At 36.0% G+C, this 121,896-nt stretch overlaps 20 protein-coding genes, 1 long non-coding RNA gene, 17 other non-coding genes and 1 pseudogene across 48 annotated transcripts in view; 28 read left to right on the plus strand and 11 right to left on the minus strand.

The window, feature by feature from the left end:
* LOC125211259 (uncharacterized) overlaps positions 1-9,784 on the minus strand; it is an 18,362-nt gene extending 8,578 nt beyond the window's left edge. For all 7 annotated transcript variants that reach the window (XR_007174482.2, XR_007174481.2, XR_016137178.1 and 4 more), the window contains exons 1-2: positions 9,628-9,784; positions 9,345-9,418 (exon numbers count right to left, since the gene is read on the minus strand). This is a non-coding gene — a long non-coding RNA (uncharacterized LOC125211259). The remainder of the gene's footprint in view (positions 1-9,344; positions 9,419-9,627) is intronic.
* On the plus strand, positions 62-133 carry TRNAP-CGG (transfer RNA proline (anticodon CGG)). Its single transcript has one exon. It is a non-coding gene; the product is annotated as a tRNA-Pro (tRNA).
* On the plus strand, positions 878-949 carry TRNAP-UGG (transfer RNA proline (anticodon UGG)). The gene has a single exon. It is a non-coding gene; the product is annotated as a tRNA-Pro (tRNA).
* TRNAP-UGG (transfer RNA proline (anticodon UGG)) lies at positions 1,343-1,414 on the plus strand. The gene has a single exon. It is a non-coding gene; the product is annotated as a tRNA-Pro (tRNA).
* On the plus strand, positions 2,622-2,693 carry TRNAP-UGG (transfer RNA proline (anticodon UGG)). The gene has a single exon. It is a non-coding gene; the product is annotated as a tRNA-Pro (tRNA).
* On the plus strand, positions 2,953-3,024 carry TRNAP-UGG (transfer RNA proline (anticodon UGG)). The gene has a single exon. It is a non-coding gene; the product is annotated as a tRNA-Pro (tRNA).
* Positions 3,350-3,421, plus strand: TRNAP-UGG (transfer RNA proline (anticodon UGG)). Its single transcript has one exon. It is a non-coding gene; the product is annotated as a tRNA-Pro (tRNA).
* On the plus strand, positions 3,681-3,752 carry TRNAP-UGG (transfer RNA proline (anticodon UGG)). Its single transcript has one exon. It is a non-coding gene; the product is annotated as a tRNA-Pro (tRNA).
* Positions 4,078-4,149, plus strand: TRNAP-UGG (transfer RNA proline (anticodon UGG)). The gene has a single exon. It is a non-coding gene; the product is annotated as a tRNA-Pro (tRNA).
* TRNAP-UGG (transfer RNA proline (anticodon UGG)) lies at positions 4,803-4,874 on the plus strand. The gene has a single exon. It is a non-coding gene; the product is annotated as a tRNA-Pro (tRNA).
* Positions 6,452-6,523, plus strand: TRNAP-UGG (transfer RNA proline (anticodon UGG)). Its single transcript has one exon. It is a non-coding gene; the product is annotated as a tRNA-Pro (tRNA).
* TRNAP-UGG (transfer RNA proline (anticodon UGG)) lies at positions 6,830-6,902 on the plus strand. The gene has a single exon. It is a non-coding gene; the product is annotated as a tRNA-Pro (tRNA).
* TRNAP-UGG (transfer RNA proline (anticodon UGG)) lies at positions 7,447-7,518 on the plus strand. The gene has a single exon. It is a non-coding gene; the product is annotated as a tRNA-Pro (tRNA).
* TRNAP-UGG (transfer RNA proline (anticodon UGG)) lies at positions 8,270-8,341 on the plus strand. Its single transcript has one exon. It is a non-coding gene; the product is annotated as a tRNA-Pro (tRNA).
* TRNAP-UGG (transfer RNA proline (anticodon UGG)) lies at positions 9,041-9,112 on the plus strand. Its single transcript has one exon. It is a non-coding gene; the product is annotated as a tRNA-Pro (tRNA).
* A 245-nt stretch (positions 9,785-10,029) lies between the features above and the next one.
* Positions 10,030-10,101, plus strand: TRNAP-AGG (transfer RNA proline (anticodon AGG)). The gene has a single exon. It is a non-coding gene; the product is annotated as a tRNA-Pro (tRNA).
* Positions 10,102-11,117: 1,016 nt separating this feature from the next.
* On the plus strand, positions 11,118-11,189 carry TRNAP-CGG (transfer RNA proline (anticodon CGG)). The gene has a single exon. It is a non-coding gene; the product is annotated as a tRNA-Pro (tRNA).
* Positions 11,190-11,673: 484 nt separating this feature from the next.
* On the plus strand, positions 11,674-11,745 carry TRNAP-UGG (transfer RNA proline (anticodon UGG)). The gene has a single exon. It is a non-coding gene; the product is annotated as a tRNA-Pro (tRNA).
* Positions 11,746-11,778: 33 nt separating this feature from the next.
* LOC125215860 (uncharacterized) lies at positions 11,779-13,818 on the plus strand. Its single transcript, XM_048117424.2, has 4 exons — positions 11,779-11,938; positions 12,644-12,815; positions 13,220-13,336; positions 13,433-13,818. The coding sequence occupies exons 1-4, from the start codon at positions 11,829-11,831 to the stop codon at positions 13,598-13,600; spliced, it is 567 nt and encodes a 188-aa protein (XP_047973381.1). The 5' UTR covers positions 11,779-11,828; the 3' UTR covers positions 13,601-13,818.
* A 306-nt stretch (positions 13,819-14,124) lies between these two features.
* On the minus strand, positions 14,125-15,735 carry LOC125215859 (putative UDP-rhamnose:rhamnosyltransferase 1 pseudogene; annotated as a pseudogene).
* Positions 15,736-18,437: 2,702 nt separating this feature from the next.
* On the minus strand, positions 18,438-21,539 carry LOC125209222 (Glycosyl hydrolase family 10 protein). The gene is made up of 6 exons (XM_089066371.1): positions 21,482-21,539; positions 21,340-21,401; positions 21,024-21,246; positions 20,772-20,935; positions 20,529-20,627; positions 18,438-19,745 (listed from the first exon to the last, which is right to left on the minus strand). The coding sequence occupies exons 1-6, from the start codon at positions 21,537-21,539 to the stop codon at positions 18,618-18,620; spliced, it is 1,734 nt and encodes a 577-aa protein (XP_088922497.1). The 3' UTR covers positions 18,438-18,617.
* An 893-nt stretch (positions 21,540-22,432) lies between these two features.
* On the minus strand, positions 22,433-22,951 carry LOC125215386 (uncharacterized). Its single transcript, XM_048116790.2, has one exon. It carries the CDS (start codon positions 22,899-22,901, stop codon positions 22,578-22,580), a length of 324 nt encoding a protein of 107 aa, XP_047972747.1. The 5' UTR covers positions 22,902-22,951; the 3' UTR covers positions 22,433-22,577.
* Positions 22,952-26,651: 3,700 nt separating this feature from the next.
* Positions 26,652-28,689, plus strand: LOC125216542 (uncharacterized). The gene is made up of 3 exons (XM_048118283.2): positions 26,652-27,255; positions 27,533-27,880; positions 27,966-28,689. Exons 1-3 carry the CDS (start codon positions 26,821-26,823, stop codon positions 28,485-28,487), a joined length of 1,305 nt encoding a protein of 434 aa, XP_047974240.1. The 5' UTR covers positions 26,652-26,820; the 3' UTR covers positions 28,488-28,689.
* Positions 28,690-33,925: 5,236 nt separating this feature from the next.
* On the plus strand, positions 33,926-35,872 carry LOC125215076 (uncharacterized). The gene is made up of 2 exons (XM_048116384.2): positions 33,926-34,322; positions 35,536-35,872. The coding sequence occupies exons 1-2, from the start codon at positions 34,014-34,016 to the stop codon at positions 35,653-35,655; spliced, it is 429 nt and encodes a 142-aa protein (XP_047972341.1). The 5' UTR covers positions 33,926-34,013; the 3' UTR covers positions 35,656-35,872.
* Positions 35,873-35,915: 43 nt separating this feature from the next.
* Positions 35,916-37,326, minus strand: SSN2 (zinc finger SWIM domain protein). The gene is made up of 5 exons (XM_048116385.2): positions 36,974-37,326; positions 36,864-36,885; positions 36,673-36,778; positions 36,205-36,312; positions 35,916-36,130 (listed from the first exon to the last, which is right to left on the minus strand). The coding sequence occupies exons 1-5, from the start codon at positions 37,032-37,034 to the stop codon at positions 36,029-36,031; spliced, it is 399 nt and encodes a 132-aa protein (XP_047972342.1). The 5' UTR covers positions 37,035-37,326; the 3' UTR covers positions 35,916-36,028.
* Positions 37,327-42,057: 4,731 nt separating this feature from the next.
* On the plus strand, positions 42,058-43,901 carry LOC125212380 (Peroxisomal membrane 22 kDa (Mpv17/PMP22) family protein). The gene is made up of 4 exons (XM_048112536.2): positions 42,058-42,444; positions 42,529-42,766; positions 43,204-43,328; positions 43,408-43,901. The coding sequence occupies exons 1-4, from the start codon at positions 42,097-42,099 to the stop codon at positions 43,495-43,497; spliced, it is 801 nt and encodes a 266-aa protein (XP_047968493.1). The 5' UTR covers positions 42,058-42,096; the 3' UTR covers positions 43,498-43,901.
* Positions 43,902-44,184: 283 nt separating this feature from the next.
* Positions 44,185-46,219, minus strand: LOC125211624 (uncharacterized). Its single transcript, XM_048111500.2, has 2 exons — positions 46,080-46,219; positions 44,185-45,503 (listed from the first exon to the last, which is right to left on the minus strand). Exon 2 carries the CDS (start codon positions 45,497-45,499, stop codon positions 44,498-44,500), a length of 1,002 nt encoding a protein of 333 aa, XP_047967457.1. The 5' UTR covers positions 45,500-45,503; positions 46,080-46,219; the 3' UTR covers positions 44,185-44,497.
* A 4,127-nt stretch (positions 46,220-50,346) lies between these two features.
* On the plus strand, positions 50,347-52,031 carry LOC125211903 (small ribosomal subunit protein uS14z/uS14y/uS14x). Its single transcript, XM_048111865.2, has 3 exons — positions 50,347-50,505; positions 51,498-51,597; positions 51,685-52,031. Exons 1-3 carry the CDS (start codon positions 50,444-50,446, stop codon positions 51,691-51,693), a joined length of 171 nt encoding a protein of 56 aa, XP_047967822.1. The 5' UTR covers positions 50,347-50,443; the 3' UTR covers positions 51,694-52,031.
* A 1,401-nt stretch (positions 52,032-53,432) lies between these two features.
* Positions 53,433-54,719, minus strand: LOC125215725 (histone deacetylase-like protein). The gene is made up of 3 exons (XM_048117251.2): positions 54,503-54,719; positions 53,912-54,037; positions 53,433-53,808 (listed from the first exon to the last, which is right to left on the minus strand). The coding sequence occupies exons 1-3, from the start codon at positions 54,679-54,681 to the stop codon at positions 53,631-53,633; spliced, it is 483 nt and encodes a 160-aa protein (XP_047973208.1). The 5' UTR covers positions 54,682-54,719; the 3' UTR covers positions 53,433-53,630.
* Positions 54,720-55,518: 799 nt separating this feature from the next.
* Positions 55,519-57,310, plus strand: LOC125211304 (small ribosomal subunit protein uS14z/uS14y/uS14x). The gene is made up of 3 exons (XM_048111036.2): positions 55,519-55,678; positions 56,855-56,954; positions 57,043-57,310. The coding sequence occupies exons 1-3, from the start codon at positions 55,617-55,619 to the stop codon at positions 57,049-57,051; spliced, it is 171 nt and encodes a 56-aa protein (XP_047966993.1). The 5' UTR covers positions 55,519-55,616; the 3' UTR covers positions 57,052-57,310.
* Positions 57,311-61,061: 3,751 nt separating this feature from the next.
* LOC125211258 (QWRF motif-containing protein 2-like) lies at positions 61,062-66,158 on the plus strand. The gene is made up of 6 exons (XM_048110987.2): positions 61,062-62,767; positions 64,352-64,471; positions 65,156-65,272; positions 65,353-65,442; positions 65,559-65,666; positions 65,762-66,158. Exons 1-6 carry the CDS (start codon positions 61,385-61,387, stop codon positions 65,819-65,821), a joined length of 1,878 nt encoding a protein of 625 aa, XP_047966944.1. The 5' UTR covers positions 61,062-61,384; the 3' UTR covers positions 65,822-66,158.
* A 946-nt stretch (positions 66,159-67,104) lies between these two features.
* Positions 67,105-71,208, plus strand: LOC125211028 (QWRF motif-containing protein 2-like). The gene is made up of 6 exons (XM_048110701.2): positions 67,105-68,679; positions 69,762-69,881; positions 70,255-70,371; positions 70,456-70,545; positions 70,707-70,814; positions 70,894-71,208. Exons 1-6 carry the CDS (start codon positions 67,267-67,269, stop codon positions 70,951-70,953), a joined length of 1,908 nt encoding a protein of 635 aa, XP_047966658.1. The 5' UTR covers positions 67,105-67,266; the 3' UTR covers positions 70,954-71,208.
* A 2,642-nt stretch (positions 71,209-73,850) lies between these two features.
* LOC125212366 (LOB domain-containing protein 38-like) lies at positions 73,851-74,746 on the minus strand. Its single transcript, XM_048112512.2, has 2 exons — positions 74,488-74,746; positions 73,851-74,397 (listed from the first exon to the last, which is right to left on the minus strand). Exons 1-2 carry the CDS (start codon positions 74,672-74,674, stop codon positions 74,015-74,017), a joined length of 570 nt encoding a protein of 189 aa, XP_047968469.1. The 5' UTR covers positions 74,675-74,746; the 3' UTR covers positions 73,851-74,014.
* A 3,595-nt stretch (positions 74,747-78,341) lies between these two features.
* LOC125214441 (exocyst complex component SEC10b) lies at positions 78,342-88,811 on the minus strand. 2 transcript variants are annotated; one of them, XM_048115464.2, is made up of 25 exons: positions 88,641-88,811; positions 88,191-88,286; positions 87,839-88,075; positions 87,683-87,757; positions 87,419-87,520; positions 87,171-87,221; positions 86,966-87,071; positions 86,009-86,125; positions 85,014-85,105; positions 84,447-84,612; positions 84,294-84,370; positions 83,651-83,749; positions 83,477-83,567; positions 82,802-82,887; positions 82,501-82,674; positions 82,231-82,284; positions 82,002-82,130; positions 81,781-81,873; positions 81,546-81,692; positions 81,320-81,417; positions 81,059-81,143; positions 80,348-80,406; positions 79,447-79,545; positions 79,220-79,303; positions 78,342-78,716 (listed from the first exon to the last, which is right to left on the minus strand). In XM_048115464.2, the coding sequence occupies exons 2-25, from the start codon at positions 88,284-88,286 to the stop codon at positions 78,638-78,640; spliced, it is 2,496 nt and encodes an 831-aa protein (XP_047971421.1). In that variant the 5' UTR covers positions 88,641-88,811; the 3' UTR covers positions 78,342-78,637. The 2 variants fall into 2 exon arrangements, with proteins under 2 accessions (XP_047971421.1, XP_047971420.1); XM_048115463.2 differs by having other exon boundaries at positions 88,191-88,297.
* Positions 88,812-90,784: 1,973 nt separating this feature from the next.
* Positions 90,785-93,033, minus strand: LOC125210935 (transcription initiation factor IIA subunit 2). Of its 4 annotated transcripts, none has more exons than XM_048110580.2 (4): positions 92,912-93,033; positions 92,638-92,793; positions 92,084-92,134; positions 90,785-91,148 (listed from the first exon to the last, which is right to left on the minus strand). In XM_048110580.2, the coding sequence occupies exons 2-4, from the start codon at positions 92,764-92,766 to the stop codon at positions 91,008-91,010; spliced, it is 321 nt and encodes a 106-aa protein (XP_047966537.1). In that variant the 5' UTR covers positions 92,767-92,793; positions 92,912-93,033; the 3' UTR covers positions 90,785-91,007. The 4 variants fall into 4 exon arrangements, with proteins under 4 accessions (XP_047966537.1, XP_047966539.1, XP_047966540.1 ...); XM_048110582.2 differs by having other exon boundaries at positions 92,638-92,798; positions 92,912-93,026; XM_048110583.2 differs by having other exon boundaries at positions 92,889-93,026.
* Positions 93,034-98,062: 5,029 nt separating this feature from the next.
* On the plus strand, positions 98,063-99,760 carry LOC125209224 (uncharacterized). Its single transcript, XM_048108826.2, has one exon. The coding sequence runs from the start codon at positions 98,096-98,098 to the stop codon at positions 99,539-99,541; it is 1,446 nt and encodes a 481-aa protein (XP_047964783.2). The 5' UTR covers positions 98,063-98,095; the 3' UTR covers positions 99,542-99,760.
* A 2,947-nt stretch (positions 99,761-102,707) lies between these two features.
* On the minus strand, positions 102,708-103,444 carry LOC125209225 (zinc finger protein ZAT6-like). Its single transcript, XM_048108827.2, has one exon. The coding sequence runs from the start codon at positions 103,328-103,330 to the stop codon at positions 102,866-102,868; it is 465 nt and encodes a 154-aa protein (XP_047964784.1). The 5' UTR covers positions 103,331-103,444; the 3' UTR covers positions 102,708-102,865.
* A 9,322-nt stretch (positions 103,445-112,766) lies between these two features.
* Positions 112,767-119,240, plus strand: LOC125209227 (uncharacterized). The gene is made up of 2 exons (XM_048108830.2): positions 112,767-113,397; positions 115,644-119,240. Exons 1-2 carry the CDS (start codon positions 112,782-112,784, stop codon positions 119,081-119,083), a joined length of 4,056 nt encoding a protein of 1,351 aa, XP_047964787.1. The 5' UTR covers positions 112,767-112,781; the 3' UTR covers positions 119,084-119,240.
* A 1,549-nt stretch (positions 119,241-120,789) lies between these two features.
* On the plus strand, positions 120,790-121,646 carry LOC125212386 (zinc finger protein 1). The gene has a single exon (XM_048112545.2). It carries the CDS (start codon positions 120,914-120,916, stop codon positions 121,532-121,534), a length of 621 nt encoding a protein of 206 aa, XP_047968502.1. The 5' UTR covers positions 120,790-120,913; the 3' UTR covers positions 121,535-121,646.
* Positions 121,647-121,896: the final 250 nt, after the last annotated feature.

Here is a 121,896-nt window from a genome sequence, read left to right on the forward strand (position 1 = left end):
AATAAAAGCCCTAGCATTCAGTATTCACTATAGGGTAACATATCTAAGATAGATAACAACAGGGCATTTGGTCTAGTGGTATGATTCTCGCTTCGGGTGCGAGAGGTCCCGAGTTCGATTCTCGGAATGCCCCTTTTTTATGTGCATTGCCTTCAAATAATACATTTAATTTGCTCAATAGTATATAATGGGTTAACTTCTCCATACTCAAATCTCCAACCACAACGAAGATTAGTACTACAAGATAAATTGTGATAAAATTTATCCAAAAAAATGAAAATATAAGAAAATAAGGGGTATTAGCAATAGCTTCTAAAGACACAAAAAAGGCAAGTTGGAAGAAGCGATAACTGCATTATAGTTCATATTTCATAAGTAGATCTGTAAAACCAAGAGAATTCTCAAGCATTTTTCATTTTTGAAATCAACCATGGTGTTTCAATTTGACAAATATCAATAATAAGCTTCAAATATGTAACTGGAAATGGCCATAAATTTGAGAAGTGTAGTGAAAGCAAACTGAAATTAGAATATTAATGTGAAGTATGTTAAAGAAGGTAGCATATTTTCATATACATGACAAATGCCAAGAGAGTTGAGTTTAATTTCGCCAAAAATAGGAGATTCCCAAACTGCAATATATTGAAAATTTAATACTGACCAAATTCAAACTAAGAGAGGTGAATCAAACTACACAAATAAATTTGTCAGTACATGGGAAAATGATGGAAGCATTACAAGTCATGCAATATGAAGCTAAAAGGAACACCGTTACAAATTGACGTAAGAAAGTTTTTGAAAGAAAAGAATCTTAACAAAATTCCAGCCTGATAACTAAGGAACTTAAGAGGTTGAATAAGATCATTAGTAAATGTCAGGGCATTTGGTCTAGTGGTATGATTCTCGCTTTGGGTGCGAGAGGTCCCGAGTTCGATTCTCGGAATGCCCCAGTCAAATATGAGATCAACATGACATATTTTTTATTTCTACAAATTTAACAAGGAGGATGGGATGGTATAATAAGTCAACTATGCTATGCATAACTGCAACCAATAATTCTTTTGCTAGTTAAACATAGTAAAGTATGGAATAGTAAGTCTCCAGTCTAATAATGGTATTACCAACCACTTGTATATGCTAGCAGATACGTGAATACCTATCGTGTCAAAACCATTTCTTCTGTTAACCAGTTACACCATTTACCACAAGTTTCTCTATTTGAGGTCTAACTACACTTTGCTAACAATGACTAACCAACCATCCAAGATGAGTTGATTTAAAAAAGTAAATCGTGATGAGCAGAAATGATTGAATTTAAAAGGCAGCACATGAAGAGCAAGTTGGGTATTTGGTCTAGTGGTATGATTCTCGCTTTGGGTGCGTGAGGTCCCGAGTTCGATTCTCGGAATGCCCCTTTCAAACAAGTACTAGTAATTTTAATTAGATTTTACCCCAACCACTATATTTTTTTATTAATGTGTAGGACATGTTGGACCAGACAGATGAGAGATTAGATGGACATCTCCCCTAGATGTATCTCTGCTCATCTTACGATATTTATTTTTCTTTCCTATCAATGAAACAAGCCTCGAAAATCCTAAATAGTCAAGCCACAATGGAAAAAATTAGAGCATCATAAAGCCAACAGGAAAAAGGCAGGCATTTAGAACTATTAGATTAATAAGACATTTTCAACAATATGGCAAGGTTTGTAAAATAATGATGTTCAAGCATGAGATCCATAAAAATGGTATATTCTGGGAAGACTGATTTCTAGGTCAAAAACTTTGATTAAGAGTTTTAAGCAAACAATTGGACATTTGGTCTAGTGTTATGACTTTATGTGGTGCAAGAGCCGGGAGGTCATTAGCCGATCCCCAGATGCCCTGCTCTAATTATGAATATATATGCCTTATTTTATGTATTTTTATTATATTTGAATTTGAGGGCAACAGATATGCTGAAACATGAAAACGGTCAACTGTTTCATGTAGAACAGGATGATATCACATAGCAGTCTAAATAACAGCTGGAAGAACAGGCATACATTCTACCATGAATAAGAAAGCAAATCAGATATTTTCGTAGATTATTTTGAGGTGAACTTGTTAGGAAAAAAGCACTCTAGAACAGCAGAATATGACCATCAACAATGCCAATTTGATTGCACCACATGCTGAAAACTTTCTGATAAAGTAGAGCGGGAGGCAGAACCTAAAGAAAAATATAAGGAATGTCTCTTGAGCAGTTATAGAAACACATGTTTTTAGCAAGATCCTAAATGCTCATATCTATACAATGTCTGAAAAACCAGTCCAAATACTACAGAAAAGAGGCGGGTTCAGGCCAGTTTCATGGACGATCAAGCAAAAAGTAATCTGAAGAAGCAACGGAGCATTGGTCAAATTGCATACAGTTGTCATTCTCATTCACTAGACGCTTTACCAAATCAACTGCCACTCCTTGATGTTTATCAAATACTAGTATAGAAGGAAAGGGTGTCAAAGCACAAAACAAAAAACTAGCTAAAATAATCCTAGCTAGGTCAGATTGTAATCTACAGATCAAACCTCACTTTTATTCACTATGTAGAATCCAATTTAAGGAGACAGACAACGACAGGGCATTTGGTCTAGTGGTATGATTCTCGCTTTGGGTGCGAGAGGTCCCGAGTTCGATTCTCGGAATGCCCCTTTTAGTGCAACTACACTCATTTGTATTTTTTTATGTCCCACTACGAATTTAACTAAGTCCATTTTTGTTTTGAGTAATTGTAATAGGCCAGTGCGACCATAAATCTCAAACTTCAGCCTCATCATAGATTACTACAATACAGATTGGGATCATTCCTAGAAGATGACTGCGTAACTTCGTTAACTGCTCACAAGAAAATGTTAGGAGAAGCAAGAGCAATAACTGCAAAGAAACTCAAGCTTAGGCCAGTTCATAACGGGGCATTTGGTCTAGTGGTATGATTCTCGCTTTGGGTGCGAGAGGTCCCGAGTTCGATTCTCGGAATGCCCCTTTTTTAAACAAGTAGATAGTTGTTTTTGTTGGCTTTTACCCCAATCACTATATTTCTTTATTAATGTGACACTGTGGAAGACATATTGGATCTGAAAGATGAGAGATTGGATGCGCATCTCTCCTAGATGTACTTGTGCTAATTATAAAATACTAGTAATATTTTCTTTCCTGAGTTTCCTATCAAAGAAACCTACCTGACAAGAAACAAATCCTGTAAGGCAACACATGGTTTTTCAAAAAAATCCAACTAGGTCAACTACACATAATAAAAGCCCTAAGCATTATTCACTATAGGGTAACAGATCTGAGACAGATAACGACAGGGCATTTGGTCTAGTGGTATGATTCTCGCTTTGGGTGCGAGAGGTCCCGAGTTCGATTCTCGGAATGCCCCTTTTAGTGCAACTACACTCATTTGTATTTTTTTATGCCCCACTACGAATTTAACTAAGTCCATTTTTGTTTTAAGTAATTGTAATAGGCCAGTGCGACCATAAATCTCAAACTTCAGCCTCATCATAGATTACTACAATACAGATTGGGATCATTCCTAGAAGATGACTGTGTAACTTCGTTAACTGCTCACAAGAAAATGTTAGGAGAAGCAAGAGCAATAACTGCAAAGAAACTCAAGCTTAGGCCAGTTCATAACGGGGCATTTGGTCTAGTGGTATGATTCTCGCTTTGGGTGCGAGAGGTCCCGAGTTCGATTCTCGGAATGCCCCTTTTTTAAACAAGTAGATAGTTGTTTTTGTTGGCTTTTACCCCAATCACTATATTTCTTTATTAATGTGACACTGTGGAAGACATATTGGATCTGAAAGATGAGAGATTGGATGCGCATCTCTCCTAGATGTACTTGTGCTAATTATAAAATACTAGTAATATTTTCTTTCCTGAGTTTCCTATCAAAGAAACCTACCTGACAAGAAACAAATCCTGTAAGGCAACACATGGTTTTTCAAAAAAATCCAACTAGGTCAACTACACATAATAAAAGCCCTAAGCATTATTCACTATAGGGTAACAGATCTGAGACAGATAACGACAGGGCATTTGGTCTAGTGGTATGATTCTCGCTTTGGGTGCGAGAGGTCCCGAGTTCGATTCTCGGAATGCCCCTTTTAGTGCAACTACACTCATTTGTATTTTTTTATGTCCCACTACGAATTTAACTAAGTCCATTTTTGTTTTGAGTAATTGTAATAGGCCAGTGCGACCATAAATCTCAAACTTCAGCCTCATCATAGATTACTACAATACAGATTGGGATCATTCCTAGAAGATGACTGCGTAACTTCGTTAACTGCTCACAAGTAAATGTTAGGAGAAGCAAGAGCAATAACCACAAAGAAACTCAAGCTTAGGCCAGTTCATAACAGGGCATTTGGTCTAGTGGTATGATTCTCGCTTTGGGTGCGAGAGGTCCCGAGTTTGATTCTCAGAATGCCCCTTTTTTAAACAAGTAGATAGTTGTTTTTGTTGGCTTTTACCCCAATCACTATATTTCTTTATTAATGTGACACTGTGGAAGACATATTGGATCTGAAAGATGAGAGATTGGATGCACATCTCTCCTAGATGTACTTATGCTAATTAAAATACTAGTCATATTTTCTTTCCTGAGTTTCCTATCAAAGAAACCGATCTGACAAGAAACAAATCCTATAAGGCAACACATGGTTTTAAAAAAATCCCAACTAGGTCAACTACACATAATAAAAGCCCTAAGCATTATTCGCTATAGGGTAACAGATCTAAGACAGATAACGACAGGGCATTTGGTCTAGTGGCATGATTCTCGCTTTGGGTGCGAGAGGTCCCGAGTTCGATTCTCGGAATGCCCCTTTTAAACAAATAATAGTAATTTTAATTAGCTTTTACTCCAAGCACTTTATTTTTTATTAACGTCAAAACGTGTAGGACATATTGGATCAGACAGTTGACAGCTTGGATGGACATCTCCCCTAGATGTATCTCTGCTCATTTTACGATATTCATTTTTCTTTCCCATAAAAGAAACAACCCTGTCAATTCCTAACTAGCCATACTTGAATCACAATGAAGCAAAACTCGAATTGGACTATCCTTTTTTACGAGACCATATGAAAACAGTGATAGCTTAGATACAAAACAAAGTTAAACAAAGAAATTTTTTGTAACATATGCAGAATTGGTACTTATTAACACCTATATATGTGTTGTAATTTTTTGCCTCGCTAAATGTAAAAACGATCTAGGGTGCAGCAACAAAAAGAATCCTTGAACAAATATAACTGTGATGTATTTAAAAAGTGCATTCAAAAAGATTAGTTAGATAAGAATAAACAATTAATAACTAGTTCTCAGAGAGTCGAAAGGTATCAAGCCACAATGGACAACAAAAAAACAATTTAGCAGTGCATCATAAAGCCGGCAAGAAAAGGCAGGCATTTAGAACTATTAGACTGATAAGCCATTTTCAACAATGTGGCAAGGCTTCTAAAATAATGATGTTAAAACTTGAGATCTATAAACATGGTATATTCTGGGAAGATTGATTTCCAGGTCAAAATAACTTTGATTAAGAGTTTTAAGCGAACAAACAAAATTGAACATTCGGTAGTGTTATGACTCTATCTGTGGTGCAAGAGCCAGGAGTCATTAGCCGATCCCCAGATTCCCTGCTCTAATTATGAATATATATATGCCTTATTTATGTATTTTTATTACTCTATATTGGATTTGAGGGGAACAGATATGTTGAAACGTGAAGCCGGTTAACTGTGTCATGTAGAACTGAAACTGATATCACATAACAGTCTAAAATAACACCTGGAACAGCAGGTATTCAATCTACCATGAATAAAAAAAGCAAATCAGATATTTTTATAAATTATTTTGAGGAGAACTTGTCAGGCAAAAAGCACTCCAGCAGAATAGACCACCAACAATGCAAAACTGAAATCACTGAGACTTTCTGAAAACTTTCCAATTGAAGTAGAGCTGGAGGCAGAATCTAAAGTAGTGTAAGGAATCTCTGTTGAGCAGCTATAGAAGTAAAGCTGGAGACAGTTACTGGCTAGATAGATCATAGTATCCCATCTCCAAATAATACCTGACACCCTGAGTGAACCAATCCAAATAAAACTGGAAAGAGATGGGTTCAAGACATTTACTTGGACGATCAAGCAAAAAGTGATCTTTGGAGCAATGGAACATTGGTCAATATGTTTGTTATTCTCATTCACTAGATGCTTCACCAAATCAACCACCATTACTTGATGTCTATCAAATAGTACAGATAGGATCATAGGAAAGGTGTCAAAGCACAAAACAAAATTCCAACTTAAAAAATCCTTGATAGGTCAACTGTCACCTACAAATCAAATCTCCAAGTGTTATTCACTAGGTAGAATCCAATTTAAGAGAACAAACAACGACAGGGCATTTGGTCTAGTGGTATGATTCTCGCTTTGGGTGCGAGAGGTCCCGAGTTCGATTCTCGGAATGCCCCTTTTAGTGTAACTACACTCATTGGCCTTTTTCTTTTTTTATGTTTTGCTATCAATTTAACTCGGTACATTTTTGTTTGAGTAATTGTAATAGACCAGTTCCTCCATAAATCTCAAACTTCAGCCTCATCATAGATTACTACAATATGGATTGGGATCTTCCAAGAAAATGGTTGCATAACTGCTATAATTGGAGTATCTCAAACATCATGTTAGGAGAAGCAATAACGGCATTATAGTCCATATGCAAATTGTAAAACCATGAGCAATAACAGCAAAGGAACTCAAGCTTTGGCCAGTTGATAACAGGGAATTTGGTCTAGTGGTATGATTCTCGCTTTGGGTGCGAGAGGTCCCGAGTTCGATTCTCGGAATGCCCCTATCGGTTTTATAGTTGAATGTCTTTCATTCATAGATGAACATTTTCCTTTTTCTTTTTTTTACATTTTATCCTCTTTGGCTACCCTTTTACCTACTGTAAGTCGTTCAAGTCTTTGAAAATGCTCCAGATCTCCATTAAAAACTCAAATCTCCATCAAAATATAAACTACAACCATGAATCAAGACGAGTTCAAACAAAAAAAGTAGCATGCTTTTCAATGTAACATCCTATTTTTCTAAAAATTTAAAAATGCAAAAGTAGCAAACTTGGTTTTCCAATCTCGCCAGCCAAATCCAGCCGTAATTTAAGGAAATTCAAGTGAAAATAAAAACAGAAATTAGATGTAGGTCTGCTAATTATACAATAATAGTATATTTTTTGTTTCCCGTCAAAGAAACCTGCCCGACAGCCTGACAACTGACAAGAAACAAATCCTGAATAACAACACATGGGCCTCAAAAAATCCCAGCTAAGTCAACTGCACAAAATAGAAGCCCCAAGTGTATTCACTATAGGGTAACAGATCCAAGACAGCTAACGACAGGGCATTTGGTCTAGTGGTATGATTCTCGCTTTGGGTGCGAGAGGTCCCGAGTTCGATTCTCGGAATGCCCCCTTTTTATGTGCATTGCCTTCCACAAATAATTTTTTTTAATTACTTTTTCCCCTTCCACTGTTAATTTACCTATATTCAGTTGCTCAGGAAATTAACCAAATCTCCGACAACAACAAAGATAAGTAGTACAAGATAAATTGTGATCAACTTTTTCAAAAAAGTATAAAAAAGTACAAGAGAATGAGGTATTAGCAATAGCTTCTAGAGACACATAAAAACAAGATGAAATAAACGATAGCTGCATTATACTCCCTACGTCCCAAGCTACTTGCACCGTATCTATTTTGGGCCGTGCCAAGCTACTTGCACCGTATCTATTTGGGCCGTCCCAAGCTACTTACACAGTTACACCAAAACTTCTAATATGTAACTGGAAATGACCATAAATTTGAGAAAAGTAAACCCAAATTAGACATATTAATGTGAAGTGTAATAGTGGGGTTGCCATATTCATATTATACATATCAAATTCAAAGAGAGTTAAGTTTAATTTCACCAAAACTTCGAGTAATACCCAAACTGCAATACTGGACAAATTTCAACTAAGAGAAATGTATCAAACTACACAAGTAAATTTGACAGTCAAGAGAAAAAATTATGGAAGCATTATAAGTCATGCACTATGAAGCCAAAAGGATCAGCGTTACAAAATGGTTTGGAAGCTTTTGAAACGCAAGAATCTTCACAAAATTATAATATCTGTTAACTAAAGGAACTCAAGAGGTTGATTAAAATCATTAGTAAATGTTAGGGCATTTGGTCTAGTGGTATGATTCTCGCTTTGGGTGCGAGAGGTCCCAAGTTCGATTCTTGGAATGCCCCAGTCAATTGCTGAGATCCAAATGGCATTTTTTATTTCTAAAAATTCAGTAATGAGGATGGGATCAAAAAGTCAACTATGCAATGCACAACTGCAACCAATAACAATCTAAAAACACATTAACACCTGGAAGAACAGGCATTCAATCTACCACGAATAAGAAAGCAAAATCAGATATTTTCAGGAATTAATTTGAGGTGGACTTGTTAGGAAAAAAACTATCCAGAACAGCAGAATATGACCACCAACAATGCCAAATTGAATTGAAATCACTAAGACTTTCTGAAAAAATTCCAATAGAATAGGTCTGGAAGGAATCTGAAGACAGGTATAAGGAAAGTCTCTTGAGCAGTATAGATGCACCTGCTAGTAGCTAGATCCTAAAATCCTCTATAAGGCCTGAATGAACCAGTCCACATACCACTGAAAATAGGGCTCAGGCCAGTTACATGGAAGACTAAGCAAAAGGTGATCTTAAGAAGCAATGGAACATTGGTCAAATTGCATATGGCTGTCATTCTCATTCACTGAACGCTTCACCAAACCCACTGCCACTCCTTGATGTCTATCAAAGAGTACAGATAGGAAAGGGTGACAAAGCACAAAAAAAAATCCTAGCCAGTTCAACTTGTCACCTACAAATCAAATCCCAAAGTGTTATTCACTATGTAGAATCCGAAATAAGAAGGTATATAACGACAGGGCATTTGGTCTAGTGGTATGATTCTCGCTTTGGGTGCGAGAGGTCCCGAGTTCGATTCTCGGAATGCCCCTATCAATTTTATAGTTGAATGTCTTCCGTTCACAGATGAACATCTTTTTTTCGGTTTTTTGCATTTTATCCTCTTTGGCTACCCATTTACCTACTGTCAGTCATTCAAGTCTTTTAAAAAGAAACAGTAAGTAAATAATAAAACACCATCTTCACCTCCATATCAAATTCAATGAAAAGACAATGGAAGGAAAGAGGCGCAAAGCCATGTTCCAATTAAACGGGTGATTTACCTCATTAATAAGAATCTATGGCCGGGAATAGTAAATTGATTGATCTAGCAGTATCCGCGTGCACAGTAATGGTCCTGAACAGTTATAATAAAATAATAAAGTACAGAAAATTAATCAAAAGAAAATTTCAACCAGCAACAGCATCGAATTATTTAATCAAATGAAAAAATTTCAAACCAGCAACAGCAGCGAATAATTTAATTAAATGAAATTTTCAAACCACGCCAAAATCAGGTGTATTATGAATTGCTACTTTTTAGAAACTAGTGTGCTGAAATCATACCTGTCGAGAAACTTGCAACGGCCCCATAGTTTTGGTTGGGGTAGAGAAGGAAAACGGTTCGCGGCGGTGGCGGGCGGTTGGAAGGTTTGGGCAATAGGGCTTTACAGTGGAAGTTCAAAGTGGAGTGGGGAGCTGGATAGCAACGTTGTAAATTCAATTCAATATCTTATTTTACAAAATTAATTAAATTAATAACGGATGTTTGTTCGCAGTTAATTTTCCAGTACTTAGTTAATTAAATTCGAGTACTCAGTATTTATATTCGAAGTAAGTACTCGCAGGAGTACATATAAAGGGTTTAATTTAAAGCACCAAATTCAGTAATTTTGCAATTTTCACACGCTTCAAGTTATTTATTTGTTTTACTATATATTCGCATATAGGGAAAGCTCAGCATCAACTGGGCATTTGGTCTAGTGGTATGATTCTCGCTTAGGGTGCGAGAGGTCCCGAGTTCAATTCTCGGAATGCCCCATTTTTTACTACTAAGTTGTATTGACTTACTTCTTTATTAAGAATACATTTATTTTTATGTTATTTGGTAAATTTAATACAGCAATATTATCATTTTAAATCTGTAACTTAATTACTTATTAACTTTAATTTTAACCAAATATAATTTTCAGATTTTATTCACATGTTCTCCATTACATACCATTCCAACCTACACTCCACTCTCTCACGTTGGCTCCCAAAGTCACCTTCTCTAATTTTTCAATATATAAGAACTATACTCTATTTGTCAAAAAAGTATACATTGCTCCACTGAAAGTTGTAACTTCTAATTATTCATAAGAACAAATATTGTGAGCCTTTGGTTTGTGGATACAAAATGGCAAGAAGAACACTGATGACCTCCAACATTCAAACGAATATGAGATATCCAAATTGTCGTGTTAGTCATAAGAGGGAGGTGGTGGGCAGGTGGCTATCACTAAGGGAGTGGATGGATAGGAGAGAGAGAATCTATGAGAGGGGATGTGTGTCACGACTCACGAGAGTGTGGGTATTACTTATTGTTCAAATGGACGGGATACATTTTCAATTAGGATAGATTTTAACAAAAAATTAAATACGTACTAAATTAGCAAGGTGGTAGAAAGATTAAATTAAAATCGGTGTATTTTCTACTCCCTCCGTCCACGAATAAGAGTCCCGTTTTTCCATTTTGGTCCGTCCACGAATAAGAGTCCCGGTTCATAATTACCATAAATGGTAAAGAGACCCCACATTCCACTAACTCATTCCACTCACATATCATTTAAAACTAATATATACAAGTGAGACCCATATTCCACTAACTTTCTTACACCCACTTTTCTTAACATTTCTTAAAACCCGTGCCATTTAGAAATGGGACTCTTAATCGTGGACGGAGGGAGTATATATTTCTCAATTTTCATCAAATAATATACTAAAACGGCTGGATATTTGCACTACCATCATGAATGAAATGTCAAAGTAAATTTGCAGTCTACGAATAACAACCTGGGCATTTGGTCTGGTGGTATGATTCTCGCTTCGGGTGCGAGAGGTCCCGAGTTCGATTCTCGGAATGCCCCAGTGTCTCTACATTTTTCTGGGGTTATTACTGTTTTTGTCTACAGTTTTCATGCATTACAATCTAGTCAATAGCCAATCAATTTGAAAAACAGATCACCCCACCCCCAAATAGAAGGTATAGATTCTGGAATTAGTGCTGCACTCTCAAGAGTTTCAAATGAGAGTTGAACATAAGATTATCTTATAGCATAAAACAAACCAAAAAGGACAAATATATTTCAAGTCAGAATGGAAATGCATAAATCTAATTACATTATACAACTAAGCCAGCACACCAAATTAATAAATAGTCGTGCTGACAAAATATTGCCAATAGTCGTGCATCTTGAAAGCATTTACATTGGGGATCACTCTGTGAAAACTTGAGGAACCTTAATTTCCTTTTTCATCGACATGGCATCGTATAGTAATGGAAACCAATAATTGTTCTGGCATAAGATGCATAACGGCTAATTTGCAAAAATTACCATATTGAACATGCGAGGGCATTTGGTCTAGTGGTATGATTCTCGCTTTGGGTGCGAGAGGTCCCGAGTTCGATTCTCGGAATGCCCCTTTTTATTTTTTATTTTTTGGATTTTTTTTTTAAAATTTCAGTTGCCAATTCCGAATTTTGAGTTGATAGAATCGAGAGAGAAATGAGCGACGAGATGGTGAAGAAAGAGGCTATGGAGATCATAGCTGAATTCGAGGTGCTGCCTCGTCTCGTCGCCTTTGACCTTGATTATACTCTCTGGCCCTTCTACTGGTAATATTTTCTACTATGTTTTTTTGTTTGATCATGGAAATGAACCCAAAAGAAGTGATCTTTTATTAGATTGATAGAAAAGCTTGGTTTGGGAGAATTCGGGTGTTCTATTGGTAATTTGATTTGATTTTAAGCTGCAATCACAGTATAGGTTTATGTTAATCTATTAAGATGTGCAATGGAAATTATAGAATATATGCATTCAACATAGGGCTGGTTAGATGCGGAAGCAATTTTTCTGGTCATTTTCATTAGATTTTGACATTATTATTTCTTGAACTTGAAAATCACAAGGATTAATGCATTACTATTTCGTAGCAAACCAGAAACATGTGGATGCAAATATTAATCGGTTTGTAGGATACAGTCATTGTGAACGAGTGGCTGGGTGATTTGCTCCTCTGGAAGATTAAACTCTTTGTAGATAGGAGTATATTTTTGAGGATTTGATTTTGATTTAGTAAGATGGTTATCAGAATCTGTTAGTAATTTATTGACCAACTTTTACCATAGCTTAAACAATGGTGTTGATGAGTTCCTTGATACTAGGGTAAGAAACTGGACCATTTTTGTGTGTATTGACCATTTTAATCTGCAATGTGTTGTAAATACTATGAATCAGTTTATCTGTTGAGTTATTCTTATTGTATGTTCATTGGATTGCGTATTTGTATTCATGGGGAATCTGGCTGTGTGTTTCTGCAGTGAATATCTCTCCAAGTGTGAAATGCCATCACTATATCCGCATGCCAAAGGCATACTGCATGCTCTCAAGGATAAAGGTATTGATATCGCTGTTGCCTCTAGATCACCAACTCCGGATAAAGCCAACACATTTCTTGAGAAGTTGGGAATAAAATCATTTTTTGTTGCTCAGGTGAGCTAACTCTGACATTTATCAATTGCTTGAGCTACTTAATCATGTTGTTTTGTGAAATTATCTGAATTCATCTATGCTTAGGACTATAAGAGCTACTAGTTTTTTGTTTGAATTAAGGATTCCTAATCGATTACAAATCCTTGAAACCTCATTTTTGTTACATTTTGAGGCATTGGCCATTGTGGTGGATATACATTGGAAAGTCATTACTAAAGCTTTTTATTTTATCGTACTTGGTATGGCACAATCTGGACCATCATCCATTCACGGTGGTGGTGGAACAGTGTTCTGTATGAAGACATAGGTGATATTTTCTACTTGAGCACTTCTTGACATTCTACCGTCGAATGCTTTAGATACATTCGGGAACTGGGACTTGCCTGACATTTGTAACATTTCAGGAGATATTCTCGAGTTGGACCCACAAGACCGATCATTTTCAGAAACTGAAGCAGAGGACTGGTGTTCCATACAATGAGATGCTCTTTTTTGATGATGAAGATCGCAACATACAAGCAGTAAGATCTCATGCCTTGCATCTTCTTTTCTGAAACACGTGGATGACAATCTTTTTGGGTGTAAATCACCACATAACCTGTGATCTTTGCTTCTAGGTATCGAAAATGAGTGTTACGAGTATTTTGGTGGACGATGGTGTCGATCTCGGAGCTTTGAGGCAGGGGCTCACTAAGTTCTCTCAAAATAGGTCGGCATTGGAAAAGAACAAGCAAAGATGGCAGAATTTTTCAAAGAAACCGACTTCTTCAGAAAATCAGCAATGATTTCCCGATCCAATTTTAAAGAACTGCGTACCTGCAATGACATTTTTCAGGTTGGATTAGTGGTCCTAATTTGTGCTAATTTTGTTGTGTTTAGTGATTCAAAGGCTTCTTAGTATTAACAACAGCCATCAGAAAGTTGTGTAGAACTTGACTGTGTATTTGATAATTTTGTAGTCTCTTACTCTATGGTTTTATGTTGATCATTTGCTATTATAATACTCCCTCCGTCCCAGTATAGTTGGGTCGTATTTCTTTTTGAGTTGTCCCACTATAGTTGGGTGTAGTTGGCATGTCATAGGCTGTTGATCACGGCTAAGATATTGTCAAGACATTCAACAATGGCGTCGGGAATTGGTTGATCATCAGCAGCAGGCATGGTTAGGTCTATGAGAACAACACTCAGAGCACCGGTTGATGCATTGCAACTATGTATCGTGTGTGGAACGAGAGAAGATTGACAACATTCTCCACAAGAGATGGAAAAGTAGGTTTTTATTGAACAAGAGATAAGGGTTTGTAGGAGATGAAAGATAAGATACAAGTTTATTCACTCTTAATAGAAATAAAGAAACGACAAAGACCTATTTATAATACTAACCTATGCGGTTCGACTCTTAATACAAGTTGGGAAAGAACCGAAAAGAAAACCCAACTTGGAACTTATTAAATGCTTGACTCGATGCAGGACATGACTCGATGCAGGACATGTTCTTCCTGGTTTATGGTGATTGCAGATCTTCGTGTTTCACTGGATTTTACACTTGCTTCTTTGTCATGTTGTCTTTCAGATGGTCGATGAATTTGTTCATATAATTATCTTGACTCTCATGATTGCCAAAGACACTTTGCAGCTCTGCAGCCTTCAGCCTCAACTGCTCACCTTCATCTTCTACAAGAACTCGTCTTATGGAATCAGCAACGACGTCCCGGCTAAAAGAACTATCTTTGTTCCTGGGAACTTCATATCCAGCTTGGTTTTCCACTATCAGCTTAGCAGTGAGTCCTTGGTCTGATATAAAGGGGAGAAGAATTAGTGGGTGACCATGAGCAAGAGATTCAATACATGTTCCCCAGCCTGAGTGGAAAAAACATCCTCCGATTGCTGGATGGGCGAGTATTTTTTGTTGAGGCGCCCAACCGAGAACAACGAGACCCTGGCTCTGAGTACGGCTGGCAAAACCAGGAGGCAGTAAATCTGAGCTATCCACACCTTGTGGCTTCCTCAGAATCCAGAGGAAAGGTGATCTCGAAAGCTCAAGTGAAAATGCCAATTCATGTATTTCCTCGAGTGGCATCTTGTACTCGCTCCCAAACCCTACGAATAATACTGACTTGGGTTCTTTCCCATCCAGCCATTTGCAGGTTTCAGGCCAGCTTGAGTCGGTTGATACATGCTCGCTCTCTTCAGTAATCGGAGGAAGTAAGCCAACAGGTAAAACTGGCTTCCTATATAGTTCTCGAATTATATTCAAGTACTTGCCCTCAAAGTCCTCGCAGCTTCTCACCAAAATAAAGCTGCTTTCCTCGATAACCTTTCCTATACGTTGGCCGCTGGACACTCCCTCCGCATTCTCCTTCGTGTGTGGTTTGGTGTCGCTTTTTGGACTGGGAAGTTGCTTCCCACCCTTGAGCTCTGCTGGTGACCCCATGTAGGCCAACATGTAAGCTGAAGACACGCTGAAAAACGCAGTGCTAACGCCGTACTTGACAGCAACTTCTGAAATTCTGTATGCAGCAAAGTCAACAACTATCAGATCTGGAATTGCCTTCTGAAGCAGATGCTCGAATGGCTCAGCTAACGTGTCGTATGCTTTCTTCAGGAACGGCATTTGTGCAGGCTGGATATCTATGCTGGCCTCACAATTCTCCGGTAGTCCGTCAACCGGCTGCATTTGGATCTCGAGAAGCTCCATCTTGGCTGCTAAAGATGATGGGATGGGAGGAAGTCTCTGCAGGTTTCGTGGGGTGGAAACATATGAAACAAAGATCCCTTTTGCTGCGAATTGCTTCGATAACTCAAAGAAGGGTAACATGTGGCCAAATGCCAGCCATGGAAACATCATTATATGGTGAGTTTTTGCTTCCATTGGCAATATGATTAGATGAGTTATTTGTGATGTTCAAGATAAAAAGATGGTGGATTTAAGTATTGCCTTGGCCAACTATATATTACAAGTCGCTAGCTTTTCAACTATTGTGGAATGGCCCACCAGCAACCGTACATGTTACCTTTCTCCTCCATAATGGTGGAGAATAGATGGGCCATGGCCAGGCTGTGATAGTCATTTGTAAAACGTGGAGATGAGAGGTACTATCAAGTTGTAGAGTGTTTGGTTGAATAACGTCAATCCATTGGTCTGTTGAGAAAATGGTTTATGAGATAGTGAGTGTTTGATGACCTTTTAAAGCCCTTTATTGCACTTGTCCTTGAGGCAGGACAAAAACTGACTTCTTCAGAAAATCAGCAGTGATATATGGGGAAGGATAAGGATCCCTACTGTGCACAGCAGGGGGCTGTGCTTAAAACACAGCACTTTGTGGGGGATGGATCCCCAGCTGTGGTTACCACCACAGCAGGGGCTGCTGTGGAGTCATACGCTGTCGTATTGGTTCAATTACTTTATCTATTTCTTGGCAATAAGTCTAACCCTTGATGGGATAGTATTCATGATATATTTGATCAATGATTTAATTAATATTTGCACACCTCCACACCTCCCCTAATAAAATCAGTATATTTAATAATTTGTTAAGTAGTAATTCCTTAGTAGTATAAGTAATAATTTCTTGAATATAATATTTTAGCAATTTAAGTTTAATCGTTTAAAATTATTTTAACTAGTAGTGCTATTATAAGATAATGTAATATCAGTAGATTATTTTAAACCACAATTAACTAGAGCTTATAGGTGGCAATAAGGGAGTTGTTAATTTCTTTCTAAATTGTTTTGGACTAAAAATTTATCGAATTTGAAAACTCTATTTATAATTTTCGTGATAATTTCTATTCAACTCACATATTTTTGTTGAAGTTTGACCAATTTCATAACTTAAAAACATGACTAACATTTTAATATTTTTAACTGTTTCATGATTGTCAAAAAAATATGATATGAATTTATTTCCATTTTAAAAATTATAAGATCAGTTTTTTTTTTATAAAATATTAGTTTAAATCACTTACAATATTAATTCTCAATTATAATATACTAATACCACACTTAAATATAGTTTAAAGAATAATACAAAGGGAGTTTTAATTACGTTTTGAAATTAATTTTTAGTGTAAAATTAATATATTATAATTGATATTACTATATTTAAATATAAAATGACTTTCAAAATTTGATAAACTTTTACTTGAAATGTAGTATTATACAGTATAATTTATACTCCTGATAACTCCAAAGGCAGCCGGTAAGCTCTAATTATTGTTTACTACAATGATTTTAAACAGTTATTTATTTATATTATATTAATTTATCGTAATGTTAATAGTTAAATAAAATCTAATGACCATGCAATTCAATACAAAATTCTGAAATTTTAAATAGTAAAATAAATAATCCATAAATTAAATGAGTAATACTCTTAATTTGTCGTTATGTAAATAAAATTTATTAATTGTTCAACTTAAATTTACTCCTTAGAATGTGGATTAGTTAGTGCGCTGTATGTTGAATCCATTTGAAAATAGCAAGGCTTGTCAAAGTTGAGGCTGGAAACGACAGCGTATGACTCCACAACAGCCCCTGCTGTGTTTACCACCATAGCAAGGGATCCAAATATTAATTAAATCATTGATCAAATATATCATGAATACTATCCCATCAAGGGTTAGACTTATTGCCAAGAAATAGATGAAGTAATTGAACCAATACGACAGCGTATAACTCCACAGCAGCCCACTTCCTGATATATGATATATCTCCATCCATTTTTAGAGGACTGCTTCGTTACAATGACATTTTCTAGGTTGGATTAGTGGTCCTAGTTTCCGACATTTGTGCTAATCTCATAGTTAATTGTGTTTAATCATTTGAAGGCTGATTAGTATTTACAGCAGCCATCAGAAAGTTGCGTAGAACTTGAATCTGTATCCTCACTTATTTTTAATTTGGATGAAGAAGGTGATTATTTAGTGATATTAGAGTGTATAGAGATTAACCAAGCAAGGCTTCAATGCAAGTCAAGTATCATACGTATGATCAATTATATTTGAACCTTTCAAACCAATGTTTGAAAACTTTTTATGCAACTAATTGATATAACATTTTTTTATCACCATTTATACAATGATCTTCAATGCAACGAAACAAAATCTTGATGATTTTGAGAATTTGTAATCTGCATAAGAATTATGAACTACGATATTGAACATGCGAGGGCATTTGGTCTAGTGGTATGTTTTTCGCTTTGGGTGCGAGAGGCCCTGAGTTTGATTATTGGAATGCCCCTTTTATTTTTCATTTTCTGCTGTAATTCAATTCTCATGTATAGAGGCGTTTTATTTAGGAAAAAGTTTTTAGCTGTTTGTTTTTTAGGAAAAAAATCAATGGACATAATAAAAACATGGATTGTTTGTTTGTTGTTCAAATCTTATCTAGTATAGTACTCCCTCCGTTCCATAGTAATGGAGGCAAAATTTTTAGCACGGAGATTAAGAAAAATTATGTTAGGTGAGTTAAGTAAAGAGAGAATAAAGTGAAAAATGTAAAAAAGTAGAGAGATGAAGATAGAAAAAAGTAAGAAAGAGTAAAGTAGGTATGGAAAAATGTGTTGACTTTTACTGAAAAAGGGAAATGACTCTATTATGGAACGGGCGGAAATGGAAAAACGCTCCTATTACTATGGAACGGAGGGAGTGCTATTAAATATTTTTAGGACTGTTCTGATTAGTAACAAGGTGTTTTAAAAAAACTTAATCAGAAAAAAGAAACTAAACCATCAAAGCAGTTTTTACACAATACTTCCCCTAACCAGTAGTATTATGTGTTATGTACTTTAGATAAACACATCAGACACTAATGTTAAACCGAAAAACTTGTGACGCTTTCTCCGGCACCAAATTGATCGCTTCAACACTAGAAAATCCCTCTCCATTAGGGTGAGTAACCTTAGCCTCATACTCCCCCTGAAACACCGACGCCTCAAAGAATCCCTCCGCATCCGTCATCCCACTCGCCTCCTCCTTGAACTGGCTCATGAACCTATCCACCACCTCACCGGTCGCCAAATTCCTAAAATCATTATCCGTCAAGCACATCCGGTAGCACCCCTGCGGGCCCCACGCCGACCACAGCACGATCCCCTTCACCGCCCAATGCGAGTGCAGCTCCCTCATGACCCATTCCAAATCCCTCGCCTGATCCGGCCCGGGCCCCACGTCCAGCTCCGTCACCCAAATCGGAACCTTGGCAGTCGCCAGGATGTCGAGGGCCGACCTCATGTAGGGCAAATTCGCAGATGTGAAATGCCCCTGCACGCCAATGCCTATGCTCCCCTTGAACCCTCCCTTCCAGATCCCGTGAAGCTTATCCAAATACCTCCGGGGCGAGGAGGCCGCGTCGCTGCACTCCTCGATGGTGTTGTAGTCGTTTAAAAACGGCACCGTTTTACGGTCATGCCTCTGCGCTCGGAGATAGTAACTGAGGGAGGCGCCCTGGCCGAGCCTGCTCTCGAAGAAGTCGAAGTGGAGATTCTCATTCATGACGTCCCAGTGGATCAGCTGCCCTCTGTAGCGCCGCGTCACGGAGTCGACGCGGCGGTCGGCGGCGGCGCGGAGGTCGGCGGGGGAGAGGGTGGGGAGCCAGGAGGGCTGGCGGGAGGGGTCGTCCCAGAGGATGTTGTGGCCCCGGACGGAGATGCCGTGGGACTTGGCAAAACGCATGAGGGCGTCGGAGACGGAGTAGTCCTCGGCGCCCCGGGTGCGCTCGGTGGAGTACCACTTGAGCTCGTTCTCGAAGACGGTGTAGCGGAACCGGGACGTGAACCACTTCTGGTACGCCGCATTTTGGAGGATGTTTTGGTTGATGGCGCAGCCCAGCGGGAAGTGGGATCGGCGGAGGCTCATTGAGACGGTGGCGTTTCGGATGGGGCGGTTGCGTTGGTCCACCGCTTGGAAGTTCACCTTTGTCTTTCGCGCCTACAAAAGTTACAAATGACTCTAATTAACAGACATGGAGTATCAAAATAGGAGTATAAAAAACGGACAATATTGTGGATTTATTTTTCTATTTCGGTTTGAAAAATATATGTAATGAAAAGTGAGTTTGGTTTTGTATATACTTTCTTCGTCAACGATTAAAAGTCCTTTTATAAGTACATTTTTTTAAGAAATGCAAATTGAAAAAATTACTCAAATGTGAGTTGCATTTGAATGTGATTGGCAGATAAAAATAATAAAAAGGAAATCATATAGTCAAACAAACATAATAAACATAATAGTAGAATTTAATGTGCTTTTATGTGTAATGCATGTCTCCACACTCAAAAGCATCATTTTCTTCTTCTTATTTTTTTTTTATATTTTAGGTAAATTGAACAACATTCACTAAATTATTAGATTCATACAAAAATTATAAAAATAATATTCATATTACACTAATTTTTTCAAACACTTTTAAAGTGAAAACAAATTACTATTATATTGCAAAGATATGGAGCAATATTTGCTTTTGGGGATAGAATTTAGACAGTTGAATTAGATGAATATTGCGAAGGTATGGAGTAGTATTTGCTTTTGGCGATAGAATTTAGACAATTGAATTAGATGAATATGCAATAGAAACCTAATTCTAAATTTCAAACATTCTTGTGGTACTATAGTAGATATGAATTGCTAGCTCAATTTTCAAATCCAAACCCTCAATTTCATGATACGAAACCCTAAATCACCTTGATTCTTTTAAAATTTCTTTATATATACCTTCTGTATGTTCAGATCTTGGTGCAATTTCCATTCTTCTTGAGTAAATGGTTGTAGTGACACGCTGTCTGCTCTAATATCTATTGTTGGATTTTCGCTCTGTCATTAAATAAGAAAAATTTGACCATCAACAACTACTCTAGTATATGTAATCCAACCAAATTTTAATTAATTTCATATGTTTAAATTTATATTATTTCCTAAAAAAAAATAACTATCAAGTAAAAAAGAAAATGAATGAACCTGAAAATAGAGTTGGGCAGGGCCAGAAGTATCAACAACCAAGCCACCCTTGAGCATGGACCAGCAGCCCTCTTTCGCAGACACCCAGCCCGCGATTATCGAGCCCTTGGCTGTCTTGAAAACCGCTGCTACATTAGAGCTGCCTTTGCTTACTTGCAGCCAAGCTTCATAAAATATCAACCATTTTAATCACTTTCCATCACAACTTTACAATTATAACATTTTATTTAGAAATCAATTAATCAAAATTACCAGAAAATGTGTAAAGCTTATCCTTGTCAAAATCAAATTGTTGGGAAACACTATGGTGGGCTTGGTTTCTAGCAGTGGCAGCAATATACTTGTTGCCATCGTTGGCTTCTTCATGCCTTATTTTTGCATCACCAAACGACGTCCATCCTTTCAATCCCTCGTTGAATTCCGGATTCACCACTATACCTCCTTTGTAATGAGGGCTCAGAGGCTTCTCCAAACACTGAAAATATAAAGAATCATATTTTTTTAACCATTTATTGTTTTCTATTGTCACACACACACATGTACTATATAATTTATAAAAAAGACTTGCCTCATGTGTGTAACTGTGGTCATAAGGCACAACAGCGTAGACTTGAAGACTTCCCACATGGACTTAGATAGCTTAATTTTGTGTTTTTCAATCATATGAAATTCCACTGCAAAAGGAGAAGATAGAGTTAGATGAGTTTTACCAATGGCCTGAATCAGGATGAACATGGTGGAGAAACAAAAGTGTAAATGATTTGCCATTGTTGAAGTTGATCGAATGTTTATTGGTAAAGCCATGTACATACTGTTTATATAGGGATAATTAATGTTCCAATAAGATTTTCAATAATTGTAGATTACACAATCTAGATCATTTGGTTAATTAGTTTAATATTTTCCATACGCAAAGAATCAAATTCTTGGTGAAAAGAATATAAATTTGGACAAGATTTTTATCAATGGTCTAATTTTGTCACGTTGAGATATTAGCCATTGATGATCTTTTTACTTTTACTAATATTTTCTAATAAATGTATGTTACATTTCACTAAATTATTCTATTCACAGATCTAATATTATCATGTTAAGATATTAACTTTTACTAATTTTAATAAATGAATGTTACATTTTACTTACATATTCTATTCACATTATTATGGGGCTAAAAGCTAATTTGTCACTACTGCGTAAAGTTTTGAATCTGAAATACGATGATAGATGAAAATCATACGCATAGTTTTGAACCTCAGTATTTTGTGACTACTTCAAATAAATCAATTCACGATTTTTAGCGAGAGTTGTTACAACGTCAATCTGATTTTTGATCGCTTTAACTTTTTAAAACTTGAAAATTTTGATTTATAATTCAAAAAGCCATTATCTATTCTATTAATATTTTTATCCATTTTTTAAGCACCAAACATGAAAACACTCTGTATTCTGTCCCAGTTTATCTCGAGGAGGAGTTAACGATTGAACTAAAAAGAATGGACGAGTAATTGGCTCTCATTCCTCTCGAGACACCACATATCTCCCTCAATCACCATGGACTTAGATTCGAGTTGTAATAAAGCATCAATCTTTCACTTCAATTTGATTAACCGATGCCAATCAATTCATTATAGCTCCTCTTCAGATTGGATGACAATGAAGCATATACGAATGAGTAGATTCAATTCTTCCTCAACAAATTGGCTATCCCATTAGCTCACATCAATTCAATAAAAAGTAGTGTCGAAACATTAATAGATCAAAACAAAACAAAAAGTTTCAAAAGAGGGGGGAAATCTAGCATCAAAATTACACATTTTTCCTTCTGATTTTGCCCTTGCCGTGGGACTTCTTCTTGGCAATCTTAATCTTCTTCTTGAGCTTCTTTCCAATAGGCTTGAGGAATTTGGAACTCTGATTATCATCCGCAGCAGTCTCAACTTCCATGGCGGCGAAAGAGACGGAGGCATCGTCGTCGGCGCGAGTGGGCTTAACTGGGAGCTTGGGAGCGGCGAGGGCGGCCTCCTGGATGGCGAGCTTGGCGGCGTCCTTCTTGTCGTAAATCGGCTCAACCATCTCCCTCCTAATCGACCTCAGCCGCTTCTCCCTCTTCGATCTGATCGATTTCCCCATTGCTTCGGCGGCGCCCAAATTTGCTGCTCAATAAAATTAGGGTTCTGGGCTGATTCTTCTGCGTATCAATGTTTATGTCTATATATATACATGGTTTAGTTTTTTTAGACCGGTTGCAGTTGGAGTCGTGGACCGGGTTATCTGACGAACCGCTGTATTCTCTTTTGTTTTTTTTTTGTTTTCTCAATTCCATTGATTAAAATACACCATAAATAATATTTAACCTCTAAGAAAATATGTTTATTACTTACTATATGTATATAATCAATTTGCACTTTTTTTTAGATATTTGAATAAAGAAAAATTAGATTATTTTATAAATGAATTACTTTCATACGAGCAAAGAGAAAGACGCACTATATATGTAGGACGTAATAAAATGACTTATATATCCTTCACGAGTTTATGGACATAATTGTAAGCTCAGATACGTCTGACGTTATTTATTACGCCCTTCGTGCGACTCAAATTTTTTATTTTAGGCCGTAAATTAAGGATCGAGTAATTAGTATAATTAGATTATTGTTTCAAATATAATAAAGGAAACATCTAATTAACTCAAATATTTTACTAATAAATACTCTAATACTTATTATAATGGAAATAATGCAATAGAGTTCGGGACGGATCGAAATAGAAAAGTACAAATAGCATAAGACGGAGGATATCTATTTAGATTCCAAAAATGTGACTTTTTATTTCGCATTTAGAAACCTAAATAGTACTAATCTCATTTTATATTAACTAATATAGTTTCACTCAAATATATTTTATTGAAAATATTCTTGCCAAAGTTGATTAATGTTTCAACATACGTTCACCGATAAAAATGTCACTTTGTCATATTCGTTCTTCTATTAATAAAAATTTTATTTACTTTTTATTATTTTTTATAAGAATTTCAGCTATTCTCTACTCACATTTTACTATAAAACTATTACTAATATTTTAAGACCCACATTCCATTCATCTTTTATATTTAAATTATTTATAATATATAGAGAGAGTATTGATCAATAACTTCAATTTAATTTCATAATTATTTTGCATAGAGATAGAGTTACTCCTACCCCTAAATAAAATGTACTACTATGTACCAATAACACAAAGCAAATTCATAATAACCGGAAAAAAAGTAAATAAACAACAGTTATCTCCTCATTAGCATTAATTTGAACGAATATCACAAGAAAAGAGAACGCTGATATTAATTAGTTACTGGTTAGTAAAAATTGGTGAAACAGATGAATTGGTAAATCAAGATGGCGGCAACGGCAGTTTTAAAACCAAACCGCGCACAATCGGAGCCATTTCTACGGTTCCACCGTCGGAAGAATTCACGCGCCTCTTAAGGCCTCTGTTTCTTCTGACAACGCCGCCGTAATGTTTCCGCTTGTGGCCGCCCAACGCTTGACCGGTGGCGATGATCTCACCGCAGATGGAGCACTGGTGACCCGACGTGCAATTAGAGGTATCGGTGGACGCCGAATTTGACAATTCTTCGCTTCGGCCGAGTGCGATGAGACAATCAGCAAAGTAATCGTCGTCGGATACTCGTTTTCAGGGCTTCGAAATTCATGGTTTCACTCTCACTACGTGTGTCTGTGTGTGAAAGAATCAGAGTTTCTGTGTTTCGCTATTTATAATGAAACAATTTATTTTGATTTTTTTTTAACCTTGAATCTTGATGGCCAAGTATCTTCTGTTGAATGCCAGTAGTAGGAGACTAGGGGAGTACATAATTTCATTTTGTTTGCAAATTTACATGTGCTGAAATTACCAAAAAAAAATCAAATTGTGTATATAAACTTCTAAAACTTCTCTAATTTAATGCGTATGGATATGAATAAGATCAATGTAGGAGTATTAAACAAATCAGACCCAACACGAAACAAACAACAACATTTATAGACTGTAGAATTTCATTAGACGTCACGCGGTATATCAATTCTATGAGCTAATATAATTAATCTTATCTTATTAGTGGTAATATATTTTCAATTCTTGCACTCATAAAACCTACAAGTAAAAGAAAGGGGTTTATAATTGAGGCCAATAGTAGATCCATGAAACAGAACTTGTATAGTCGTATATAAAATAAGACAGTGTTAGAAGTTTATAGATAGTGCAGTAGTCGTCGCTGACAATGAATGATAGATGGAAACTATTAATGAACTCATACCCAATGACGGAGGTATCACTCCACAGAATTCGTGACAACTCCAAATATTGAATTTAATGAAAATTTTAAACTTAGATCTGCCAATAAAGAACATAATAGTTTCAAAGATGATGAATTCGGGCAACATTTATCTTCCATAGTTAAAAGAATCATTCAAAGTATTTAAAAATTAATAATCATTCTCGTATACTAGTGAATTTGAAGGAATGGCTCCCCCCACAAAAGAAAAAGAAAAAGAAAAATGTGTAGTATAAATATATACTATTCCAAACATATTATCAATAAATAAATTAGAAATGCATGAACGAACTTAATACTCCAGCATTCCAGTTTTGGATAGCATGATCATAATTGGGCTGGACTTTACCATTTGAATCGTAGATGTACAATAGCCCGTCACCTAACAATGATGTTTAACAATTTAGGCCTTTTATTCGACATCTTAGGTGGGCTCGAGTAAATTCAATACTTGCATGGCACCTCATATCAATGTACTAAACGATCTTATGACTCATTATCATATTATAATTTATTTGAATTAAGTTGTGAAATTATTTTAATTAAATGGAGTGACTATGACTTATTATCCTCTAGGATGAATATATTTAATTACCAAGATGCCCTGCATGTTTTATTAGTATTCAATTCTATTTTGATTAATATGCCTATAATTGCATGGTCTTACAAATTTTGACATGTGAAACGATCCTTTGGTTTTGAGCAAGTTTCTCGATAACGTGCAATAAGATTGTTCAACTCTGAAATCAACTGCTTCAAATCAATCATCAAATCCCATCCGTCAAAATTTTACACACTAACCTCATATTAACAAACACAAAAATCAGAGACAAATTAAGCAAAATTATTTATGGACAAAAATTCACATTCTAAAAAAAAGCAGAAGTAAATCAAGAAATACTACTTAAACCCGCAATGCACAATCTCATCATTTAATAGTAAAAGTCAACAAAATCATCAGTCAAGAATAAATATTTATTACACATACACGCATTGATACGTAATCAAAAATGCGATTAATGCGTATATATTTATTGGTGAAAAGTGAAAACGCGTTCAGCAGTTAATACCACAATAAAGTACACTAATTTGCCTATTTATCACCAAACAAACATAATTATTCTATAGAATTGGAAGAGCAAAATAGGGTACTTAGTTAAGCATGTTAAAAAAGGATCTCTAGTACTAATAAATAAATTAATAAAATACAATTTTGACAAAAAAAAAAAAAAAAAAAAAAGAACACCCACACAGTCAATTTCAAGTCAATTATATTTTTTTCAATTATCCCATAATTACATATTTTTGAGGAAATTATATATGAATCGACAAATTGAGTTATACTATCGGACAAAAGCGTTAAGCTATTCAAACAACGTCAATTAATACACCTAGCAAGCCGAAATTTTTTGTCATAGGAGAATTGAGAAAAATATTAAAATTGTGAACTTAACCGTAGTTTTTAAAAGTTAGGAGATTAACTAGAAATGGTCGATATCAATAATATGGACATTAATAAATTAGCATTGCTCCCTCCCTCTGTCTACACTACACTCTCACTTCCGTTTCTGTTTTGCAGCTACTGTCAACGATTCCTTCACTCCCTTCATTTCTCTAACTACCAATTTTTCTCTCATGCGCTCTGTTTGAGCATCGACAAATGGCGGCACATGCGTTTAATCCTCGCTTTTCTATCTAGATACAAAGAGATAAAGCAGGATGGAGAAGAGGCAAGGCTTCTTTTCGGCTCTGAAAGAGGAGGTGGCGCGCGGATTATCTCCGGCGAGGTCTCTGGCCCGGGTCGCTTCGCCAATGTCGGGCATTTTCCGCCGGAAGAAGGTCGGCGCGAGTAATCCTGAGGCGCCGCTGATTGCGAGATCGAGCAGCCTGAGGCCGGCGGGGGAGGCTCTGGCGCCGCTGATGGAGGGTCCGGATCCGAATGGAGCGGACATTGTCGGGTCGAAGCGTGCGGGATCGGGGCTGGGGCAGTGGGTCCGGGGCCAGCTCAGCCGCAATCCTTCGCTTCCCGCCGTTAGTGAGAATAAGGCGTCTGATTTGAGGCTTCTGCTTGGGGTTATGGGTGCGCCGCTCGCGCCGGTGCACGTTAGCGCCATTGATCCTTTGCCTCACCTCAGTGTTAAAGACACTCCAATTGTATGATCTCTCTCTCTCTCTCTCGATAACCATTATTAGCTACTTTTCCTGCTTTCTCTGTGGCCAATTTTGCTTGAGTTGTTGATTCCTTTTTAGTTTCAATAGGGTTTTAGTTTCAATTTGATTTTTAGAATGCGTTTATTATCTCTCTCTCTATTGACTAAATTTATCATATGTGCTAAGAGAATGTACCTTGCAAAACACAGATTTGAGTTGATTTTTTTGATTGAAGAGATGGTGAATGGATTTGTGTAACCAGTTAATTGTAATTTTGCAGGAGACTTGTTCAGCACAGTACATTTTGCAGCAATACACAGCAGCTTCAGGAGGGCACAAGACTCATAGCTTGATCAAGAATGCTTACACGCTAGGGAAGGTAAAGATGATTGCCTCGGAGTTCGAGAGCGCGACGAAGGTGGTGAAGAACAGGAATGCCGGGAGAGCCCCTGAGTCGGGCAGCTTCGTCCTCTGGCAGATGAATCCGGATATGTGGTACGTGGAGCTGGCAGTCGGGGGGAGCAAAGTTCACGCTGGAAGCAACGGGAAGCTCGTGTGGAGGCGCACTCCCTGGCTCGGTGCACACACTGCAAAAGGCCCTGTTAGGCCCCTGCGCCGTGCCCTTCAAGTCTGTGCATTTCACACTTTCGCAATTGATCCTTTGAACTTCACTGTGGTTGGTTGTAGTGATGGTTTTGTTTTTATCTGTGCAGGGCCTTGATCCGTGGACCACGGCTGTTATGTTTGCGAATGCAGTGTGCATTGGGGAGAAGAGTGTGAACGGGGAGGAGTGCTTCATCCTCAAGGTCTCTGCTGATCAGCGCACGCTCAAGGGGATGAGCGAAGGGCCAGCTGAGATCATCAGGCACGTGCTGTTCGGGTACTTCAGCCAGAGGACGGGGCTGCTCGTTCAGATGGAGGACTCCCATCTCACGCGCATCCAGTCCAATGGTGGGGAGGCTGTGTACTGGGAGACCACCACCAACTCGTACATGGATGACTACCGGTCCGTTGAAGGAGTCATGGTTGCTCACTCAGGCCACTCTGTGGTCACCCTTTATAGGTTTGGGGAGAGGGCGATGAGTCACACTAAGACCAGGATGGAGGAGGCGTGGACAATTGAGGAGGTGGCTTTCAATGTTCCGGGGCTCTCGGTGGACTGCTTCATCCCACCGGCTGAGCTCAGGTCGGCCGAGGAAGACATGGGAAGTGTAGTGTGGAAGGTAGAATATTGATGAAGAGTGGAAGCAGCTTGCATCAAATGTCTATATATATATGAGTAGGCTGTTTTTGCTATACTAACACGGCCTAAGTAGTAAACAAGGTTGAGTTTGATAATGGTGAACTGATGTTGTAAGATGGAGGAAAGGAATTAAGGTGTTGTAATTTTATTATATATCAATATTGCAGAATGAATGAAACCCATCTTGAATATTATTGGAGTTTTCTTGGTTTATAAGTTGGTTTGTTTTATTGGATTCTCTTTCAAGCTTCACAAGAACTAATTGGATGTGATGTGAGAGATGAATAGAATGCGAAGAAGATAACTTAATGGACAACACAAAATAAAAATGTGGTAGTTGAGCAAGGTGACAGTAAGTATTATAATTTCTCAAGTGTTTGCTAACATTTCAAAATATTTGAAAAATGAGTAGACTTTTTGAAGATTTGATTTGTTGACCGTTTGGGGTAGGATTGATCCAACATCATTCGATTCAATCTTGAATCAAAATAATGTGGGGCTGTGTTGGATTTAGTAATCACATGGTTTGAGGCAAATAAATAATCTTATTTAAGAGCACTCCCAATGGAGGTGGCGAATTCTCGGCGATAAATCGCCGATTATCGCCGAATTATCGCCGGCCATTGTGGCGAAGTCGGCGATAATTCGGCGATAATGTTACCGTTGCTTCGCCGAGTGGCGATTTATCGCCGGATTATCGCCGAGCGATCGCCGGCCACTGTGGGCGACGCTCGGCGATAATCGGCGATTTTTAAAATTTTTTTTTTTTTTTTTGGCCGAACGGCTATTTTATCCCACCCCTATAAATATTTCATCCTCTTCCTCCATTCATCACCCACAAACTTCATTCACACAAATTTTCAATCTTTTTTCTCTCCATCTTTATTAAATGAGTTCTGATTCATCGTCTCGTGCTCAGTCCGACGAGGAAATATCACATTCTTCTTCCGAAGAAGAGGTACCTCCCGCTCCCACCGGATGGGATGTAGCGGGTTTCGCCAACAACCCAATCAACAACTATATCTCCCGCTGCATACAAAGCGAGATCGCTCGAATGCAGCAGCCACCCCCCCAACGGCCAATCCGCCGGCGGCGCCGATACATCCCTCGCAACCACACTGGTGCGCACGATCGGCTGTTCGCCGATTATTTCGCGGAGGAACCACGTTATCCGGCAGATGTATTTCGTCGCCGGTTCAGAATGCGCCGCTCCCTCTTCCTGCGCATTGTTAATGCGTTGTCCGCGCGTTACCCCGAGTTCCGGCTCCAGCGAGACGCAGCAGGGAAGCCCGGACTATCGCCCCTACAGAAATGCACTGTTGCCATCCGGCAGTTGGCATATGGAGGGTCCGCCGACATGTTCGATGAGTATCTGCAATGCGGCGAGACGACTGGCAACGAGTGCCTGAAGAATTTCTGTCAGGGCGTGCGAGAGATATTTGGGGAGCACTACCTTCGCTCGCCGGACGCAGCTGACTGCCAGTTCCTACTGGATTGGCACTGGAGGACCCACGGCTTTCCGGGGATGCTCGGCAGCATCGACTGTATGCACTGGCAGTGGAAGAACTGCCCAACCGCGTGGCGAGGCCAGTTTACTACCGGCTACAAAGGTACGCATCCCACCATCATTCTTGAAGCCGTTGCCGACCAACGGCTTTGGATTTGGCATGCTTATTTTGGTATAGCCGGGTCGAACAACGACCTAAATGTTCTCAATTCCTCGCCCCTTTTCAACGAGCGGATCAACGGATTAGGCCCCTCCATCGAATTCACGGCCAATGGCAATGTGCATAACATGGGGTACTACCTGGCTGACGGCATCTATCCGCAATGGCCCGTGTTTCTGAAGACGATCAGATGCCCACTCGGAGATAGAAGAAGGTATTTTGCCCGAGCGCAAGAGTCTGCGCGCAAGGATGTGGAGAGGGCATTTGGGGTGCTCCAATCGCGATTTGCACTGGTAAAGGGTCCGACGCGCTTTTTCTACCAGGGGGATATTGCCGATATCATGTATGCGTGCATCATCATGCATAACATGATCATCGAAGATGAACACGAAGGCGTCCTCGACGTCACCAACGACCCAAGTGTTGCATCATCGAGTCACGGTGTCTCAACCGAGTCCGCCCGCCAGGGTGTACCGCACAACGAACATGAACGGTTCCAGGCGTTCATGGACATACACCAGAAGGAGGCCCATCAAGCACTACAACACGATATCATCGAAGAATTGTGGGCAAATAGAAACCGCGCCCACCGCCCTTGAATTTTTTTTTCTTTGAATTTTTTTTTTGATTTTTTATTTCCATTCGTGTACTTTTTTTTTTTTTAATTTTCTTCGTTGTAATGTGTACCCGTGTTTAATACAACGAACTTTATTACTATTTATTTGATTTATCTTTATAAATTAAATAAGCTAGCTTTATTATATATAAAAATAAAACAATTAAATTAGTGATGATGTAAAAATGAAATGTTGAGTTAGGGAGAAATAAGGGAGAAATAAGGGAGAAACCATTGTAGGGGTTGGCTAAAAACTGGGGATAAAATGTGATGCTGATGTGGCGCTGATGTGGCAGGAGTTAGGGAGAAATAAGGGAGAAATAAGGGAACTCCATTGGGAGTGCTCTAAACTATGATATTTTGTATGAATGTTCAATTGATTATATAAGCTCTGCATGTGAGATATTTATTCTTTTTTTGATTTGTAACGTCGCACCCTTCACAGACACAATAAGTACTATACTATGTTATGACTTTTTTAATTATTTTCTAGCTGGGATAATTTTTTAATTATTTTTTGGCTGGGATGATTTTTTAATTATAAGTTTGAAATGATAGTAATTGACAAAATAGATAAAGAATTGGGATAGATTTCATAGGCTCACATGCATAGTAGTTAAATTAAATTTGAATACACTACTATAAACTAATGAGCCATGAAAAGGGATTCAATTAAATATCACCAAAAAAAAAACCTTCATGTGAATGCTCAATCATTCTTCTAATTAGAATTTTCTTGTAATTAGGTGGTTTTGTTAGTTTGTTTCCTTAAAAGATCAATGTCTGCTTTTCTTAATCTTCTAAGTTCTAACCCATTGGTCCCATTCTGAACGTGAGGAAGCTTCGTCTTTATTATGGAGTCCCAAAAGGTCAGATTTCCCAATAATTGAGGAAGAATATATTGTACTAAGATTCCACCAGCTAATTTAACTACTTTAATAATTACTAGCTCTATGTTTTATAGGGGCGATTTCCCCATGTTCAAGTAGAGATAGAAGACGGATGGGTCCCATAATATCTTAGAGCAATTAACGGGTGTTCAATCTTTGACAAAAGTATTGTGTTGTCGATTGAGATTACTATATGTTTGTTGAATCTTTTCTACTCCTCGGTTTTGGTGGTGTCGATGGATTGGAGATTATATTGCGGCTCGAGCATTGTTAGTATTTATCAAAAAGATACTATTATAGGCTAGGCAACAAGTACATTTGAGTTTTTAGTAATTTCTCATGGTACGGTGTACTGATAATAATTGTTGATAACTCGATGCCATGTATATATATAAGAAATTCGAGGCAATTTTTGTCTATACAAGTACTTCAATTGATTTTGGTGCTGAGTTCGATTCTTAGGCATGCACTAAAAAAAAGGGATTTCAATTAATTTTCAAGAAGGTCCTTACATACTTCTTATGTCTCAACTAAGTTGAGTCGTGTTCTTTATTTGTGAGGTTTAAATTAAATTGAGTTTTTTTATAATTAAAAAATTAAAAAAATTCTTGATTTATGTGTCCAAAAAAATATTTTAACTTAGTTGGAACGGAGTAAGAGAATCTTTTCATTTTTTTGTCAACAGTTATTCAGCTATCGCAAATTTGCCATCAAAGGATATACTAGCGTGACATGATTATGGTGGTGAGGTTACGTTCGCTTGATGATGATGAGTGACCTCAAAATTGTTTTGTTTTTACACTTCCTTTTATCTCGCGTAGTCGTATTAGAGTCCATTTTTCTCTATAATAATACTTAATCATATTGAAGAGCTTTGTAAATATATTAATTTTATTTATAATATTATTATCATAGTGTCCTCCGTTCTCTAAAACTCGAAACTTTCTATTTTACGAAATTTCTCTATTTAATGAGGTGGGATCCATTTTTCACTAACACACTTTTTTTTCTATCTCTCTTATAATATTAATTTTATATTAGTATTCGTGTCATTTTAAAACTTTCTAAAGAGAATACTCTATTTTACTAGAGATGATCTCCTATACTTAGACAAAAATATTTGACAAACAAATGAATATCCTATCTCCTTTACTTTTTTGTCCTATGTGTGAAAATTGTCGGTAGAGGCAATTAAGTTGGTTAATTGTATCACAATTCAACTTTACTATTTACCCGTTATATTTTGATAGTATGAGCCCATAAGCAAATCTCGATGTGTACAATCGTGAAAACCTTCAACCATGTAAATTATTATTGCGTTACATCACTTAGATGGGTAAATAATATTACATGCTTTAAACTATCTCTAAAATTTAAACCGAGATGTGAACAGTTAAAATACGGAAGAAGACACATGATATTGTCATATTGATGTCAATTGTGAGAATTAAGATACAAAATTCTAGCAATAAATATTTTATCATAAAATAATTGTAAAGTCATGAATTAATATTAGGCCCAATAATAAATTAGAAGTAAATAGACGACAAGCTATTGGACCAGGGCCCACCTATCAACGTAACTGCTAACTACTCATGTACAGATTTATTACTTAGTCCCTCCCCGTCCGAATAATTTGTCTCAATTTTCCATTTCGATTCATCTCACATAATTTATCTCATTTCACAGTGGACCATTTTTGTTAGTAGACCTCATATTTTACTAACTCATTCCTACTCACACTTTGTTAGTAAGACCTGCATTCCACTAACTTTTTCAACTCACTTTTCATTACATTTCTTAAAACTCATACCCAATCAAAGTGAGACGAATTATCCGGGACGGAGGGAGTATTTATTATACTCCTATTTATTTTGCCAAATGCATTCTTTTTTGTAGTTAAGAGAAGTGAAATATGCACATTGGACATTTTTTGATTTTATAAAACAAATAATTAGTCTATAGATCTACTACATCCATGTGAATTTACGTTTAAATATGAATTGAGAAAATTCATTAAAAACAATATAAGCAATAATAAAATCAATGTAAATAATACTGGATGCAATTTTGTTATCGTCATTAATTTGAATTAAATTATACGGATTTTGCTTAAAAAATGATTAAAACAAAACGATTTGAAAAATGGAACCGGATAAGGAAGCTGGACGGGTCGTCCGGGTTCGGGTTCGGGTTCGGGTTCGGGTTCGGGTCCCAAATCAATTTACATCTGTGATAAGCTCCAACCGAAACCCTTTTGCCACACTTTTTTGAAGTCTTATCTTCTTCAGTCGCAGTCGTTTCAAAACTTGCAATTTCGGTAGCTGAATATCGAAATCTACAAAATGGCGGTGTCTTCGGGCGTCTTCTCGAGTTTCTTCGCGGCGCAACCGGCGTCGTTCGTCAAGGCGTCTCCCGGCGCCGTCGTCATGCGCGCGCCGGCTAAGCTTCCTCTGCGCGCGCTTTCTATCACCGCGGCGTCGAAACAGGCGACGGAGACGGAGGCTGAGACGAAGAAGCGGGAGCCGAGGGGAATTATGAAGCCGCGGAGAGTGTCGCCGGAAATGCAGGCGTTCCTCGGCGGCGTGGCTGAGATTCCCCGCACTCAAGCACTTAAAGAGATTTGGGCTTACATCAAGGCGCAAAACCTTCAGGTATATCTATTTGGATTAAGCCGCTACTATTTCTCAATTTTCTCTAATTCTGTTAATCAAACTTTATCTTATCTCTTAGTATTTGGTATTGATGTTGATGTTGATGTTGATGTTGATAGAGTGGAATGTTCTAGAATCGTTAGTACTCTGTTTCTCTGTGTGTGTTTTATAGTGATTTTAAGATATGTATTTGTTGCTAATCTTCATATAATATGCATTTTAGAGTGAAGTATATGTATATGCTAATGTGCTTGTTGAATTAAATTTGGCATGAAGCTTAATGTCTGATTCTAATATATATTTGACATACTTAAGCTTGAAATTTTATGTTGTTGGTTATCTGTTTGAAGGGGCTTCTGTTTTGTTTTGCCTAGTTTGTGCTTAACTATTGATATTATGCACATGATTTGATTCTCTTATCTTGTTCACATATTGTGTGTGGTGTTGCAACTAGTAGTTGTTGTGGTGGTTCTTGGAGAAGTTTCACACACGACTTGCCATTGTAAGGCGTGTTTACCTTTGAAAGTGTGGGCTGAAGCTGGCAGAGAAACTTCTTATGTCGACCTTTGCTTTATTACCAACTTTTGTTGTTCTGTGTTTGTCTGCTAATATAGATGTCAAACTACATCCATTAAAAAAATACTTGATCAGTAGCCGCAGTTAGTGGCTATGCTACTATTTGGCTTTGAGTTTCTGGGGGTGGCTTGGTTATTTTATGCACTTAGTGAGGGGGAGTCTTGTATGAGGCCGTCTTACTTCAAAATCCATCACACAGGTCACAAGTTTTTGCTACTTGGTTGTGTTAGCTATAGGATGTATCTGATGTACAAGGGCAATAGTTAACTCTAGTCAATTTATATGGTAAAAGAACTCAAAAAGTTTGTTGAGCTTAAATTATACTCCTAGCTGTCAAAATTACATTTTTATTGATTATTTTGTGTGACAGCCATAAATTGTGTATTTTGTGGAGTACTAAAGGAGGGGAGACTTGTGTTTGAACTTCTCAAGTCTGATGTGCTTGGTTTGATTTTATATGTAAGTGTGTCTTTGCACCGCATTGGTAGATGTTTAATTGAGGGTTTCCAGAATATGAATTAGATTGTTGAAAATGGAGTGCTAACTGATTGTGAACACCCCTATATTTTTGCTTCCCCATCAAGTGTTTCTTACATATACTAGTCAATAACTGACTTTGTGTTTCTCATGATTTCAGGACCCAGCCAACAAGAAGGTTATCATCTGTGACGAGAACCTGAAAACGATTTTTGCTGGGAAGGATCGCGTCGGGTTCCTTGAGATTGCTGGGTTGATCAGCCCTCACTTTCTCAAGTGAGGAGGCACTCATGCACATCTTAAAAGTAGAGAATCCCTAATGTAAATCAAGTGTTATGTTGGTTGATGTTATCGTACTAGGAAACACTAGCAAACACAAGCTCTTATTTTTCTGTTTATTTACACTAGATCCTTACGCCTAGTGGTGTAATTTTGCCTTTTGGATCATTCAAACGTCTGAATTCTTGATATTTCAAGCTTTTGCCGTTCATCTTTCATTGAATGATTTGTGTTGTTTATGTTTGCTATGGAAAGAAATGGTGAATGGTGAAACTAGCTTGTATAAATAGACATTTTGTTGCAGATTGGAACAAGAAAACATAAACTGAATGCAGCATTTCATATTACATAGGATTTTGATTTCTACTAGAGTGTTAGATCTTGGAGAGCAGCAGTGCCAATTCCTCGTCGGAAACCTTAACGTCAACGCATGTCCGAGTCGAGGCAGCAAGCCTTGCAGCTAGTTGATGCTTACACTAAAAGTAGTAACAATTTGTAAGCTTCTCTGAACTAGTAGTAGAAGTAGTAGAGAAACAACGTAGATACTCACACAGAGCTCTTCCCCTCTGTTGATAACATCATAGAAGAATGAATAGCAACTGCAATAGTGTTCCGGGAAGCAAAGATATTCCTCTTTCTTCCTCGATTCTCCTACAACCTGAAAATAAAACAAATTACCAAAAATTCAAGTGAACTTATACTCCTTGCCATCCGGTAATAAGTGTCTCATTTTCCTTTACAATTTGTCTGCCATTACATGTCCCATTTACTTTTTACTATGTCTCGCATTCTACTAAGTCATGTCGACTAACCTTCAGCTAACTTCGTACATATACAATGTTTTACATTATTTAACCCTGGTGCCGATCCAAAGAGGGACACATATTGTCAGCAGGGGGAAGTATTCAAATATGGGTATTAGTGACAAATAGTATACACTATAAACAAAACAATGCCTAAAATCAGATAGATATAGTTGGACTAATCATCCCCAACTTATTCACACAAGAGAGATAACCTGAAAGATGGATCGGCCACTGGGCTGACCAGAAATCCTCTTAACTCCGGCTTGATCAAAAATCCTGGTAGCTCTCTCAAAATTCTTACCGAATATAAAATGCAATCTGTAGGGGAATCAAATCGAATACCCAAATAAATGAGCCACAAAGAATTAATTGATGAAAGTGAAGCAGCAATACCAATACCCACGTTGATAGCTGATCATCGCTCACTGTTCAACAATTATAACCAAAAATGTCATAAAAACTAGTACTTACGAAGGGACTGACAAATTTGATCGATTCAACTAGTTCTTGAACCTGAGTGAGTTGCTTCAATCTCTTGCCAAATAGATTCCGCTACCAAATTAGAAATGCTCATCTCCTATTTTCGCCAAGAAAACAGTTTTTGAATTGAGATTGCAATGAAAAACAACTGTGGGACGTTTTTTTTATGTTTAAAAAAAAAAAAGTGTTTGGGGCCTTAACTTAATCATATAGGTGCATTGGGCCATTTGGGCCGTAAGAAACAAGTGGTGGTACATATCGATGATATTTTCCACACTCGTTCCAATTTCAAACATTTTATTTGAATTTATATGCGATATTTATCCTTGAAATTATCGACGAGTTTACATTCCTTCAATACCGATTTCTTAATTACTAATGTAGGGATGTGATCAAATCAATAACTTCTTATCTCAGTCATCGGATTTCGTGATGTAACCGTTAGATTAATATCACGTGTCATCTAATAATGTAAATTGTGTAGTCTAATAATGTAGATCGGCTAACAATGTAACGCTTTTAGTGTAATAATATAGCGGATCCAAGGAATTGGATTAATCCTGCTCGATCGGGCTTGCGGATTAAGGCCGAAAGTCTCCGCGCCGCCAACTGTTGATAAAATTCATGATCTTTTAATCAGTGCGATATTTCATATTTTACCCTTCTCTTTATCTCTTTTTTCGTGAAGGAAACGAAGGTTCTTTGCAACTTGTAATTAAAAAAAAAAAAACAAAAAAGTAAATCTGATGTATATAGTAGGAGTATATACTTATTTTAACATGAGTACATGAGATGTACATCAAGTACCAGTTCGTACTCTCAACTTAATAGAAAGAGCATGTCTATTTAGAACTGTGGGGACATCCATTAATTCAAGGAAACAAGATTTATTAGTTGGATGATAACTAGATTAATTGAGTTTGGAGTGAACCGTGGGATCATCCATTAATTAAGTAAACAAGAGTTATTGGTTGGATGATAATTGAGATATTAATTATACGATGATGGATCTTGTTTATGATGATGATCAACATCAACTCCATCAATGGCCCTTAACCAGAAGGTACAATCAAACGAAGCAGCGCCGCTTGGGATACCATCCATCACCCGCTCTTGTCCCCTCGGAAAATATATTCCGGTACGTGGGTCCGGCATCCACCACCCCGTCCTCTGCCCCTCCTCCGCTTGTTTCTCCGCGGTTTTTTCCTTACACGGCCTTGCCAAGCTGCTCATGCACCGCACTCCCGGTCTAGGTTAATAAACACCAAATAAAGGAATTAAAACGCTAATGTATTATTTAAGATTATTAATCCGTTGATAATATTATTTATTGAACTCAAAATAAAGGAAATTCTGCCTAAGCTCAAATGATCTTGTGAATATCTATTTATCTTTGTTTATGAAATGAAATGTGTATAAAATGAAAAATGAAGTTTATGAAATAGTAGTAAAATACTTACAGTGGGAATGGCTTGATTATGAGCATCATGTTGGTGATTCCTGTGGTCACGCCCATGCCTTAATTTATATAAATATAAATTTAGCTCACTCTAATTTGATTATATTATAATGTAAAACAACCTAGCTATGTGAGCTTATATATAAGAGTGTGAGCGTGTGTGGAGGCATTAATCATGCATAAATGCCTTCATACAAATTAAACAGAATAAGTTCTGTTGTCATATTTCTGGTGAAGGTTTCCAAGATGCAAAACCACTTTTTAGTTTTTACATTGTCACTTTCAGTAAGACATGATTCGATATTGATCGACCAATCTATGGTCCTAAACTCACATTTCATTTATCTTCACTCTTTATTTTATTCTTCTTATTTGCATCGTCTGAATCATTTTTTTAAGTTATGAATTTTTTTTAAAAAAATCTATTTTAATTCTAAATTTGTTTTTGTGGTCGAATGATTAATAGTACTATTCATTAAGAAATAAAAAGAACAAATTAGAATTAAGAGATTAATTAAGAAGTAGTACTAGTATTCTAGTCTAAAATTATACTCCGTGTTAGACTGTTAGCTAATTAAGCAACAAACAAGAAAAAAAAAATGCTTTTAACCACCTTTGTATAAAAGGAGAACTTGGTTGATGCTAAAGAAAAATAAGGTTATTTTTAGTACAGTGCCTATATACATATGAATTGTCATATTCCTTTCTTGTACGGTGCATACACAATACAAAGCACATTACTTATACACTTCTACACTTCTACTCATGGTAATATTCTGGTGAATTATTTTGAAGTTGCTTTGGAATAATCTGAAAAGCAAAAGGGAATCCCAAGAGAACTATGTTAATTATGTTAAATTTACTAGTTTTGTAAAAAATTCAAGTTGCATTGATAGTTTTTATTGAAAATATAGCATACTTTCTTCTTCATAAGATTTGTACAACTTCTTATTAATATTACACCAATAGGGTACTTTCTTCATAAACAATGCACCCATGCACTTTGAGCAACACCAAGAGAAGGGTAAATGAGAAGGTAAAGCATGATGACGGCCAAATTTACCTCTCTTTTTTATGGCAAAACATTCTCCAAGGGAGAAGGTAAATGGGAAGGCATTATACCTTTTCCCATTTTGAGGAGGTATCTTTACCTTTCCATGGAAGAGAAGGTAAAATAGAAATAACTGATTTTGAGATTGGCGGGAGAGAGAAGCGGCACAATCTATTTTCATTTGCAGGCATTAGGCATAAATTACTTCATGATTACTTCATTCTTTTAGTTTTCATATAATTGGTAATCTTATTAGTTAAAAATTTAAAAGATTGACTTGCTTTTGTATTTACATAATCTCTTTGTGATGCAATCTGTAAGTCCAACCCGTGTTCTATATTATTTTTGTAAGCATTTCATCACAAAAGAAAGAACTTACTCTAAATGTTGATTTGCTGTTTGTTTAACACAGATGTTGACTGAAATATTATCGTTGCATTCTTGTAGAATGCAATCTAGCAACTAAAGGTCAAAATTGGTCCTGAACAGATGCCCATTTTATTATTTTGGTCCTAAACTTTATCTTTTGGATTTTTTGGTCTTGAACATATGGAAATTTAATCATTTTGGTCCTCCGTCAACATTTCTGTAAATATTTAACAGTCAACCATTTTAATCACAATTTTGACCAACTTAAGCAATTTTTAATTATTCAATAACTTAATCAAAACTTTAATTATTTTAAGAATATACTATCATTTAAAATAAAAAATAAGACTTTTAAAATAAAGAGGAAGTGTCGCCCTCTCTCACTTCGACAGCGCCGGCGACCGGCGAGCGACGAGCGACGAGGAGCGACCGGAGATGCCACCCTAGTTCACGACTCCCTCTCCTCCTTGAGAACCCACAAATCCATCTGTTTCATCTCATAAACGTAGAGAATGCTAAGACAACCTCCAAGCAACTCCAGAGAGAAATGGTAGTATTTTCTTAAAATAATTAAAGTTTTGATTAAGAGTTATTGAATAATTAAAAATTGCTTAAGTTGGTTAAAATTGTGATTAAAATGGTTGACAGTTAAATATTAACGAAAATATTGACGGATGACCAAAATGATTAAATTTTCATATGTTCAGGAACAAAAAATTCAAAAGATAAAGTTTAGGACCAAAATGATAAAATGAGTATATGTTCACGACCAATTTTGACCTTTACTCTTTTAAAATATAAGCATTTATCTTTTCAATATACCTTCACCTCTTGGAATTGTTTGCTTTTTGAAAAGATCTTTTACACTTTTTAAGAAGATATAAACATGATATACTCTTTCATTTACTTTCTCCCCTTAAATTGCTCTCAGTATTAATTTAAAGTAAATTAATTGAGAGAGAAGTCGGCAAAATAGAAAACAAAAACAAGAAGTTGGCAAATTAGAAAGTAGAGATGAATACATCCACGCCACGTGTTGCATGAGAGTTGGTTGTGGCCAAACTACCAAACTCTCTGTGGCATGCTTCTAGATGTTCAACGTTCACAATGCTTACTTGCCCACTCGCGGCATCCATCTCATATTCACACACCTAAATGGAGTATATTTTTTGTGTAAAAATATTTTTCTAATCATACTGAAAATTTAAATTTATTTTGTATATTTTTACTAATAACATTAAATATGGGTATATAGTGTTGCTATTGCCAAAATATTATGAGATATATACTCAAAATTAGTGTAAAATTTGAATTTAATGTAAATAGTTGAAGTATACTCTCTCGTCCTATAAAAATACTAGAACTTTTGAGATAGTATAGTTTTAATACACAATTGATATAGTATGAGAGAGATAGAATAAAAAAAATTACCAAGAATAAAAGCATGTAATTTTCATAGAACATATTTTATGGGCACAGTTAGTATAATAATAGTAAAATAATATCCTATGCACATGAACGCACTAGTAGTGCATGTCTTTCCTCGTTGCAAACCACCTCTCACACCGCATCCTTTACCCCAGGCTAGCTTCACCCACACTTCATCCCCCTCTCCCCTAGAGGTGACAAAAGCGGTTACTCGCACCCAACACTCGACTGATGACTTTACTGATACACGACTTCTTAGGTGTGGGCATCCCGACCCATTCCACATTTTTTATATCGACTCAATTAACCCTCCTTACACACACATACACATACACATACACCATTTTGTTCTATGCACGCTTGCGAAATTTCCTTTGTAAAATGTCCAATGTGATTATGAAGCATTTAATTTGGCCTTGCAAAACCAACAACCAATTATGGAATTCACTAAAGATTTTCATTTTACTGGGAATGACTGAGAAATTAAAAAAGGACGAACCGATAGTCTTATGTTTATTATACCCAGCTCCGACCTTATTCTCCATATCTTCAGATCAAGTCAGAAAACATCTAATACCCACTACCCGTTTGAACACTCTCCTACCATTTCCCGTTGTCATCAACAATGTATCAGTGTTAGATGTGTTTATCGTATCTCAACAGAAATACGTAATTTTTCAATTTTTTACTAAGATCGGGTGATGTTAAAGAAATAAAATAAGTGAAGGTGAAATCACGCGTCGAGTTAGAGCGTCAAGCCTCACAAAACTTCCCATTTTCTGGGCATTTTAAAACTGCAAAACCTCTCTCAAAAAGTGCAAAACCCCAAACAGACCTCCATTCATATCAATGGCCGCCGCCGCGACTTTCCTCCTCCGCCACCGCCAATCCCTCCTCCGTTCTCCCAAACTCGCTCGCTCGAGCCACTCCCTACCCGATCCCCCGGAGAAAATCAGCAGCCCTCTCTCCCACCAACTCCAGCAATCAAAATGGCTCGCCCGTTTCCCCCATTCCATCTCTCGCAAATGCAAGGACTTCGAATTCTCCTCTCCCACCGCCATATCCTCCAATCGGTCTTCCTCTCCGCCGAGATTCGGGTTTGTCAGCTGGTATTTGGGCATGGTCAAAACCCGACCCGTCGCGACCAAAACCGTCACGGCTGCCCTCATCTACACCGCCGCCGATTTGTCGTCTCAGGTAAATCTGTATGAAATCAAATGAATTTGAGGATTTAGTGATGTTTTTTCCCTTGTTTGTTGCTGATAATTTTGTTGCATTCAGACGATTGTGTCGATTGTGGGGGGAAGTGGAGAGGGTTATGATTTGGCGAGGACTTTGAGAATGGCTGGGTATGGAATGCTGATAGTGGGGCCTTCTTTGCATTTTTGGTTCAATTTCGTGTCCCGAGTGTTTCCAAAGCGTGATCTTTTGTCGACGTTTGCGAAAATGGCGTTGGGGCAGACGGTGTATGGCCCCACTGTCACTGCTTTGTTCTTCTCTGTTAATGCTGCTTTGCAAGGTGCCACCATTTCTCAATCAATCCTCTACTTTTTATACAAATGTCAGTTTAATAATCAATTTTAGGCGTTTTATTTTGGAGTAGGAATTGCTTGTTCCTCAATAGTTGAATTTGATGATAAGTCAATTGAAAATGATAATTATTCATTGCTCAAAAGTTATTAAATGTTAATTGTAAGTGTGATCATGTGCTATCTTGACATTTGATCCTATTTTGCTGAAATTTTGCTTTAGTAAAACTTGTATCCTGGATATGCTTTGGATTCGAAAGTACAGTTATATGATTCCGTCTGCATCATATGTCGATTTGATTCCCATCTGCATCATATGATTACATGATGGGATGAACATACCTGCCTTGCAAGTGATGGCTTACTTGAGCTGATATATAAGGACAGCTTGTAATGAGTTCTTCCACTTTGGTGTTGTGATTCGCAGGTGAGAGTGGATCCGAGATAGTTGCTAGGTTGAAACGCGATATGGCCCCCACGTTACTTAGAGGTGTGATGTACTGGCCGATATGTGATTTTATCACATTCAAATTTGTGCCTGTTCATTTACAGGTGAGCTGTTGCTTTCTCTTTGCTTGAATTCCATCTTTCAAAGTTTGTTAATGCTATGTATCTCCCCTCTCTCTGGCAGCCTCTGGTGACCAACTCATTCTCGTATCTGTGGACAATCTACCTGACCTATAGGGCAGGTTTAGAAAAAGTCGACAAGGTGGGAGTTTGACTACTAGATCCATTTCGATGCCTCATCTCGAATGATTCCCAGACGGCAGCTTGGTTACCTCGGCTCATACATTGCTAGGTATGACCAAAGAAGAAGCGAAAGGGTTTCGTCGTTCAAGCAGTGGAGACTGGAGAATCTGGTGAAGTGATAGTTTTTGCCTTTTTTGGCAGGGACTATTGATGAAGATTTAGTTTCTTCTGTTTGGAAATGGCACTATTTCCTTGCCTCAGTTATTTTTGTTGTCTCAATCATATTATATCATTTTCTTTCACTTAATAGTATATAAAATTTTCAGCAACTGAATTTATTTTAAACAATGTAATTAGTTTGTTAGTACTACTATTATTTCAATTCTAAAAGTTGTAAGATGATTATTCTTTATGTCGAAACACTTCAGTTAAGCCCTTATGATTCTCCAAACACTGTTAAGACTTAAGTCTACCCAAAATAGAATATATTTTCATTAATAAGCATCGAGATCAAGATTCTTTACCCTTATAATTTTCCAAATGTACCCAATATAGAATGAATTTTAAGTAAACATCAAGGTCAAGATTCTGGTTATTGGGAATGTATTTTCAATAAAGAGTAGTATGTCATCAGATATGATGTTAACTGAAACTGAATTTCAGCACAGCATGTATCCAAAAGCAACTTGTGACAGCAAATGACAGTGAGAAGAGAAGATGAGACAAAATAGACATTTATATATACAATAAATGACATGAACAAAGTCAATACATGTCTGCTAGCAACTTTAAACATTTCCAAATTAGGATGAAAAAAATGACGATCTCTCAACTCTTAGAGACTCTATCAGATGTGTAAAATCACTGTATAAACACTCTCCTCTTCCTACAACTAAAGCTGAAAACACCACTAACTTCATTCACAGATCCACAGCTTGTTTTCGTCTCGAGTTATCGTCAAATTTGAGTCAAATAGTATAGAAACTCACTTGATTTGATTTGTCGAATGAGTTGCTCCCGAATCGCAGAGCTTATTGTAAGGCATGGTTGCATAACTTCTCAAGCTGCGTGGACCAATTTTCCCCGAATACGGATGGATTCGACTGCATGGCTACCCGAAAATCCAACACACTTGCAGTATACGGTTGCATTCTCCTCTTTCCATTTGAATGTCTCGCGAGAGTATGAGGATGCACGCCTCGTGATCCAGCAACACCTATACATTGCGAAATCATTTTCTTCAGATACACATCTAGACCCTTATTCAACAGGTTGGCGCCATCTAGTGTAATTCCAACTCCCTCCGATGCCAGCTTCTTCTGCAAACAACGCCCCAAGGATCTTGTATCGGGCAATTCACCATTGGTTTGACAAGACGGGCCAGAATGAGATGCTTTGCGGACACCACCCAAGTCGAGAGAAACACCAAGAGGAGCAGTGATAGAACTCCATCTGTGAGGAACGGGGATCATGGCACGCTGTTCGACCTCCTCCCCATCTTCAACTGATGCAGCGGCTGTCGGAGGCCTGCCAGAGAGAGTCTGCAACTCTGCTGCACTTTGCTGCTCTTGTATCCTCGAAACAGTTTCTTCATATGTGAGACTAGGACTCTTGCCCAACGGGCCAAGAGGGCTAGGGCGATCACGAAACTTGCGATTGATCGGAGACCTGCATTTGCGAGGAGAGTGAGGGAATGCGTCTCCACAAATAGATTGAAGATGATTCTTCGGGTGGCCATTGGCAACTTTGACACCAAGGGCCTCAACTTTTCGAGCTTTTTGAGGCGGGGTTTTAGCCTGACAAGCATTCTGGATGATGGATCGGATGAGGCGATTATGAATCGAGAGATTCTCCCTCCCAATTGTCTCTATGCAGCTCTTATCAAAGTCAGCCTTGCTCAGCTTCGAACACAGAAATCTCTGCAGCTGATCGAAGTAGGTCCGGCCTCTTTGGTGCCCGATCTTTTCAAAAAGAAGCTCTTTCAGCTCTATTGTGTCAATTCGAGAAAAATTACTGTTGGCCACCATTTTCATAACTCTGCTCAACATCCAAGATCCCAGTAAGTACTCTAGTAAATATGTACTAACACTACCAATACTCACCAAATAAGACATTAATCAATCAATAATCACTAATTAAAGCTCTTCTTCTGCTCTACAATCTAAATACTCGGCAAAAAAGACACATGTATACAGATCAGCATAATTGAAGTTCATCAACACTAATTTTTCTATTTGAAACACCATCTCTACCACCCCATAAAAAAGATTCAATTTTTATTAATACCACCACCAAATTGCACTCAATTTTCATAATTATTAGACGATGAACTCAGCAGACTATCAACTTCAGAAATTCAATTACAAAATAAGGGGAAAATAAGTATATGTCCCAAATTGCATAATTAGATCAAACCCATTCGACATAATTGCGAAAAAAACAAAACCCAGAAATTGAATGCGTCAATCAAAGCGAAAAAGGCTACTGAAACCCAAATTGCGAGCGATTCCAATCAAAATCGGAAAGCCCACTTCGCGATTCTCCCAAGAAATAAAATCGCAGTAGCTGAAAATCAAATTCGAGTGAAAACAGAAGTAGAAAGCGAGAAATTACCTGGTTTCGGAATTAGGAGTGTAGAAGTCGACGAGAGTATGAGTTCGCGAGCAGCGTGGAGTTTTTCTTTTCCTTTTTTTGTTAATTTATTTACTTTTCGAAGGGGTTTATTCTTGTCTCCCCCAAATTGATCTGATGGCTTTGAGAGTGTAATTCCTAAAATAAAATAAAATAAAAATTAGTTGCAAAATACAACCGATATTCTTGGAAATTAGTTGGCACGTGCGTCTATGTAGCACTTAGATGTAATATCAGTTAGAGTCAACTTTGTCAACGCACTTAGTTTCATGTAATATGGCTTTTGGAACTAGTACATATACAATAGAAGACTTTCATTCACTTACCTAGTCAAAATATTACTCTCTGCTCAATCTACATTCTACATTCTATAATTGTAAAGTTATTTCTCTTTTAATAAAAATTAATAAATTCTTTTTCACTTACTTTACTCTTTCTTAATGTATTATCTCTTTTATCTTTCTATCTTTTTCATTTCCTTTTGTATTCTTCATTTACTTAACTCACTTAACAAAATTTTTCTTAAATCACGTGCTGAAAAGAAACGCCTCCATTACTATGGAACGAAGGGAGTACTTAGTATCATTTCCAATCATTTACACTAAACTCTAACATTATTTCCAACCATTTACGCTAAACTCAAACTCATTTTAGTATAAATATCACATCAAAGACAAAGTACTATGATTTTACTTTAACCATTTACATTAAACTCAAACTTAAATGAATATTTTCTATATTATAGGTACCTCTTTTAACACAAGCTTCAAAAAAGTTTTTAGTTTTGATTTAGTGTAAACCTAAAAATAAATTCTTTACTCAAAAATATAAAAAAAAATGAGATTGGTTTTGGAGTACCATTGGAGCTAATTACCTATCACGCTATCACGCATTCTTAGTTGTTTGAATTGCCTTAGCTTTGCCCTCACTTAATTTTCTAAACTTCTGGTGTTAAAATTTGGCAACCGTGTATGCAGAAATCTTCATGGTGTAATTAGAAAGTATGGGCTAATGTGCTGCAGACAGTGCTTCCGCAGCAATGCAAAGGAAATCGGGTTCATTAAGGTATTTTAGTTTGTTCTAGTTCACAACATTTTGTTTTTAATTTTCGCTCGTGTGTGTCATCCTGATACTATTCCTTTTGTCTTGTAGTACCGCTAAATCTCGACATGATGCCCCAATCTGGGAATCAACCTAGTCTATTTTAGGTTGTTTTTTGAAATGTTAATAGACAATCATCTTAGAAATGTGTCATGAGACTCATGACAGTGATTATCCAATGTGTAGTCGAATTTGAATTTATTTCTGAACCAACTTGTATTTTGGTTTCATATATAGTATCGACGTTTCTTACTTTTATTTTCTCATTTGTTGTTTTGGTTTTTCTTTGTTACCTCTTCATCAAAATTTGGATGCTCTCATCTCTCTCAGAATTAAACAAAATTGCTCATAAGCCAATCGTTTAATTTCTTTCTTAAACAAAATAATAGAAAAACTATTTAGGTATTGTTTTTTTATTGTTCTTTATCCCAACCTTTTTTTTTTCCGGTGAAGGTGTATGGCCTTTGTATAATCTAAGTCATTAGTTAGACAGCTTACCTTTAATATTTATGGTGTATTATGGTGCAATTGCACAAAAAGATTTAGAGTTCAATATTCACTTGTACATTTTAGCTTTCAAATCCAGCTTGCACCAACACGTATGTTGCCATTGTGTGTGGCCCAGTCGAGTTATACTATGCAGTCTGCAGATGTAGTGATGCGTGTGGTATAACTCTAATACTAACTTGCATTCCTCCTTAATCACACGTTTCCATAGAATTTTCAAGAGGAGCCATTCTTCCCATGCATGAGATGAATGTTATATTACATCTCATATTTAACATTAATGGAGTTCCATACGTGAGATGGAACGTTTATCACTGGCATAGACAACATTTATCGTATCTCTTGAACTTTCCTCGAACATGCAATCTCATACATGAATATTTTCGGAATTCCATTTTTATGGCTTGTTTTGGTTCATCAACATTCTCTTCCACTTTTAAATGTTGGTTGACGAATTGACTATTTTGCCCCCAAAAAAATTCGATGTGTGAAGGTTTTTTGATCAACACACTCAAACAAATAAGAAGTCGTATTTCTAAAATATATGGTCAAAACATGTTCACTGAACACTGAACACACAAAATGAATTCCCTATTGGTGGATCCTACTCTTTTTGTCCACCATTAGAAGTCTCATTTCTTGGTGGCACGAATTTTAAGTGGGTGGAAAAAAGTTAATGGAACGTAAATCTCATTTATATATTAGTTTTGAATGAAATATGAGTTAAATGAGTTAGTGGAATGTGGGACCCTATTACCAATTATGACATAAGTGAATCAGAACTCCTATTCGCTGCCGGACTAAAATAAACTAACGGAACTCCTATTCGCGGACGTAGGGAGTACCTCCTAATTCTGCCCCAGAATTATTTCTTGACCTTAACATAAAGGAGAAGGCAAACAACTTTTAAATAAAAATCTATTTATTATATAATTGAACGAGTCAACTGAACGAGTGACTGTGCATACCTGTTATTGATTTAGATTATAGTATAATTATAAATATATGAGATTAGGGGCGTGTTATAATGCTAATTTTTTTAAAATTGCTAACTCACCAACGCAATGTATTAAAATGGTCAATACAAATTTGTGTTGACATTTTAAATATGAATATCAACACAATGTATTAGGGTTTCTTAAAAAAGTTACCAATAGATTACACCTTTGTGAAATTAAATAATCCTAAATTTCTATACTCAAAATATATTCTAAAAGGGTTAAGCTGTGAGATGACTTATTTAGATAAACTATTTTATTTTTTCTCTTTTGAAAAATAAGATGTACAATACATGAGAATGTTTAGTGTTTTATTTTAATCTTTATTTTATAAATAACTATTAAAAAATATTTAATTAAATTGATAAAATTTGAAAAGATGAAATTGATAATTCAAAAAAATTACGTTAGACTATTAGTATATTGAAAAATTATGAAATTTGAGATATGTTCGATAATTACTATTTACCTTGGATATAATTTTTATTTGAATTAATAAAGTATATCTATAATAAATATATAAAAGGGGAGTTTTGGGAATAATTACCTGAATGCCACTAATAATATAATTTTTTTTAAGTATATTTACTATATTATTAAATTTAAATATTGTGTAACCTAAATGAAATATTAATACTATGACTCTATTTTTTTCATGATTAACTACCCACTAATGACATTCATTGCCACTTACCCACTAACCTATTAGTTTTGAGATTTATGTAGTCGTCAAATTATGAAAAGATCAATTTAAATATGCATGTGGATGTACAAGTCAACAATCTTGAAGATTATGGCCGGGCTTCTTGCTCCAGACAAGGTAATCTTTATTCATCCAAGTTCGTTCCTTTCATTTGGTATTATGTTGTACTTTGTACTGATATTATTATTATTAATAGAAGCTAATTTAGATTGGGATTGAATGTCTTCTTGTGGTCTCTCATTAATTATGAACAACTAGGGTGAGGTATTGATTTGCGGGAGAAGACGACACGGGTTGATCAGTGATGAAGAACTATCTGGCCTAAGAATTGGCTTGGTGAGACAACATTGTTTGCACCTCCTCAATTATTTCAGTGATTCTAATCTAGACAGTTCTTGAATCTACTGTCTAATGTAACATGTTTTTCAGAGTGCAACACTTTTTGATTCTCTCACTGTTTGTGAAAATGTTGGGTTTCTGTTGTAAGATGTTTGTCTTTATAATTAGTTTTTGCTTCATTGTTATCAACTGTATTTCATGTTTAAATTATTGGTACAATAAATTGCTATCGTATAAATTTGTGATTTTAGAACTTGAAATAATATTGTTTCTCATTCAGTATATGTGTTATTTTTTTTCTTTGTCTGATTTTATATTTTTTAATAATTGTTTTTTATTCTATATATTTATGATTTCAGATTTCATACAATGATATTTTTATGAATTTGTAAAATTATTTTACAGTATAAAATAAGTTTAAATAAAAAAAATAGATCGTGCATGGCACCATGAGTGATACTAGTAACTAATACAAACAGTCTTTTCTAACAAAAAAAAAAAAAATAGTTTTTAATTACCACTTAGTATAAAATTATTATTAGTACACTTATTTTATCTTTAAGTAATTCTCTTTTTTTCGGAGTATATATAAGACTTTAGGGTTTAAGAGACTGCTCATTGGCAATCAGCAGCTTTCTCCAAAGCCTCAAGCTTGATCAGCATCTAGGGTTTCCGATCGCCGGCGAAAAGAGAAGACAATGGGGCACTCCAACATCTGGAACTCTCACCCTAAGAACTACGGTCCTGGATCCCGCACTTGGTATCTCCTAATTTTTCTTAATCTCCAATTGATTTTCGCACCACTGTCGTTATTTTTGTTTCTTTTTCTGCTGAGTTATGATTGTGGTGATAAATTGGTTCTGTAATTATGTCAAAGCCAGCTCAGTAAGATATGTAGACCGATTTTTTTATCGTTATTTTGTTATACGCACCTTGTTTCCGTGTTGAAAATTATGCGATTGTTGCTAATGGCTTGATTTCAGGAATTTTATTTGGAATCGTAGCCGGTGATTATCGTTTATTTGTTTAGTCTTATGATGTATTTGTAAACTGAGGAGTGCTTGTATAATTTTTCATCAAAATTTGAGGTTACTAAGAATTTTTTATGGGGCTTTTTTTTCTGTTTGTTTTCATTTACTGTTGTGGCTGGTGGTATCATAGTCTGGTTTTCAACTCTATAGATTTTCATCATGGTAGCTGACATTAGAGTTTTCTACAACGCATTTGATAGTTCTGTTTAACCTGCTCCATTACGATTGCTTTTTTTCAAAATCATTTTCATTGATGATAATGGCCATGTTTATTAGTGATTTTTGCTACCCTGCAACTAATATTATCTTTCGACACATTAGTGCATTATTTTCATGATATCTGCCTACATTTTTTGTAAGATGATTTTCATTTGGTTCTGGAATGAATAAAGTACTAATCCATTAACTTTCCTTCAACTTTTAGTGCTCAATAAAACTCTTGTGTTGTGCACTTGTTTCTGCTTGCATGACAATTTTCCTCATGTTGAGAAGATATGTTGTCATTCAATTTTCTAATTGGTTGTTTGCTTTTAGTTAAAAAATCAAATACATATGTTTTTTCATCTACAAATTAGTGCTCAGTTCTTAACTATGTTATTTCCACCCTGACACTTTGCGCCTGCTGTTTTAGATGCTTTTGATGTTATGTTCTTTCTCAGTCCTTAGTTGTGGAATTGCATCATCTTTGCTTTCTAAGCTTTTTGGTGTTAAATTTTGGCAGCCGTGTGTGCGGAAATCCTCATGGTATAATCAGAAAGTATGGGCTAATGTGCTGCAGACAGTGCTTCCGCAGCAATGCAAAGGAAATTGGCTTCATCAAGGTATCTTATTTTGTTCTAAATCACAACCTTTTTGTTTATAATTTTCACTTGTGTGGTCATCTTGATACTATTGCTTTTGTCTTGCAGTACCGTTAAATCTCGACAAAGGGTGTGCCACAATTTCGGAATTAACCTAGTCTCTGCTAGGTTGTTTTTTGAAATGTTAGCCATAGCCAATCATCTGAGAAATGTGTCAATACAGTGATTTTCCAATCTGTGATCGAATTTGGATTTATATCTGAACGATCAGATTAATTTGGTTTCATAGTATTGACATTTCTTACTTTTATTTTCTCATTTTCTGTTTTGGTTTTCTTCGTTACCTTTCCATCTAAATTTTGGATAATATCATTTGTCTGTGCTGTCATAATAATACTACAAAATTACTCATTAGCTAATTATGTAATATCTTTATGAAATCATCGTTTTCTTTTTGTAGTAGTGCAATTTATTGACTCCCTTTTGATAGTTGAACAAAACTAGCATTTTTTTGATCTATTAAAAACAGATCATACTTTTGATAGTTGAACAAAACTAGCATTTTTTTGATCTATTAAAAACAGATCATATTTTCTGGATGATATTTAACACATTGATTTATTGACTTCTTTTTGCTTGTATTACAAGATAAGTAAATTAAATTATGGCAAAGTATCCAAGATCTTGAATTTGTTTGTTGATATTAGTGCAAAATCAATCTTTCAATTCTCTTTTTAAATCAATTTCGTTGTTGGGGCTATCATTTTGAGTTATATAAGGGGATTGTTTTGTTGGATTTATCTCCCTCCACACCCGAATTTGTTAATTGAAACGCAATAGTGTGCCAAATATTGTATTTTCTCTCTTGTGGAGTACTAAAAAAAGCAAATATTGATAATCACCTCAATTTAGTTAGTTGGGATTATATCATTTTGAGTTATATAAGTGGATCAATTTTGTTGGATTTAATCTCTCTCCATACATAAATTTATTAATTATAACGCAATAATGTGCCATAATTGTATTCTCTCTCTTTTAAGGTACTATCACTATAAGTTATAAGATGACTAATTTTGTTGGGTTTAATCTCTCATCACACCGGAATTTATTGTAACACAATAATGTGCCAAGTATATATTTTTTCTCTCTCTTGTACTACTAAAGAAACAAATACTCCTATTAATATTCACATGAGAGATGGAAACTGCACTTTACCCGTGAACTTGTCCAAATTTTAATTAATTCCATATGTGTGAATATGTGATTTGCTTTTTTCTTAAGAAAAAGGAGACAAGACCTGAAATAGGAGTATAGGACAGTTAACCTACCAACTTTCAATTCAGAACTTGAATCAAATAGTAACATTACTAATATAGCTTCAATTCTGCTTAACAAACATAATAGACAACTGAAATATATAGTGCTATTTTTAATTGCATATAAATAAAATAGAACACTGACTGCTATATGTTAACAAAATAAATTTCACTAGCTTGTTACTTGCACAATCACAAAATTTCAGCCAAACCTCTAATACATCACTGTTTCGAACCTATTTAAATCTTACTATAAACATCAACAATGTGGTCGAACCACAAAATATTGATGCATTGCAAATGCCCTAATCATATATAGCCGTGACTTTCAAGTTTGGATTAGTGAGAGTCACTCTTAAGATGGACATTTAAATGTTAGATATGCAGGTAAGAAGTAACAATAATTGGTAGTTATTAGTCAACAATTGTATGTTTATTTACTTATACATTTGTTTGTTATACTATAAGAGTTCAACTATAGTGTGTGTCCATAGGAAAGTGCTCGACTGAGTTCGTGATGCTTACCTTTCTTAGTGAGCCTGAGCCAACAAGGAATTTGTTTATAATGTTATTTTAAAGTGAATGTGAGCAATATATTGACAAGGAGACCATATATATACAAGGAGTTCGCAATCCAACCAAATGAAAACCAGATCACATACTCTATTTATTCATCAACTAAAGGGGAAAAAGTAGAAGGGTTCAACAAAAACTAATAGGAAAATAGAGAACCATGCCTCAATTGCCAGTTGAGGCGTTTGCTTCCGTACCTTCTGTCTGCACAGGCTCAATTGCTCGGAATGGTGGAGCGCTACCAAACTTCAAAATGTATGCAGTTTCATAAGCAGCGCGCAGTGGCTGCATTACTTGAGCATCGAGATAAGCATCACAGGAGAAACACCAGACCGATAGATCACTGAGTCAACAAAGGCAATCAGTACAGGAAACAAGCAGACCAATAGACGAAAAACAGTTCCCACGTAGACGTAGGGAAGAGAATCTCAGAATAAGTGAAAAACCTGTAGCTCAAAGCCAAGTTATGATTTGTGTGTTGATAGTGCTCTAGCATGTGCTTGTTCACAAATCGGCTACAGAGAACATCCTTGCAACATAAGCATAGCCAGTTCTCATTTGGATGCTGACACCTTTGTATCATTCAATCGAGTCAATTTTTACAGAAGTAGATATTGGCCAAATACTAACACTAAGGAAGAAAATTTGCATCATGGTTAACTCTTAGATCAAAGTAATTACACTGAAACGATCAACGCATATCCAAAAGTAATTACACCGAGAATCCAACAAACTCGGTTCTCTCAACGCCTTGTTTACTTTGGTTGACAAGGATAGAGACACACACACTATGATTAATGAACAAGTACAACTATGGAATATCCAAAAGCAATGTAGTGTCAAAAATTGTTTGATTACTTGCATTCTTAATATTTTTGCCTTTATGGAGTACGAATTTGCAACACCAAATGAAACAATAATATCAGCAACTTGGTAAAATTGGGGGTTTAGGGCTCATAGTTTAGATACATTTAAAAGGAGGCATGATTCAATTCACAATTTAACAAAAAAATTGATTAGGGTTTAAGAGAGTAGACCTGTGGCATGGAGTGTCGGGGGTGGGAATGTGTAGGAGATCGGACGACAAGGAAGCGAGATGGTCACAGTGAATTCGTGCCTCCACCCACCCAGATTCCGAGCCGTCCAATAAGAACCCATCGTCTAATTCAACCATCATCACAGAGGAAGACGATGAAGATGAACTCTGCTGCGCCATCGATTCACTTCACCTTCTGTTTTCCAATACCAATCCTACGGATTAAATCAAACTTATATTCATATATATTTGATGCATTTTTGATTTAAAGGTTGTTTATTTAATTTTTAATATATTAAAAATTAATATTTATATTTTTTTATAAAATTCTTAAAATTTAAATTTCAATTCGTTCATTTTCTTTATAAACTTAGGTAAAAAGCAAATAAGAAATCAACTTGACTTTTATAAATTTTTCTTAATATTTTATTTAAGAAATGTTAAAAAAAGTTAGTGGAACATGATTCTCATTTTACTTCTAGTTTTGAGTGAAATGAACTAGTGAAATGTGAGAACCTATAATAAAAATGAATCGAGATTCACATTCGAGAACGAACTAAATGGAAAAATGAGACTTCTATTCATGAATGGGAGAATACCTTCTAATTCTGCCCGAGAATTTTATCTTGACCTTAGCATAAAGTTAAATAAGAAGGCGAACAACTTTTAAAAAAAAGTTATCGTATTTATTATATAATGACCGAGTGACTGTGCATATTTGTTTCTAGTTTAGATTATAAATATTTTTAAATATAATATGAGATTAGAGATATATTGTAATGTTAATCTTTTTTAAATTGCTAACTTGTTAATTTATTATATTGAAAAATTATTAAATGTGAGATATGTTTGATAATTACTATTTACCCTGCATATAATTCTTATTTGAATCAATAATAGTAGTAATTAATAGAAACCCAGTCTTTTTTTAAAAATATTGTTTTTAATTACCACTTAATATAAATTTATTAGTACTGCTAAGTAAATCCTTTTTTTTTAGTATATATAAGACATTAGGGTTTAACAGACCGCTCATCGGCAATCAGCAGCTTTCTCCAAAGCCTCAAGCTTGATCAGCATCTAGGGTTTCCGATCGCCGGCGAAAAGAGAAGACAATGGGGCACTCCAACATCTGGAACTCTCACCCTAAGAACTACGGTCCTGGATCCCGCACTTGGTATCTCCTAATTTTTCTTAATCTCCAATTGATTTTCGCACCACTGTCGTTATTTTTGTTTCTTTTTCTGCTGAGTTATGATTGTGGTGATAAATTGGTTCTGTAATTATGTCAAAGCCAGCTCAGTAAGATATGTAGACCGATTTTTTTATCGTTATTTTGTTATACGCACCTTGTTTCCGTGTTGAAAATTATGCGATTGTTGCTAATGGCTTGATTTCAGGAATTTTATTTGGAATCGTAGCCGGTGATTATCGTTTATTTGTTTAGTCTTATGATGTATTTGTAAACTGAGGAGTGCTTGTATAATTTTTCATCAAAATTTGAGGTTACTAAGAATTTTTTATGGGGCTTTTTTTTCTGTTTGTTTTCATTTACTGTTGTGGCTGGTGGTATCATAGTCTGGTTTTCAACTCTATAGATTTTTCATCATGGTATGCTGACATTAGATTTTTCTACAATGCATTTGATATACTATATGATTATAGTTCTGTTTAGCCTGCCCCAATACTTTGGCATCCAAGTCCAACGATTTATGATGTGATGATTGCTTGTGTTTTTTTTTATGGAGTAATTTTCCTAGATGATAATGAGCTTGTTTATTAGCTGCAACTAATATTATATGTCAACACATTAATGCATTATTTTCATGATATCTGCCTACATCTTTTGTAATATGATTTTCATTTTGGTTCTGGAACATTTAAAGTACTAATCCATTAACTTTCCTTCAACTTTTAGTGCTCAATAAAACTCTTGTGTTGTGCACTTGTTTCAGCTTACATGACAATTTTCCTCATGTTGAGAAGATATGTTGTCATTCAATTTTCTAACATGTTTGCTTTTAGTTGAAAAATCAAATACGTATATTTTTTTCATATACAAATTAGTACTCAGTTATCTAAACCCTAAAGCCCGTTCCCTTGGCTGTGGTTTCGCTGGATAGTAGACATGGACAGTGGGAATCTCGTTAATCCATTCATGCGCGTCACTAATTAGATGACGAGGCATCTGGCTACCTTAAGAGAGTCATAGTTACTCCCGCCGTTTACCCACTGTTTTAGATACTTTTGATGTTATGTTCTTTCTCAGTCCTTAGTTGTGGAATTGCATTGTCTTTACCCTCCACTTTATTCTCCCATTGCTTTCTTAACTTTTGGTGTTAAATATTGGCAGCCGTGTGTGCGGAAATCCTCACGGTATAATCAGAAAGTATGGGCTAATGTGCTGTAGACAGTGCTTCCGCAGCAATGCCAAGGAAATTGGCTTCATCAAGGTATCTTATAATGTTCTACTAATTCATAACCTTTTGTTTATAATTTTCACTTGCGTGTCATCTTGAAACTATTGCTTTTTTCTTGCAGTATCGTTAAATCTCGACAGAGGGTGTGCCACAATTTCGGAAATGTGTCATGACAGTGATTACACAATCTGTGATCGAATTTGGATTTATTTCTGAACAATCAGATTGTAATTTGGTTTCATAGTATTGACCTTACTTTTATTTACTCATTTTCTGTTTTGTTTTTTCCTTGTTACGTTTCCATCTAAATTTTGGATATTCTCATTTCTCTGTTCTGTCAGTATTAGACAAAATTACTCATTACCTAATCATTTCATTTCTTTATTAAATCGTTTTCTTTTGTTTTGTAGTGCAATTTTTTTGACTCTCTTTTGATAGTTGAACTATCTAGGAGTAGCATTTTTGTGATCTATTCAAAGCACATGTCGTATTTTCTGGAGAATATTATCACATTGATAATATATGCTTCCTTTTTGCTTGTTTAGACAAATTTCTCATCAGATTTTGTAATATTTGAATATTGATTTTGTTATGGCAAAAGATATCCAAGATCTTGAATTTAGTTGTTGATTTTAGTTCAAAATCAATTACTCAATTCTCTTTCTAAACATTCCGAATCATCAACTTTCTCAAAATATTCTTTATTTTCGACTCAATGTTTATGTCGAGTTGATTGCTGTAAAGATACTGCGTTCATTAGTAGTAAGTTGATAACAAACTCAATTTAGTAGTTGGGGCTATCATTTTGAGTTATGTAAGAGGATTGTTTTGTTGGATTTAATCTCTCTCCACACCGGAATTTGTTAATTGAAACGCAACAGTGTGCCAAATATTGTATTTTCTCTCTTGTACTAAAGAAACAAATATTGATAGTCACAACAAACTCAATTTAGTAGTTGGGATTATATCATTTTGAGTTATGTAAGAAGATCAATTTTGTTGGATTTAATCTCTCTCCATACATAAATTTATTAATTGTAACGCAATAATGTGCCATAATTGTATTTTCTCTCTTGTACTGTACAATCATTATGAGTTATAAGATGACTAATTTTGTTGGGTTTAATCTCTCATCACACCGGAATTTATTAGTTGTAACACAATAATGTGCCAAGTATATATTTTTTTCTCTCTCTCTCTTGTACTACTAAAATACTCCTATTAATATTCACATGAGAGATGGCAAACTGCACTTTACCCGTGAACTGGTCCAAATTTTAATTAATTCCATTTCCATATATATGATTTTCTTTTTTCTTAAGAAAAAGGAGACAAGACCTGAAATAGGACATTTAACCTAACAACTTTCAATTCACAACTTGAATCAAATAGTAATATTACTAATATAGCGTCAATTCTGCTCAACGAACATAATAGACAACTAAAATATAGTAGTAGTACTATTTTTTTTATTACATATAATAAAATAGAACAATTTGATTGCTATATGTTAACAACACAAATTTCACTAGCTTGTTACTGCACAATCACAAAATTTCAGCCAAATCTCTAATATATCACCGTTTCGAACCTATCTTAAATCTTACCATAAACATCAACAATGCGGTCGAACCACAAAATATTGATGCATTGCAAATGCACTAATCATATATAGCCGTGACTTTCAAGTTTAGATTAGTGAGAGTCACTCTTAAGATGGAAATATAAATGTTAGATATGAAGGTAAGAAGCAACAATAATTGTAGTTATTAGTAAGTGATGACTTTAGATATTGTCTAACTAATTAAATAATTACTTGTATATCAAACATGACCAAATGATGGATGTAGTATTACTTTAGATCTGAATTGCACTTCAAAAAGAGTGTACTTTAAGTCACATGGCTTGATGCATATTCAACTTTTTTCCAACCACCATTATTTTCTTAATCACTCCTAAACTACTTACTAACCAACTAAGCCCTACCTCTTTATTTTCCCTTTAACAACTTCCACTCTTAACTTTTATATACATATATTCCGCTTTCAATGAAAAGGTGACAGGATATTGTAATTAATCACCACATAAGTTGGCTTAAAACTAATTTTAAATAATTAGTTGTGGTTTAGTGTTTTTTTTTGAATTTACATAAAAGATGCCTGCGGTGATACACGTTATGAAAAAATGACCAATTTATTTAGTGCTCCTATGGAATAGCACATGCATGTAGGAGAAAGTTAATTGTTGGCAGCATAATTAGTATGAGTAATTAAATTATTAATCTACAATTAGTACAAAGTGTACAAACTATAAATTTTATGGACCACCTAATCACTAGCTCTCCTTAATTACACACAAAACATAGGCAGTTTTGTTGCAGACACTGATTTATTTTTTAATGCTATTATATTTGTAAATTAATCTGTTTGATTTAATCTCAGGGTATCCAAAGCTGGTCGTCTTCTAGTATAAATTTATTTTATCCACCGTTGAGATTAAAAAAAAAAAACCAGTGTAGCAAAGTTTTTATGAAATGGGAAAAAGAATTTATCAGGTTATCAATGAGTGCTTTTGTTTCTATAATTAATTATAAACATGCAAAAAAAAATTAGCATGAAAATAAAAAATTAAGTTTTGTTGATCGCAAACAAAGAATCAAATTAATATCCATATTTTTGTCAACATTTTTACTGCGGCCTGAATGAACTCTAACTAATTAAAATGACTGATCCTCATGGATAATATTTTCTCTTTAATAAGATTAAAATAAATGTATTAATTGAATTAAGACAAAATGGTGCAAGTTTACAAGCACACGTGCATGGCCATTCTTGGCTGCAGCGATTTGGCGAAACATGTTTGCTAACAGTATGTTTCTGCTCACATAGTAGAGAGACAATATCTTGTGTTATCAATATCATCCTTTGCGACAAAATAATACACATACTTATGCTATAAAAATATAAACTACAGTACTAATATATTTTTACACTATTTTACCACATGCTAAGTTTTCATGTAGTAGTAATTGTTTATTTTGTTTGCATAATATTTGATGATCTCTTTTTGGCACTTTCACAGTTAAAATATTTTCGATAGGTAGATTATGATCATCTAATTCTGGATTTAATACAATTAGTTTATAAATAAGTGCGAAACTAATTTGTAGAATTAGAAAAACTTATTTGTACTATAACCCAACTCTAATAATACCTATATAGTACAACTATGAACTAAGAGGTCATATCTATCTCCATTAAAAAAATTCAATTATTTTGCTTGTTCATTTTAATATAGTAGTACTAAATAATTTTACCTAAATTCCATATCATTTAAGTATGTTGCTATCTTGTGGAGTATGAGAAGAGGGTAGTAAATAGTAGTAATACGCTAGAAAGACAATGCTTTAATAAATCAAATAATCAAATCAAAACTATATGCTTTTAAGTATAATAGCGTTAAGTGGAAAAGGGAATGTATAAAAAGGGGATGACAAAGACTTCCAATACAGTAAAATGCACTCCACATTAAATATGAATCTTGTGAGTTGTCACTATATATACCATTGTACCGCTATATATATTGCCATTTTAGAATAAACTCCAAAATCTATTTTATTAATCCGTGATATAATCATTTGCTACTTCGCTCATTAACCCGTAAATCCGTAATCCTATTTATTTTTCTATTCTAAATAAATGAACCACTCATTGTCTCATTCTACTATATTATTACTAACAATAATCATTTTCATTATAAAAATTTCTTTAAATCAAAATGAGACTACATATTGCAAAAAAAATAATAAAATAAACACCATATATATATATTCATCTGATTGGGTTAGAAGTCCATAATCCATATGGTATGGGGCCGGTGTATTAATTATTATGGGAGAGTTAGGAAAGCTCCATCAATATGTGCGATCACTTAATTCCTACCATAATTCCCCAATTAAGCAAAAAACTTGTTCATCAACACATAAACACAAATCTACTAAACATCATTATTATATCTCTCATTGTGCAATAAATAACTAAATCTTGATTAAGGTTAGTTGCGTAACGTCTCTCCAAAGCTTCACTAAACCCCAAACCCACCCCCCCCCCCGTGAATGTACCGAAAAAAACTCTGTGCCCCAAATCACACCTCCCACACCAACTTACTCACTCTCTCACCTCCAATCCAAAATCACATACACTCTCTCTCTCTCTCTCTAACTTCCTTTTGCCGGAGAATCAGAGCTTTTTGTTTCTCAGATTTATATATCTAGCCCAATTTGGTTTCAATTCAGCAATTTTAACTTCCTACATAGTGATCTTGCATCTCATTATGTTTTCTTGAGCTGCATTGGGCAGCCTTTGTGATCTTGCTTGATATCAAAAATGGCTTATGAAAGCTTGGATTTTTCAGCGAAATTCACAATGTGATAGGTGAATTGAGTGCATGCGGTCTTGATTGTGATGATGGTGGCCGCCGTTCACGGAGACCGACAAAGCCCCAAAACACACGAGGAACATTCTAGAAGGCCCCCATTGCTGCCGTCGGAGAAAGATTACAGTAATGGAGTTGCAAATAATCAGAGAAAGCCCAAATCGAGAATTGTTTCTTCTAGGTACATGTCCCCTTCTTCTTCGACTTCTACATCAAATTCGTCCTCGTCTTCTTCCTCTTCGAGGAGGTGCCCTTCCCCTTTAATTTCGAGAAATTCGACGCCGGTTTCGAACGGGCCTTCTGCGAGCCCTAAGAGGTCTGTTTCCGTCGACCGCCGACGGCCGGCGGCGGCCAGACCTGTAGTATCCGATCTCGAATCGAAGAATGGAAATGCTGCTCAGGTGTCAGCTACCGCGAAGCTTCTCGTGACTTCTACCCGGAGTTTGTCGGTTTCGTTTCAGGGAGAAGCCTTTTCTCTGCCTATTAGTAAGACTAAGGCGGCGCCGCCGTCGCCTAATGTGAGAAAAGGGACGCCGGAGAGGAGAAGGGGTGGAACCCCGTTGAAAGGGGGAGGAGATCAGGTGGAGAATTCTAAGCCCTCTGATCACAACCGTTGGCCTGCCAGGAATCGGGTGGTTAATCCGTTGTCCCGGAGTTTGGATTGTCGTGGCAACGGAGGTGATCGGAGTAAGGTGGTGGGATCTGCGAATGGAATCCGTACTCTGCAGCAGTTGATGAATGATGAGAGGAGGCCTTCTCTTGATGGAAGGTTGAGTCTCGATTTGGGGGATTCTGACCTAATTAAGGCAGCTCCTGATGGGAATTCAGTTAACAATGGACTCTCATTTCCTTGTGATCTCACTGCATCTGATTCAGACAGTGTGTCTTCAGATAGTACTTCTGGAGTTCAAGAATTTGGTGGGGCTGTGAATGGCCGAAATGGGCCTCGCGGGATTGCTGTTTCGGCTAGATTTTGGCAAGAAACGAATAGCCGCTTGAGAAGGCTTCAGGATCCAGGCTCACCTCTATCAATGAGTCCTACCTCTAAAGTGATGATGCCACCAAATTTGAAAAGGAGTTCGAGTGATGGTCATGGTCTGTTGATGTCTCCCCCTGCTCGTGGTGGTATTAGACCTGCCTCACCTAGCAAGCTTATGACGCCTCTTGGATCATCTCCATCACGGGGCCATAGTCCATCTCGGATAAGAAATGCTGTTAGCACCATTAATAACAATTTCAACGAGACACCTTCAGTCCTTAGTTTTGCTGTTGATGTTCGGAGGGCTAAAGTTGGGGAGAGCCGGATTTTTGATGCGCACTTAGTGAGACTGTTGTACAACCGGAACCTGCAGTGGCGCTTTGTGAATGCAAGAACTGAGGCAGTTATGTTGGTGCAGAAACAGAGTGCAGAGGTGAGTGAGCATGTTTTGCTGTTACTTATTGTTTGAGTATACAAATTTGATATCTCGGTGTTATGGTGGATGCCAGCCTTTTTTCTGTTTCATTCTGAGTTTTATTTCATATTCACCTTGAGAATATTACCAAGAAAATGAACATGAATCCCCCTACGATATGAGTATTGGAATATGTCAATTTGACATGTTAGGTTGACTTGTCGAAACAAGAGGACATGGTTTACGTTTTCTCATCTATCTTCCCGAGACAATGTCCTGATTAGGTTTTCTGATACTTATTCGGATGCTTTCTAAAAAAGAGAAACTTTATGGAAAGGGAGTCATAGTTTTGGAATGTCGGAAGGAATTCTTCAGGTTTTTATGTACTAGCATTTAATGCAAAATCTAATGCTTTTGCTTTAAATTTTCAACTCATTTTTTATATAAAAATTAAGGGTTATTCGTAGTTTGTGGAGTTCCCCATCTTATCCTTCTGTTGCTGGATTCTGTAATGCAGGATATGAATCAAACCTTTTTCAAAGGTGGGGTTTTGAGCTGGGGAACAAACTATTATTCACCCAAAATATAATGTGCTTGTGAGTCGAATCTATGAAATTTCTTACATCTGACTTGATAAGGCTGAGTTAAAAAGAACATCTCTAGTTATCATTGCTCATTTGCTCTTAAGCATGGCAAGTTCTGTCCATTTCTCTTAAAATTATGTAATCTTCTTTATTTTGATATCAGATTCAAAGGGACATAAATACACTTGTTGTGAGTCTGATCATGATTCATTACTTGTATGGTAGCTTTAGTTATTTACTTTCTTCAGACGTTCTATGTGCTAGACTATTGTTTTCTCTTTTCCTCATATCTTTCGTATATACTTCTACCTTTACTTTTACATACCTCTTCCTTTAAGCAATGCTGCCATAGATTTCGCGTGTTACACACCAAGACGGTTATCATCATTGATGCAGTTTCCGCTATTTTAAAAAGTATTGCTTGTTCATCTCAGACATTTGTAGTGTTTTGATCGAAGGTTTCAGTTCTTTTGCTATTAAGTGAAGTAACATATTGTTCTCAGAAGCCAACTTCTAAAGTATAAAAAAACAAGCTTTTTTGCCACACTATCATCCAGTCAATTCTGCTCCACTCCATCCCTCTTTCGTAGCTGTGTATCTTTCCAGTTAGGTAACGGGAAGCCTTCCTCCACTACATGAATCCAAATTTGAGTTTATCCAAGAAAAAACATCTTAACTTATCAGTGTCTTGGTCTTCTTCCTTTCATAGAATTTTCTGATGCAAACATGGATGATCAGTCCATTTATTTTCAGTTGTGTTCTTCCGCGTCTCAATCTGGTCCTCCATAGTTATTTGTATGGAAACAGCTTGCTTTTTTTTGGCCTAATGTAAGGCCTTGGTTTCTATTTATCTTCATGCATTATTTGTCTGTGTGCGCCTAGCCCAATGCGTTGCTATCTTCTTATGGTATCTATTCCCGTACCATCCTGAATCTTATGGGCGTACCAGTAAGATCACTATAAAATCTTGTCTTGTGAAATTTTGCGATCTTATTCCTCTATTTGTATTTTGTACCAGAAAAATCTGTGGAATGCCTGGATAGCAATCTCCGATCTGCGTGATACTGTCACCAAAAAAAGCCATAGATTGCAGTTGCTGAGGCAAAAGTTGAGACTAGCTTCTATTCTTAAAGGACAAGTAAGCTTTTTTTCCCCTCTCATTTCTTAATTGATAATAGCAGACATTAGTGCTAATTTTCGTATTGGCTTATTTATTTAATTTCTATCTTTAAGCCTGAAATTGTTGGAACAAGCTATAGCATTTATCATATGGTTTCACACAAATCCTAGAAACGGTATCTGTTTGGGACTCTTAGAGATGAGGCATAACACTGGTGAAGCTGAACTATTTTACAGCAAGAAGTCTACGAACTTTGTCTAAACTTTACACCTACCTATCTGTCATGAATATGCCATGCAACAATTTTCTTCGTCTCCCTCTGCTTGATACGATATTTACCTGAAATTCCATTTTATGTGGCTCCTGTGCGTTAGAATCTCATCTGTATTTGCATGAATCCACCTCAATATCATTCTGTTACCAATGCTGAAGTTTGCTTTGGAATTACTTTGGAATTCCCAATAGTGATGAAGTTAGTTTGTAAAATTGGGATTGAATCTAGGCAATAATTTCTTCTATTTGCTTTTGAGAAAAAGCCACACCAATTTTTTTTGGTTTATCATAATTCTTAGTTGTATAAGTTGGCTAATTATAAATGTGTAATTAGATAGTAGTATTACTCTGTTTTTGCACGAACATATGTGCAAGGCAAACATCCTAGTTTCGGTGTCTCTAATGTCCATTGATATCTTATCATTGTAGATGACCTTGTTAGAAAATTGGGCTTCATTGGAAAATGACCACTCAGTTTCTCTGCTTGGAGCTATTGAAGCCTTAAAGGCTAGCACTCTCCGTCTTCCAGTCGTTGGAGGAGCTACTGTACGTGCCTCTATTTTCAATTCAGAAACAATTTCTTTCCATAGTTGAAAAAAAGTTAACCATGTCTTCATCTGTGGCAGGCTAACGTTCTAGGCTTGAAGGATGCTATAGGCTCGGCTGTTGATGTTATGCACGGAATGGCATCATCAATATGTTCGCTTCTGCCAGTGGTAATCTCAGCTGCCCTTTCCCTCTTTACACCATTGACTCGATTTAGCTGTTCATAAGCAAGAAACAGAGAAAAAGAGTAAAGCATCCATGGCTGAAATAGTTGATTGGTTTTCAGGTGGAAGAAGTGAACCTTTTAGTGACCGAACTGGCACAAGTGAGTGCCAAAGAGCGAGCTCTACTCGAACAATGCACCGATTTCATTTCCTTGTTAGCAGCCATGCAGGTACTTTCTACTGCTTCCCAATCCCTCCTTACCTACCCTAAAATTTATCTTCTACAATTGTCTACAATGAACGACCACTCCTATGAATCTGACAGGATCGAGCCACTAGTTTGAGAACGCATGTAATACAACATAACTGTGTACGATCAGCTTAACAAGAGAGTAGGACTGATTGCAGCCACTCGACAATATATGCTAACACCCATACTGAACCTTCAGACCTCGTGGAGGCGGCAGCGATTATGTGATAAGAAACGCAGCGAATCTCAGCCATTTTTTTTTTCAGTGCATCCTGACCTCCAGGTATCCAATTTTATAGGAAAGGGTCTTTTACCCTCTAATTTGCCGTACACATGCCTTTCATTCCCGGTTATTTTTTTCTGGTCTCGACGCTCTACCACATTTTCGGGAAGGAAAGTATGTACATATGTAATATTCTTGCTCTGTTTATTGTTAATCTTAGATCTATCTGAATGTGGTATTATACATGAAGGGAATTGCAGCATCTGAATCTATGAGCTGTTTGTTGAGCATTATTAAACTTCAGTTGCTTGGAATTGGATTCCAGATTCTCATATCTTTGAGGAAAACTAGGAAATGAGAATCTTGGACATCTGGTTACGTAGTTTCGTCAATCCATGTGTTTTGTGAGGGAAAAAAATATATATAGGAGAAAAAAAGCAAAAATCCTCCAAATGAAAAATTCGCGTGCTCCGATCTTATATTTTGAAAGAGGTGCGAATTTAATCCAAAAAATGAAAAGTCAGTCCAATTTACTCCCAAAATTCTGAAATCTCTCGATTCTAACACATTTTTCTAATTTTTTTGCTATTACAACACCTTTTCGTAAAAATATGCGATCTTTAAAATTTCAGAAATCGCAAATTTTCAACTTGACAAATCTAAAACATAAGTATTCAAAAGTATGGAAGTTGTTTTAAAATATGTACTACTATACATTTCACAAGAAGGTAATTTTCTATAAATGCACAAACTATTATCAGATTTTGATTTTTAATTAAGTAAAGAAAATTGATGAGACTTGTATGCATTAAAATGAAATGTAATGTCAATTGAAATTGTGATCGATTGGCCTCCCACGATATCAAACCTCCAAATTAATGTGAAAAGCAGACGTCATATCAAATAAATTGTAATAATGAAATTCCATATGTATGATCTAATCAAATAAAAGTGATGGTTGTAAACATAGACGTAAAAAGAAATTGAAAATTTAATTTCTTGCAGTTCCATAGATAATCATCTTGTCCAATGAAATAAACTGCTATTGAACATATGAATATGCAGCCAAATATTGGAAAGCTATATTCATATCATAAATATCAAAGGATGTTTCAGTTTAATTTTGATTATGCTCCAAAAAAAAATTAAATCTTTATATAAGTCTTGAATTTATTTTCTTCTCCATTTAATTCTCTTATTAAAAACTAAAGGACCCTTCTCAATCTCTCTCTCTCTTCCCATTGTCGTTTCTACATTATGTTCTGCTGAGCTACGGTGGGGAGAAATGGTTCTGCAAAATTCGATTTTTCAATTCACAATGTGATAGGGGAATCCACTCGTTAATGCAGTCTCGATTATGATGATGGTGGCCGCTGTTCTCGAACCAGTTTCAACAGCCAAACCGCAAACCCCCAAAACACAGCAAGAACATTCTAGAAGACCGCCATTGGTGGAGCCGGAGAAAGGTTACGCCAATGGAGTTGCAATTAATCAAAGGAAACCAAAATCAAGAGTCGTTTCATCTAGATACATGTCCCCTTCACCTTCGACTTCCACTTCCGCATCAAATTCATCCTCTTCTTCTTCTTCTTCTTCCAATGCGAGAAGGTACCCTTCCCCTTTAATTTCACGAAGCTCGACGCCGGCGCCGAATGCCCCCAAGAGGTCCGTTTCCGTCGACCGGCGGAGGTCGGCAGCGGCCAGACCCCTAATGTCCGATCTCGATTCAAGGAGTGGAAATGCTGCTGAATTGTCAGCTGCTCGCCTGACTTCTACCCGGAGTTTGTCGGTATCGTTTCAAGGAGAGGCCTTTTCGCTTCCCATTAGTAAAACTAAGGCGGCGCCGCCGTCGCCTAATGTGAGGAAAGTGACGCCGGAGAGGAGAAGGGGTGGCACTCCGTTGAGAGGGGGAGGAGATCAGGTGGAGAATTCTAAGCTTTCTGATCACAATCGTTGGCCTGCCAGGAATCGGGGAGGTAATCTGTTGTCACAGAGTTTGGATTGCCGTGGCGGTGGTGATCGGAGTAAGGTGGTGGGATCTGTGAATGGAATTCGAACTCTGCAGCAATTGATTAATGATGGGACGAGGGCTTCTCTTGATAGAAGGTTGAGTCTTGATTTGGGGAATTCTGACCTAATAAAGGCAGCTCCTGATGGGAATTCAGTTAGTAATGGAGTCTCATTGCCTTGTGATCTCACTGCATCGGATTCAGATAGTGTTTCCTCAGACAGTACTTCAGGAGTTCAAGAATTCGGTGGGGGTGTCAATGGTCGGAATGGGCCGCGCGGGATAGCACGTTCGGCTAGGTTTTGGCAGGAAACGAATAGCCGGTTGAGGAGGCTGCAGGATCCAGGTTCACCTCTGTCAATGAGTCCTACCTCTAAACTGATGGTGCCACCAAATTTGAGGAGTTCTAGTGATGGTCATGGTCTTTCGATGTCATCCCCTGCTCGTGGCGCGTCCCCTGCTCGCGGTGGTATAAGACCTGCCTCTCCGAGCAAGCTCATGACGCCTGTTAGGTCATCTCCATCTCCATCTCGGGGCCACAGTCCGTCTCGGATAAAAAATGCTGTTAGCACCATTAATAACAATTTCACTGAGTCACCTTCAGTCCTTAGTTTTGCTGTAGATGTCCGGAGGGGCAAAGTTGGGGAAAATCGGATTTTTGATGCACACTTGTTGAGACTCTTGTACAACCGGAACCTGCAGTGGCGCTTTGTAAATGCAACAACTGAGGCGGTTATGTCGGCGCAGAAACACAGTGCAGAGGTGAGGATTTTTGGTGTTACTTAATGTTTGAGCATACAAATATGGTTTTTTGTTGTTGCCTTGAATCATGTTTGAAATTGTTGTAAGATATATGTGATGGGTGCTACGCCTCATTCGTATTTCATTTTGATTTATTTCATGTTTATAGTGTACCTTGAGAAATTGACTATTAAGAAATGAACACAGATCTGTTGATGAGTATAAGTACATGACTATTTTGCGATTTGTCAAGCTGACATGCATGTTAGTTGTGTCGAAACTAGAGCATGTTTTCCGTTAATATGGCCATGTCGTCATCTTGGATTTAGCATATTTTCTTCTGATGAAGGTGTAGTGTACAAGTGTAAGATGCTACAAGCTTGGGTATCATGGTCATAAATAACAAACCAATTACTATCCATCTCTGTTGATGCCTTTTACCAAATATGGCATTGCAATGCTAGTTTAGATGTACAGCATATATGGCATAATTTTATGTATCTTAGTATGGTCAGAGACTCAGATAGAATTTATCGACACTTCGATTCATTCAGTTATTCCAATTATCCATATTGAGTTTTGCGAAAATGGGTAGATGATAATTCACTGTACATTTTGGGGAGGCCTTATATGGAATGAGAATCCTTGTTTCAGAATATTGGTTGATCTATATAGTACTCCTAGTATTTATTTCAGTCAGATGTTGTACTTGCTAGATCATCGTTTTTTCTCTTTTATCATATCCTTTGTATACTTTTACCTTCAAGCAATGGCTTCAACAGATTTGTGTATAGATATGAAGATGCTTATCATCTTTGATGCAGACAGTTCAGGAGTTCTCTCCCTTCTCTCTTTTTAAACCTAGTTCTTGCCTAATATTCACACCCTCCATTGTTACATTAGCAAAAGAAATTCGCTTTTTTTGCCAATTGTTAAGCCTTAGTTTGTATTGATGTTCATGCATGAGTTGCTACCCAACCCTTTGTTATCTTCTTATGGTATGATAATCTACTAACATCCAGAACACTTTTGGCATGGCTGTTACACTGCTTTATAATCTTGCCTCGTAAAGTTTCATGATTTTATTCCTTCATTTGTACCAGAAAAATTTGTGGAACGCCTGGATAGCAATCTCTGACCTACGTGATACTGTCACCATAAAAAGTCATAAACTTCAGTTGCTGAGGCAAAAGTTGAGATTAGCTTCTATTCTCAAAGGACAAGTAAGCTTTAATTTCATCATAGTATCTCAATTGATAATAGCTGACTAGATCACTAAGAAATAAATTTCTCAATTAATAAGTTCATTGGTAGCCTGACTACAAATATCTTCTGCAATTATATATCTCGACCTCGATATCATTCTGTCACCAATTCCAAGTTTTACTTTGAACTAACTTCTGAATTCCAAATGTTGATGAAGTTAGTTGTAAATGCTGGGCTTTGAAACTAGGCAATTTTTAGTGTATAGTACTTGTAACCTTTGATTAGCTTATCATTTTTTAATCTCATTTGGATGATGTATTCTCCTGCTTGTGCAAGTAAAACGCCTTAGTTTCGGTGGCTCTAATGTCTCCTGAACGTATTTTCTTTTAGATGACCTTATTAGAGGAATGGGCTTCTATGGAAGGAGACCACTCAGATTCTCTGCTTGGAGCTATCGAATCCTTAAAGGCTAGCACACTTCGTCTTCCAGTCGTTGGAGGAGCTACTGTATGTATCTTGCAATGCTTTCAGTTCAGTAACAATTCTTTCGATAATTTTGAATAAAGTTAACCACGTTTTCGATCATGACAGGCCAATGTTCTAGGCTTGAAGGATGCAATAGGTTCGGCTTTTGATGTTATGCACGGAATGGCATCATCAATATGTTTACTTCTGACAGTGGTAATCTCATTGCTGCTCTCTCCCTCTTCACATCATTGACTAAAAATGCTCAATTTTATGCTCATGAGCAAGAAGCAGACGAAGGAGTCGCCTAATCCATGTGAATTTCGATGAATAATTACACGTTTCATGGCTGAAAGTTAGCTGTTAATTGTTTTCAGGTTGAGGAAGTAAACACTCTAGTAACAGAACTTGCACAAGTGACTGCCAAAGAGCAAGCTTTACTCGAACAATGCACAGATCTGATTTCCTCGTTAGCAGCCATGCAGGTAGTTCCCCTCCTCTCTTGCCTACCCGATAATTTCTTGTCAACGACTATAACAACTCCTCTTCCTACGAATGAATCAGGTACGAGACACTAGTTTGAGAACACATGTAATACAGCATAACTTTGTACGATCAGCTTAACAAAGAGAAGTAGAACTGATTGCACTCGACAATATTCAACTCTAGATGCTAACACCATACACTACCTTCAGACCTCGTGGAGGCAGCCGTGATTATGTGATAAGAAACGGAGAAAATTCCCCTCCAGGTTTCCGATATTACAGGAAACGGGGTCTTTTATCCTCTAATTAGCCTATCTTTTTAGTTTTCATTTACGTACTTTATTCTCTAGAGGAAACTATGTATATATGTAATATTCTTACTGTTTTTTGTTAATCTTAGATTTTGTCTGAGTGCTATTTTACACGAAGGGCATTGCAGAATCTGAACCTAGGAGCTTGTTGTTCAAGTTTATGGCTGTCTTAGTGATTTTCGTGTTATATATGGGAAAATTGTGTAAAAGGGGTGAACCTTTATAATTCATTATATTGCTCTTTTAAAAATTAAATGACACCACAAGAAAGAAATGAAAAATAAATGAACACTTTAATGCGCTACATAAATGTTTGTGTGAGGTCTACTGTTTCAGTCAATCCACTAATATTGGGCCGGGCCCCTGCTGCAGAAAAAAATGTATAGAAAAAGAAAGAATCTTCATGCATATTTTTTCCACTAAAAATGAAATAAAATAGAAATGAATTTTTAAAATAAAATAGAAAAGAATTAGAGATAAAGATTTGAGAAATGGAGGATTTGCAGTGTTAACTTTTGTTTGTTTTTGTAAAGCCTGAATGGATTTCACTAGTTGACAACCACTTCATTGATTATTTTTGCACCACTTTCTTTGGCACAGAAAATTCCACAGTAACTTATTAGGAGTACTTTATTTTGGATCACCATTTTTTATTAATTAATTTCACTTGCTCTATTATCCACGTTCTAGTAGTGATGCTACTTTAGTTTTCTTTTTGGAGTAGAAGATGACGCATAATGTGACTGATGATTGATGAAGATATATATATGCAATATTGGTTCTAGAATTTAATCATTATTCTTACTGAATTTTGTGATTATGTAAATTTATGGATCAAAGTTTGAAAAGAAATTGGATTAATCAAGCCCATATTAAATTATTAATATATGCAGCGACCGAAAGCAGTTGATTTTCATCACAGTGGAGGGCCACCCACTGCCTCAACTTTTGCTCACCAAAACGACGTCATTTGCCACCGAATTCAATGGCAAACAACTTCTATTTCTATTATATAGTACTACTAGTACAACAATTAATTTATTAATATATACATATTCCTTCTGTTCTCATGTGTAAAGCTAAAAAGTTAGAACATAGTGATCATTGTAACAGATTGTGATCATCAAAGGGAAAATACATTGAATTACTGCATTTATTTGGTGTTATATTCATTCGGATTCGTACCGTACATATCATGCTGAAATTAATCTAGCTAATATACATTGGATTATGTTACGGCAATTATTTGGTGTTATATTATGAAAATTGGAACAGATTGTGATTATTAAAGGGAAAAAAAATAAATGCAAGTAGTGACTTCCCAGATAGTTGGCTCTTTGACAATTGAGAAGTCAAGTAAAAACCCTAACCCTAGGGAATTTTGTCTATTGGCTTCCTCTGTTCAAGGGCCACACTTAATTTAGTGCTTCTCAATAAACAACTCCAAGTCCAACTGACATATATGCAATACTATTATTTTGTGGGACACTCAATATATTCATATATTTGACTGGAATATGAATATGAAGCATCTATGTATAAATGAATCATATAGTAAAAAGACGAAAGTTAAAGAAGACCTAGGTAATTTGAATATTTTTTAATTAGTTAATATTGAGTTTTATAGTTAGTGGAAGAAGTCGAAAAAGATTACTTTTAAGGCTTTGATTCCACTATTGAATGTCACAACAATGGAGGTTATTCCCATATTTTTTCTGTCGATTAAAGGGGGCTAAGTGTTTGTTTTGTATGTAATTCATAAATTAATGATGTCAATTACAAATTTTAAGATATTAGAATAAATTAAAGTAATTGTTAAATAATACTAATGTGAATTGAATGAGAATGATGCTTACATATACAATGTACTATAACATAATATTTTGGTCCATTATACATATTATGCAAATTACATATTCTCTAAAAAAGATGTTTGGCAATTATATTAATAATTTTTGGAACACAAGAGATAAGAGTCTCTAGTTATAACTATATTTTGCAGCAACTCATCCTACTTATATTATAACTATACCCTCTCTCTCTCACACACACACACACAAACGAACAAACAACATTATCTAGTTGGAGTGAAGATTCGTTTTTAGTTTGAAGTTGTAGTGGTTGGTGACGGAGGTTGATCACGAAAGTAGAGGTGTAGAGGAAAAGATAGCTACAACTACTATACAAAAATGTTGCACATGAAACAGGTTAATTTCAAAGTGGCATTGCATGTGCCAAATAATTGCCAACCATTTTCAAGTAATATATCAATAATTGTACTATCAATAACTATTGGTAGCATGTAGCTAGGAAGATTCAATTATTTCATTTCAATGAGAAAGTGAAAGGGATTATAATTGGAATGAACAAAAAGATAAGAGCTATCAAGTATCTCTCCCTCAATTTACAATATATATTGCAATAAGATAAGATCTAGGCATCTAGCTAATCAGCTAGTATACATGAATATCAAATATGTAATTCATACTGCTATCTAGCCTTATTGCAATAATTATACGAGCTTAATTTGATGCAATTTAGCATAATTGTTTTTTGACAATTCGTGCAATTTATTAGCATGAAATAGTTAATTGAGGCCAAATTAATATCATGACTTTCAAGGTTACATAATCAAAATAGAAAGCACCACACACTAAATAATGACCCTTATAATAAAGCATGATTATCTTCTAGAAGCAATGTCAATATTATTGTTCTAATAATATTGACACCAAATGCCATATAAATAGTTAATTAACAAGTGGAGTAATTAATTACAATTATGTAATATATGGAATATCACAAATTATTAAACTAAATAAAAAGAAGAAAAGATACTCCAACTCAAGATTTCGTTAAAAAACCGAATGTTAATTAAAAAAAAAACAACTAAGAAAAGAGCCTTAGAAGCTTGGCTTCATCACGTTGTTCATGGCGATTCAGCTGCAAATCATAGCCGCTCTCCAACGTCGTCGTTTCGGACTCATCCGAAGGCGTAGCCGGTCTCTTCCTCCCCCTGCTTCTCGCTTCACCTTCCGATGCTTTGAGCCTCTTGTTCAAATCTCGCGATGCGTAGAGAGAATTATTCTCGTTAGTCTCCGGCGACGATCCCTCCTCGAACTCCGGCAAGGGGCGGATGACTCCGCCGCGGAGGACCGTCTCCACCGCGGACTGGCACACGTGCCAATTGCCCGTCCAGAGCAAGCCCACCGCTCCGTTGACCGGGTTGACCGTCCTCCCGCACGCTTCAAAGAGGAGAGATTGGAAAAGAGCTGCCAAATTAAATCCATAAATATTTGTTAGTGAAAAACAAAAAGAAATTAAAGATTTAAAAAAAGTTGTTGAGAGGAGAGGAAGCGAACCGGGTCGTTGGGAGTGGGGGACGGAGGAGAGGAAGGAGATGAGGCCGGCGCGGCCGAAGAATTTGGCGACGAAGAGGGTGGCGTTGGCTTGAGATTGGGGGCTCTCCATGCATTGTATGCTTTCTCTCAATATGCACTTTTCATTGCATCCTTTTCGAAGTATTCTACATCCGTTGCAACTCATCATGTATGATGATTTTTAAGAGAGAGATGGAGAGATTTAGGGTAGGAATAATAAGGGAGAGGTGAGGGGATATATATGGGGGAGACAAGGTTGGAAAGTTTCAAGAATGTGATGTGGAGAAAATGAGAAATTTACCTAGGGCTATCAATCTACAATATTTTATAACAACCAATATCCATTCAAATGTTTCATAAATTCTAGGTATATAAAATAAACTACTATATTCGTTTTAGCAAGCCTAGGTACTTAAACTAATTACTTAATCAAAAGTCAAGAATCGATGCATAGTATTGACTATTGAAACTCGATATTGTATTTTTACCTTAGTGATGTACTACTAATTGAGAATGAGGACCATGTTCTATTGGTCACTGAAAATACCACTCCCTCCGTCTCATTATAAGTGAGACATATTCCTTTTTAGTTCGTCCTGCTACAAATGGACATTTTCTTTTATGGCAAAAAGCAACACTCTATATTTTTCTTACTTTATCATCTCACCTCCCTTTTCTCTCTATTGGGACGGTATGTTTTATTTTGTTCTATTTGAAGTCATATTTATTTTTGATAGGTAGAATACTTTTCACTAAATCATCACTCGCATTTGTTACAAAACTAAGGAGTGTATAAAAATGAGATTCGCGTTCTGTTAACGCTTTTCAATAATTTTTTTCATATTTTTAAAACATGCACCAAATCATAACGAGACTTTAAATAGTGGACTTAAGGAGTAGTATAATAGTAGAATCTTTGAACCCTAGCCAGGTAATCATCAACCCTTCCTAGTGATTGTTGTAATTATCTACAAATTGTATTAAAGATATAGATCAAGATAAGATGAATTATTCAAGGCTAATTTTTAATCTACAAGTCACCTTCTCCAGATACAACTTGACATATTCAACTAAAAAATACACAACTTGATATAATTAAGTATACTTATTAACTAATGTTTGGCAAGTCCCGTTTGAAAAGTTGTTAAAGTAAGGAGGTTATTTAATTAGATATATAGAAAGAAATATATAAATAAAAATGAAAAGAAAAAGAGGCTCCAAAGGTGTTGGGCCAAACAGAACGGCTCCGTGTCCCCGCCAAGAGCTGTTTATTTTCGGTTTCCGTTTTGTAAAATATTTTACTATATATTCACATTTCATCTTAATAATTAATACTCCTACTTACTAATTTACTATAGTTCTATTCTCCCACATGAAATTTTAATGGGTATGTGTTTGTAAATTAAGCGAAATTATCTTACATAAATCTTGATCTGTGAGATCATGTGACATAAATGATTAATTAAATATTAAGGTATATATATAGATCTAAAATGAGTTTTCACATATAAGTTGTCCTTTCAACACCATTAAGGCCTTGTTAAATTGTAAACAGGGTTTAGGTAAGATTCCTTGTCTATATATGCACTGTTTTAATGTTAGATAACTATGACTCATCTTTCACTCAAAATCAATATCATCATATGATCATATCCACTTATTATTTTTACATTTATTTGGGAACATTTGACATATACAAGGGATAGTGCGTGCAAACGTAAGACCAAAATCTACTAAACTCCAATAACTTTGATGCCCTATTTATAATCTACTAAAAATAATTACTATACTTTGGATATATTTATATGTATGAGATCTGGGGTAACAAGAAAATAGTGTTCTGCCTTGTTAATAACTACATATTAGTAGTATATTTTAGGGCGCTGAGAAACTGTAAAAAAATATAGGATTCATCGACACACAATGTTGGTTTATCTTAACTTGAAAATTATCAAAAATACTTAAACACAGAGAGGAAATAAAAAGATAAAAAAAAAACACTAGTAGTATTATATAAAAGAATGGAATTGCATTGTAAGGCATGACACAAGTGCCAAATTTGGAGGTCAAGGGATGAATAATATGTCCATTTTATTTTGTCTTTCTGCACTTCTATGGAGTCCTCCAATATTCTTATCTTTATTATTTTAGAATAATTAAACTGACCACCAAATTATTTTTATTAAACACAGATCAATAAATAAAGTCACATAAAGTACCCAATACCAAACTATCTAAAAAAGTAGTCAAGATTGATTAATAAGAGTGAAATCTATATATGTACAAAAAATAGAACATCATCAACAACAATGGTGAAGGAAGCTAGGAATGGAGATGAACTGAAGTTCAGTTTCAAGTAGGGGTACATTGCCTCTTGATTAATCCTAATAATTAATCAAATGATTATGGCTCATATAGTGATTTTGTACTACTATTATATAGTAGTCTTTTTTGGCTTTTACTTGGAATATAAAAAAATTTAATCTCCAAATATGTGTGAGTGGACCACTTGTGCATGAACAAGTTCTTGAGCTGCTAATCAATTTCCAGCAATGCATTTGGCAATATTTAGGGAGTGTGGGCCTCTTGCTTGCAAGATTTATTGTTGCCCTTCCATGGTTATAGAGAGACAAGTGTTGTTTTTGGATCTCCAGAGAGCCACTCATTTCTACTTCCCTTTTTTATGGAAATTAAAGCAGGTGCTGTCCAAAGAATATTTTAATCTTGATCTTGATTTATGACTCTCAATAATGAGGATCTATGCCCAAAACTATGGCCATAAGTTTTGTACTATTAAGAATGATGGTTTCCATTTTACATGCATTAAACATGATGTACTGTGTAAATGTATTTAATTGCATTAAACATGCCTTTGCTGGTACAGAAGTCGTCCTTAATTTGATGGCTAACTTGTAATCATCGGCAAATACAACCTCTGAATATATGTAATCAAATACGATTCCCTATGATAATTGGCATGAAGGTGTCAGAAAGATTAATGAAATAATAATAATGAGAACACCAATAAATCAAAATCATGAGAAGATGATTGTGTGTGATCTGATATTTGGATGCAATGGTGGCCGGTGGGTTTAAATTATTTCTCTTTTGGAATCTGGGTTATTTGCAGAGAGAGATGCCTAGTGATTGATTTAAATGGAAATAAGAGGAATTAATCATATCAGTGATTAATGGCCTCTAATTATTTAATGATAAAAAATAGTAGTAATACTACTTGCCGTCACAGCCTATGATGTTGCCTAGTACGGATGTTTTGATCGAAATAGTACTCCCTCCATATAATATAACTATTGGTTTAATTGAAGAGCAAGGTCTTTGGATATGCGGAAAATAGTGGCAACAAAACCCCCAAAATTCAAATCTCACGATTCTTTCAAAGTTTCTCATCTTCTTATAGATAGAGTCTTAGTTACTTCTCTTTTTATTTTATTTTTTTATTTTTATTACTATTATCATTATCATTATGGAGAAGTATATAACAGCTCAGATGTTTTTACTTGTAAAATTTAAGCAGATCTGCGTTGCTTCTTGACTTAGACAAGTGGCAATATTCAAATAGCTCGTCCAACATCTCCACCAATTTGACTACTGCAAATGCTTTCACATAAAATCATCAATAAAATTCTGTAAAATTGATCTCTTTTTGTACTCCCCACTCGAAAAAAGGCCAAACAAAATCGTAAATAGTAGTAGTAGTAGTAGTATTCCTTATTATTCTGTTAGTTCAAGGTAAATTATTAGGATTATAATATTAAAACACACGAAAAAACAATACGTCTCCACTGAAAAGCAAAACTCAATCTAGGTCCAAGAAGAACAAAAATAGAAGTTATCAATCATTGAAGGAATTTAATGCATATAGATACAACATACAAGGCTAAGGCTGTGTAGCAAGCAGTCAAGCCTAACACTCATCATACAACTTGTTAACATAAACCATAGATAATTTCTAACAAGGGAGAATGAATTCAGCTTCACCTGAAAACGAATCGGGGGCTTAAATCAACAGCGCTGTTAGTATCCTGACAGCTGACCGCCATTCCTATATCAGATGGGAAAAACACAACTTTCTCTTGGCAACTAATCAACTGTTCGGTAGAGTATCCCCACATTAACTTGAGCTGGGCCACAAAGAGGCGAGCCTAGCTGCCAGTTTTGCGCTCTTGTAGTCGTCTCTAAGCTGAATAAACCTGATTTTTGCAGCCATTTTAATTAGTTATAACAGGAAACAGTGAAGAGTGAAAATTTAATAGCCATCATATAAACATGTATATTAAAGTTATGGAAGTGTGGCAGAATAAGCCTAGTGAATGAGAATCCTACAGTAGGATTGCAGAATGCTTAGATACTCAACCCAACTTTGGGCGATAAATAATCATCCAATTTGGATGATTAAAGTACATGTCGAGTTATCCAAAACATTTGATTAAATTGGATTATTTTATAAATTTTGCCTCATCCTTGAAGTGATAGGATAGATTAATATAACAAGATTGAGTAATTAAACCATTATAAGATCAATCTATGAAGGAAAATGGTAGATTAGCATGGATTATTTGTATTTCATCATATCACTCAATGTAAACACCCACCAAAAGAATCATGTAAACAAAAAAGACATATACATAATACATGTGCAGATTATGCAATATCCAGTCATTTTGTTTTAGGTATTGCTAAGAATGGTTGTTACCTTTGTGCATCCTTTCTGATGCTTGGAGTTCCCTCGAACAAAGTTGAAAGACTTTCAGGAGCAACAATAAAGACATTGGCCATGCTGGAGAGAATATTTGGCATTTTATAATTAGAAAATGTTGATTCAAATAAATAAATACCGTACTTTCAAGTCTGAACTTGCTTCCTTTTAGGTGTATCAACGAGAAATTTAATTGACAAGAAATCAACAATGAAGTTACTTACATGCCCAGCAACTCAAACTTTTCATCTACTGTGGGAGCATTAAAACTGCGAACAAATTCACCATATTCTGTGATATCACGCTTAAGCCGCAGCCCTCCACTGCATACACGGGAACAGATGAGGCAAGTGATAAGCGCACAGATGATAGATAATTAGAAGAGGGAACAGTAAAGGATATTTAATCAAGTAAAGTAGATCTGTTTGCAAATCCTCCAACTGAATCTACCCATTGCTAATCTGCAAGGTCAAATATCACCACAATATAGCATCCTAGTTCTCTCATTTTGTATCGATGGTATGATTTGGTTGAAACATTGACGGAGATGCTATTAACACTTCAGATGCAGAGATTTAAAAAAGAACGTTATTCCTGTCGACTCAATTTACCCTTTCATGCTCAGGGCCATAATTAACGATTCTTGATCATAAAGTTTCAGGTTTCGTTTCTAATAAGAGATGACTTTTTACAAGTCCAAATTTTTTTCAAGGGATTGGAGCTTGCTCACTGGATAAGCTTAGGCAAAGTGGCAAACCCATCTCAATAAAACTGTCTCCTGAACACAACATTACACAGTGAGTAAAGCAACCATCTTGTAGATACTTATTTAACCTTCAGAACTTATTACTTCCACATCTAATAGATTATAGAACACAACCTCTTCGAATAAGTGTCTGAAACAGGTACTCAGTAGAAGGTTCCTAGATGAAATATCCCACCAATTAATTAAAAGAGCTTCTCTAAAATGGGTAACCGGTTATGAGGGATGAGGCATAAGAATGGTATTGAGGAATGAAAAAAAGGTGGTTTATATATATGCCTATCAGTCAAGAACATGAAACAAAATGTACAAATACAGAAGACAGCTCTGGACATGTGATCCAGGCATAAATCAAGACATACCTTGGGTTAAAAGTGAACTTCAGCCAATGATTCAGCAGCCCCTTGTGCAAGCGATTCCCCTGAAAGCCAACAATTAAGTTACAATTCGAAAACGCCGTTGAATCCGATGACATACATGATGCACAAACAGTACATAAACTTCACATTGAATGAAATTGATTGGTATGGCATGACACTAGTTCAATTGGTACAAGAGTTAAATATTCCATCGCAGCTTATAACACTACCACCGTTCTATGACATAGCTCGGAGAAAATTATAGTTAGAAACCTTCCCATATAAAAGATATTTACTAGTCTATAGCAGTAAGAAGATGATAAATCATGAAAACATTTAAGGAAAATCTCATCTTTGAGATCTAACTACAAGCCAGATCAAGGGAAAATATAATCTCTTAGGCAAATATATATTTTTTGTTACCTAGACATTAACTCCTTGTCTAAGGTCTCAATAGATCCACAATATTATTGCTATATTTAGCGGCCAACCTATAAAGTGACGTCTTAACTTAATATATCTATGCCCATTTTATTTATCATGTTCCCTCTTCATTCACTTTTCTTAGAATTGCTGCCTTGAAAACAATCGGATATATGCTCAAGTACAGTGAACTATGATTACATGCATACATACATAATGTAGAAAGGATGAGGGAAATGAAATCCATGGCATCATCCAAAACCCAGTGTTGCTTAAAGAACATATTCATACCAGCTCTGTCAGGAATGCTTGTTTATTAAGACCTTCAAGAGCAGTGAAAGCAGACTCAAGAACCCGGGATAGATAAGCAACAACCCTGATATAAAAAAGAGATGAGTGAAATGTAATATTATAAAATGGCATAAGTAGTGGCTCCGAACTATGAAAATGCAATAGGAAGATAAACTTGGAAGATAAAGATCCTAACAGATATTAAAGAAATGTTATATCAAGAAATTTACTGCATTAACAAATATGATTATGATTTTAAACCTTGTGCATGCAGTTGTTGGTCGGTGATCAGGAGCAATGCCATCATCAGGTGACCGATAATCTGTTGATTTTTGTTCAGCTGATAGCAGTCTCTCAACCTGCACGAAGGCCAACATCAATTAGTTCAAAACTTCAAAATCAGTTTACTTGGAGAAATCCAGTGAAATACAATGCAATGAAATGAAGTGTAAAGGAACTTAAAGATCAGGAAGAATTAACTACAAACCTCAGCTATCACTGTTTCAATGCACTGCTGGAGCCCCTTGTAAGCAGCACCTTCTGCACTGGACATTGCTGTAGCCATTTCTTCGCAGGAAGCGGCATGAGCACCATCCACAGGCAATAGAAGCCGAGAAATAGTGTTTGCAAAGTACTGCAAACAAGAGTTTAATGTTAATGAAAATTATACCAAATTCTAGGATTAACATCAGCAATGATAAACAAACACACAGCCTACTGACTTGCTGAACAATAGCTACACTACTTCCACAACGCTGTACAGCAACCATAAAAGATCTGAAACTGCTTTCTCCAGCTGCAGCAGCAGCTTCCGCCTGTTAGCATTACAAGATCTCACAATGGTTAAATTGATTAACAGAGCATACCTCAGAAAGCACCACCCCTCCCATCTCTGACAGAGAGAATACAAATAACATATTAAGGTGATAGAGAAAGTGATTACAGCTGAAGCAGCAGCAGCTGCAACTCTTCGACTCATACTAGTTCCTATAACAAACCGCTCCCTCAACGCGGCAGCTTCAGTCAGGCTGTCTCGAGATCTTTCCAAACCTTCGGTAATATATAGGCTGACCTGAAGTAGGTGAAAGGATGACAGATGGAACAAAAAATTAATTATTGGAACTCGTATAAAAGATAAGTAGGGGGAAAAGGAGTGAGACTCCTAATGTCACCTGGTCCAAGAGACAAGTGAACACAGCCCGCACATTAGCAGCAAGTGCAGCAGGCTGCAGAATGACAAGGGAATATTCAATGATCAAGAACCTATTGTAATTAACTACAGAAAGTAATAAGATCAAGATCTACCACCTTAAATTTGAAGAATAGATTATGATGTTAGTAGAGGGCATAAAACTAAAGCTTGTATAACAATTAAGAAATATTGAAACTGAACCTTTAAAACTCAGATGATATGGAAGCTTCAGTATAGAAGATTTATATACCTGTGATGAAAACAAAGTACATCTAGAAACAGCTTCTTCGTTCCAGCGTACGAACTCAGTCACCACAGTGACAGATATCTGCTGCTGTGAAGATGATATGGAAGCTCCTTTTGAACGCCCAATTGTCCCACTTGATTCCAAAGACTGCTGACTTTCAGCTCTCAGTTCCTCCATCTTAATAAACAAAACATAATTATTATTTGAAAGTTAGTGTAGGAATATAGACATCAACCGAAATTGAGTCAATAAAATATTAGAGGCCTAAGAGATGAAGATATGGAATTTTGTAGTCCAGGTATACCTTTGATTTATACATTTGTCTGAGAGAAGACTGCTCATACTCTATGTAAATATCTTTATGTGGAAGAAATAAGGACTCTGTTAAGCCTGAGAAACAGAAAAAAAAAACAAAGATCACATAACTGTATCGATAAATGCTGATAATATCATATCTCTGCAGCTCTAGTGCAGAGCATGCAAAAATATTCCAGAAGATGTTAAACCTCACGATTAATGGAGGGAAATAACAATTAAGATCCAAGAAATGGTTGAAAGTTACTGGTTGTGTTTTTTCAGAAGCAATTTATGCTTGCCTTGTGTGCATTGCTCATGAACACTACGTTAATTTCTCTATCTAAATGTATGTTTGCAGATTCGAATATCAAATTTATAGTTTCTAGAGTGCTTATGGGTTGCAGGGCTTCAATACATATTTCTGAGTAAGGTCTCCTTCCTTAAGCTTTGAGCCAGTGAAACCTAGATGCTCCCAAACATGGAAAGTTGAGGACATTTTACCAGATAAATTTAGATTAGACAATATCAAGCAGCTAAAGTGATGAAGTCACTCCGCTAAACATGGAAAGTTGAGGACCATTCTATGTCTGTTAAATATATTAAGTAAAGCCTAATGTTGTAGTTAACTCAAATGATGAAGTCACTCAGCTAAACAAGTATTATCAGGAAATTTCATATATACCTTCAATATCCAAGTCACCACATCCTACGCCACGTAAATCTCGAGCAAGATCCTGTGTCTTTTCATATGCCACTGCTAGTAGTCTCAGATACTGTTGGTAATTAACTGTACTTGTTAACATTGCTCAAACATTAATTTGTAAGGAGTAATTAGCAGCTAAAAATAGAACTTTACCAATATTAGCCCTCCGTCTTCCATGCGAGGTGGATTAAGAAGGGATGGTTTCACCAATAGCTTCTCAAGGAGTTTAGGAATCCGGTCTTCCAAGACACGCTGGAATTCATAAGAAAGCTCAAAATCAATTTTTAAAAATTTAAAATGTATACAATTTCGCAGTTTGCTGACTAGCCTGACTTAACAAATAAAAATTTCGCAGTTTACATAAATGGAATAATTTAGTCATTCTAGAAACCAGGAATTATTTCTTGAACCAGGATGTATTTCTTGATTGGCTTTATTTTTTCAAGCATTTTGATACTATCTGCCAAAACAGATGGCATTAATAATTTTAGAGCTCTTGGATTGTTCTTTTAGTCAGGTATTATTTTTTTTTCCCGCCAATTGTTTCAATGTATGGCCTATCAGCCCAGCAAGCACAAGGTTATAAGAGATATAGATTATTCTCATGAGAAAAAATTACTGATATGCATTGAACTATCAGGAAAATGGCAAAGAGCGATTCCTAATAGATATAGGTTATTTTAGTCGGGTGTTATTTTAGTCAGGCAAAAAGAGATTCCTAATAGCTGTGTATATAGTAGCATAAATCAAAGTAAAAAAACTCAAACCTATCAAATGCAGAGTGACTGAAAAATACCTGAACCAATATTAGCATGACATCATTTGGTGACGGAAACACTGCAGTTATTGTTGCAGCTTCTTTCCGTACAGTATCTGGTTGTCAATCACGTGAATATGAGAGGAGCATATCATAACCTGAAACTTTCATGAAATAGGGTGGAATTCAAACCTGTAATTTCTTTGTACAGAGAAGAGAGCCCGCGTGCAACATTGCTTGGACTAGGTTGAGAGCCAGGGTCACCAAGAACCAATTTGGCATCTTCATTCATGACCTCCAAATCAAACATTGGGCGTAGACCCACATAGTGTTGCATAGCACTGTTTCCCCGGTTGAACTGAATTCCAAAACTAATATGTGAAGATTGGCATGAAGTCTTGTCCAGAGAGTCAGAGACTACAAGTTCTCTCTATCTCTCTTTTTATTTATCTAAAGTATTTGTATTTTTGGAATCCATTTGTTAAGATACAGTAATAGGAAGAAAGTTTCACAAAGCGCACACATATGGAAGTAATCAAAGATCAAACATAAGTACTAAAAGTTGATCAACACACAACCTAGTGCCTCCCCCAATTCCTGGAGGCCGCCTGGCAAAACAAATGAAAGAAAAACAGAAGAAGACTAGACTGTTTTCCTATTTCAAAATCAAGGTTTGGTTCCTCGACTTGAAAACTGAATAAGTGTATCCAGCATGATCATGGTAAGACAATAACAGGCAAGTGAAATAAAACCAGCTACCTGTGACAAAATCTTAGCGCATTCTGCCATTGTGGACAGTTCCCGCTTTTGTGATGCAGCATCAAATCTGGCCAACAATCTGTTTTCCAGTTCTGGATGTCCATTTTTAAACAGAAGTGTCATGTGTTTAGACATAAGATTACTAGATTGATGCAATAAGTACCCTTCAAGCAACTTATCACTATGCGAAACACATCTCATGCCTTTATACCACATAGAGTAGGCATGTGAATCTAACTTAAATATGTAAAAGTCAATTCAAAATAGCATTCCAGGAAACCAAATAACAAAATGAAATACGAAAACAAGAATCTATGAATAGAAAATCAGAGCATGATTGAATTTGAAGTAAGAAGGAATATATCACTTTGACTTGACCTGAGTCATGTCCTACTGTAGTGTGAAGGATACTAGACACTTTCTTATGCCCAAGGTGACATACAACAAGCCAATGGATTCACCCACTTAAGTAGAATGACTGCACAGAGGGGGAGGGATGCAGCTTATGTTGTAAATGGTTCTCCTTTTTAAATATGAGTATCTGATTCTGATCTGATGTTGAAAATGAAGCTACTGTGAATACCAACATGACTTCCAGTCTACCCTTCTAGAACCCTAATTAATATATGACTGATTTTGCTCTTGGAATGCATATCCTACGACTATGCATAGCTGCTGCTGGAATCATAGAACATGTTTAAACACGCTTTAGTTTGAACAAATTAATAGGTTGTCACCTCATCCTTCTTGCAACATTACATGGCAAAAAATACAATATAGGGGGCGCATGTCCATGAATATTATGGCAGAACCTTCCAGTATACCCTTTACAATTTCTTTGCGTCAGGCTTTTTCAGGAAACTGGTTTGATTTTGTATACAAACATAAACTTAATGCTTCTTCATTCTAGTTCAAGCCTATGATCATTTATCAAGTTGGCAAGTTGCTAATATTGTCCATAGTGTTAGATTAATAAATTAGACAAGATATCACACCGTTGCAATATTCTTGGAGATTAGCAACTGCCACTTCTAATCCTCTGCTTGCTGTCGCATTTCCTGTGACCGATGAGTCAATGCCTTGCCTTCCAATATCTTCCTCCGCAAATGATCCTGAAATGAAACTTGTTGGTGGACTTTTCACAGCATTACAATCAAGATTTGTTATTTCTATTGTCAAAAACCCAGAAGTACTATTTTCCAGGTAGTTCAGATATTTCTAAGCATTTCCGCCTTATGGTGTTCCAGAAAGTATCACAGGGACCAAAATTTGATTCGTCTCTGAAACACAAGTTTGTGTATTTCGTGATAAACATAGCCTAGTTTATAATTCAAGCACTGATGAAAAGGATAATTTGCCAAGAAATGAAGGTCTTACAACTTCAAGAATGGCTAGAGAAAAAAATAGAACAGCCTGCTAAAAAATAGTATTATCTTTTGATGAAATAGGATTACAGATTTTCACTCCCTTTCTCAAATATTATAGATAATCTAACATTATCGAAGTAAGTCATCTCTTCCGCCACCATATCTGGTCTTCGGTCACAAGCTCCCTCACAACCATTAAGCTCAAGGAAGATAGTAGTTCGCATATAAACATCTAAGCTTTCATTAGAGTCAAGAATATACCATTTGCATATAGGTTAAAAGGACAATTACTTTTGTTAAGGTAATTAATTGATGTTACGGCTATGTAATGTAATTAAGATCCATAAGGGTGATATCTTTTGCCATGAAATTAATAAATGTAATAAAAATATGAAGTGTTAAGTTATGGCTTTACCAAATTATAATTAACTTGTTATTTCAATAAGAAGACCTAAGTTTTAGGGTGCAACATCATAACATAGCTCTGTGCATATGTACCACAAGTAAAAAAGAGAACCAAGAATCGTCAAAGTAGATAACAATTATTAAATGGTCCAAATTGAAAATGACATCTTAGTATCTTACTCAATTTCTGTGCAATGGAAGCTGCCTCTGCTACCCGGCTATCATCAGAAAATAGAGGTGATAGCTCCATTAGGTCACCAGGACTGCTATTAAACTCCATCAAGTACTGCATGAATGATCACATGCTACTCAAACGGAATACTGGATAGCCTATTACCTTCTGCAGATAATTAAAAGGAACTTGATCCCAAGCATAAAAAAATACCTTGATGAGATCTATAGTCTGACTGGCAGTTTCTCGCTGAGCATCAGCACTCTGAAAAAAACAAAGAAAACTATAAATATGACACAAGGAAGAACTGAGCAATGCAACGATTTGAAATAGCATCAGTAGAAAAAAAATGATCTAGTATTGGACTAGCTTCAGTATCAGTATATTTAAAAACATTATATGATGAAGAAAATAACATAAATGCTTGGGAAACAGGATTAGAATCTTTATGCAGACTTTACCTGCAGGTGGTCTCCTATCTTAGCAGCAGTTTGGCCAACGCTTGATATACGTGAATCCAACCTTGCAAAACTGTCAAACAAGCCATCGACGCCTTTTTCTAGCTGCATAAAACCACCAGAAATAGTTAGAAGCATGTTGCATCCCTTTGCGATGAAACCAGAGTTACCACAAATAAGTATGTCCCAATCATATGGAAAGCATCAATATGCAAGGCATGCCTTCATGTAAATAGTATAAAAATCTATCAAATCAATCTAACTGACCTCAGAAAGTGTCTTCCGATGCTTAGAGTCTTGAGCAGAAACTTCACTTTTATCATTGTAGAGTTTCTGGTCAATCTGAGAACAAACATCAATATTAGAGAGATCAACCAAGTGATTAACATAACACTGAAAGGAGATTATTAGCTGAAGTTGCACCTGTTTCCTAAGATCAACCAACTGCATACATGAATTCTTGAACAAAGATAATAAAGAATCAACTTCAGGAAAAAACGGGCTCGATGACGCTTGGGTTGCTTTTGCTGCATTCAATTGACCATTGGGAATAGCATCCGTTGCACCATTCCCTTCAGAAGTATCGGTTTCTTCTTCAACATAAGAAGGTAGCAAGTCGTTAACCAAGTTCCCAAAGAGTGCATCGAATGAAAAGTCCCCCTAGTTGTACATATACAGCACACAGTAATTAGCACGCCTGGTAAAATCCCATCCGATGTGCAAACAGACACAAACAGCCGCGCTCTCTATGAGAAACACATGTATAAGTCGTCACCTTAAAGTCATTAATATCTAGAACAAGCGGGTAGGGGTCAGCTGATGGAGATTTTGAAAATCTCCCAGTCCTGGTCGCATTCGTTGTCTCTTTCATCTGAGCCATATCTACACATCAGAAACCATGATGGATAGCGTGGGCACGAAAAATAAATAACAAGCAGCCAATGTGAATTAGCTTAATACAAAACAAATGTAAACAAAAACTGATGCGAACTAAAAGTTGTCCCGTTTAAACCACCAATAACCACAGATCGTAAGCAAAACGACTAAATAAACTTAGAAAGTGGCCAAAAATACATCAATTGAACCAACAGAATCCAGAATTCCGCACTGAATCACAAACCTAATGGCTCGAAATGTGGGAGAGAACGATCGATCAATTAAAAAAGCATGAATTAAACCAAAAAAAATGAGAAAGTCGGCAACAAAATCGATATCCAGAACTTACCTCGGGCCTCGGATGTCCAAGCAGAGCAGAAAATAACTTGTGAGGTTACTGTAGAAGAGAAAGGGAGGCTTTGTGCAGATCGCAGAATGCGATACGTATATGAATTAGGAAAGCCGGAATGATAATCTACAGAACTACTCTACAAAAAAATGTAGAAGCATACAAGGTTGAATAATTTAGACCCAGCTGTGGTTAAAGTAAAAGCCGTGGTTTGGGGGTTAGGTTTTTACTGCCTTGAACTAACCGTCACTGACTCAAACAAGACTTCCATTTCACTGTAGAAGAAAGTAAAAGACTCCAATGAAAATTGGACAATAAAAAGGGAATTTTTTTAATATCTTTATAATTCAACCCATGATCGTATTACAGAAGTAAATATCCCTCGTCCCAATAAATAAATACTTCGCGTATCAAATATTTGGTTTTCAATAAGGAATTTTATGTAATATTGTTTTATGAATTAATGTACGGGAAAAAAAAGTAGAGATAGTGTTGTTTCCATTTTATAAATATTTCATTTTTAATGGGACAATGAAAAAGGAAAACGTTTCATTTTAAATGGTATATGTACATATTATTCTAAAATTGGAAATTAAATTGAATTAAATTATAAATTAGTTTTGGTATTAGTTATGTATTACTCCCCCCGTCCGCCATTAGGAGTCTCACTCCTTAGCCGCACGGGTTTTAAGAATGTTAAGAAAAGTGGGTGAAGAAAAATTAGCGGAATATGGGTATCACTTGTATGTATTAGATTTAAGAGTAAAGACCAAAATTGGTCCTGAACATATGGTCGTTTTACCTTTTTGGTCCTAAACATTATCTTTTGGATTTTCTTGTCCTGAACATATGGAAATTTGATCATTTTGGTCATGGACTAACTATTCCGTTAAAAACTTAACGGTCAACGGATTTAATCCAGATTTTGACCAAATTAGACTTTTAATTCTGATTTTTAACTCCCTAATTAATATCCACCCTCCCCAACACCCTCCATCGTCTCCATCCACGTCGACTCCGACGTCATGTCCCTCGACGGCCGCCACCCCCTCGTGACGGAGGCCGAAGTCAAAGAAGACAGAAACTCCACGTCACCGTCTGAAAATTCAACGCTTCCAACACCTCTCGCCCCTCCAATCTCACCAACGCCGAGATCTGCTCCCTCCAATCCTCCCGAAACCCCACCCCGAGAGGCTCCAGCTTCAACCACACCGTTTCTACTCCATGATGGCACACCACAACTCCAACTTCGGTGCCGGAGAGGCTTTACCTTCCCGTGGCCCCACCCCTCGCCCTTCCAATTTTGACGAGGAGACTGCTAATAATATTATTAATAACAACAATAGCAAAACTAGATTCCATCACGGTGCAGTTGCTGTGCATTATCCAACAATAGCAAACCTAGACTGTTAAATGAATCTACAAATTTTAATTAGGGAATTAATTAGAGAGTTAAAAATCAGAATTAAAAGTCCAATTTGGTCAAAATCTGGATTAAATCCGTTGACCGTTAAGTTTTTAACGGAATAGTTAGTCTAGGACCAAAATGATCAAATTTCCATATGTTCAGGACCAGAAAATCCAAAAGATAATGTTTTAAGACAAAAAAGGTAAAACGACCATATGTTTAGGACCAATTTTGGCTTTTACTCTAGTTTTAAATGAAATGTGAGTGGAAAGAGTTCTTGGAATATGAGACCCTATTACCATTTATGGTAAAAGTGACCGGGACTCCTATTCGCAGATGGACTAAAATGAAAAAACGAGACTTCTATTCGCAGACGGTGCCAATAAATTTTCGCACGGAAAGCTGTTAAAACTTAAAATGTTTACATTCTTTACTACGATATAGTTTTCGCACAATAAGTTATAAACGACTACATCGCTTTTGTAAACTTTTATTTGGAACAACAAAAAATATGATTAAAATGTAGCGCTAATATTTATGGAAAATAATAGTACTCCTAGTAAATTTATGGCAGACTTCGCATTTTATTTTTGTTTACTTTGAATTTGGAGAATTAGTGATAACTGATAACTTACACGCATCAACATATAAATTTCATACAGGAAAATTATGTACTCACTAAACCTGTGCAAAATAATGCTAATAATAAGAACATCAATAAATTTCTAGCCACAAGTGACAAGAAAGAAGGTGCAGAATGCGAAAATTATGAATTCAGTAGCCATCACCAATGATAGCTTAGTAGTGTTAATTTTCCGATGTTCTCCATCGGCTATTAATCTTCTCTCAAATACAAACACGACTTGCCTCTGGAATTTCAAATAACCTCTCCTTTTACTAGCAATACTTTTCTCAAATACTACCAGATCCGCACAGAAACAACAAGCAATCTATCTTTTTTACTGAGTTAGTAACTTTGAGTCGCAGGCGACTATCTTGAGACAATCAACAGTTTCCTGGCCTTCCTCGCTTTTCAGCTGAGCATTTTGTAAAATGAAAGTCCACACATTGTCACAGAATCGATAGGTATGGAGATGTCCCTGTAACAACAAAGTCATACAGAAAATGGAGCAGCTGTATCATGAACCCCTTTGTAGTATAGTACATGGTGACAACGAAAGACAAGAGACACCAAAAATTGGAAACAAGAAATTCATTCAATGAACAACTGGCAACAGATTGTCTTATGTGAACATCGGTTTGTCTTTACAAAGACAACTTCTGTATAGAAAACTCACAAAGACCATAAAGCAGTCGCTCCCTGAGATATACTCTATGTGACATTATTCTAAGAGCTCAAGCAATCTACCTCCATACCACTAGTAGCTCAAGAGAACTCCATGCAACAAAAATATCTCAATCAAATAATAATTTCACATAGATAAAGGAGGAAAGGGGCAAATCCAACAGCAAACGACTGTAAACGGAGTATTATGTTTCTATGGTAGGAAAATTTCACAGATTATAATTGTATGCGCATCCCTATAATCTTGGCAAATTCTACCATATTACTATTATAAAAAAATTGCTTTCAGATTATGACGCTGAAAATCCTAGTAACCTGTAGAATCGTGTTTACATACAATCAAACCACTGATAGCAATCTCACCAAATATCATGACTATGAACATACTCTTCAAACTAATTTAGTGTAAGCCTTTAGTTTCTGTAAAAGTAACAGTACAGTCAACATGACATTTCCATCAAACTAAGTGAAAAAAAAACAAAACAAAACAAAACAATGATCGCCAAGATAACAGTAGCAACCACAACACTCATAATAGCAATGACAGTAATACTATCAGCATAGATTCAACCAATAGATGCACTATTAGCACAACCGAGAAAAAATATAATGTAAATAACAACATAATGACGGAAATTGTAAGTGTCAGCTTTCACTATTAGCCAATTTCATTCAGCAGTCATTTGCAACGCACATGGAGAAACTACATTATAACAAAAATCCATTCACCTTAATAGAAACCTTTGTCTTCACCTCGGTCTCCAGAGCTTCAGTCATGGACTGCAAACCAAGGTGCAACATTAGATATAATTCAAGTGTGGAGCATGCATGCAAGTAACATAACAGTCTAGAGCTAACACCCAGCCATCAACTTACAATCACATTCCCACGAATCAGTATCAACTCCATGAAGAATGTCAAATTCTGAACCAATTCCACCATGCACATACATATTTTACCTAGTCGCAGTAGAATTTTGTGCAACTTAAAAACTTTGATGGAAAGCATTATTTCATTATTTGTACCATGACACTTGCATTGGAAAGGTAAACCGACGAAAGGAGAAATTTTAAACTCAATAAATAATCTTTGGAAATGAAAAAATGTACTAGCATGAATGCTCACTTCAAAATCAATTGAAATTCCTCAATACTAACTAACTCAACGAAACAATCACACCTCTTATATGATGATTGAATTAACAGCCACGACTATGATACCAAATCAGCTCAGAATAGTCAACAATTATCATAAATTATACAATTAAGCAAGAAACTGACAACCTTATCAAATTGAATCAAAACTTGAATGGCGAGTTCGGGGCTCAGAGTTCCACTAGAAACCATCTGATCCAAAGTTTCGGTCAAGCTCATACCAATCGTCGATCTCCTATACAGCTCGAAGGTCGCCATTCTTCTCCAACAACAGCACTACTACACCTACACTAACAGAGTTCAAGTGGTAAAAAACAATCGCAATCGAAATTCAGTCCTCGACAACCTAATAAATCAGAAAGAGAGAAAAAATAAAATACACGAATCAAGGTAACAAATTCACCCGCTTGTCCGAATGATTGATCGTTGCCGATCCAGAAAGTTTTGCAGAGATTCTTCGCGTGCAACGATGGAGAGACTGAGAGGATGGAAAAAAAGAGAGGGAGAGAATTGGGCCTTTTATACCCTAGATTTTAAGATGGGGGATTATATAGCGCCTGGATAGCAAGGAGAAAGCGAAAAGACTAATTTACCATTCACGATTTTTTACAATATAACGAGGTTCAACTGTAATTATAAGCTCCTGCCAGGGTATATCTGGATTTTATGAATTAGTTGATGTTTGTTGATCGATTGGATGAATTAAAGATCATAGTCGTGTTTCCAATAATTTCTCATAAGATTAAGTCTTATGATTGTTATTCAGTTAGATTCAGATTTTTAATAGTTATATACTTTAATTATGTGAAATGAATAGATTAAGTTTTACGGATGCCATTCGATTAGATTCGTTATATTCCCTTTTTAATGAATTATAGTAATTGTTTGTGCAAAAAAATTTGTGTGTTTGGTATTTTAGGAATTATGAGAGTTCCCATAAAAAAAATACTACTACGAGTACCAATTTTGATTTTCTAATTCGATAAATTTATATTTGATCGGCCCACTAATAGGTCTACTAAGAGATAGAGTGGGCTCAATTTGTAATAGTAGTCTAATTTAATGGGAATATATAATATTTTTATTTTATTTTGACATTATTTATTTTATTTACTTATTAGTAGTAAATATATGTCCGCATGTGGAAGTGATCAATTGTTAACTCATCATTTAATTGCTAACTACAACTATTTAGGACCATATGATTTTAGAAATCTTGTGGTCTACAATTTGTCATGTGTAATTTCGTTTTTCATTTTTTAATATTAAAAAGATAATAGCAAATATCAAATTTAGGATTTAAAAGCACGATGTCAATACAGTTTATGAAATACATCAATACAAAGACATGACAATGTTAATACAATTTCATATCGACATTGTGCAAGCGTAGTATTGACATATTATGCGTCGTGTATTGATATAAAGCTGGTAACGAAATATATGAAAATTATCAAAAAAAAAAAATCAAATTTTTATATCGAAACATATGCAAGTGAGATCTCATTAGAACCCTTATGAAATTATTTTTAATTTAATATATGTTGTGCCAAAAAAAATCTAAATCAAAAAAATTATGTGTTTTAAAGTTATGGGATATTTTTCAAAATTTAATTACAACTAATTTATTGTAAACTGACCTTAATACCCTTATTGATGTTTTTTTAATTGGATTGACACTCCAGGACTAATGATCTAGATCCTTGATTTGAATATTTAATGACTCTTATTTAATTATAGTTAATAATTAAGTATCGAATCAGCAATATAACACTAATTCTGCAAGCATATAAACTATTATAAATAAACGAACATATTTTTAAAATATACTAAAAATTTAAAAACTTAAAGTAGTCGGGGTGGGCCGAATAGGCTTAACTGTTTTACGTGTCTCTAACTTTAAGGCCCAATCCAGTTATAGGCTAAACAATTTTTCAAACTCTTCTTTCCCTTTTTCTTTTTTTTTTTTCTTTTTCTTCTTCTTCTTTATCTATGTTAACAACATTCTCTCCCTTTACCAAAACAAAAATAATCATTCTATCTCTTCACTAGTCACTACTCGCACGTTTTATAAACATTGTAAATGTAAAGGGGTTATTCATTATTGAGAAACAGCATGGTTTTAATTAATGTTATAATTGCAAAAAAGTGCTATAATTGCAACATTTTAAATATTTGTACAATACTTTTTCCATCCATATAATTCATATGACAATAATATTCAATTTCTTTTCATTATTTTCCCAACGATTTCGCTAATGCGTCACCTAAAAGGCTGCATATCATTCAATTTATCTACAAAATGAGAATCTTTCTTAAATTTACAACGTTAATTCGCTGTCCAAATTATTCTCCAAAATAAGCAACACAAATAATTTTATTTTATTTTTCAACTTTCAATTAAAGAAGGCCAGTTGTATGATCCAGCTAGAACAACCATGCACGTAAGCTTGAGTTCAATTAACGTTTGACCTAAATATCAAATGCATATATAAATGATTTGCACGTTTCCTTTTAGTGGGATTTTCTCGAAATAGGAAAAATGTTCAAATTTTACTCAATGCTCCTATAATTTTAATGTTCTTAGCGAATCTTTTGAAAAAATACAGATTAAATTTCTTGTATCATTATAGGCTGTACAATTTTTTAATAGACCACCACATTTGACAACAATGGATCTGGTCTGTATCCTTGTTTTGAACTATGGAGTAGTATATATAGAGAGAGGATAAAATACTTTACTTTTTCTAGTATGTTAATGTTAATTACAACTTAATTTTGATTATAGATTTAAATAAAATTTTCTATATTAAAGTAACAAAAACTATTTTGAAAATTTTCTGTTATCTACAATTGCTATAAATTAAACCAATATGATTGAATTTCTAACAAAGTATAATCATATATAAGAAGAAACTTTATTGCGAGTCATGAGATTATATCTTCGCATATTAATTTGTTATTACTATTAATATTTAGTTACAGGTCATCAACAAATATGCGAGGACATTTAGAAGTATGAAAAATCAAAAAGGAAAAGAAGCCAATAATTGAAGCACCACCAACTACTTGCCTTTATCATGTTACTACATGATTAATGCAGCTACTTGGAAAAGTCCAATCTCGATATACTCATATACATATATACGACTCTACAAATATCGATATTGAGTAATATGCACACACATGAATACATGATGTCATCATTACAGCACTATTAATCCTAATTAAGTGTATTATTAGGTTGAAACTTCGGATCACCACGTAAACAAATACAATAATTATCGATCATCAGTTTTTTGGAGAAAAATATACCGGTAATCAAATACTAGTATATATGTATATTTGTAATTTAATTAAGACTCTCAAATTTAAGGATTTATAAAAATCACGAACTTGCACTTTGGAATAGTGCATATCACTTTCAAATTTGGTTACTCTAAATTTAAATTGAAATTTTGACACTTAATTAGACTTTATTCATTGGCTCCACTCCAGGGAGAGGAATAAAAATTTAGTGGTATTTAATGGCTAGCTCAATAATTTTATTCTAGAAATATATATCCAATGAATTGAACTCAATTCCTAAACTTACGCACTAAATGGCAAGTTCTATCATTTTATTCTAGAAATATTTTAAACATGCATGATAAATATTTGTTTCATTCAGAGACGCAAAACAATATATACAAACCTCATTTATAATTCAAATCTCATCATTTCTCCATGACTCCATCTCTAAGTCCCTAAAAATCATGATAAACATTTATAAATGCATGATGAATCTTAAATCCTACAATAACTTAAGTAGGAGTAGGACTAACTGGTAAATTATTGACCAATAAAATTAAGTACCCATTTATTGTTTACACGTCATCGAGTTGCTATTAGTTTCGTCCACGTAATAGATTGCTGAGTTTGATGATTTCGCTTGCTCAAAACATTCTGACAACTCAAACCAGATTTCGAGTAAGGATATAGTAGTATACCATAAAATTCACTACCTTTTGCAAGAATTCTGTGGTTCAATCATATATACACCTTTGAATTTATTGAACTCACAAACCATAACTTTTGATCTGTCAGTATTTATTATTTATTTTTAATACTAGTATAAATCTGTCACTTTTTGAGGCACAGAAAATTGTGAAATTAAATTGAGTTCACACTTGTAATTAAATATGAATGTACAATGGGAAAAATCACGATAATTTTGGGTTGGAATAAAACCATGTGCTAAACGCAGTAAAGTCCTAACTATTTATGGAAGTCAAATATATAACTCAAAATTGACAAATAGTGATATTTTCGAATTGGAATAAGATGCCACAATAACATTTAATTATTTTAATAGATAGACATGTGGGGTAACCATATATATAGCTCTTGAGTGCTGAACTTGAAGAAGGCCCAGTACATTTGACTGGCAGGTAGCCGCCTACCCCCACCCCACACACATAAATATTAGTACTACTCCTATCAAAATGCAAAATTTGATTTGGATAATGTCAAAATAGGATTTCCACATATAGCTAGGTTTTCAACTTTGGTCTGGAGATCTTTAATTTTGCAATGTGTTATAAGCAAATGTTTCGTGTCTTGTGTAATACGGAGTACTTAATTATCTACAACATGTAAACTTTTTTCCTCATGTTTTAACTAACCGAAAGCAAATATGATACGATAGTCAATTACGGAGGATATGGAGTAGTAACATTAAGGGTCTAATTAAAGTTGGAATTGTAATACCAAGCATACTAAAATTACTCCATATATATTGAAAATATCACGAGTTTATGTTTTTTGGGAGTAATTTTATTTTGATCTTTTGATTTTGGGGGACGCGTGACGATGTGGGCCCCACCATAAATAGATTAATTCTGGCCCTCCCAGTTGCGCACTGTCATTTTCGAGCTGTTATGCAAAATTCAAGGGAACTAAGTTAGTACTAATCTAATCAATCAATAATTAATTACACCAAATTAACGGTCTGATGCCATGCCAATACTACCGGACACAGTTTTTCTATTTCCATCCATGTCTGTATTTTAATTCTTATAATAGTAGTAGTCGTATCATTTAATAACGGCACTCATAATATTGAAAGAATTGCAACATGATACATGTAATACTAGTTCATTTTAACTAACTTGTTGGTAAAATTTTCTGAGATAGAAGGCATATAAAACCTTCAAATCTCACTAACATCTGCATATTTGTATTTATACGGTATTCATCCTTAGTTATAGAAATAATGCATATCATGATTGATTGGCATAGTGTGATAGAATGATTAATTACATGAAGTTAAAAGATCTCATTTTGAGTCTTCAATTTCATCTCCCAATTTCTGAAGTGTGGACACATTGTAAATAAGCATGTGGCCACTATGATAGATTACATTTGCAAACTTTTGACTAAAGCATCCTTGTCAAGCAAATACAGTAGATAGTAGTAGTAAGATTATCAACTCGGATTCGTTATACTACTATAATTAATCAATTCATTTAACCACGAAATCAGCGCCTCAGCCATTATATATACCCCACACACACACACATACCCCAAGTCAAAAAAACCAAACAAAATGCCTTCACTCAAAAGTATGAGTAAGATGGCTTATCCATACTCTTCTCCACCACCACCTCCACCATCTCCTCCATGCAACCCCCCACCACCACCACCGCCTCCTCCATGCAACCCCCCTCCTCCTCCGCCCCCACCGCCACCGTCTCCTCCATGCAACCCTCCTTCTCCTTCTCCACCTCCGCATTCGCCAGGACACCACAAACCGCCCACCGCCCCTTCTCCGGCCCCATCCCATCGTCACCCACCACACCACCACCACCACCACCATCACCATCACAAGCCCTCATCCCCACCAGCACCCGCACCAGCACCAAAGCCTACAAAACCATCATATCCTCCCAAAACACCACCCAAATCGGAAACACCTCCTCCCCCACCACCACAACCAGCATATCCTCCCAAAACACCACCACATCACCACAACCACCCACCCTCACCCTCACCTAAACCTAGTGTTCCAACAACACCACATTACCCACCAAAATCACCACCACCACCTTCATCAAACTGTCCACCACCACCAAAATCCGAAACACCTCTCCCCCCACCACAACAACCAGCATATCCACCCAAAACACCACCCCACCACCACCACCACCACCATCCACCCTCACCATCACCAAACCCTAGTGTTCCAACAACACCACACCATCCACCAAAATCCGCGCCACCACCAAAGTCCGAAACACCATCATATCCACCGCATCACCACCACCACCCACCCTCACTACCACCAAAACCTAGTGTTCCAACAACACCTCATTACCCACCATCACTACCACCAAAACCCGATGTTCCGGCCAAGCCCCCAACCCCACAAACACCTCATTACCCACCAAATGGCCCGGCAGCACCCCCAAAATCCCCATCCAAGCCGCCGAAACCATCAACTCCTTCTTATCCACCAAACGGCCCGGCAGCACCCCCAAAATCCCCATCCAAACCGCCAAAGCCATCAACTCCTTATCCACCAAAAACACCACCAAACGGTCCAGCTTCACCACCAAAGCCCGGCCGACCGGCTAAGCCACCAAAGCCTTCTCATCCTCTAACACCACCAGGTGGCCCATCATATCCGCCATACTATCAACCAGGTGCTCCATCATATCCACCATACTATCAACCGGGTGCTCCATCATATCCACCAATTTACCCACCAGTTCCAGACTCCCTTACTCCATTTTCGCCGCCCTCAAACACTATCCTCACACCGCCTCCCAACGGTGGAGGCGGAAAAGACCACACCACCGTGATCGCGGTGTGTGTCTCTTTAGGTGGATTGTTCTTCCTCGCATTCGTAGCAGTCGGCCTTTTCTGCTTAGCTAAGAAGAAGAAGAAACCTATCATGGTTCCGGCCGCCGCCGCCGCTGAATGTGAGCCAGAAGCGCCGCCAGCAGGACATGGTCATGGTCATGGTGGGCCACCACACTCCCAGGGTTATTAGCCAAAGTGAATGTGTGTTTGATCAAAAAGAGTGGTAATTGTTTGTTTTTTAATCTTTTGATGCAGTCAAAATATTTGTTATTTGTTGTTCCAAGATTTCAATAAATTGTTGGAAGTGAAAAGCTGTTGAGTTTGTGGGAGTGTTTGCATCAATAATTGTGACCACTGTGTAATCTTCACATTCATAAGATGTTGAATTATATATATTTTGTTGTAATTATTTGATCTAATTTATTTACTATTTCTGCTCTTGTAATATGTAGTATATGTCTTTTGTTATGGAAATAAATGTAAACCGTGATCATTGTTTTATGGAACTTTTTCATAAATTACGAAAAGTAATAGCCACTAAACTTTAAAAATTATGCATATGTATAAATATTTTATGAGAATGTGACAATTTATAATACTCTATCCGATGGCATTGATTGCAGTCGATGGTGACTTTGGATATTTTATTGATATTATTGAAAAATTGTATATAGTACCGGTTTTTGGTCCCAAGTTAAATAATTTATGAATTAATCCAAAAATAACCTATATACATAGTACTGATTGAAATTAAAGAGCATACAAGTAGTGATGAGAAAAGACAAAGGAGGGCGATATTTCTCTACCTCTTTTGACAAACTCTACCGGCTCTTTTGAAAAAGAGTCGAAATCTCTAATAATTCATACAATAAATAATTAGAACCGACAATTCAATTGCAAAAAGAGATTAGATTTATGAAATTATTAATTAAACGCCTGAGCTGTCATCGAATATGAACGGAAAAGTCGTATATTCACCTTATTCTTTTCGATTCATCATGTGCAGATAGGGATTGGCGATATAGCCCGCAATCCGTGGGCCGGCCCGAATAGCCCGCTAAATTTACAGGGTTAGGGCTGAAAATTTCTAGCCTGATAAAATTACAGCCCGATTAGTCTGAACCCGATTAACCCGCAACCCGTTAGGGCCAGGCCCGAAAAATCCGATGGGCTGGCCCGGAAACCCGATAAGATTTCTATCGTTCTATTTGTTTGACTCTAATTCGACAATTCGTTGGTATTTTATAATATAGATTACTAAAAAAATAACTTTCAATTTTATATATTAAATATATAAATTATATATTAAATTTTTATTAACATAATAATAGATATATAAATTAGAAACTTCAAATTCATTAAAAAATATACTTTTAAATTTCTAAAACATGCTTCAAAATTTCTTAATTTTATGTTTTATTTTACATAAATCTCAAATATTAGTATTTGGTCATGTTTATGTTTGAGTTTAAGCATATATCTCAAATTTATCATAATTAAATATTTTACATTTTATAAATATAACTAATTTTCACTATTATTTATTGGATTGAGCGCATGTTAATTTTGTTGTTAGCAACCCGATTAGCCCGCTGGGCTAGCCCGAAACCCGAGCTTTTGGGGTTAGGGTTGAACTTTTATAACCCGAAAAAACCACAGCCCGATTAGCCCGCACCCGATTGACCCGCAACCCGAATAGGGCTGGCCCAAAACCCGATGGGCTGGCCCGATTGACATCCCTATGTGCAGGATTAATTATAATCAGCATATGATGCCCAATTGACATTGATTTTAGTATGTCCTCACTACTCAGCCTTGTTATTTAAATAAAGTAAAATATTGATCAGATCAATTCACAAATATTGCTTTTAATTGTTACACACTCAATAAAATAAAAGAAAAAAAGTAAAAATGAAAGGGACGCTCTTATCAATTACCACTATTATATAAACGACAATAGAGTATTTCTTAATGTTTGGTAGTGGATGATATTGATAGCTTTAAAAAGAACGTTTTTTGACAGCTGCAAAACATAAAATTCTAGTAAGGGCCCCAGACCTCGGCCCGAAAGAGGTAAATAACAATAAATCTCAGTTGATAAACGTCCCACGCCACTGCTGCCGGAGTTTGAACCTGAAAGTTCTCGTCCTCAAAGACTAGTTGAGCTACCCACGCGGGTTATGTCCTACTTACTCTCATTAGACGAAGAATTGTAAAACTATCGTGTCGAATTAAATTCAAACTATAAAATAAAACTTATTATGAAATTAAAATCAAACTTGAAATTAATTTACAAATCAAATCTGTAAGAAAAATATATTTTTATCAAACAGGAAGTAAATCATACTACTAACAAGGAAAGATAATGGATTAGTTAGTATACTAAAATATTCTTAGAAAATTATGAAAAAATTGTTACATGGTTCATGCCCTCTACGATATATGGACTCTTGTAGGCAGCCTATATTTACATTTTTTAATTGGATCAACTCATTGCATCAATGCATATCACCCATCATTTTACGAACTTTAAAATTTTATTATGGCATACTCCACTTAACATTTTAAAAGAAATGAATTATTAAACTTGAAAGTGGAGTACTATATTTTTGGGTAACTTCCTCGAATATTAAACTAATTACATGCACACTTTTTGGATAATATGTACATATCACATGTACTGTTGTTTGGTGATAATAAAATATGAATAGAATTCTAATGTAGTGAGTAACCGTGTCGGATCATAAGAGCATTTAATGAGTCCATCATCAATTCGTGGTCAATGGGCCGGGCCGCAGCCATAAATTTAATGGGTAATTCTATTCTTATGTTTTATTTTTCGCACCTATATATAGCTCTTAATCCTTCAAAATTGTAGTGCAGAATTATATTGGTCATGTCCCCAATTTTAACACTTCATGTACCAGAATATGACTTCATACTCTATAGTACTATTTTATATTTTAATATTCTATATAATTCTAATTATTTACTAAATATCAGATATTTTCTATATAACCGTAATCGGACCTATATCAATACACAACTAGCAACTATTTTATCAAAATCCGTGCAAATCAAATTCGTACATATCCCGAACTAATAGATATCCTGATTTTGAATTTTATATAGAGAAACTCAAGCCCGCGATTGCCAACTTAAACTTTTTTTTTTTGGGATAGATATCCTGATAATTAACAATAAAATTATCAAGTTCATTATCAACTTTTACCGAACGCTAAATTTTCCAACAAACTTGAAATTTAATCATATCAAACTTACACGTACGTACTAGTAATTTGTGTGGAAAGCCGAATTATGCAATACATATTGATCTGCTAGTCCAATTTGGCATGAATATCAAATTTCATCAATAGACCCAAATTAATAGAAACCCTAACAAATTCGCTGCTCCAATAGAATACAAGAAAGAAAAATTAAACAACAGAATGGATATATTAACACCCTAACAAGTCATGATTGACAACAAAATTAGGTTAATTCCGAAGAATAATTAATCCTCTTGGGGAGGCGCCGGCAGGTTCAAGTCGAACATCAAGATTGGCCGAGCAGTAGCGCCGCTGCCAGAAGCGCCTTTTCTGGCGAGTTTGGATTTATCAAAGTGCTTCCTCTTGTGTCCGCCCAACGCCTGGCCGGAGTCAAACGCCTCATGGCAGACCAAGCACACATGGTCCTTTTCCTTGTTGGCACGGTGGAGCGTCATGTGTCCGCCCAGCGCCTGCGAGCACGCGTAGGAGGGAGGCGGCAGCGGCGTGTCGGGGGAGGCTGTTTTTGGCCTTTTGATTTTGATGATCAAAGGGGTGCGAGGAGTTTCTTGATTTGGCTTGGGTGGTTCGGCGGACTCGGAGAGGAGGACAAGGGACAATGCGGCGTCGTATTCGTCGTCGCTCCAGTGGGGCCGTGGCCGCTTCGAGCGCCCCGATTTGTTGATCCAACGGAGAGGAGAATCGTCATCCATGAGTACGCGGCTGTGTGATTGTGTGAGACTGAAGAGCGTTGCTTTTATTTATAGACGTACAAACGGAGAATTCATAATATGGTAAATTAATGTATTGTTTGATCTCACTTTGATTGGATTTCTTTCCTAATTTTACATACCGTTGGCGTTGACTCTAAATATATGGTAATATTGAATAGTTTTCTCTTTGTTCACTACGTTACTTGCCTAAAATATATTCAGATCCGACCTTACGATTTCGAGTACAGGATATATCATAGATTCTTTGAGGACTCCAACCACTCAATTTAATTCGTATGATTGTCTAAGTAAAATTAAAAATATGATCAATTGCTATATTTGCAGACTACTAATTACTAGTACCAATTGTTAACCATGAGATTGAAACGATTTAGTGGTATCAGGTAGTGTCACGTGCATATTCATTTATATTATTTAACTCAAAAATGATTTTTAGACAATTTTTTATATACATGATGCTTTTTATGATTCTCGTGATGTAAAAACGGAACAGTAAAAATGTTAACTCAATGACCTGAATATGTCAATTAAACTTGATTGACAATGTACATGCATTCAGATGACATTAATGTGTTGAGATTAACCTATTATCAAAAACATTGGAAATTCAAACAAAATTATCAAATTTTATTAAATGAGCATATGCAATTACAATTTTATTGGAATCCTTGTAAAATTACCCCTTAGTTGATACTATGTATTTTGTGAAAAATAGTTTACATCAAGATAGTTATATTAGTTCAAAGTTTTGAGATATTTTTAAAAGTTAGTTATTATTTACAACTTAAATTCAATTTTCATTAATATCCTTGATTGACATTATTTACACACCGAGTTAACATTTATACACTTGATTGACATGGAATGTGATCAAATGAAAACTCTAAATATTGTATAAATTCAAAACTATGATCTGAGCATTAAAAATATCAACAGATCACAAAAAAGCATCAACAGGAAAATGTCAATAGAATTTCAACGGTAGTCAATGTTTGATGTTGTGTTGATATTGTGTTGACATTAAAATCTTGAAATTTTACACTGTGTTGATATTGTATTGAAATTGTGTTGAAGCTGTGTTGAGGAGTTTTGAGTTTGTACAATATACGTATAAGTTTGCATTTTATCACTACCTTGATTGACATTGTTACAACTGCTAGTTGACATTGCGTGAAAATTATTCTTAGACCGTTTATTTTCCGATTGTATGAACTAGATTTTGTACCTAGTTACCTATTTAAGTTATAGTTAGCAACCTAATAAGACTCCTAAATATGTTAAAGTGATAAACTATTTATTTGATATTTAATTTTATAACGTAGGGATAATAGTAAATTTAACACTATTATTTTATTTTACATATAGGATAATTCATACGTATCTCAGTACCCGTTTGATTAAATGGATAATTCTCTTACCGAATTAATAGATATCACAATTTTCAATTTTAATTTATCTGCAGAAATTAACTCGGAAGCCAGCGATTGCGTACTTTATTTTTTTTAGAGATTATATAAGAATAACAAAAAGAATTATTACGTTCATTACAAATTATAATCGATTTTTAATATATGAACTTAAAACTTCGTTGTTGTATCTTGGATATCAAATTTCATTACTGGACGACCCTAATTTTCGGAAATAAGAACTAACAAAAATTATCAAGAACAAAAATTACTATTGTACTGTATCTTGAAAAATTAATTAGGCAAACTAAGGATTGTTGTAAACCCTATAACTATCGATTTCATAATTCGGCTCGAATTAAACACCACACAGACAAATTAAAAAACAAAATCAAATTAATAGAAACCCTAATTTTGAGAAATAAGTTAAAAAAAAAACAAAAAAAAAAAACTCAAATAGAAAACAACAGATAATAATGAATGTTGAAACAAAAAAATAATTTGAAAAAATAATCCTATTCCGGAGGGGGCAGCTGGTTCAAGTCGTTTGAGGCTTTTCCGGCGAGTTTGGATTGATCGAAGTGGTTCCGCAATGCCTGCCAGGTGGCGAACGCTGGAGATCCTCTGTATCAACGGCGGCGGCCGCCTTTCCCTTGTTGATCGAGGCTTCTTCATGTGTAGAGATTGTTAGATTACAGAAACCACCGTTGGACTCGGAGAGGAGGAGTAGGGACGATGCGGCGTCGTATTCTTCATCGAGAGGACCACTACTGTTTTCCATGACTATACGGCTGTGGAGATTGTTTGTACTAATAATGATGGAAGAGTGTTTATGTTTTGTAGATTGTCTCCTAACTGGATTAGTGTATGGATTGATTAATATTGTATGTAAATGTTATTCATGTTGGAACATAGTTCAGATATTTATTTCCTGACTTAATTTACGGGTGATTGTAACAATATGTGGTACTAATGTATAGCTGCTAAATCCGAGTTACACATGCATTTGGATTAGAGATATCAATGAAAATAGTTATACATTCATAATAATCCACACTGAATTCATAGTAAATCCGGTTAATCAAGGGGCCATTATTTCAGCTAATTATTCTATAACTATTTACTCCTTATTAATTATCATATCTAATAAAATATACTCCCTCCGTCCCATGTTACTTGCACTCCCTCCGTCCCATGTTACTTGCACTTTTACTTTTCAGCACATCACAAACTCCTTAAATTATTTATAGTTTAAATTAGAATTAATGCAATAATTAATATGTTAGTTTAAGTTAAGAGGTCCTTTATTAAGTGACGTCTCATTACACTTAAAATTTTAACTTAATTACACAAAAAAATCAATCTCAAATTTACAGCCTAAAATGAAAAGTGCGAGTAGCATGGGACGGAGGGAGTACTATATTGATTATTCTGAAACTATGTACTAATGATTATCATATAACTCTATACTGATTATTCTGTAACTACTATATGCTAATTATCATATATACAACATTATATTGATTATTTTGAAACTATATGCTTATTATTCCTTCCGTTATACTGAATATATATATTGGGTTTTTTGGAAAGTCCACACACCCTAGAACTGAATATGGGGAGATTCAGTAGTAATTTGTTGGGCCAAAATTGAAGTGGACGTGCTGCACAAACCTAAGGTGGCCTAAAGGGCCCTGAATTACTCTCCTCGTATTTAAGGTATATAGGAGTATTATTTAGGGAAAAATGTTGTTTCATCAAAATTTTATTTGTATGGGACAATAAATTTTTTTACAAAAGTTATGATTCAATTTGCTACTTTTGAAAGTTGTCCCCTCCATCTGCGAATAGGATTCCCGTTTTTCCATTTTTGTTTGTCCGCGATTAGAGTCCCGGTTTATTTTTACTTTAAATCACATTCCACTAACTTTTTTCCATCAACTTTTCTTAACATTTTTTAAAATCCATGACCCCAAGAAATGAGATCCCTAATTAATGATGGACGAAGGGAGTATAAAACTGATTTGAAGTAAACCGAAAATTATGATTCAAATGAAAATTTTCCATTTTATTAACTATAGACAAATATGACTAATTGATACTAACATGTAATGTAAGAAATCACAATCATAGTATACAATACTCCCTCCGTCCACAAAAAATAGATCATTTTTGCCATTTTGGGACGCCCACAAAAAATAGATCACTTTCTAAAAATGAAAAATTTATCTTTCATACTTTCCCACTTTTTCTTCCCTCTCTCATACTTTACTCACTTTTTCTCCCTATCTCTCTTACTTTACCTACTTTTTCTCATCTTCTCTCTTACTTTACCAATTCTACATTAAAACCCGCGCCGAACAACAATAAGTAGATCTATTGTTTGTGGACGGAGGAAATATAATTTATTCACAAAACCATTGCATTGTTACTATCTACTGTTAGGCTTAATTGACTTGAAACTCATGGTGAAGCTCTTGCAGCAGCAACATGGGATTGATATTGTTCAAGTACCATATAAAGAATCTCATGCACAGACATGTAATAAAAGTTAAAATAGAGGAAACAGATAGTAGCATTAATGAGACATTCCAACAGGATAAAAAGGCATAGCAATAGATTGATAGGAAATTTCCATCTAGGAACCCCACCATGATAGTATTTCACATTTACACTGGCCTCGAAGCAAATTTTTTAATGATATTTTGTTAACAACCAATTCGTGATCGATCACGAAATTTCCTATCACTCTCGAGTATGGTCAGCTATGTAAGTCAAGTATTGCCCAATTGCTATGCTTTTTTACTTTATAGTTTGGAAAATTCCCCCCAAAAAATGGATAATTAATTTGACATTCTTTAATACAATGAAGTAAATAGTTCAATTTTATAATCCAATAAATCCAGTTTTAACTTTATAGTTTTATCGCTTAAGTCGAAATATTACCCTACATATTAGGATCCTAATGTTAGATAATTAAAGGTGAATTATAGGGATGAATTATTTTTATTTTTAAATTTATTAAAAGAAATTACCTCCGTCCGCTACAAGTGAGGCGCTCCAAATCGGACATTGTTTTGCAAAAATGATACTTAATAAACAGTTAGAGTAGAAATAAAGTAAAGTAAGTAAGATAATAATGTATATACGACTCTCTTCTATATTATTCACTCTTTTACTTTATTTTCCGTCCACTTTAACTATTTATTATCATCTTCTCACAATAACGGCTAAAATAACAATGTCTCACGGTGTCTCATTAAGAGTGGACAGTGAGTTTTTCCCTTTAAATTCATTCGCTTCATCTATCACATCCTCTTTTACAATGAAAAAGAATTTCATAGTGTATTGGGTCTATCAATTGTTTGGTGCCAGGTGTCACCTCCCAAGTGAGAGTGGAAAAGGAATCAAGATAAATATCACTTTTTATATAACGAAAATGACAATACAAAAATATTTTCATTATACTGTCTTTTAATGTTATTATGAATAAAAATAAATTATCATATGAATGAAAAGCAGTGTTACCTAAATACAAAGTAATATTTTTTTATAAATAAAAGTAATTCTAATAAAATTAATACTTATTCTAAATGAATAAAATTATTTTAATATATAAGGTTTGATTCAATTTTTTAAGCAATACTACCAATGACGGAGCCAGAAATTTCATCATTGGGGGGTCCAAAATTAAATTTTAAAAAAATTACATAAATTAAATTATAAGGTTCAAAATGTAAAGTTAAATGCAATTACATCATAAATTTGTCTTCTATTCTTCATCTTTCTGAAATTGCTGAATAATAGTTTCATCGGTAACTTTAACAAACACATCATTTTCCATATAAGGAACTAAGCAATCATTCAACTGATGAAGAATCAACGGAAGAAAGTTTCTTGAAATAACGATCCATATACCTACAAAAATAGTCAACACTGATTAAATTTGCAAAATATAAATCATACACAAAAAGGATAAAGTTCATCTTATGCTTTACAACTAAAAGAATAAAGAGTAAACAAAATATACAATATGCTCAAATTTAAAATGTTGATGTCACAAAGTATAAAACTATTAATACATACACATCAAATTAAAAATAGGGGTTAAAGAATTCCAACACAGAACCGCCGTAGCCATTGAATTACATAAGCTATCTTCTTTCTTCCCATTTGAATTTTATGTGTACTAATTTAGAGCTTGAATATGATTATTTAGGTCTCAATTTATATAACTGTTGCAGCCAAACAAAAAACAACACATGTAGAAAAATAAATTGAATTATATTTGAGTTTTAAAATATACCTAGTTTTATATTACTAGATTTCATATTACAATAAAGGAGTACAATGGCGGCGGAAGGAGAAAACTAATTAAAAGGAAACAATTTATATAGTACTCCCTCCGTCCGCTATTAGGAGTCTCATTTATGGGCGGCACGAGTTTTAAGAAATGTTAAAAAAAAGTGGGTGGAAAAAAGTTAGTGGAATAATGGTCTCACTTGTATATATTAGTTTTAAATGAAATGTGAGAGAAATGAGTTAGTAGAAGATGAGACCCTATTACCAGGTAAAAGTGAATCGAGACTCCTATTCGTGGACTCTAAATTATAATTAATGTGAAATTACTAAAATACCCCTAGTTTTTTTTAAATATTAGTGGGGGAACTATGGGCCCCCTTGGCCCGCCCACCCACCCACCCTCCGCCCCTGGTATAATACTACTAAATGCTCGAACTATAAATGCAGTTTATAGTATAAACAACAAAAAAAAAAAAAAAAAAGGTAATGAAAACAATAACACAAATAGTAGTAGTAGACTAGTAGTGGTGAACTAGTGATTTCCATGTAACTCTAAATCAAGAAAGCAGTTCCAAAATAATCTCAAATTAAACACATATGGTGTTCATTGTAAACATAAAATGCGAATCACGTATATTTTGTTCATTGTTTACCGTATACCGTCTACTCAATTACTCCATCCGTCCGCCATTAAATGTTTCATTTTTCTTTTTTTATTCGTTCGCCAATAAATGTCTCATTTCACTTTTATTATATATAGCAAGTGAACCCTACATTCTACTAGCTCATTTACTCACATTTTATTATAAAATTAATATATAAAAGTAAACCCCACATTCCACTAGCTTTTCTATCCACTTTACTATATAAAATTAAACAATTTTTTAAAATTCGTGTCAGTCAAATATGAGACATTTATTCATGGATGGAGGAAGTATAAACAAAATTAAATTAAACAAATTTAAAACTAAAGCTTTAAAGCTTTAAACTGTACCCAGTCAACAGTTATCTAGAACTAGAATTGATAGACCGCGTGAGTCACATTGGCGCAAATCATTGAAATGCAATAATTGCATGTCGTCATCACTAATCGTATACCTACTGACTTCAGCTTCGACGTCATCACCAAGGTAGTCTTCTAACAATAAAACATTTGAATTCAAAAGAGAGCATACAGTTTTTATGGGAGTATAAAACTAATATAGTTACTTTTAGAAATGTGCAAGTAGGAGTGAGATTATACACTTCTCACTTTCTTTGATAGTGTATATGGATTCAAATACTATCAACTATACATTGCTCCAACATCATATTGAAAAATAGTACTCCCTCCGTTTCGCTATAGTTGACGCGAAATTTTTCGGCATGAAGTTTTAGAAATGAAGATTGAATGTGTTAAATAAGATAAAGAAGTAAGAGAGAGGAAAAGATAGAGAGAATAAAGTATAAAGTGAATAAAGTAGAGAGAATAAAGTAAGAGAGAGTACTCTTTGTACTCCCTCCGTCCTTTTATAGTAGAGATACTTTTTTTCATTTCAGTACGGGATTTAAGAACTTTTTTTTAAATGAGTTAAGTAAAAGAAAAATAAAGTAGAAAGATAAAAGATAAAGAAATGAAGAAAGAGTAAAGTAGTAGTAAGAGAAAGTAAAGTAATTTTTGTAAAAAAAAAAGAAATGATTCAATGATACGGACCCGAAACAGCCAGGCGCCGTTGGCAAGGAGTTGAGCGCTCAGCAGGAGATGGGGCGCGAGGAAGTTTCCGATCCGCCGGAGATGCCGCCGTCGATCGAGACAACGAAGGGGAAGAGGAACGTTCGCCCACCCGAAAGATTGGGCGAGTACGTTCCCAGATAGATATCAGATTCTTTTAGTTATTTTGAGTCTTTTTATTATTTTTGCTTTATTTCTTTCCTTTTGAATATTAGTATTTTTGGTATTTATTTTTGGATATGTGTTGAGCAAGTTATAAGCTCCGTTTCGGGTTTTCTTTGTTGATTCTTTCCCGAGCATTTGTACGTATTTCACGATCATGAATAAAATTACTAATTGCCCACAAATCTTGCAATCAATCGACAACCCTAGTTTCTCACACTGCCCGACGGAAAACCGCGCACAGCCTGAATTCTAGCTTACCGCCGACCCTACGCTAGGGCGCCGGAAACGCGTGCGATCGCCGGAGATACTTCTTTTTGGATTCGACGACGAAGACGGCGATTATGGTGATCCTCGTCGCCGAAGGTTGGGAGACAGGGGTCCACGCTATCGAAACCCTAATCTTGGGTTCCGCGAAACCCTACTGGAAGGCAGAGGTCGTCGCGACGGGAGAGGGCGGTACGGTGCAGGTTGGGAACAACCAGGGATCCGCCAGTCTCGTTACCCTACTGGCGGGAATTAACAACAATTCAAGCGGTCGGCTTAGTGTTGGGACCCTCCCCAACGTTATCAATCTCATGTTCCGGGTTACGACAAACCACAGCGCGTAAAAATGAACCCACCACGCTTCGACGGAACAGATGCAACCAATTGGGTATCCAGGGTTCAGTACTACTTTGACCATCTCATGATGCCGGACGCTCAGCGCCTACATTATGCGGTAATGCTATTTGACCCGCCGGCATCAGAATGGGTTTTCAATTACTGTGCGAACACGGAGTTCGTCACATGGCAGGATTTCTTGGTGGATGTACGCCATCGTTTTGACAGACAGAGCTTTAAGAACTATTTTGGGTTAATTGCAAAATTGACTCAATCAGGGACGGTCTTGGAATATCACGATACGTTTGAAAAATACCTCAACAGGGTCCAAGGAATACCGGAGTCAGAGTTATTCACCTTGTTCGTCGCAGGACTTAAATCGGATATGCATGAGTGCCTCCGTCTCCACAGACCGGAGTCACTTGCAGAGGCCATGGCATTGGCCCTAGAACTGGCGGATAGTCAAACACACCAGCCCCAGCAAGCCTCAACATACCCGAGGCGCCAATGGCAGGAGGGAGTCCTTAACATTCAATTACAATGGGATAACCCAAAAAGGAATACAACTCGACTACAGAGGAACGGAGGAAGTAGTACAATATTCGTATTGAAATACTTTCATATTGATGTTTCGGTTGATTGAAGATTGTGGTTAGTGAAGATAAAATTTTTATGTGCATCAATTTTTAGACAAGATCTACTATAAGTTAGTTTCAATACGCGGAATGTGATCAAATGCAAACTCTAAATATTGTACAAATTCCAAATTATGAACTGGGACGCTAGAAAATATCAACAGATGATAAAATAATAGTAACAAAAAATGTCAATACAATGTCAACGGATGATGCTGTGTTGAAATTGTGTTGAAATCTTGAAATTTTACACTGTGTTGACATTGTGTTGATACTGTGTTGAAAAGTTTGGAATTTGTACAATATATGAGTATGCATTTTATTACTACCCTTCGATGAGCTATATAGTATCGGCCCATCCCTATGTACAAAACATGGCGGAGCCTTGCACGTGACAAAAAAACAGGGAGAAGTATTATTCTCCCTTCAAAATATGTGTTTATGCATGTTTTGTTTAATGAGGGATCACATAATATAACACAAAATTTTAATCTGACTCATAAAACATAACAAAAGTAGCTACTTTTAGAACGAAAATGAAGCTACCCATAGAGAATTTAGTATATATAAAGTTATTATGAGTCCAGTCCACTTCAAAATTGCTACTGAAAATGCCTTCTTTTAGAAGTATCAAACTCTCATCACATTCATACTCCTCGCCGCCTTGCCCTGAGGAGCCAAGTGCCCCTCCTCCTCCACCCCCACCTCCCCGCGCACCTTGTTCACCTTGCCAACACAAAAATCACACTCATCCACCACCCGGCTCGGCCCCTCCACCCCCACCACCACCAACAACCACTACTCCTCCACCTCCAACACCACCACCACCAGCCACTACTCCTGCACCTCCACCAACAACTGCTACTCCTCCAGCTTCACCCCCACCACCAAGGGCAAGTCCACTTCCATTTTATAATCCAGCAGCAGCCATAGCTCCGCCGCCATATTTTCTACAATCCCCAACTTCACAACAGTCCATAGCTCCTTTGTCGGCTGCAGGGAACCAACACCAACCCCAATTGGTTGGTATCTCTTTAGGTGGCTTGTTCTTTCTCTCCTTCTTGGCACTTGGCATCAATTACATCTTCGGCAAGAAATTCTTTGTCTCCGCAACCGCTGGCACCACCAGCGCTCTACCACCCCCCATAAATGACGCCGCCACTGTTGCCACCATGACCGCCACCCAACCACTCATGCCAACTACTGTCACTCACCCACCTTCTAACGGTATGCTCATTTTTCAACTTCCTCTACAATTATTACTCTCTTTTTGTCCCTTTTGTTCGCTCCAAATAAATTACTAACTCGTGATATTATTCTTAAAAACAAATACACTTTGCCCAAGATACTAGTATAGTAGAAGAATATTTTCAATGATCTTAAAAATCATAAATTTTTTAATGTGTTTGGACCATAAATTCTACGTGACTTGGTCTAAATTATACATGAAGCAATATCTTTTCGATGCAACAATTCTTAAATTCAACATTGAACAATAGGACACCCCTTACTCTCTTCCACTTTCTATATCTCGCCTATTTATTCATCTTCAGTGAATAATACTTCAGAAATTTTCACATCCTATTATTTTACCGATTCTTTATATTAAAAAGGGATATTGGCATCTAATATCACGAAACTTTCAAAAAGTTGGGTTTTTCCCACGAACTTTAAAATTAGCAAATAATATCACGAACTTTACTTTGGGTTTGTTTTTTCCCACAAATGAAAAAATTCATGTTATTTTAATAGATTGAAGAACGATTTTTGAAGGTGTGCTTCAAGAAAAACTATCTTCAAATATTGAAAAACTTGAAATTTTCAAAATTGTTGTCGAGAAATTACGCAAAAAAAACTAATATCATAGTATTATTTGTGAGAATTTTTTCATTCGTGGGAAAAAACAAACAAGTGGTAAAGTTCGTGATATTATTTGCCAATTTTAAAGTTCGTGGGAAAAATCCAACTTTTTGAAAATTTCGTGATATTAGATGCCAATATCTATATTAAAAATAGTATTTCTTTGTTAAAAAATATAGTCTCATTTTTTCATCATCATCTGTCAATTAAAATTTAATTTATTAGAAATATAAAGTTATTTTTTTTATATTTACTAGTTAAGCGTTAAAATTTTGACATCCACTATATAATTAGACTATTTATTTTGAACGGATAGGGTATAAGATGGATTATCTATCAACAGCTTGAAGTCTCATGTTATTCAAAGTAATTATTGATTCTCCTGTAAAATGCTACACCTTTCATTTTCTTATTCAGATAACATTTATGCGGACTTGCTATGGGCATGGGCCTACATGTTTTATCAATAAAGTAACCTTTTACCTCCATATTTGTTGAAATTTTTCCATATCCATTTTACAAGTGATTAGTTTGTATAAACCAGATTTTCGATAACCTTTCTGTTTTACTAGCTAGTTGATGGGTCATGCACGTGTAGTTAAAGAATATTAGATACACTCCAAACAAAATTTTCATAGAGTATGATTTTTTAAAAATTATGACTCTAAAAATTGCTAGTAGCCTAGCAAGTGATTAATGAAAATTTGTAAGAAAACAAATTTACTACTTAGTACTAGGTACTCACGTAGTCACATACCAAGTCTTTTCCTATTTATAATACTCCATTAAATTTACTAATGTTGAAATAAGTAAAGGATACTATAGGTGATTGATGAACAATTATAAGAAAACACAAATTAATATACTGGTACGTACTCACGCAGTCACAAGCCAATATGAAACTAAATTCACATTAACTGAGTCACTTTTTTTTACACTCTTTTTGGATAAATAATAATTAACAACTTATTTTATACTCTTTTTAGAAAAATAATAATTAATAATTAAAATGGAGAGAGTAAAGTAAGAAAGAGAGTACGAACGAGGAGACTCTTCTCTACATTATTCTCTCTCCAACTTGACTACCTTTCCACTTTAAGTATTTATTACTATTTTTTTTCTAAACGAGTGCGAAAAAGAAATTACTCAAGTAACGTAAGATGGATATAATATAATGGTAGGTACTCTTGCTATCACGTGTCAAGTCGATCTTTCCCAAAACCAATAAATTGCTCGGATATAATCACATTTTTCTTAAATTGTTAACTTGCTAACTTATCAATGCAGTGCATTAAAAATGCCAACACAAATTTGGATTGACATTTTAAATATCAATGTCAGCACAGTGTATTAAAATACTATCAACTAAGTTAAATGTTGACATCAATGTCATCGTGTTGTCATTTTTAATACACTGCATCGATAAATTAACAGAATTAACAACTTAAGAAAGTTAGCAACAGATCACACATCTTTACCCATATATCTAAATTAGTCTCCATTTATTATAAATCTCATTTTTTATTTACAAATACTTCAACTATTTTATCTCATATTTATCTCTTTTGTTTAGCTACTAATATTACGAAGACTAATCTAAAATACGAATGCAGTGACGGATGCACATGCACCTGAACAGAGGCCGACCCAGCAAGAAGATCATCGGAAAGCAGAGCAAGAAGATGAGCAGTCGGAGAAGAAGAAGAGGAAGAAGGTTAAGGCCGACACGGTGGTACAGAGCCTAAAAGAGACGGGGATGCTTCTAACTGCTTTGTTGGCAGCATCTCCATCTCATAAGGATAAAGGAGAGACCTCCTATGCTGTCAACAACACTGATAATGATCAGTTGAAGGAAAATGCCGATGGTGGTAACCCAGACGAAGACGATGGCGATGAAGATGCGGTAGCTAATGATACTCCTGAAATAGAGCATGACAAGACCGTTTCCGGCGACGCCCTGATAGCGGCTGAGAAGCTTGCGCCGTCGACAAAACCACCACGTGGTGGCCGTGGCGCGCAGTCTTCTTCATCGAGATATCCCAAAGATGTCGAGAAATTTCAGACAGATTCATCTCAACAGTATTTTGATGAGAATGATGAAAATGCGGATCAAGGTGGTGGTGAAGAAGAAGGTGATGATAATCTCTCTCAACAACATTTTGTTGAGAATGAGGACAAAGTGGATCAGGAAGGTGGTGTAGAAGAAGGTGATGACAATCTAGATAAACCAAAGGATGATGTTGGCGTCGGTGGTGATGATGATGTTAATAATGGACGGAGGGTTGGCGCGGTTGGGGGCCGAGGAAGAGGTCAAGGACGGGGACAGGGACGAGGAAGGGGAAGGGGAAATTCTAGGAATCGGAAAATAAGTTCCACTCTCAACTTAGTGAACAAAAGTGAGAAGCAAATTTATGAGAAATCGGCGGAGAAGAATGGTGAAGAGACCAAATTGGAAGAGGGGGAGAGACAAGGAACCAGTGGTAATGATATGAACAAGAAGAGTGACGAGGAAGATGACGAGGAGAGTGAAGGTGATGATGAGAAAGACGATAGTTTGGTAGAGGAGTTGGGAGATTTAGACATTTTGGGGTTGGCAAATCTGGGGCCGGGCTTGTTTAAGAGGTGGAGCAGTGTGGTGGAGAAGCTTGTCAAGAGGAACACTCGTTTGGTGTATCAATTGCAAAAAATGATTAATGAGCGTGAAAATAATTCGCCGGCAGATGAGATGCGTCAGGAGCCTTCAGTGAAGAGGAGCGATGTGGCTCCGAGTGGTAAACAGGGGAAAACTATGAGTGGTGCATTGAATGGGAATGATGGGCGTAAGGGAAAGAGGGTGATGACTAGGGTGGCTGATAAGGATATTTCCCGATTCGAAGGTGAGGGTGGGGGTGAGGAAGATGATGCGGAACGTGGTGATGTTGAAGATGTTGAGAAAGAAGAGTACCCAACCGAATGTGGCGAGGTTGAAACGGTGAGCCCCATCCCTGATGATGAAGAAGAGGTAGAAAAGACGAATGATGAAGATGTAGCCAAGGAAAGGATGCGTGATGAAGATGAAGGCAAGGCAACTATAAAAGAGATGCGTCCGGTGGATCATGAGTCATTCGTGAAGAAGAATAAGAAGCCGGGGCAGCGTGGAGTGAAAGCAGTGAGTGGGAAGGAGCAAGAAATGAAGTTGGGGAAGGATGATAATGTATTATCATTACTTGGGGGGAGTGATGAGGCTAATAGTAGAGAGCGTGATCAACTCAATGTTGCCGGTGTGTTTGATGGTGATGATGAAACAAATGAGCAGGAAGAAATGATGAATGATGAAGAGGGTGGAGAAGGAGAAGGAGAAGAAGAAGGTGGTGGTGGTGGTGCTGCTGCTGATGAAAAAGGAGTCGAGCAAGGAATGGAGAAAATGCCTCCGGTGAATTATGATTTGTTGAGCAAAAATAGGAAGGCCAAAAAGAAAAAGGCGAAAAAAATGAGTGGGAAGGAGCAAGAAATGAGATTGGTCAATGAGAATGATCCATTATCGTTACTAAAGGGGAGAGATGAGCCAAATAATAGAAAGCGTGATCAACTCAATGTTGCAGGTGTGTTTGATAATGATGAGGGTACAAATGAGCAAGTAGAAGAAGATTATGCCATGGGGGATCATGAGGAGGAGGAACTGCCTAATTATGAGTCTTTAATCGATCCTAAGAATATAAAGGCAATGAGTAGTGTGTATCCGAAGAGTGATATGCCTCAGAATATAAAGCTAGGAAGAAAGCAACAGGCGAAAACAACGAGCTCTGCACTTAGTACTGTTAGTCATGGAATGGCCGCCTTGAAAGAAACGGGTGATTATAGTCATGGCCAAGTAACGTTGAGCTCAATTATTGGAACTTATGAGCACAAGACAGGGGAGAATGCCCGCCATAGTCCTAAAACCGTGCGCAGGAGCAACATCACTTCCAAAAGAGGCGCAGATGTTGCTAGGCATGAGACCGTGGATGCAGCTGATGAGGATGTCGAGCAGGAGAAGAACACGGTTGATGATACAGGTATGTCTAGATTCGCAGATCCTGGTGAGGGTGAAGAAGATGATGAATCAAGAAAGGTGGAAAGTGGTGACGTTGAAGAGGACGGGAAAGATGAAAACCTAACAGAGGCAAAGAATATGGTGGCTGGAAGGCATGCTCCACTTGGTCCGGTAGATGAGAGGTTGTCGGATGAGTATAGCAATAAGGAGAATAAGGGAGTTGGAAAACTTTATCCTAAAACTCGGTCTCAAGGAGATATCAGTGCCGTTGGTGCGTTGGTGAAGATGGGAGTTGATGATTATGATTTGTTAGAGAAGGGGATTGAAGAAGAGGTAAATGAAGATGAAGCCGACGAAGAAAAGCTGAATTTGGCAGCAGGCCTACAAGTGATTCCTGCGGTGGATCATGTGTCGTTGGAAAAGAAGAAAATGATGCCCGGGGTAAAAGCAATTAGTGGTATGTTTGATGAAGCCACTAAAAAGAAAAATCTAAGTAAAAGTAGAAGAGGTCAAGGCGAGCAGGCTAAGGAAGGGATGGGTGGTGCTTTAGTCAACAAGGTAGTTGATAACAAGAATATGATCATATCCATGGCTGAGGAGAACCAGACAGGGAATGAGAAAAGTTGTGATCTGGTAGAAAGGTTGAATGATGAAGAGAACGAAGAAACCGAGCATGGAATGGGGGAGATGCCTTTTGATTCGTTGAGTGCTTTGGCGAAGAATATAGAGGACGGAAAGCAGCAACACTTACAAGAGAGGTGCAACAAGACTGTGAAGAATGGCCGCAAGCACGCTAAAGATGGGCGAGGGAGCAGCATCAGTAACAAGAAAGGGGCAGCTCAGCCTCAGTGTGAAGATCATATTGGTGACAAATTACAACCACCGAATACCGAAGGTGATTCTGCTAAGGATGAGCAGGATGTTGGTGCTGATGCTGCTGCTGAATATGACACAACGGAAGCTGCGGCCGATGATGATGATGGTGCTGGGCAGTGTGGTACTACTACCCAAGAGGATTCCCTATATAGTGTGCAAGCCTAGTTTACTTATGTTGATTGCACTTTTTTCTCATGTATTGTGTGGTTTTAAATAGTGTGCTATGTATTGGATTGCAGGTCTTATGTTTATTTTCCCACTACTTAGGTGGTGTGGGACTTTTGTTTAACAAAAATAAAGAGTTGGCATTTTAATACTTAAAGATACAGAGCCGGCTCCATCAACGTATAGAGTATACAAAAGTATGATCCACATTCTACTAACTTTTTCAACTCACTTTTCATTATATTTTTTAAGACTCATGTCTGGTCAAAGTGTTTCTTATAATGGAAAATGGAGGGAGTACATTGTAAACCATCAGTATATACATACATAAATAAAATGGTAATTAATCTTGAAAAACCATGAATTTTGGTCGAATTTTGGCATGTCCTATAACTTTCAAAATCAATTGTAAAAATCACGAAGTTTAACATTTTTCTTAATTTTTCCAAATATTTCGGTCACCTATTGTTGATGTAGTGCACTTGTGTGTTGAGACAATAATAAAAGTGATCGGCGCATCTGAAGTTCTTGTCCAAGAAGAATATTTTGATATCACATTATATACAATTTCATCTGAATTAGACAATTTCATCTGAATTAACGTAATGGGAAAATTGAGAATAAAGTTACTACTACTAAAATTCATGACTTTTAAAGTAATTTCAAAAGTTGCCGAATTTGTGATTATTTCGGCATTAGAGCATCTCCAAGAGGGAAAGGTATATTGAGAATGTATATTTCTCATTTACCTTTTCAAAAAGGTTATTATACCTACTTAAAAAGTATTTCCTCCGTCCCCAATTAAGAGTCACACTTTTTCATTTTGATTCGTTCCCAATTAAGAGTCACACTTCATTTTTACCATAAATAGTAAGTAGGTCTCACATTTCACTAACTCAATTCACTCACATTTTATTATAAAATCAATATAAAAAATGGGTCTCTCCATCCCACTAACTTTTTTAACCAACTTTTCTTTACATTTCTAAAAACTCGTGCCCGGTCAAAGTGTGACTCTTAATCGGAGACGGAGGGAGTAATAGACTCCAAGGAAAGAAGGTAAATTGAAAAGACAAAATAATAACTAATTTTTTTTTATCTTTTCTATCAATAAGAGGTAACGAAACATTCTCAAAATGAAAGAAGGTATAATACCTCCTCAAATACTCTTTTCATTGAAGCATGAAATTTTATGAAGAAAAGATAAATATAATAGTTATTTCTCTTTAGCACTCCATTTACCATTTCCCTCGGAGACGCTCTTACATAAAATATGTATTTTTTCTTTTTCAATATGTTCAAATATATCTTTGCATTTCTACGTCTTGCTATTTGCTTCTAGTTTATACATAAGATAGATGTAAGTAGAACACGCATACATATGAGAGGATCTATTGGAAACGTAATTGGTCTAAAATTAGAGATTGGAGATAGAAATTCAGTATACTCCTTTTTCTTCAAAATCATTAAATAACATTATTTAATACAACATACGAAAAGGTCAAATCAAAAACTTTGACGCAAGTGTAAGCTTGGGTAATTAAGGAAAGCGTGTACGCACTTGTATAGTGTGTAGAGGGAATAAATGCTCATCCATACGTGCAAAGTAAACACCTACACTTCCAGAAAATCACTACTTCCCCCCACCGCCATTGCCACGTCACCACCCCCTCCCTTTCCTTATATAAACCCCCATCCCTCCCCCAAAAGTTCAAACTCAAACTTGACACGCACGCTCATCACGCACTTTTCCTTCTCACAAATTCACTTTTCTCTCTCTCTCTCTAATTTCACTGTTTCACACACACACACACACAAATTCGATCGACGATGCCTCCCGAAGCTCAGAATCCAGCGGGGCCGCCGCATCGCCGCCGCCTCAACGAATACAGCTACGATTCATCTACGAAAGCGAAGCGCTCCAAGCGCGTCTCCGACGACGAGTACCTCGCCGGCTGTCTCGTCGCGCTCCGGAGCGGCGGCGAGGCCTCTTCCTCCCCCGCCGCGGCGGCGAAATCGCCTCGGATCTACAATTGCAGCGTCTGCGGCAAGGGATTCTCCTCGCACCAGGCTCTCGGCGGCCACAAAGCGAGCCACCGCAACAAGCCGGCGGAGAAGAAACCGTCGAATTCGACGTCCACCGCCACCACCGCCGACGACGATTCAATCGCTGGTCCCCACAGGCTTCACAACTGCTCCACGTGCGGGAGGAGCTTCCCCAGCGGCCAAGCCCTGGGCGGCCACATGCGGAAGCATTACGGCGGCGTAATCGGCGGATCTAAAAGCGGCGTGAACTCTTCTGACGGTGGTAACGGTGACGGATTCAGCGTTGTCACGTCATCCTCCGGCGGTGGCGGGACCAACTCCTCCTACGGCGACGGCGACGTCACTCGGAATTGGGAATTGAATTGGATATCCGAAGAAGGACTTGATTTAACGCTTAGGTTGTAGAGTTCCTTTTTTTAGGGATTTTTTCGCCCCTCACAATTTAATCTCTTTGTAGCACTATAGAGATTGGTATAGTTATGTTGTTTATAATTAAATATTTCCTAATTGTGGTTTATTTTCTAGATTATGTTGCCTTTTTAAACATATTGATATATACATAAAATTTTCCTACTATCGAATCCATATCTACGGCTACAATAGGTTCAGATTTTCGCAATCTAGGGGATTAAAGTAGATTTCAATTTTGTTATTATTACAAACAAACCCTCGCGCCCTAGTTTAAAACGGTTGAGACAGAATCTTCAATAAATAATTTTTGTAATATCTACTACTAAGTATCAACTAATTTGACTTAACCAGTCGAT

The sequence above is a fragment of the Salvia hispanica genome, chromosome 3, assembly GCF_029641045.1.
Source record: "Salvia hispanica isolate PSC_SH4W2 chromosome 3, Shi_PSC_v1, whole genome shotgun sequence".
NCBI classification, from domain to species: domain Eukaryota; kingdom Viridiplantae; phylum Streptophyta; class Magnoliopsida; order Lamiales; family Lamiaceae; genus Salvia; species Salvia hispanica.

What these genes read in the sequence shown, in the direction of transcription:
- LOC125215860 (XM_048117424.2), top strand. Translation starts at nt 11,829, where the DNA reads ATGAGCGACGAGATGGTGAAGAAAGAGGCTATGGAGATCATAGCTGAA. An exon ending in ACTCTCTGGCCCTTCTACTG is followed by an intron (nt 11,939 to 12,643) that starts GTAATATTTTCT and finishes GTGTTTCTGCAG; the next exon opens with TGAATATCTCTCCAAGTGTG. An exon ending in AATCATTTTTTGTTGCTCAG is followed by an intron (nt 12,816 to 13,219) that starts GTGAGCTAACTC and finishes GTAACATTTCAG; the next exon opens with GAGATATTCTCGAGTTGGAC.
- LOC125209222 (XM_089066371.1), bottom strand. Translation starts at nt 21,539, where the DNA reads ATGGCAAATCATTTACACTTTTGTTTCTCCACCATGTTCATCCTGATT. An exon ending in ACCACAGTTACACACATGAG is followed by an intron (nt 21,247 to 21,339) that starts GCAAGTCTTTTT and finishes TTATATTTTCAG; the next exon opens with TGTTTGGAGAAGCCTCTGAG. An exon ending in AAGATCTGAACATACAGAAG is followed by an intron (nt 19,746 to 20,528) that starts GTATATATAAAG and finishes TAACTTTTGTAG; the next exon opens with GCGCGAAAGACAAAGGTGAA.
- LOC125215386 (XM_048116790.2), bottom strand. Translation starts at nt 22,901, where the DNA reads ATGGGGAAATCGATCAGATCGAAGAGGGAGAAGCGGCTGAGGTCGATT.
- LOC125216542 (XM_048118283.2), top strand. Translation starts at nt 26,821, where the DNA reads ATGGAGAAGAGGCAAGGCTTCTTTTCGGCTCTGAAAGAGGAGGTGGCG. An exon ending in GTGTTAAAGACACTCCAATT is followed by an intron (nt 27,256 to 27,532) that starts GTATGATCTCTC and finishes GTAATTTTGCAG; the next exon opens with GAGACTTGTTCAGCACAGTA. An exon ending in CCCTGCGCCGTGCCCTTCAA is followed by an intron (nt 27,881 to 27,965) that starts GTCTGTGCATTT and finishes TTATCTGTGCAG; the next exon opens with GGCCTTGATCCGTGGACCAC.
- LOC125215076 (XM_048116384.2), top strand. Translation starts at nt 34,014, where the DNA reads ATGGCGGTGTCTTCGGGCGTCTTCTCGAGTTTCTTCGCGGCGCAACCG. An exon ending in TCAAGGCGCAAAACCTTCAG is followed by an intron (nt 34,323 to 35,535) that starts GTATATCTATTT and finishes TCATGATTTCAG; the next exon opens with GACCCAGCCAACAAGAAGGT.
- SSN2 (XM_048116385.2), bottom strand. Translation starts at nt 37,034, where the DNA reads ATGAGCATTTCTAATTTGGTAGCGGAATCTATTTGGCAAGAGATTGAA. An exon ending in AGCGATGATCAGCTATCAAC is followed by an intron (nt 36,779 to 36,863) that starts GTGGGTATTGGT and finishes ATTCCCCTACAG; the next exon opens with ATTGCATTTTATATTCGGTA. An exon ending in ACAGAGGGGAAGAGCTCTGT is followed by an intron (nt 36,131 to 36,204) that starts GTGAGTATCTAC and finishes TACTACTTTTAG; the next exon opens with TGTAAGCATCAACTAGCTGC.
- LOC125212380 (XM_048112536.2), top strand. Translation starts at nt 42,097, where the DNA reads ATGGCCGCCGCCGCGACTTTCCTCCTCCGCCACCGCCAATCCCTCCTC. An exon ending in CCGCCGATTTGTCGTCTCAG is followed by an intron (nt 42,445 to 42,528) that starts GTAAATCTGTAT and finishes TGTTGCATTCAG; the next exon opens with ACGATTGTGTCGATTGTGGG. An exon ending in TTGTGCCTGTTCATTTACAG is followed by an intron (nt 43,329 to 43,407) that starts GTGAGCTGTTGC and finishes TCTCTCTGGCAG; the next exon opens with CCTCTGGTGACCAACTCATT.
- LOC125211624 (XM_048111500.2), bottom strand. Translation starts at nt 45,499, where the DNA reads ATGAAAATGGTGGCCAACAGTAATTTTTCTCGAATTGACACAATAGAG.
- LOC125211903 (XM_048111865.2), top strand. Translation starts at nt 50,444, where the DNA reads ATGGGGCACTCCAACATCTGGAACTCTCACCCTAAGAACTACGGTCCT. An exon ending in GGTCCTGGATCCCGCACTTG is followed by an intron (nt 50,506 to 51,497) that starts GTATCTCCTAAT and finishes AAATTTTGGCAG; the next exon opens with CCGTGTGTGCGGAAATCCTC.
- LOC125215725 (XM_048117251.2), bottom strand. Translation starts at nt 54,681, where the DNA reads ATGGCGCAGCAGAGTTCATCTTCATCGTCTTCCTCTGTGATGATGGTT. An exon ending in CCCGACACTCCATGCCACAG is followed by an intron (nt 54,038 to 54,502) that starts GTCTACTCTCTT and finishes AATGATACAAAG; the next exon opens with GTGTCAGCATCCAAATGAGA. An exon ending in AACTTGGCTTTGAGCTACAG is followed by an intron (nt 53,809 to 53,911) that starts GTTTTTCACTTA and finishes TTGTTGACTCAG; the next exon opens with TGATCTATCGGTCTGGTGTT.
- LOC125211304 (XM_048111036.2), top strand. Translation starts at nt 55,617, where the DNA reads ATGGGGCACTCCAACATCTGGAACTCTCACCCTAAGAACTACGGTCCT. An exon ending in GGTCCTGGATCCCGCACTTG is followed by an intron (nt 55,679 to 56,854) that starts GTATCTCCTAAT and finishes AAATATTGGCAG; the next exon opens with CCGTGTGTGCGGAAATCCTC.
- LOC125211258 (XM_048110987.2), top strand. Translation starts at nt 61,385, where the DNA reads ATGATGGTGGCCGCCGTTCACGGAGACCGACAAAGCCCCAAAACACAC. An exon ending in CTTCTATTCTTAAAGGACAA is followed by an intron (nt 64,472 to 65,155) that starts GTAAGCTTTTTT and finishes TTATCATTGTAG; the next exon opens with ATGACCTTGTTAGAAAATTG. An exon ending in CCTTGTTAGCAGCCATGCAG is followed by an intron (nt 65,667 to 65,761) that starts GTACTTTCTACT and finishes TGAATCTGACAG; the next exon opens with GATCGAGCCACTAGTTTGAG.
- LOC125211028 (XM_048110701.2), top strand. Translation starts at nt 67,267, where the DNA reads ATGATGATGGTGGCCGCTGTTCTCGAACCAGTTTCAACAGCCAAACCG. An exon ending in CTTCTATTCTCAAAGGACAA is followed by an intron (nt 69,882 to 70,254) that starts GTAAGCTTTAAT and finishes ATTTTCTTTTAG; the next exon opens with ATGACCTTATTAGAGGAATG. An exon ending in TATGTTTACTTCTGACAGTG is followed by an intron (nt 70,546 to 70,706) that starts GTAATCTCATTG and finishes AATTGTTTTCAG; the next exon opens with GTTGAGGAAGTAAACACTCT.
- LOC125212366 (XM_048112512.2), bottom strand. Translation starts at nt 74,674, where the DNA reads ATGATGAGTTGCAACGGATGTAGAATACTTCGAAAAGGATGCAATGAA. An exon ending in CCCCCACTCCCAACGACCCG is followed by an intron (nt 74,398 to 74,487) that starts GTTCGCTTCCTC and finishes TTAATTTGGCAG; the next exon opens with CTCTTTTCCAATCTCTCCTC.
- LOC125214441 (XM_048115463.2), bottom strand. Translation starts at nt 88,295, where the DNA reads ATGGCTCAGATGAAAGAGACAACGAATGCGACCAGGACTGGGAGATTT. An exon ending in TCTGTACAAAGAAATTACAG is followed by an intron (nt 84,371 to 84,446) that starts GTTTGAATTCCA and finishes ATTGACAACCAG; the next exon opens with ATACTGTACGGAAAGAAGCT. An exon ending in GTACTTTGTTTTCATCACAG is followed by an intron (nt 82,285 to 82,500) that starts GTATATAAATCT and finishes GTCATTCTGCAG; the next exon opens with CCTGCTGCACTTGCTGCTAA.
- LOC125210935 (XM_048110580.2), bottom strand. Translation starts at nt 92,766, where the DNA reads ATGGCGACCTTCGAGCTGTATAGGAGATCGACGATTGGTATGAGCTTG. An exon ending in TTTTGATTCAATTTGATAAG is followed by an intron (nt 92,135 to 92,637) that starts GTTGTCAGTTTC and finishes CTTGGTTTGCAG; the next exon opens with TCCATGACTGAAGCTCTGGA. An exon ending in AGACAAAGGTTTCTATTAAG is followed by an intron (nt 91,149 to 92,083) that starts GTGAATGGATTT and finishes TTGTTGTTACAG; the next exon opens with GGACATCTCCATACCTATCG.
- LOC125209224 (XM_048108826.2), top strand. Translation starts at nt 98,096, where the DNA reads ATGCCTTCACTCAAAAGTATGAGTAAGATGGCTTATCCATACTCTTCT.
- LOC125209225 (XM_048108827.2), bottom strand. Translation starts at nt 103,330, where the DNA reads ATGGATGACGATTCTCCTCTCCGTTGGATCAACAAATCGGGGCGCTCG.
- LOC125209227 (XM_048108830.2), top strand. Translation starts at nt 112,782, where the DNA reads ATGCCTTCTTTTAGAAGTATCAAACTCTCATCACATTCATACTCCTCG. An exon ending in CACTCACCCACCTTCTAACG is followed by an intron (nt 113,398 to 115,643) that starts GTATGCTCATTT and finishes ATACGAATGCAG; the next exon opens with TGACGGATGCACATGCACCT.
- LOC125212386 (XM_048112545.2), top strand. Translation starts at nt 120,914, where the DNA reads ATGCCTCCCGAAGCTCAGAATCCAGCGGGGCCGCCGCATCGCCGCCGC.